This window comes from Sebastes fasciatus, chromosome 22 (assembly GCF_043250625.1).
Source record: "Sebastes fasciatus isolate fSebFas1 chromosome 22, fSebFas1.pri, whole genome shotgun sequence".
Lineage (NCBI taxonomy): Eukaryota > Metazoa > Chordata > Actinopteri > Perciformes > Sebastidae > Sebastes > Sebastes fasciatus.
In genome coordinates this window covers 11,219,802-11,350,350 of record NC_133816.1, presented here as the reverse complement: position 1 = coordinate 11,350,350, position 130,549 = coordinate 11,219,802, and the positions used below count along the sequence as shown (strand labels likewise).

Sequence of the window (130,549 nt, the reverse complement as noted above, 5' to 3'; positions counted from 1 at the left end):
TACCATGAGGGACTGCAGCCGGGTGCACTGTGCTGGCTTTATATACACGTATCTCGTGTGCACAAATCAACTGAAACGTGGCAATGTTTTAATTAAACTGAGGCCACGAATTACTATCTTGTTTGCACAAATGAATCAACACGTAGGAACGATTTAATTAAATTGAAGGGACAAATATCTCATGCGCACAAATAAGTAAATTGTGGCCTCAATATATATATTTGTTCTCTCCAAGGCCACTCCCGGACTCTGTAAATAGCTCATTGGAATGTTTTTGTTTGTTACGTTAGCAATGTAGCTAGAACGTGACTGACTGCTCCGGTAATTATCACGTGAAGCTTAGAGTTAATGACTCACAAGCACTGGTTGTGACGATGCCAGGTACAGATTGTGATGTGCTTTTTGCTTCTATGGAACTCAAGAGATAGCAAACTGGAACGCTGTCTTCACTGTTGACAAGCCTAGTAAATGCCATTGATATTTGAGTTACAACAGTTTAGAAAAAGGGAACTGGGCATAAAACATTTCTACCACGGATGGGTGGGAGCTCAGTGTCAATTTACTTCCTAAATTGTATGTGTTTGCCCTGCTTCCAACAATAGCACTGTTACAACCCTTTTAATATGACTACCAGAGCAGAGGTCACGACGCTGTGAATATGTTGGAAACTGTTCTCAGTGAACCAGATAAATCAGTAAACCTGCTTCTTGGAACAACACCCGTGGTCTTTAGGACTCTGTTTCACTGGAGTTGTGATTACCTAGTGTGATTTAAAAGCTAATCTCATCACAAAACACTTCAGTTTCGCTCTCTCTGCGACTTGCTCCTGTTTTGTTAAAGAAACACTATGCCATTTTGTTCCTCGAAATCCCAAAATTTCCACCCAGCTCAGGCGTGAACTGGTTTGACTTTTACCAGTCAAGGAGCAGTTTTGTCCTGACATGTTACTTTCGTGAACCATTCCATTTGCATCTTGCTGTAGCAGTCGTAGAGATTGTCTTTGTTTCCCCACAATGACTTTCAATGACCTACTGGGAGGATTGGAAACTTGCCTGGTTTCTGTCAAAAGTAGGCTAGCCGTGAAAAGACGTGGACTAATGGCTGCCAATTACTTTCTGAACAACTGGGTGTGTCTGTAACAGCAGCACCCACGCCCACTCATAATAATGTGGCTATTTGTTGAATTGGCTAATTTGTGGAGCCTAAAAAATGACTTTGCTCTGATTCTGATGGATTGACATTAAATAATTTAAAAAAATTATAATTAAATTGATGGCTTATATGCAAATTCTTCTGCTGCAGGAATATTAACAAAACTAGTCTGCAGACATGCTAGCAGCTCTGTGAGGCTGTGCTTTGGCACAGTGGTACTTTAAGATAAATAGTAACATCAGCAGACTAACATACTCACAATGACAATGCTGATATTTTGAGCAGGATATGGATACAATTTGGATGTAATGATGGTGAAAGATGAAAAGTTACATTGATATCTGAACTAAATGTCATGGCATCTGATAGTTCTTAGAGTAATTTCACTAAAAAACAAAAGTGTCAACCTTATATGGTCACCAAAGTTATTAGAATACATCTTCTAGGAGCTATGTGTATCTGTACACAATTTGGTGTATGTCAGGTCAGGCCAGTCGTAACAAAAGTCGTATGAATGCCACGATAATGAGCAAGGCATTTAGCGTGCAATAAGAACGCCTTTCTTGCTTTTGTCATCTGTACGCCATGTAGTCTGTAGTCCAACAAACACACGACTTTTAACCAGAAGACCGGTGTTTTGTTTTGTAAGTTACGTTATTGACTTTTTTGTTTTTTATTGAAGTTTGTGTCTCGTTTTCCGTACTTATTTTACGTTGTTTCCGTACTCATTTTACTTAGTTTACATACTTATTTTAAGCCCAACCATGATGAGTTTCCTAAACCTAACTAAGTAGATTTATTGCCTAAATCTAAGTGAGTGGTTTTGTTGCCTAAACCTAACTGCAAACGTTACCGTAGTTTTGTTGCATGGCATACAAATCATAAGCGGCGTACAAACGACACACGAAAAGCTCATGACATGCAGAATGTCTGTGTAATGCGCTATTTATACGCCTTCCCGTGCGATTGGGTTGATGTTGATATTTCACTGAATAAGGGAAAAGTTTTACAACATTTTATGGCAATCCATCTGATACAGTAGTTAGATTGAGTGTCTTTAGCATGATACAATATTGCGAAACAACCAAATAAGCCTAAAAACACAAGGTACTGTACATTGGGTATTGCTTTTAATAAACCTGTACAGACCGCAGCTGCACTCCTGCCTATGCCACGGTTTGGATGCTGACTGTGTCGTTGCTGCACGTTGTGAGATACGTAGGGAGGGTGGGAGCCTGTCTGAGATGCTCCATTATGTCACCGGTGCCCCAAGAATAGTTCCAGTGTGTCCTGCGAGGCGCCGAGGCGAGTGTGACGTTCAGAACTTAACTGTTGTTGGGCCAAACCCAGAAGAAACAGGGGCCCTACTGTTTCCACACATCAGGCACACCCAGCCACACACACACACACACATACAGATGCACAGACGCGTACACACACATGGAACCATTTAAGGTTTCCCTTCTGCCACTGTTCAAAATGCCCCCAGAATAAACACTTGAAGCAGATCTGAACCAGTGAGACCAGTGAACCCCATTAGAGACGGGCTGTGACGCAATGTGTAGGTAATGAAAGGTAGTGGGTTTCAGATGTTTCCTCACCCTTGTTTTCTACATATACAAACTCTCACTTGGTAGAGCATATGTACTGTATAGCGTCATGGACTTGTGAATATATTGTCATAAGAAGCCTTCATTTTAATGATAATGCAAAAATATAACGTTTTATCACGATTCATTTGGACAAATCTTTTCAATTAGTGCTGAAATAATTAGTCGATTAATCAGTTGGTTGATTGATTGAGAATTTAATAACAATTTTGATCATTTAGTACGGAAGTTACGTGGCAAATAAATCAACTTTGACTTGTGGTTTCACACAGGACACGAACATAACATCTCCAAGTTTTTCGACCCACCCATCCACCTCGACCTCCTCCCTACGCGGTGTTCGCTGCTCTTTATACTTCCCGATTTACAACGTGACCATCACGACCAAAAAGTGAAATTCGTGTCCATGTACACAAATCAATACATTACATTTCGTGACTATGGACATGGAAATCAATAAGACTTTTAGTAAGACCCAATTTGCAGTCAAACATTGTTCAAACCCACAGAACTTCATTTAAAAGTGGAGAGCCCAAAAGTTTCCAGAGAAATACCAAATAAGTCAGGCTGAATATATTGGGGGGAATTTGCAGGAAATGATGCGCAAGACATCTAAAACACTTCCAGTTTAATAAACCATAAAACAGTCTGAATAATTTCACTCAGTGTAAACATCATATTTCCTTCAATAAAGAGTGAGATACAGCATTTGCATTATAGAATACATGTCACACATTGTGAAATCAGTTGATTTAAACCTACTTCAGGTGAAATATACTGGAAAAGCTGTGATAAGGTGTGTGTACACATATGCCATAGATCTTCCTTAAAACACCAATGCCAGTAAAAGACAAACATGTGTGCCAATTGATATCCATCCTGCCATGTATTGTAAACCTCTCTATTGTAAATCAGTGAAACCTCTTTCTCTGCCCACACACACCAATCAGCCTCCTCCTCCTCCTCCTCCTCCTCCTCCTCACTGATCGCTGACACTCAAGTGCTCGTCCACGTGTGTGACGTGTGCGCGCCTACGCTTGTTTTAAAAAGGTAGTCCCGGGAGCTGTCCGACTCACTCCACTCAGCAGGGAGAGCGAGAAGAGCATGATCCAGTCTGCACATAAACTATAGTCTCACCGACGTTTCTTTGCCGATCTGAGCTCACTTGCAAAGCCGATACGAAGAGACGACTAATGTGTTTATGTTAATCGACTTTCAAGCTGGTTTTGCGTAAACAAGAAGGATTAGCACACCTGCACCTGCAAAGTGTGTTTAAAAACATCACTGAGTTCTGCGGTTCACCTGAGACGCACGAGGACATCGTTTGCATGAAACTGTGGCCAGGTAAGACACTTTTTTTTTTTGTGTAAAGTAATGACAGTTTTAAAACAACATGCTACTTTAATTATTGTTTCGTGCATATTGGTAATAAGTAGCGAGAAATGTATGTTTTTTAGACAGTTGTCTTAGGGGCTCGCCAAACTACACTAAAAAATCTGCCAATTTAAAGTTATCTCGCTTATCTCTGAGACTATACGTCTCACAGCATATGTTTTTAGCTGTTTAACTAATCACTAGGCTCTGTTGGTTAATTCGGCATACATTTTTTTTAGCTTCATCAATTGCTTTTTAGATTAGGTGAACCAAACTAATAACATGCATGTTTCATCTACTTTATATGGTGCATCCTGGAATGAAGAATGGATCCTTAATATAACCTCTTAGTTGATATTTGTCTGTACATTTATTTGTAGTGTGTTTTGAAACATATTTAAAATATAGTTTCGGTGCAATAATCTCTCAATATGATACAGAATAAAGTTAAATATAATCAGATATGTTCTGTCCACTTCCAAAGTCTCCTTACAACAGCAACAGGATGGACTGTTTGGATGTGACAGTGCTCTGTGCAGGTTAAAGGATAGCTGTTTTTTATTATCACATGAAGTTACTTTAATGCACATGATAAACCCTTACCTGGATTGAGATAAGTTTAATTATTGAGATTGGGGAAATCAGTTTTGCACAGTTAATATTGGTTTAATGCAAAACACATAGCTATTGCTGTGTGTGTTTGTTTCCAAGTGAAAGTGTGCACATGTTTGTAACCCACACGTGTAACTGTGTGTGTGCATGCCCTGGGTTGCCCGAGGCTCTAGTTCAACTTGCATCTTTTTTATGATGTGACACACTCGCAAAGGCACGCCATTGTTTTGTTGGAGAAATATTTAGGGGGGGGGGTGCAAAGCTGTTTCCTGCACAGGGGGTCGACCTAACAATGGCCGCTACCTTGGAACAGTCGGTGGTTTCTCTCTGCAGCTCACTTCTGAGGAGCTAGGATGTTGAAAGAATGTCCGAGAAAAGAGAAAGGGTGGGGAAAAAATAAAGTTGAACACAATAGGGAACAGGCAGTTCTGTGGGTTCGTAGGATGGGAGACAATGGGAGGCCAGATGTGGACGTTGCGCAAGACGTGAGTTGGCAAGGTCACCGAATTCTTCATATGAGTGTTTGGCACAGGGTTGGGTTTAAAGATGGCAATGTACGCTACCTGTGTGGGTAACCTGCAATTTAATATTGGCATGGAAACATGGGAATATTAAATTAAAGGTTAACCACACAGGTAACGTACATAATGTCCATGACGACAAAGACAAACCTGGCGGGTAAATATTTAATAGCTGGTGTCTGTGGTAAATGAATATTCCTCACATGCGTCACCTTCGTAACTGATCCTTTCTAGTGGCCTTTTGTTTTGCAGTACAAGTTGTGCTGACTGCATGTTTTTCCCACATCAAGGACCTGTCCCGCTCAATTATTCATCTGCTAACGTCACTTGTCTTTATCTGCCTCGTTTCAGAACAAAGCAGTGGATGCAACTACGCTCCATTTGTAGAAGAAAGGTGGAAGAGTGGACGAGGCTCTGAAGAGGACCAGCTGACCACCGGCGGAAACGCCTCTGCTAAAGTTCCCTCCAAACCCAGCCTGAAGCACACCATGTCCCTCACCCCTTTCCAATTCATGCAGACTCTCAAGAACTCCCCTGCCGCGCTACGTCGCCGCTTTCGCCGCGACCGCACGGAGTCTTTATCCCACGGTGACCCTCTCTTTAAAGTCCAGTACCTGGGCACGGAGAAAATCTTCTCCCTGGATCGAGAGCAGGCCCAAGACGCTATTAGCCACCTGCTGGACGGTCTCGCCAACGGGAAGAAGCCGAGCAAAGATCACGCCCTGGTGGTGCGCCCAAGATACATCGAGGTCAAGGAGCTGAGCACGGGTCGGCAGCTCACTAAGACGTACCTGCAGGATATCGCGTACTGCGCCGCGGACGCCAACCGGCCCAACGTCTTCCTGTACATCTGCAAACACCAGGGGCAGCAGCTGCAGTGTCGGGTGTTCTGGTGCAGCCGGGCGGAGCGGGCGCTAGACATGACGGCCTGTCTGGCGCATTCCTTCCAGCGGGCGCTGAGCGACTGGCAGCAGAACGGCTTGGCCACGCTTCACCTGGGAGAGACAAAGGGGAAATCGGGGGATGACTTGTCCAACTCTCCCGCCAACACCAAGAGCTCCACGCTGCCGAACAATCTGGGAAAAGGTGAGAAACAGAAACCTAAAAAAACATTTAGTCCAGCTTTCTTTTCCATTTGAACCAATGAGTTAGTTTAAGCGCCTTTTAATGAAATTTGTCCTGTTAGATACTTGCCTAAAGTATGTTCATACCAAATTTCAAGACTTTTGACCAATCGGATAAAGGTGCCATTTGTCCTTCTCATACTACATTGTCTTCATCATGCTCTCCTCTTGCTCATTAAGTTGTTTAGAAAGATGAGATTTACACTGCAGCAAGCACATTTAATGAAAAGTAATTACAAACCAAGTGATGTAGGTCGCAGTAAATAAATACCGTCACTAACTAGGACACTTTAGAATCAAGGTCGACAAACTAGTGGAGCTGGTTGGATGTTCATAATAATTAACATTGATACACCAGTGTTCAATTTACATTTGCAGCTGTCAAGCCACGGACTCACCACCGATTGTGTCTTTTCTTTTCAGCTCGCTGGAAGAAGAGGGGCAACTCTGTGTCTCGTAGCCCCCTCAAAGTCATCACGAGAAGAGGATCTGGCTCCGACAGCTGGAGCTGAAACTCCGTTTTAACCCTTCAGACATGATGGGACAACATTAACCTGACGACGACCTCATGGATGACCGCACCGATGGGAGGGAGGGAATGACTACAAGACTGAAGGAAGGACAAAAGGGGATGTGACCACATTTGGATGTATGAGGACTTGTGAGAGGATCAGTGAGCGTGTGGACTTGAAGGTTTTTGACGCAGCAAAGTTGACTTTTGCAAGAGTGGCTTCCGATGTAGCGCAAAACGCTGTTGACGGCTGCCCTTTTGTTCACCTGTCAACAGCTATGTGAGGACTTGTGACTGGCTGCAAGCCATTTGAGGACCGGACTGGTTCATTTCTGTAGTTGGCTTGTTTGTCTTCTTGACATTTTAAGCCATCAAAGAGACAATTAAACCAACAACGACAGCAGATGTTGGCCAAATGATCCACAGATGACAACCAAAAACTGGAAAAAGACGACAACAGCTTTTTTTTTTATGAAGGCTGATTTTTTTTATTTAACTGACATTTTTTGACAGGTCATGAGATTTCTTTTTTATTAGAATCTTTTTTTACCCTGTGGCACTAGTATGTTTCTCTTCCTGTATTTTTTTAATCGGATGGACAAAACCTACCTTTTTTAATCTACGTTGTGAGAGTTTTGGCCAAGATTACATAGATGTCAGAGGGAAAATGCAGTGTATTGTGTTATACAAAGGGAAAGTAAAATTGATTATAGTCTGTCATTTTCTGACAGATTTAATTCCTAGTCAGGAAATCAAGTTTCCAAAGAGGTCAGTAGCACCTGCATTTGGGAAAAATAGACCCGAGCAGAACCTGCAGGGTCAACAAAATCCTCCCTCTCCCAACAGCAGCATCCTGCAAAAACAACAACACAGATCCCAACTGTCCACTGCCATGAATTATTTGCATTTACGTGGAGAAAAGCACACTCGGCCATGACTTGCCGGTTTGTTTGTGTCCGAACACTGGGAACGCTGTGTTCCCATGCGGAGCCTCTGTGAGGAATTCGCGTCCGTGCACCTGCATTCCAAATGGAAGGGTGGGGGTGGGGGGGATTTGAGCAACGTCCAACCATGACTTTGCATATTGAGCAGTTAGATGCTACAATGTGCTTTTTTTTAACGCAGAGCCTTGCTCACATTCACAAAGCCATAAAAGGCGCCATAACTACTTTAAGTTAAAGTGACGGTTATAGGATGTGTGCGGTATTGCGTAACTCATGATGGTGCTTTCTGTTTTATGGTTTACAGGATTAGTGGTACACCCTGGGGCTACTATTCACTTGTCATTTTGTGTTTTTTCTGACCAAAACTAAGCTAGCGATGTCGCCTTTTTTAAAAAAAATTAACAGGAAGGGTGTTTTTGACTGATGTGCCACGATGTTTTTATCAGTTCATTTTTTGTACTCGTGATGTATCTTTTTCAAATACAAACGGCGCAGCCCCAATCTCAGAAAAAAAGGGGTTAAAGTGCCTGCTATTTTATCAATGTACTGTTTTTATGTCATTGTACATATTTAATTAAATATGTATTTTATGAAATATTAAAACCTTTTATACAACATTATGTTTGTCTGTAAGTGTTTGTTTTCTGTAACTTTCAAGGAGACTAATGTTTAACCAGCTTTAACTTTGACCCTGATTCGCTCCACTTTTAAAATGTTATATTTGGCCTGAAGCAGTCAAGTGTGTGTGTGTGTGGGAGAGCATGACTGAAGGGTTTTTGGGGTGGCAGGGCAAGACATTCAGAGAGGTCCTGGGATGTTTAATCTCAGTCATGTGACTCATTTCCCAGGGTTATTCTTCCAGTGTTTTCACATTATCAAAAACTCCTCATACACAAGATTACTCTCCAACTGTAGTAAAGATACAGATACTGGACTGTGTAGCCTTGAAAGAAATAAGTACAGTGTGTACCAATAGAGTGCTCTCTATACGAGAACACGCCACAACACAAAAAAAACAACCTCAATAGTCCTTTTGTTCACATTTGAACCTGAATTTGCTGTCTTTTTTTTTTTTACAACAAAAAGTCAGTTAAAGTGCACTGATGGTATCTCATCTGGATGTGGATCATAATCGTAGTCACTCCTCTCCAGAGGACCCCTGCACTGTGGGACTAACTGCCGCCGACCCGGAGCTCTCCCTGTGTTGCTGTAACTCCAGCAGGGACTGGACGTGGAGACGCCTCAGAGGCTTCACCTCCTCGACCACTGAAAGGAGAAAACTTGTCAAAAACTGGTCACTGATGCCCTAAAATCCAAATGTGGAGTGTGTAGAATGTAGCTAAACAGCATCACCTGCTGGCGTCAATAATAATGGTGTATTAAAAATCAAAATGATGTGCTGTACTTTCTCTATGACTCTCAATATGATTTCCCACCTTTGTCGTAGTGCAACTCGTCCCGGTTTCCGTAAACCACGTACATCTCCAGGAAGTTTAAGAGAGCGCCGGTGACGAGGAAGCGGTCGGGGAGGGGAAGGCTTTTGATGTAGCGCATGTCCAGGGCGAAGGGGTTAGATGGAGAGGGCACGGTGCACAGACACACCAGCTCACTGATGACGTCCCACACACGAATACCTGAAAAACACAACTGAAATTGTAATAATCATTTGTAAAAATCTAGCAGTGTATAGTAATCATTCTAACTAAAGCACCCAGAGCTTTTTCCACAACCCTAATCCACACCAAACAGTAGTCTCTAAGAAGGTTAAACATCTGCTTCTGATTTAGCTCGTGGAAAATCTTGTAATTATTCAATATGCGCAGTGAAACAATAGCCGTCTCATGTTTGGATTCCTCACATTGTTTCCATACCTCGCGTCTGCCAGTCCGCGATGGACTTGAGTTTCATGGGCGTGTCCTTGACCATCGAATCGGTGCCTCCGATGTTTACCAGGCGCTCGTGATTGGAGCGTATCCAGGCGTAGGGCCGTCCGTACTTGACGTAGCCGGCCAGTAAAAACAGAGTGCAGTTCACCTCCTGTTGAGGGACAAAGTGGAGGACGTGTGTGAGACATGAGTGAAGTCAAGTTAGTGGTTTGGAAAAGTGAGACTGGCTGAAGAAGCACTCACAGGCACTGCTATCTCTCGTTCACTGGGAGAGGCTGGGAGGAGATGCTCCTCGATGCTGGGGGCCCTGAGGACAGAGAGAGATCCACCAATGGGTTTTGTGTCACTGTATGAGTCTATCACACGAGTTTGAGACATCTGCACCTGGGAGCAGTAAAGTGCTTTGTTGAGAGCTTACTTATAGGTTAGGGTGTGTAGAATTTTTTTCCCCCAATCAACCCTATTTACAACAATATAAAATTGAGAAAATCAGCAAATCCTCACATTTGAGAAGATGTAATCACCATTTTTTTTCCCATGACCAAATATTTAAACAATTAATCAATTATTAAAATTGTTGTCGATCAATTTTCCGCCAATCTACCAATTGATTTTCAGCACTTTAAAGGCATACTCATTCAAGGTGGAACCGATTACGCTTGTAATACAAACGTGAGCTAATGTAGTCATTATGTGTCTCTTTGTGGCTGTTTTGCATCTCTTTGTAGTCATTTTGTGTCTCTGTCATCATTTTGTGTCCCTTTGTTGTCGTTTTGTGTCTCTTTGTGGTTGTCTTATGTCTCTTTGTTGTCGTTTTGTGTCTCTTTGTGGTTGTTTTATGTCTCTTTGTTGTCATTTTGTGTCTCTTTGTGGTTGTTTTATGTCTCTTTGTTGTCATTTTGTGTCTCTTTGTGGTTGTTTTATGTCTCTTTGTTGTCATTTTGTGTCTCTTTGTGGTTATTTTGCCCCTTTTTGTAGCCATTTTGTGTCTCTTTGCAGTTATTACGTGTCTCTTTGTGTTTTTTTTGCACCTTTTAATAGTCGTTTGTGTCTGTTTGTGGTCATGTTGTGTCTCTTTGTGGGTGTTTTGCCCCTTTTCATAGACTTTGTGAGTCTCTTTGTGTCTCTTTGCAGCTGTTTTGCATCTCTTTGTAGTTGTTTTGGCCTCTTTGTAGTCTTTTGGTGCCTCTTTGTGGTAATTTTGAGTCTCTTCCTAGTTGGTACGTGTCTCTTTGAGTGACATTTTGTAGGTGAAGGCCAGGGGGGCCCCTGGGCCTGTGCCCGGTAGGCCCATTCTGTAATCCATCCATGATCCTAGGCTACAGAATTACAGTCATCAAATGTAATGGCTTGCTCATCATTTCCACTTACAGTCAATGTAAAACTACCTGTACTGTTGTACAGGACTAATAGGAAGTGATGCCAATGAATGTCAATCAAGATGCTACCACATAAGCCTGTTGCCCAATATCAGATTTGAAAACATCACAAATATAATCACACATATACGTGTTTCTTTTTCCAGACACACATCAATCACCTGACAGTCTGTGGCTGCGTCTTGGTGTGTGGTGTGTGCGACGGAGGAGGCTCTCGTGGGCCTGGAGGCTCCCCGGGCAGGGGAGAGCTGCTCCGGCTGGCCAGGCTAGGGGAGCTGCTGCTGGGGGAGACATCGCTGCTGTTACAGCTGCTGCTGTTGGAGGAGTAGGAGGAGGCTCTGGAGACCACGAAACCTGGGGAACGCCAACCCTGCGGGACAGGACAGGACATGGACAGGTTCATTCATACAGTCACTGATGATGATGATGAAAAATACATGAGGAAATACAGAAGTGAGACACTAACCAGATCCTCATTAACGACCGTCAGCAGCAGCTCCTCCTTCCCTCTGAGCCAAGGCTGGAAGTATTTAAAACCCTGCAACACAAAACAAGATTATACAAGTAATAGTGTGATGTTTAATCTAATCTGCATGTGCAATTCACTGACCTGTAATGATCCAAGTAAAGCCAGGTCACTTAGAAAGTGCTGCAGTTTCCTTCTCTGCTCCCTCTCCCGTTTCTATTCACACAGAGGATGCAAAAAGGCAAAGACACAAATTAGCACTAAAAATCCTCCCATCAGCACCAAACCCAGTCCAGTATCCTAGCAACAACACAGCTTCCTCCTCGCAGCATCCTGCATCCTCTATCGACAAATAAAGACGTCACTCGTTGTAATAAACGATGCACAATAGAGACAATGCACACATTGGGTGCAACAGAATGCATCAGGCCGACTTCCAATATAATCTGTCCATTGCGATCCTAAATCAAACCCCTGCAGCTGATACAAGAGAGCACATCATGAAGGATGCTGAACTCACACTGCAGCCGCTCATCGTGGACCAAACTGCAAACGTCGTCTCCTTCACAGGCGATCATGACGTGTTATGTGCCGACACTAAACCCTCACATTGTGCTGTTTACTTATTGTCCTGGTTAGCTGCTACAGACAGTCAGACAGAGAGGTTGTTCTCCTCGGGTGTTGCCTTCTCGATGACAGCATGAAGCTGGTTTGGTGATGGTGATGAGAGGCCCCTAGTGGCCATATTAGAGCACTACAGGTTTAAAGCTGAGAATAAAGTGATACTATTATGAGAATAAAGTCATATTATTATGAGAATAAAGTCGTTAAATTATGAGAATAAAGTTGTAATATTATAAGAATAAAGTCATAAGTTTAAGAGAATAAAGTCATAATATTACGAGAATAAAGTCATAATATTATGAGAATAAAGTCATAAGTTTAAGAGAATAAAGTCATAATATTATGAGAATAAAGTCATAATATTATGAGAATAAAGTCGTAGTATTGTGAGAAAAAAGTCATAAGTTTAAGAGAATAAAGTCATAATATTATGAGAATAAAGTCGTAGTATTGTGAGAAAAAAGTCATAAGTTTAAGAGAATAAAGTCATAATATTATGAGAATAAAGTCGTAATATTATGAAAATAAAGTCACAAGTTTAAGAGAATAAAGTCGTAATATTATGAGAATAAAGTAATAATATTACGAGAATAAAGTTGTAATATTATGAGAATAAAGTCATAATATAACGAGAATAAAGTTGTAATATTATGAGAATAAAGTCATAATATAACGAGAATAAAGTTGTAATATTATGAGAATAAAGTCATAAGTTTAAGAGAAAAAAGTCATAATATTGCACTGATCAATTTGAGATTGTGCTTCCATAATATGTCCTCTTTCAGACTAGTGCAGGGGTCAGCAACCTGCGGCTCCGGAGCCAAATGTGGCTCTTTAGCAGCTCTCCAGTGGCTCCCTGTGGATTTTTTTAAAAAAAGAGTTGAAATGAATAACTGTTTATTTGTTTCCATTTTTATTTTTATTCATCATTGTTGTAGGTCTACTTAAAGTAGAACATCATTGTTGTAGAAACTTTACAAGTTTTCAGAAAACTTGTAAAACAACGCTGGTTGGTAGACCAGCGTCAGTGAAGTCAGACATTTGACCAAACATGACAAAAATAATCATTTTATTCAGGGTGAATCAACAGAGAGAACGCCAACACCTCATCAACGCATCAGTGCTTCTCAACAAATTAACATCATGTGCAAAAAGAATCATTAACTAACAGTGTAGCAAAGTATCAAATCTTTAAAATCATTCTCATATTAAGTCTCTTATCTTCACAGAAGATGGTTCAGCCTAAAAGTTCCTGGAGGCAAAATGAACGAAGAAGGTCCTGATCTCTTTGGGCGAGATTGTCACAGTGAAAGCTTCATCTCTGCCACTCTGACACCTTTTGTCATCTAAAATAAAGAAAACACAAACAATAAGGTATGTAACTGGTATTTCATATTAATGCAAGTCTCTTTAAATGTATTTAAGTGCCAAAAAAACAAAGTCTTTCCCACTTGTTTTTAAGTTATCTGCAGTTTTCCACTTCCACCTCTGCAGACTGGTGATATTCCAGGTTCCTGTGAGAGAACGCTCCTCCAGCTCTTTTACTTCCCCGATGCCCCGCAGAACATCCTACTCACACGGGAAATGACAATTGAAAGAGAAAAAGATTACTGGTATGTAAATTATATTTTAAAATGATTGAAATTCAAGACTTTCCTCTTGCAATACTATAACAATAATATGTAGATTTCTTTTGTTGTTGTTGCACCTTCAAGTTTATGGTGACTGGCTTTGAAAGCTCGGGGTCTTCTCCCTCCTCGAAGAGATGCATGATTCTCAACAGGACCCGATCGTAGTCTGGCTCCGAGTGCAAGTCCTTACCTAGAAGTATATGATACAAAAAAAATACACTTTTCAGAATTTAAACCCCAGGACAAACAGATCTATCAAACCTCACAGACGAGCGTTTCTAACAGCTGACCTGAGTTTATGTGGCTGAGGTGAACGTCGTGATCAGAGCTGTAGTTCCATCCGGGGATACTGAGGCTGAGCAGGTGGAGGTTGGGCGGCAAGACCACCAAACGCACGGGAGAACTTCCTCTGGGTTCCTTCTCCTGCCAGGGCCTCTCTGAAGTGTGCAAGAGTATGAATATGCAGCAGTGAATGTCGTTGCAGTGAGACAAAACACATTTTTTAAATGAAAAGGGCGGGCACACTGAACTGCAGGCTCAGGAGTGTGTCTAATCTTAGCCGGTCTTTAGGCCGCTATGGAAACACAGACAACAGTGGGCTGAAGTAACCTTTTAGAGTAGTCCTGGGGCTAAAATTACCAGGAACGTCTTGGTGGAAACCCAAGATAAGCACTCACGAGGTTGGTCTATGGGCATGATGACGGGTCTGTGCTGCAGCTCTATTGCCTCCCTCTGGTAGAGCCTGGAGGTGGCGCTGATGGAGCCCAGCATCATCCACAGGGTGGGCCTCACCACCGAGCTGTCGTTGAGGGTCAGGTTGTAGCCGAGGCTCCAGGGTAGGTTGTTCCAAAGACGGCGATGGAGCATGACCTGAGGGGTTGGAAAAAAAAACACCGGATGTTGACATGCGTTTCTGTGTAAGAAAACGGAGAAATACGTGTGTGCCTTTTGGTACCTCTAGCTGTCCGTTGGCTTGGCTGGACACGCCGTGAGCTCTGTCGCTGACGAACACCAGTCTGCTGAGGTCATCCTCAATGTAGGCTGCCCGGACCATGGGGTAGTAGTTCTGCAAAATGCGCATTATATAGAGATTATTCTACATATTCTAATAATACCCGTATTTGTTTTTAATAAATCCAGGGACTTACTCTAGCTAAAGTGTTATTAGTGAACTTCCTGTACGTCCTCTTCATCATCTGATAGCCGTTGTCATCTGTGTACAGGGTCCTGTTGTTCTTCAAGGAGGAGCTGGTCCTGAGGACGACCTCTGTGTTCATATGGAGGGGGCCCAGCCAATGCGTCTGCTCCAGCCTCAGACACCGCGGTCTGCTTCCAAAGCATTCTGGGACTCGGGTGGTGATGGAGTAAGTGTAGTCTTTATCACTTTCCTCTCTTAGAAGATGCAATATATCGAATGTCACAATTAGGGTTCATTTAACTTGCACTACATTTTGGTTGAATAGACCCACCTGTAGAAGAGCTGCCTGATCTCAGTCACAATCTTCCCGGGGATGATCTCCATCTCCACGGCCTCGTAGGCTCGCACAGCTGACCCGTTAGCGCTGAAGATGTAGTTATCAGAGATGGGCCCTGCTTTTACGTCTCCGTTTGCGTGGTATTCCCAGAAATCCTGCGTCATCCTCACTCTCCTTTTTTCTTGACTGCAAACGATGACACAGAGGACAAAGGTCAGAGTTACACTGGCGAAAGGGAAATGCATCTTTATGAGCCACATAAATACTTAAACTACTCCCTATGTATAATGCAAATATGACTTAAGTATATCTGCATGCGGTGGAACATAATCTGTAAATTCTTACAGATGAGTGATGCTGTGCAGTAGATTTGTATCCTGGTCAAACATCAGCTTGTAACATTCGCTCAGAACAGGCAGGAGCCTCCTCCCTGTTTTCAGTGAGTCGCGGACGTTGCGTCTCTCAAACGAAACCCCTTTAGCTTCGTACGTCCAGCCACACTTGGAGCTCTCCGAGCATCGCTTCTCAGAGAACTTAATCAGGTATTTCCTGTGCTGAAGGCCTCCGAGTTCCACCGTGATGAAAAGATCGTAGGTCGCGTTGGACTGCGCCGACCTCTGGATCTGTAACAGACAGAGGAAGATATCATCATAGTATATATGATTTTTTTTCATCTTTTCGCTCTTCTCTACTTAAAGTGACATAGTTCAGACGACATTTAAACATTTGTTACAGTCAGGTTTCATTAAAAACAACAACCTGTGCAGGTACAGGTTGTCCATCATCATCAAACACGGCTGCAGTGGGGAAGGTCACAGTGAGGTTGATGATGGTGGTGGTGTTCCACGCTAACGGGTTGTAAACGATGACATGTTGCTCCAAAGCCTGATGAACACCTGGCATGAGCAGATGAGGAGCTAGTGTTAGCGATTTAGCTCAAAGCACAAACGATAGCGTGCTGATGTAAGCCGCGGCAAAACGTCTACACCTTTCCTGCGGTAGCGGCTGCCGAGGATGCTGGGTATGTCGAGGTTGTGGGGCAGCAGGAAGAGCGCAGCCAGGAGCTCCTCCACTCCCATCATGGCCTGCATGAGATGCTGCAGGTACATGTCCGCCACCTTGGGAGACTCGGTACCAGTGATACCATCGTGGTGCTGAACCTAAAAATACACACAAGTAAATAACATCTTCTTGAACGTGAATGGACACCCATTTGCTTTATTTTCTGTTCAAGGAGTCAAATATTTTCACCTCTGAGACAGCCCAGCGAAGCGCCTTCAGTTTATCCAGGGCCCAGTCTTTCGCTACAGGTCCGTCAGGGAAGCTGATTCGGTACCGGGTGAAAAGAGACTCCGCTGCGTGCAGCTGGGAGCTGGCCTGTCGCGCCACTCCTTTCAGGACATTCCTGGAGGCGTAAAACCCCGTCCACGCCTGGTGCGGTTCTACGAGATAAATCATCCACAGTAGAAGAAAAATTGTGTTTGTTTCGTACTTTCATATTATGTTATTTAGGATGCAGATTCTCACCAGTGGAATATGGTAGGAAATCTTCACTCCCACGGACTTCCCAGACCAGATTTGATTGGTGGATGGTTTGGAAGTATTCACTAAGAGTGGCGTACTGGACCGTCACCCCGAACTCTTTGCTATTTTCGTTGATGTACTTCATTAGAGGATCCATGTTGTTGAACTGCACGGATGAGTTGTAGAACTGTTTGTCACAGCCCTGAAACATGAGGAGAGTGCAGGTTATTTTAGTTACATGTTCATCTACTAGTTAGGTGCACAGAGAAGCAGGGGTTTGTCGAAGAAACACTTTAAAAACTGATGCTTTGACATTGAATTAAAAGGATTTTCTATTTCCTCACCCATGGCCAGAGCACATTGTTCGTCCTAAACCATGCAGCCCTCTGCTTGATGTTCTCCACCATAGTCTTGGCGTAGGCGTGTACGGTCTCCTTGGTGACGGGCAGGCTCATGTTGGGGTAAACTCCGTTTTTAGGGGGATCGGGGAACAAGGCAACCCCGTTCCAATAGAAACCAGAGCTGAGAGGTAAGAACATGTTTCCTTTTGATGAAAAAATCCCCAGTTTGTCTTTTCAATAATACTAATTTTATAGATATGGAATTATGGTGAAATTAATAGTAGGTCAAGAGTTCAAGGCACTTCTGTCTGTTACCAATAAACATGAACTACCTGTTGGAGAATGGCAGGTGGGATGGGGTGCAATAGCTAAACTGGTCCATAGTGTGAGTGAAGATCTGCTGCTTCTCTTTCAGAGAGGGAGAACCTCTCCATACAAACTGTAGTTTCTGTACCAAAAAAGAAAATAGCTTATCAGCATGCTCTGACTATTTAGTACCATTTTAAGGTCAGATTGACAATGGCAATTTACTTTTCTGATGATAGTGTATGAGAACAGCTCCAAAAGAAGTGTGTTCTTTGGGTCGTCAGCGTGATCTGTGGTGACGTTTGTACAATTTTGAAATAGTGTTCCCTTCAGTGATGGCCGTAGTAATACCTTGTTTTTCTGCATGGTGTCTTTGAGGTCGTAGTCAATGCGGGAGATGAGGTGGGCGTTGAACCCAGCCAGGGCAAAGAGCACTGGCGTGGTCGCCGAGGCTCCAAATGGATCCACGTGCCAGGAAAACTGAGGACGCACCCCGAACGTCTCGTAGAGGAAACCGTGTCCCTCTGAGACAGCACATAGAAACAAAAAAAGTCCACTACATGTCTCTCTTTCTCTCAAACTGACATTTACAGGGGCGGGAAATGTGTTGCACTACCTGTCATTTGTAGTATCTCGTCGTCTAGATCGGTCACAGCCTCGTCGTGCATCACTTGGCCCCCGAGGACGAACTCAAGCCGACCCTCTTTCACAAGCTGTCGTACCTAGAAAGCCAACCAAGCCATAACTTGTTAAATATTCAGTGTATTTAAAAGGGTCACTTTCAAGGCTGTACAGAATGACTGTAAAAACAGGGATGTAAACAAAGATATCTCAGCATCTGATGCACTCTTTTTGTAATCTGCAATGCAGGAGTATCCCTTTTTAAAATAATTTAGTTTGTAGGTGATTTATTGAGACTATCTTGTATTATTTTATGTCGTATTGACCCATCACGTGTCCTTACTTGTTTCTTATGGGAGTCTGTGGCCACGGTATCCCACCACAGTCGAAAGAACTCCTGCTCCACAGCGATGAACCTGCGGTCTTCAGCCTTTGAGAGCTCCTCAGTCACACTGGTGTACACATTGGCTGCATAAGCATGCATACTCTCCTATGGAAAAAATACACACTCATACACATGATGTGAAATGAAAAATACACAGATTCATCAACAATACGTGGGAAAACAGTGGTTTGGTGACAGGAAAACAGGCTGTACCCTATATGCTTTTTCAAAAAAATTGCTTGCTCCCACACACACTTTCTCTCTGATTTATTAGTCAACGTTTCGGTCAACAAGGACCTTCATTAGGACATTAAGAAGATAAAATCTTGGTGTGTGTTCTTTTAAACACCACCAAATCAATATGATTGGATGATTAGAAGTGTCTGTCATCCCTATTGGTTGAGGAAGTGACATCATCACATATCCATTGCACCATGAAAAAAAAAAACAGGATGAGAAGAGAAGAAAAATACATGTCAAACAAAGAACGTCAAACATACATCACTATTGAAGGAAAACACTAATAATCTTACCATAAATTATCACATGGCACACGATCATAATTATATAAAGTTACACATTAAAAAAACACTGCTTGGTCATCATTACAATTAAGTCGCTTAAAGGGTCATTTAATTGCTGTCGTGTAATTGCTTTTCCCCATGTTGTCCATGTATCTGTTTTTATGTTTTTTATTTTTTCCCACTCACAATGTTGTTTGGTTACGATTGCCCAGAAGTCAATATAGATATTTAAATCAATATCCTCCTCATAAACACTAACCATACACTTCCACACAACACACACACACTTATCTTTTTTGATATATTTACTGTATTATTATTGTTATTATTATATATATCTTGTCCTAATTGTTTGTTATCACTATTATGCAGTCATATTATTTCTTTATATTAATCTTGTATCTAGGTGGAGGCTTCAGATAAGCCCAGTGGGTTTTTTGCCTCTTCCTGCACTTTATATTATTATTTTTTTGTTATGTTGTATAGTCTTAAACTGTGCAAATAACAAATAATCAAGTAGAAGTTCTTCATTTCACAGACACACACTCAAATCTAATTCATCATTGAGCCCAAAGTGGTACACAAGCACTATATGCTTGTCAAGTTTAACACCTTATCAATAAGAAACCTACCTGAATAGTGTACACCCAGCCAACATCCATGTGACTGTGGGGAATTACAAATGTTTGGATTGGCTTGTTTTCTCCTGCTGAGTAACAGCAGCAGAGAAAAAACACAAAAACTGCTAAAAATCTCATCGTTTTTAAGCCTCTAACTCTTTCAAATCATGACATGTGACATGTTCACCCAGACTTCCTTATTATTGTTTTGCAGCACCATGTGATTCTGACGCTCTGACGTCAGTACGGAAGCCCAGAAGACGTAAACTTCGCTTTTTTTGTTTTGTAACACGTGGTTTTTGGTGACCTTTAAACCGGATATAATAATTGTAAACACTGCGTACACTTTGGAGGTGAGAGTTCTCACCCGATGCAGCAATTCAAATGTCTAAAAACCAGAGAATAGCATTGATATTTGGAGGTTTTGTAACAGCTGTTGCAGCCGCGTTTTACCCCATATTCTTCTACCCAATGACGCATAATGAAGAGTACAGTAAGTAAACACAACTTCCTCTAACATCTCACTTACACAATGACATCATGTTACTTTACTATGTTGCTCTTTGCATTGGGCTCATTCTTTGCTAATACTTCTAACATACAAAGCACAATTGGATAGGAAAGATAACTTAAATTATAAAAAATAAAATAACAAAAATAAAAGGGGGTAGAAAATAATTAAAGGAACAAAAAAAGAAATGCATAAATAAATAATAAGAAACTAAAGCCTTAAAATGCTACTTTAAATGTGTTTAATGACTTGTATTATCCTCCCCTGACTTGTTGTTTTTGATTACCTGTGAGACTTTTTTTTTCTTTTTTATTATTGAAGAAAATTAATTTACAAACATTAAGGCATTGTAAAAAAATAAAATAACAAAAATAAAAGAGGGTAGAAAATAATTAAAGGAACAAAAAAAGAAATGCATGAATAAATAAATAAATAAATAATAAGACGGCACTCTTCCATAGTAGCTCTAGGGGTCATCATCATATATGTTCAGTTCTTCATAAGCTCTGAGGAGAGACTTTGCATGTTGTCCTTTCATTAGTCTTTACGCACTGATATGATTGTCCACAAAATCCCTTTTTTAAAACGCAAAATAAGGGTTTAATTTTCCTCCATTTGGATGCATGGATGAAAAAAATTTGCCAGCATTATCAGATTGTTCAATAATAAGTCACTCTTAATGTCCTTCATGTTAATACCAAACACAATATGTTCTCTTGTGAAAGGAGCAAGTAGTTGGATTCTGGTTGACAGCCAGTCCTGCAAATCTTCAGTGGAAAAACAGATGATCAGTAGTTTCAATCTCCGTCTCACAAGAGATGCAGTTATTGTGATCAACATTAAATCTCAGTCTCAGCAATTCATTGGATGGATAAATATTAGACCTTATTTTGAAATGGACTTCTTTTGTCTTGGGGTACTTACAGGGTAAGTGATGTATTTAGATCTCCATTTCTTAATGTCTGAGTCTGGAAATAATTGGATGATGTTGTTTCTGTTTGATCATATTGGGTACCGTATGTTGGTCAGGGGATTACTAGTTAGCTAACCTGTTTTATGGCACTTTCTCAGTCAATTTAACATAATAAACTTGGGGGTTTTATGTTCCCAAAACATACAACGAAAGCTCCCCAAAATAGTGAAAGGGGGAAAAACATCAATTAACATGAACTGTTCAGCTAAAATGACCAGAGTTTGAAAGTTGTGTCCACCCTAGACTTGTTAGCAAGCAATAGGATTGTCTAACTGGACACCCAGAGGTTTCCTTCCCACTTTTCCAAAAGCCATAAACATGCAAACCGACTAAGACAAAGAGAGAGTGATGCCAGGAAAACTAATTTAAGCTAAATACTTGTGGTTTCACTGTATGTCTTTGTACAACACACTCCACTTATTGGACAGTCTTTTCAGTCTGAGCCAGTTCTGGCCAACTCAGATGGAAAGCTATAGTCAGGACATACAGTAGATTGCGGATAACATTTTTCCAGTGTTATTAATACTGCAGACAAAAGAGAAAGATAAAGCTGCAATGTGAAAATCTTGTTCATGAAATTTACTTTTTGAGCACCAAATTCTTCTGACGATACTGTACTGTTGTCTCTTTGCTAGGAGATGTCCAAAAGATGAACCGGGCAGGAGTCAACCAGGCAGATATTCAACCCGTTGGTAAGAGCACATAGTAGAGTTATGTACGCTGTTTCTGTCTTACACAACAGGTGTATTATAAACCTGATGAATGTTGTGTGGACTGAAACATCGTAGATGAATTTATCAGTAGTAAGTGAGAAAATGTGCTGTGTTTTTTCATCTTTATTCAGTTTTTGCAATCAGTCAGATAGTACTGGTAGTATTACTTCCTTTAATGGGATATTAAAGGAGTACTTCACCCATAAAACTATAATATATACTCATAATAACTATTTAAATATCAATTACTCACCTCGTGTTACCTTGAATTCTTGAATAAAACTGTGTTTTTCTCGCATGCCTCCACGTTGAACGGAGAATAAAAAAAAAAACAGGGAAAAGTCTCGATGAATCGAAGGAAGTTGGGGCTGCGTTTAACAACATCAAAACCATATCAAAACATCCGTTTACAAACTCTCACACAACTCCTGCAGTATGATCCAAGTCTCATTCATCCAGTCATCCATCCTCACTACTTCCCAAACACATGCTTCTTTGCTAAAACTTCCGAGTCCAGACAAGCCAGAAGTGTTTTAAATAGTGAGGTTTTAGCGAAGATGCATGTATTCGGAAAGTAGTGAGCATACAACTTGATAAATGAGACTTATACTGCACATGTTTTGGTATAATTTTGCTGTTAAACGCGGCCCCCGTTTACTTCAATTCATTGAGACTTTTCTCCGTCTTTTGATTCATCGTTCGCTGTGGAGGCATGTGAGAAAAACAACATTTTCTTCAAGAATTCAAGGTAACACGGTGTGAGTAATCGATATACAAATGGTCATTTTGTGGGTAAAGTATTCCTTTCATGTCATTTACAAAGACGTATCATGCATATGTCCATCATACACAGACTGTCTCAATGCAGTTCTGTTTTATTTTTGCCAACATATCTTCAGCTAGTACTTCAAGTATGGTGAATAGATATTTTGGTGAATGGAAATGTGATCTAATTGCACATACTGTTGAAACAAGTGTTGTAAGAGGAGTTACCACTCTGTTATGTGTAATCTAGTGCCAAAAGAGTGTTGTAATGTTGCATGCTGACACTGTTTGTTTTGTGTTATCTTATTTTTTTTTATCTTAAAGGTGTGAAGATATGGTCCGATCCTTTCGGGCCTGCAGGCAAATGACGACCGGCGACGGCTGACCCTTCACTAATTCCAATGATGCTGATGAAGACTTTGCTGTTTGATGAGTGATTGGTGTGCGCGTGAGTGAATGCTTCCCAGAATGTGTGTTTTTTGTTGTTATGTGATTCCTTGAATCCTGGAAAAGAAAATAAAGTTTAAAGCACTTATAATGAAAACATTGTACTTTAAATGACTTCATATAATTTTAGGTTTAATGGGTAATGTATTGTGATGCAGACATAAAAAAAGCAATCAGTACAAAGTGCAATGGACATGAGGCAAGTAGCATAAGTTTTACTTTCTACCACAGTTCACTTATTTTACCAAATGTTCTGTTTTGTCCACAAGGGGGCGCTCTATGCCCATCTGTTGCCACAAAAGGCACTGGACTGTGAAATGTTTTGTTTTGTGCATCAGATATTTTGGAAAAACTTTTCTATTTCCAAAAAGCCTCGCTCTGGTATGCAGCCTGTGGAAATTATAATAAAAAAACAGTGGTTTGTTTACCCATCCTATTCACAAGAAATCTATTTTGACATTTGATTTTGATTTAGTTCATAAAAGAGTAAAAAAAAAACGGTTCAGCAGACGAGGGACAATGTCCAGTAATGTGCAGTATCATTTTTCCAAAATGGAAAATAGTAGAGAGGGAGTTATTCCAGGACACATCACTCTGCATTATCATTTCTCTGTCACAGACACAGGGTTTAACTGTTGCTCCGCTGTTTAAATGGCATGTGACTCTAGCAGTGTTTTTGCCCATAGGCTGAAAGGACGGGGCAGAGCTCCGTGGTCGTCGTCTTGTTCAAAATCCTCCCCGATGCGATCCAGACTCCCTTTACGAGTCCATGGGTGCTGTAAAAGCAGAGAATTCCAAAACTACAATTTTTTTCCCTGTACTTTTGTGGTTTCCTGACATTGACCAGCATCCCCTTTCAGAGTTTGGTCCATCAAAGTCCTTTTGGAGGGAAGATAGATTAAGAAAGAGCTAAAGCATGTGTTTATGGTCCTTCAGAGATGGTGCATTTTTTAAAGTTGCCCTTAAATCTTTCACAGTCCCCGATGTAGCCTCTACTTTCGGACATTTAGGACCCGTTCGTGAGGCCCGCTGCCAGCAAAACTGACTGCACGGGCCAGCAGCGGCCACTCTCCTTCTCAACCCCCCAATCAACAAGCCCCATTGTTTATGAGAGGTTGTTATTGTTGGGCTGCATTCAGAAACAAGAGAAAACTCAAGAGCCCGGCTGCGCAGAGGCGTCCAAAGTAAAGAGAGCAAGGGGTGAGGGGGTGGTTAAGGAAAAACGAAAAGCAGAAATTCCTCTCATTCCCCGCTGGTGTTTTCCAGATTCCTCAAGCGACAGCTTCTCGGCTGCGTGAGTGAAGTAAGCAACCAGAGGGGAAATTGAAGCGAACGGCGAGAGGAAGAGAACCACATTCTTGAGGGGACGCGTCACCTACACACAGAATAGAGAGACACTCAATCTCTGTTACTTCGCCTGGCAAAGTATGTAACAGGTTGTGCAGCATGGCCTTCAGCTTTTTAGGCTCGCTCGGCCATGAATCAGTGTTTGAATGACTGTGACGCCGTGACATTTCGTTTCGAACTTGATCCTTACGTCTGTCTATTCAGAAGCAGGCCTCGAGTCTGCACCGGGCTTTTATGGCTCTGTGTTGTCAAGTCCTCTTTTTGTGTCCCATTCAGCTGAATATGTAGATAGACACCCATCACTATAAAACATTCAATAGGGTCAGAGCGCCCTATAAACCAACATGAACTCAACAATGTCGCCTCCGTAGCACTTTTACTATCCCACTATTAACCCATCACACAAATCTCCCCCCGGCTATTGAGGAGCTTCTCAGAGAGTGGTGGCACATCGTCGCTCCGAGCAGTTTGTTAGGTGTGTGTTCAAGAGCGGCAGATAATTGGCCGAGGTTTTCTAACTAATTGCCATGGGAACAAGGGTTGACAGACAGGCCACGGGGGTTGGAGGAACAGCAGAGAGTGTTTGGGAAGGGGTGGGATGTAAAGTACGAGCAGAGCGCCTCGCTCGAGTCAAGTGCGGGGAGTAGAAAACAGAAAGTAAGTGAACAAAAACAAGAACTGTGGAGAGCTCTAAAGAGCCTCTCGATGACACACTCTGTAATCGAAGACAGAGAGCTGTGGCATTTCTATTTGAAGTGAGTGAATTTGAAGCGTCACAGTTAAGGAGGACTTCTTGTTGTTTTTTTATGTGTATTTGCAAATTTTACACTATTAATTAATGAAGTGCGTGCTCGCATGTAAATTAAAGGGGAATATACCTTAGTTGGTTGCAATCTGCAACCACACCACTAGATGAACCAAATTCTACACACTGTACCTTTAAGAGATAAAAGGCAGTAATCTCTTGATTGACTTCTAGTTTATAGCATAGATGATTCAAAGCAATAACGGCCACCATAAACATAAAATACAGTCCATAAAGAGGTCATTCATAGCTAAGAAAGGATTCCAACATCAATATGTCCACATTATAAGATCAAAGTATATATCAATATATACGTATACAGTAATCATTTACAAAAGAATACAGATGTGCATCTGTCAAATATAAGAAGAGCAATTGTTGAATGTGATCAGATTATATGATATGATGCAGTACTATACTGCTAATCTACCCAGTAGTGTGCAAAGTATCCTTCATGTATTTGTGAGTGATAAAAACAGAATAATATTCTAAGATCATATAACACTGTGAAAGGAGCCATTCTGCATAACTTTTTATACTTTAATTACATTTTGCTGATAAAACCTTTGTACTTTTACTTAAGTAACATTTTGAATTCAAGACTTTTACTTGAAATGTAGGATTTTTAGGCTATGGTATTGGTAAAAACCTGAGTACTTCTTCCACCACTGCTTGTTGGGAGACACGTAACCATGGTAACCCGTACCAACCTCATGTGACCAGACGATGATGTGTGAGAATCATAAAGTATAAAGTAGTAAAAACGACATCACGCCTCGCAAAATGAAATCTCATACTTACACTTAAATCGAAGCTTTATTGACGTTTACAGAGCTGTCCAACAACGTCTGTTATGAACGCTGTCGTTGTTGCCGCATTGCATTGTGGGATATTTATGCTGCCGTAGTGTCCAGCGTTGCATACTGTGACATTTAAATTTGCGTACTATTGGTTTCATGCTATGGTTTCAAACATACTAAAATATCTCAGTGTTTTAGCGTACTAAATAGCATGTTAGTACGGAATTTCGCGATAGTCTTCAGCCCCAACCGACGCTGACTCAAGTGACATCACTTGAGGTAATTTATCAGATTTTGCGCAGCACCCTCTGGAGCCATAACAGGCTTCATACAACTTTTTTTTAACATATACAATAGTACTCCTAAAGACTAAATCGGTGGAGTTCTCCTTTAAGGCGTAACAGTGGATCCCTATTGTATGGATGCACTCCACTGTGTGTGTGCATGTCACTGAAGCAATGACTACATTTCACCAAAGATGTCGCCAAAAAAAAAGAAAAAATCTCACACGTTATCACATAAAAACAAATTCAGCACACAAACGCAAACACACACACACACACAGTTGGTTTTCTCCCAGAAAACAAGCAAGAGTCTACATTTCCCATCTCAAATGCGCTGCTTAGCCTTGTAAAACAATGTACCGGAGTGCTGTCCGCATTCTTGGGTCAGCAGGCGCACGGCTGTGGAAACAGATAGTATAAGTCTGAAGCAATGTCTAGGGGAAAAAAAGGCTCCGGCCAGGCTCGCAGCAGGCAGGCGAGGCGAGCTGCCCCAGTGACAGTGTGGTCTGGAGCGAGCTAGAGTTACATTTAGTGCGTGCGCGAGCGTGTGTGCATGTGTCATTCAGGAGAGAAAGCGAAGAAGTTCAGCTAAGAGGAACCCAGTATCCCCCGGAGACTAAACTGTGGTTGTGGAACTTACTGGAACTCCAAACATCGTGTGTGTGCTTTTGTGTATTATGTTCATATTTGCCCCGAAAGCAGGACCACGAATAGATAATTATGGTTTGTTTTAGGTTGCATCTCCGTTGCCCAGTCGTGAAGGCATTGCAGTTCATTGCTGCGGCGTGTCAGTTTCGTAGTCGAAGAAGCCGTGTGCGTAGAGAGAGAGAGTGGACAAAGGGCAGATGATGCAATGATGGTTTTGTCGGCTCTCTCCTTCTTGTCGGCCGGTGTTATTTAGACTCTTACAGGAACTCACAGTCATAAACAGTCTATAATAGCTGGCTGTTGCACTTGTGAAAACATGTTTTTGCCTCTGAAAGTCTGTTTTTAGCCAAGCTCATTATAAACATTCATCTAGTAATTAAGAGGTAACATGGTAATTTTCACAATATTTAGAATAGTAATTAGCACAATTCTCGTTTTTTTTATGCAAGTGACAATTGGGAAGTGGGATTTTATAATGCACACTTCAAATTCTCTGTGTGGAAATCTGATATTTTCACATCACAGAGCTTTTTTTAGTGAAATATCTCAACAAGTATTTGATGGATTGCCATGAAATTTGGTACTCGCGTTCATGTTCCCCTCAGGATGAATTGTAATAACCGTAGTGATGCCTTAACTTTTCATGTAGCACCATCATCATGTCAAATGTTTAAAGGAACAGTATGTAACATTTCGGAGGATCTATTGGCAGAAGTGGGATATACTGTTAATCACTATGTTTTCTTTAGTGTATAATCACCTGAAACTAAGGATTGTTGTGTTTTTTCGTTATCTTAGAATGAGCTGTTTATATCTACACACGGAGCAGGTCCTCTTCACAGAGGTTGTTTCTACAGTAGCCCAGAACGGACAAACCAAACAGTGGCTCTAAATAGAGCCATTCGCGTTTTCACGTATGCCACTGTAGCTCTCCGACTGGCACATGGGAAAAGTTGCAGTTGGTTGCAGTCGGCAACAACCTCACCGCTAGATGCCGCCAGATCCTACACACTGCACCTTTAATTTTTCCTATGTTGGTTTACCATTGTAACATTACCGTTGCGTTCGAAATTGCATGCTTTTAGTCCATACTGCAGCTGCTCTTACAAAGTACGTACTGTCGATGCAGTATTCATACAACTGAGACATACTATTTCGTCAAAACATTGCGCCTTTAACTTTGACCGTATTGCTCATATGGGATTGTGGGTCTAAATAACCAGAAAAGCATGCTGGCTTGCAACTGCAAAATGCGATTAGATGTAGTAGGACATCCTGGTATTTTTGGCATACTGCATTTGACATACTATGTATTGGGACATACTTCATCTTTTTCTTTCGTACTAAATAGTAAGGTAGTATGGGTATTGGAACGCACAGTGCACCTGCTAAGCATCAGCATGTTAGCATTGTCATTGTGCATTTAGTAGCCTCACTGAGCTGCTAGCGTCGCTGTAGACAATTAGTATTTTGTTGAGATCACTTTGCAATTAGAGCGTAAATCACAGGAGAAATGAAAAAAGATGAATGTTGGGAGAACTCTGCATCACTTTTTGAATTTTATGCCAGAGAATCATTGATACACAGATCTCTATCTGTTGCACTTACAGCAGCAAAAGCAGGATTTTCAGCCTGTTTGTCGTCACGTGTTTTTCGTTTCCTATATAAAATGTAGCCAGTAGAAAGAGATACAACTATATGAAGTAAATAATTACAAAACAGACCATACAGAAATATACAAAAGACGTTAAATGAACACCAAGTGGTCTGACGGCTGAACTCAAAGGGGCCTTCTTTCTTCACAGCTCTTCAGGCAGCAAGTGAATGTGATTAAGCAACACCTCTGAATAAGGTAGGAAATTCTCAAATATGGCTCGGAGCGTGCCAAAAGCCTGTCCACATATGGATCTGTAGAGGAAATGTTTAAGCAATTAGTCGGAGTTTAAGGTCGGAAAAAATTATTTCCCCCATCTTTTTTTTTTTCAATGGGGAGGAAAATCTTTGTTATGGACCGACCTCATCGTGCCGACCATCTTTTCCTCTTTTAACGTGTCGTCCCATGTTCCACTGATTCTGTGGAACCAAAATGTCGAAACCGCAATTACATTTAACTCGGGACTGTTTGATTAACAGAGTCTTGCAAAAAACCACACGCACACATGCATGCACCCGCTGATTGAAATATTATTGTCACCCCTACTAAACACACGCCATTACAGCACCGCCGCCTGAGCTCGTGCGAGCCTCGACCGTCAATCACGTTATATAGCAGGTTTCCGTTTTACGGTCCCATTATAATCTTAAAAATTTCTTATGCACTAAAATAGCAGGGCGGCTGTTGATTTAGGCAGGGTTACTGACAAAGAGGGCCAGAGCTGTAAGCAATCATGCCGCTCTTCCAAACCTCTCGGAAAGGCTAAGAAAAGAGGGGAGCAGAGAGTGATTTATAAGGCACCTTAATACTTGACACGTTCATTCGTGAAAATAAGTCTGCGGCCTTTTCAAAGCCATCGCTTACATTAAAAAAACATGGAAAGCTCTTTTAAACAGCTTCTTTTTATACTCGGTGGGCCAGTTTTCATTCATATTTCCTGGCACGCTGCTTTACGCCCCCTCAGTCTGAGAGACTGTATCAAAATAAACAGTTTAACCCCAATGCGGCATTTAAAAATTATATTGTAGTGAACAATACAGAAGGTATGCGATTTCACAGAGCTCTTTAACAGCAGGTAATGCTGTAAAGATTGATAAAAATGTGTAATATTATGATCCAATATGACATACTGAGTCATACTATATCTTGTTTTAGTTGGACTCAAATGTACAAAGTGGGCTGAATGATTCACAGTGTTGAAAATACTCGCAATACCCTGCTATTTTCATGCAGCTAGATGAACTGCGTCTCTGTTATTAGTGGCTTACGCACAGAGCAAATTAATTCAATAAGTCAAACCTATATCCTATGGCACAACAGCAGCTGTATGGAATGAAATGGCTTTAATGGATATTTAGCATGCACAATGGTGAGTCATATTTGGTGTGTATTTTAATTTTTAGTGTCAATGGCGTGTGGGGTGAGCGAAGACGGTGTGCCTCTGTGTTCCTCGTGGGTTTTCATTAGGGCCTTGTGGATGACAACAGAATATATGACTTGGCTCCGGACGGGAATTCGGGGAAAGTCATGGAATTTTGGACGCCTTGACGGAACACAGGCTGTCCGCTGTTGGCTCGTTCTCCACCGAGGAGGAGGAGTAATCCTCCTGCAGTGTGTGTTTGTGTGTGTGCTGGTGGGCCTTAAGGACATCTTCAGGGAGCTGACCCAGAACAATGACAGGTTTACAGCACAGCAACCAGGCAGGCGGACTCACATGTGGCTAAAATCAAACGGAGGACCAGGACTGCTCTGAGCGCTAGAGCAGATTGGACACAACCGGATCGTCCAGATGATTAGTAACTCTGGTGATCTGTATTTCTGCCTATCCAGGGAATCTACTGTATCTGTTCAATACATCTACCTTCCTCACATAGGCAAAAAAAAAAGGCTCTTAAGAAGAAAATCCATGAGGAATCACTCTCTTGTATTTTGGAACAAGTGCCTTTTTAGATTTTTTGCTGATGAGCAACTTGCAAAGTCTTTCAACAATTCCTTTAGAATTTCTTCTGGCAAAACTTGCTGATATGATTCACGTTATTGCTTTCAGAGCTGGAGACTTTAGACATATTTTAAGTCACAAAAATGAGGACTTGACTTGGACCTGACTACTTGAGACTTGACTCCCCTAAGACTTGGCCTCACATGACATTTTAAAAGCAAAACCACGTCTCAAGTTTTTACCTGTAAAATGTTCAAATGTTGTCATTTTAATAGCCAGACATGAAAGACTTGCAACTGACTTACAAGTAGCCATTGAAGACTTGATGCTGACTTGTCCTTAAGGACTTGAGACAACTTGGCACTCGGTATTACAAGATTTTAAACTTGACTTGGAGCTTGGTCTCAAATGTCCTGTAACTTATCTTGAACGTAGTTTCACTATTACACGACTTGGGACTTGGACTTGTCCTTGAGGACTTGAGATTTGACCTTAGACTTGCTATAACAAGACACAACTTAACTTGGGTTTGCTCTGAATGACTTGACTTGGTCCTGTCTTGAATGACTTGTGACTGTTATCATAAGACTTGAGACCTGCTTTAACTTGATTTGAGCTTGACCTTAAGCACTTGAGGCTAAATTTAAGACTCATTATCACAAGATGTACTCTGACTTGTCTCAAATGATTCAAGTCTTGTTTAGGACTTTTACTTAAGGACTTGAGACTTGGCTCGAGACTTGGTATTGCAAGACTTGAGACATGAATTAGAATGGTCTCAAATGACTCGTGACTTGACATGTACTTGTCTCAAATTAATTGTGATGTAAATTGGACTAGACTTCAAGACTTGTTTAGGACTTGTAATTAAGGACTTGAGACTTGGCTCAAGACTAGATATTGCAAGACTAGAGACCTGAATTACACTTGTTTCAAATGACTTCTGACTTGACGTGGATTTGTCTCAAAATAATTGTGATGTGAATTGGACTTGACTTCGAGACTTGTTTAGGACTCGTACTTAAGGACTTGAGACTTGGCTCGAGACTTGGTATTGCAAGACTTGAGACCTGAATTGGACTCGTCTCAAATGACTTGTGACTTGACGTGGACTTGTCTCGAATGAATTGTGATATGAATTGGACTTGACTTCGAGTCTTGTTTAGGATTTTTACTTACAGACTTGAGACTTGGCCTAAGACTTGATATTGCAAGACATGAGACCTGAATTGGACTTGTATCAAATGAGTGGACGTGGACTCGTCTCGAATTAATTGTGATGTAAATGAAATGGTCAAACTTAAGAGATGGTTTAGGATTTGTACTTAAAGACTTGATACCTGACTTGGCTCACGTCTTGGTATTGCAAGACTTTGAGTCCTGAATTGGACGTGTCTCAAACGACTTTGACGTGGACTTGTCTTGACTTAATTGTGATGTGAATTGGACTTGACTTTGAGATTTGTTTAGGACTTGTACTTAAAGACTTGAGACTTGACTTGACACTCGCCATTACAAGACTTGAGGCTCGACTTGAAGTCCAAACTGTGGAAGACGTCGTCATAAATTTGAAGTTTAAGATTGTGGAAATTATTGTATTCTTCTGAAAAGCTTTAAAGCCTTGGAAAGGATTTTCTTTCCACAACTGCTCAAGAACTTCATTATTTCCTACATTTCTTCGTCTCGGCAGTACTGTACGTGCAACGGAGGGTCAAAAATAAACCTTGGTCATGTCGTGTGCATAACCCTAAACCTAACCACAAGATTAAATAGCGCCCATATGCACTGATGTCAGTAGGAAATTTGCAAAAAAGCGATTGAATTGCATGCATAAACCCTCATCCTCATATTCTGTCCCAGAGGGTATACTTCTGCTATTTAATGCCATCCACAAAAGAAAGCCACCCTGACATGAAAGCAGAATCATATCCCACCTGAGCTACAAATGATCTCTCCCTTTGGGCTATGAGCTTACTTTGTGGTCTCCCCTTTTTCCTGCTCCCTGCTCTCCTCATCCATCCATCCATCTCTCTCCGGTGCTGCTCCATTCAGAGAGAGAGAGAGAGAGAGAGAGAACAAACCACATGTTTCAGGGAGGAATCCTGACCGGGCAGCATCCCAGACCAAAGTACCTCCAGCTCTCCTGCCCCATGGCATCACTTAGCTCTACCCTGTCATTAAGAACAGGGTTGGATGATTTGTGTTGGAACGCAGCCCTTTGTTCGAGTGGGATGGGCGCAGAAAGAGAAAGACAGGGACCGCGGAGGAGGGTTGGGGGGGGGTAGAGTAGAAGAATGATGTCATCTCAGGTCGGTGCTGGAAGTGGGCCGGGACCTGTGGTGGTAGGAATGGTGTTGCCTTTGGGCTCGGGTGCAGGAAAAGAGATGGAATGATGTGGAATATGGAGTGTAATTTGGTATGTGTGTATCTAGATGAGTAAATATGTCTCTTGTCTTTGTTTTGTACCGCGCACGCGGGTGCACGAAACTTGTGTGTGGGTTTGTGGAAGTGTGCGAAAGGCATGCGGTCGGAAAAGTATAGGCTGTTTTTATGTTGCGTTCGCTCTTTGTTTCAGTGTTTCTTTAGTGGGTGGATGGTTGAATGAATCATTTGGACAGAGGCTGAGGTATCAGAAAGAGTGGTTTGGCCTGGGGGTGAGGAGGATGGGGGGCGAGGGGGTGGAGGGAGACAAGAGAGAAGGAAAACCAACTTGTACTTGTGGCTTCTGGATTCCTAATGCACACTACTGCACTGTGATGACTGTCTCCCTCCCGCTACCTACACTATGTCGTGTGGAACATATCGGATACACCACAGAGAAGCAAGGACTGAAAGTAATTATCCAAAGCATTTTCTGTTCAAGTATAGAGCTGAGCTTTGTGTATTTTTGTTTTACTTAAAGGATCATTTCGGTTATGTAAGGAAGTTAGGTCTTATTTTCGTAGTTTTGGTTATTCAGGGCTCAACATTAACTTTTAAAATGGTTGCAAGGCGCAGCTTTTGGTTGCCGAAACTGAAAATACGGTTGCCATTTTTAGTCACTGTAGCCTATAATTGCCTATGGACTTGCATTTATATAGAACTCTTCAAGTCTTCCGACCACTCAAAGCTCTTTACACTACATGTCAGCATTCACTGATGGCAGAGGCTGCTAAGGTGCCAACTTTGCCCATCAGGATCTAATCTAAATACTCATTCGCACACCGATGCAATATGGGGTTAAGTGTCTTGCTCAAGGACACATCGACATGTGACCCAGAGCAGCCGGGGATCGAACCACTGACCTTCCAATTGGTGGACGACCTGCTCTACCCTCTGAGCCAAAGCCGCCCCAATTTAAAGCCTATAAATTGTAAATAAACTGAAATTATTATATTATCATAATTGCTATTTTCATGCTGAATACTGGTTTCCTCTTCAGGCCTCAAAATATAATTCAAATTGTACATTATTCAATATATACAGTGTATTATATAACCTGTGATGGACCCATCATACAGTAGTCATTATTTTAGGAGTCTCAAGCATAAAATGTTGAGAATAACCACTATATAACCACCACTAAGTAGCACTATATAAGGTAGAGTACTAGGAGGAGTTACAGGATGAGGATGATGAAGTTGCTTGAATGAGTTATATAACATACCACTGCTACTTTTCTATTATTTATAGTGTTTAACTTATAGGAATTTTACACTTTATCTTATATTTCCCCTGCAGTTACATTCCCAGTGAAAACCCTCGTGACTTCTGCATTAAGATGATGCATCTTTTGACTCCGAGCCATCTTTTAGAGCGAGCAATCAGATCAACCATAAATGGGCCGCAGACTATGTAACGCGATGGGGCGACTGGATCTTTAATGGCTTTGAGATGAAACACCTCCTCACTCTGAAGAACTTTTTATCGACCGTGTACTCTTCAATGTCAGTCACATCGAACTATGGAGAACTTTACTTGTATTCCTACATTTTCTTAAGCAATTCCACTAAGCCAATAGTTACATATGCACACTTCACATATTAACACATTTCAAAGTTTCTAAGGAAGTGGACTGTGCTGTGCACTCGTGATGTTATTTCGCATATTTATTGCAACTTTTTATTATCTCTGCCTCCAATAATATTTAGATGGAAGGCGACTGATAGGAGCAGAGTTCCAATAACAGAGATTAAGTGCTCTGGGGGGGGGAGATTGTGCAGCGTTTTTTGAGGAGAGAGGCATCTGCCTAAGTAAACTCAGCCCAACACTGAGGAATTGCGCTGTGGAACGTTGGTGGTGAAACCGGAGCGCGGGTTTTGGGAATAGCCCAAGGGAACTGGGCTCAGTTTTCCAAAAGCCTCTATCTCCTGCGATATGTAGTGTGATTTGAGGAGAGGCGAGGATTGTGTGTGTGTAACAGGGGAAGTGGATGGAGGGCTTACAGAACGGCTAAGTCAGGAAAACAAGTCTCAGGAAACCCTATACCTCACTCTGGCACCGACACAGACGTTCTTTCTTTCTCTTCCTCTGTCTCACTCTCTCTTTCTCTCTCTCTCTCTCTCTCTCTCTCTCAGCAACTCCTGTCTTGCTGTATCTCTCTCTCTCTTCCCTCTCCGCCTGCATGTACTGGAGAAACGAGGAGTGAAAGCAACAGCAGTTAGAGCAACAACTGAACAAAAGCCACCCTTGACACTCGGTGCTGTTAAGGAAACAGTGGTGACCTTGTTGGGAGTTGAAACCTTCTCATATAGCAAGAAGCTCTTCTTTTTTTCTGATTTTTGTAGCTTCTTTGAGGCAATATTTATATTTTCATCTTCAAGAGAAATTATTAAGACACAAGCTCAGACAATATCAATAAAATATAACAATGTGTATGTGAAACGTATAGCTCGTAGTGACCACACCACAGAGAATTACCACCCAACCAGGCTGTTCTCATACACCATTCGTAGCTATAACTACGGAAAATAATGCACTGTAATTCATGTATATATCCCACAAAATGTATTTGTATGTAATCAACGTAATCGTGAACCAGGAAGTATAAAGAGCAACAAACTGCATAAGGATCGATAAGGACAGAGCAACCAAACAACAGACTGAGAATTTGCGATTAGCTGGTGAACCCAATGGAGCATTTAGCAGCTGAAGAGTCAGATATTTCCTTCAGGAGTTGGTGGAGACCAAAACAGAGCTAAAAGAAGGGTGAATATTGGAATAACATTCACGACTCTAAAGTAATGTTACTCCATTACTGCTGGATGTGTAAATAAATAAGCAAGTGTTTGCTATAACGAGTTTTAACTTTGAGGATGATGGCATGTTAGCGTCTTGTATATAGGCTTGTTTGCATGGATCCTAAGTGAGGACACCACGGACACCCAAGGCAAACAAATCAGTTATTGCAGGTTTAACAATACACAATGGACGGGGTATTCAGTGTGCGCGTTTTGAGCTTTTCTGACCTCTATTTGGTTCACATTTAGTTCAACTCTATTTCTTTTTTCTCTCTAATTCCCTGTCTCATCTCTTTCTCTCTCTTGCACACAAGTCCTCTCATCTCTCTGTCAGTTCAATTAAAAGATGCTTTGTACGTCCTCAAACCGCTAATGTATATCGCATTAGCTATCTATCTTTGTCTTTCTCTGCCTCTCAAGCACTCACACACTTCCCCTGCCTGCACTCCTTTATCTTATATCCCCTTTTCCACTATCCCTAAAGCTCCTTGTCTGTCTCTGTCACCCCCCTTTTCCTTTTTAAAAAAAAACACTTTCCACTGCTTTTCCACTCTTTTCTCTATCTTTTGTCTCTCTCTTTCCACATCTCTGGAACCCCTCGCTGCACCTCCCACAACAAAACACACCTACTTATAACACATCCCAGTCATCTTTCCCTCTCCCTTCTTTCCATTTGTTTGCTGCCATCTTTTCTCCCTTTACACCTCATTCTCCCTGTCTTTCTGCCTCCTCCATCTATCATTATCAGCCTCTGTTTCCGTGTCTCTCTCAGCCTCCACCTTATCAGCCTGCCCTCTCTTTGCTCTGCCTCTTTCTCTATATCCTTCCCTTTCCAGCTCTCTCCGTGTCCTCGGTGTGTCTGTGGGGGCAGCGAGTGGTCAGGCCTGCCTGCAGGCATCAACAGCACAGGGCCACTGCCTCGGGCTGTGTGTGTTAGTGTGTGTGTGTGTGTGTGTTAGTGTGTGTTAGTGTGTGTCTGTGCTAGGCTGATTGGCACGATGCCCAGACCCACCTCCTGTGGTGAAACCCACTCCTTTTCTTCTTAGCAGTCTGGACTGCTGCCCAGACTGACCCTCACAAACACACACACAGATACAGGCATGCAAACACATTCACAGATAACCTGACTGGGACACAGATGTGACGCATTAATACACACAGTAACACACACACAAACACAGATAAGTCTCATGAATATCCAGAAAGCAGAAAATCACCTCTTCTATATCTCTTTCCATTGGCCTCTATGAACCATACATGTGTTTGTGTTGCCTCCTCTTGTAGATATGCATTGTGCCTACAGTGTGTGTGAGTGTGTGTGTGTGTGTGTGTCTTGGCAGCCAGTGTGTGTATGCATGTCACACACAATGGGTCTGACTTCCACCTACTCCCGCTCTACAAATTGATGTGTATATCATTCAATTTAGGATGTTTGCATTGGATTAAATTGTATATACAAAAAAAACTATAAAGGAAAATTCCACCCTCAAAGTGTTACTTTACGATTAAGTGTTTTTACAGTATATACCTGCTTTCCATTTTTTCCACAGTCGAGAAAGCAATCTCACCACAATGTCCATTTAGTAGCTGTTCTGGAGCTCTCAATCACATCACATGATCTTCATCAGCAGATAGAGTTTGCCCAGGCGGCAACCTCCGGGTCTGAAAAGTGAAGCCAATGAGGAAGTGCCTTAAACCTGCATTCTTTCTAACAGCCAGCAGGGGGCGACTCCTCTGGTTGCAAAAAGAAGTCTGATTGTATAGAAGTCTATGAGAAAATGACCCTACTTCTCACTTGATTTATTACCTCAGTAAACATTGTAAACATGAGTTTATGGTCTCAATCACTAGTTTCAAGTCTTCTTCAAAACAGCATGATGTTCATTTAATAAATTATGGTCCCATTTAGAGTCAAATAGACCATAAAGCAGGGGATGCTTTAGAGCGTGGCTACCTTGTGATTGTCCGGTCTGGGTGTTGTCCATGTTTTCCCAGTGTGTTTTCAGTTCATGAAAGTTAATTGTAACATTTTGGTCACCTAAAAATGTCTTATTCAGTGTTCGTTCATTCTGGTTGCAAAAAAAACAAGATAGCGACGGCCAAAATGCTGAACTCGAGGCTTCAAAACTGTAGTCCACAGACCAATCAGGGACGTCACGGTGACTACGTCCACTTCTTATATATAGTCTATGAGTTTGCCCAGCTGTTGTAGATTTTCAAATTTCCATTTTTTTGGCTTGAAATCTTAAAAGGTTCATTCTTGACCTTCAAAACAGTTTATAAAACCCAGAAAACTTTAAGTTTATGATCTCCTACATTTCCCCGAATGCCTTTGACAACCCCTAGAGAATAGGCACAGGAAGCCTCAATCGCCTTATATTGTATTTCTTTCGTCCCTTTTGAGATTTATTGTAAAATAAAATTGAAAAAGGATCAAATTGTTACATCAAAAAGATTACATCTGTGTGTGCTTCGGGTCATAAAAGTGGAGGACAACAAAACTGTCTCAGTAACAGGATTTTTATTTCTCTCATCAAACAACTAGAAGTTAATAGAACCAATATGTCCGTTTTGGGAAACAGAATAGGCATGAATCTTTATGGATATTAGTGTTTGAATGTTTTCCAGAGAGCGCATCATTGGTTTGCCAGCCTACACCCATCATAACACAAAGTGAAACCACAGTTAAGTTAAATATAATATAATGCATCATCACATTTATTTAGCTGCTCATGGTACAAAAATACAGAGTGGCTGGAATAGTCACTATTTTGTTATGTTTTCCTATTTTCAATGGGAATAATGAAGACATTTCTATTCTTCTATTCTACTCTATATGCATCATATTAATTTAACAGAGTGCGTTAAGTAGTTATAGTCAGATTTATTTGTTCCCTAGAATGGGCAGTGATATTAAGAGTCTGTTAATTTACATATTCACATGTTACACATCTGCAGTTTTTTTCTTTTCCCAGCTGTCCTTCCTGCATTTGGCAGCTTCTACTATTCTTCTACTATTAGTCTGGATTATGTGTTTAACTTCTTCTATTTGTTTAATATTATAGTTCGCTCTTGGTTTATAAAATGTGCCGCTCTGCTGACAGTAGATTTGTCCATGTTTGTGATTGGTCATATGCTGCAAACACCGCCCCTTTCATGTGAACATGCTCATAGCCAGATTGAGAAACCCTGGGTTGACTTACCGCGTTGATAACCACCGTCATAGGACCGCTTAGTGGGATCGCGTTTTTTAGGGTTAGTTAAGCCAGATAACAAGAAGATACCCTGAGTATGTTGAACTCGCTTAGTAGTACAGGCCTGTGGTCGTCTTCACAGAGTTGTGAAGACGACCATGTTTCTACAGTAGCCAAGAACGGACAAACCAAACACTGTCTGTAGAAAGGGCCATTCACGTTTTAGCGTCAGCCACCATAGTTCAAGTTCAAGCTTGGCACACGGGAGAAGTTTCAGTTGGTTGCAATCTGCAACCTCACTGCTAGATATCGCCAAATCCCACACACTGCACCTTTAAATACTGTGTATTACTGTGAGAAATTAGGAAGAAGGTATTGACGTCCCTTGTCAAAGGGCGTGTCTAAAGAAATATTTTTAACGCTGGGTAGGGCTTTGCTTTTTTTTTAAATAAACGTAAGAGGCAGCCCTCCCTCCCTGCCCCAATCATTTTCATACAGTCCCTTAGCATTTAGTATTTAGCTGCGAAAAATTTGTCGTGGCATATTGTGGAAATAAGAAATTTACTGCACCCAATTAAAACTGTCCCTTAATGTAAATGCTGTTGACATCTTTAGAGTGGATTTTTGTAAAAGTCAACAGCGATGACTTTAAACTGGAATCATAGGAGGAGCAGTTGGGTGTTTTATCAGTCCTCTGGCACATCTTGCACAGCCGTGTCACTCTTTCCATGTCATGGTCAGCTAGCGTGTGGCTGCTGGCCTCCGCACTCTCATATCTGCTCCTTGTGGACTTCGAGCCAGACTCTAAAACGTGAAAAGCTGTGTTATTTATTCTCGCTGTCTGTTGCGGTCTTGGTGTCGCTTTCCATCTTTTTTTTTTTCCTTTTCCTCATGTCCCCATCTTTTAATAACTCTATTCTCTCTTAATGACTCCCTACTCATTTATAACTCGTTAGAGTAATAGATACAAGAGTAATAGATAGAAAGACTGATAATATCGAGAGCTACCACAATTTGTCCCAGATCCTTTCCCCAGATGCAATGCAAACGAAGGCCAGCGCCAGGCCAATAGCAGCCCCGGCCGCTTGTTCCCTGACACTTGGATGCCAGCTCCTCTGTGGTTTCAGCCAATGAGCTCACCCTTATTGAAAATAACAGCAGTGACATCACTGTTTTGGCCCATCGCAGCTCCCACCCAGTCAGGAGTCAGAGGTAACCCGCAGAGAAGGCAGGAAGAGGCTAAAAATGAACGGAAAGAAAAAGAGAAAGGGGGAAAAGACGGGAAGATGGTTTTTATTTAAAGGTAATAAGGTTGGTTTATAGTCAGAAGAAGGGGGAGGAGAGGGTGAGGCCGGATTCAGTACAGACAACGGAGACACATTATAAACGTATATAAATAGATGCATATTTTTCTGTTGGCCTCAGCCGTGTTCTGGCTCCATCTTCGTCTGTGTCTACTAACATTTAACTTCTGTTGGAGCGGTTTTGTTTCAGCGAGGTTAACCTTTATACAAAACGTTCTGTCTGCCTGTCTTTCCCTCGCTTTTTTTTCTCCCTTGAGGTCATCAGATGATGTACCAGCTGGTGTTCACGACACTGCCTCATGTTGATCTCCTGACCTTTCAACTTTGACCTCTGCAAGAACCCCCCCCCCAAACACACACCAATTTCCATTTAATGGCCAGTAAGCCTCATTCATACCAGCTGACACATATTTACGAGGACATAAGAACAGGAGTGCACAAGAAATAAAGTCTACAATATGGGATAAAGGCCTATTTAACCTTAAAGGACCAGTGTGAAGCATTTAGGGGATCTATTAGCAGAAATGGAATATAATATTCATAACTATGTTTTCTTTAGTGTATAATCACCTGAAAATAAGAATCAGTGTTTTTTCGTTAGAATGAGCCCTTCATATCTACATCCGGAGCGTGTCCTCTTCACGGAGCTGGCCGCCATGTTTCTACAGTAGCCCAGAACGGACAAACTGGCTGTAGATAGGGCCATTCACGTTTTTGCGTCCTATTTCTCCTACACGCTTGGCATACGGGAGAAGTTTCAGTTGGTTACAGTCTGCAAGCAGTAGACCTTTTAAAGATCTATGTTACACCCAGATCTAACCGTTGCAGGTAGTAGTAGAGTAGTCAATAGCCCCTTTCACAGAGAGATTCCGCAGTACTTCCGTAAAGAAGATCCGTTGTTACGTCAGCTTTGCTTTTTCGCACCGGACCAAGCAACAAATAGGATGCCGTTAAACACAACAGCGTCGGCGTCTAGTATATTTCCTTTCCTATAGACATTGATTCTGTGACTACCTCCACTACCGGTTCAGCGGCGGAACAACTCCGTCCTTCCGTCTTCATACCTTTCATACAGAATAGTGAGGTGGAATAACGGCACAACATTCCCGCCTTGAACAGGCAGTGTGAAAGGGGCTAATTTTGGACTCAATTAAAATTGTACAATCTGCTTAAGAAATCAGGTGATCCAACTTCAATTCCCGCTGAAGTTTGTTCTATCTGAGTGTAGCAAAACATTTAAAAAACTTTTTCCCAAGCTCTGTTTTGACTTTGGGACCCTACAGAATGAGAGACTACTGTTGGTTAGCAAATTCTCAAATTTCATAGTCATATAACAGAACGAAGACACACATTTACATTTTGTGAGGAACATATATTAGTTTTTGTTTGTTTGTTTGTTTGTTGTTGTTGTTTTGCATTTAATGAGATCAGTACAAGCTCATTGTGAGACCGGAAAACTGGCTTGTAGGCTGGATATTGCTGACGACTGAGAAGAAGCTACTGTATACAAAATTGTATCATCTGCATAAAAATTATGTTTCGAAAGTTATACAGAGGAACAGATCATTTTAATGTGTAGAGAGAACAACAGAGGCCCTAGTACAGACCCATGAGGAACGCCTTACGGATCCGTAAGAAATCAAACAATACACCATCAACAAATATGAGACCGTCCTCCAAGAAGAACTAGAGCATCAGTCGTTTCAGCAAGTGCCCCTAAATGACATGTTTACTTACGTTCAAGTGATGAAGCCCTCCAGCGGCTGTAGTAGTTATGGAGGGAGCAGATGAGGAAGTCAGGTGACACTATTGTAGAACGCTAAAGTCCACATAGGGAGGAGATTGGGCGGATGGATAAGTCAACAAAACATCGGACTTTGATACAAGAGACTGCTGTTTGTTTCCTGGTTCAACCTGCGGACAGTCAGCGTTTGCTTCCTAACCTTAACCATGTGTCCATTATTGTCACCATGACGATGAAACTCGAAGTAGTCATTTTAGCCCAAACCACGATGCTTCCCTACACTTAACCAAGTCATTTTGATGCTTAAACCTAACTTTAACCATAGCATTATCACATCATAAAACTGATTTGGTGATAGGGGCATAATGTTTAGTTTAGTTTGGAGGACTTCCAGCTTGAGATCTATCAGTAAGATAGCTCGTAAACCCGTAAACCGTAGTGCCATCAAGACGAAATGAGCAAAGTACGTGAAGGAAATGATGCTTAGATCAACAAAGAGGCCACAGAATGGTATTATTTTTCATCAAAAGCTGAGATGATTTAGTGATACACCCTTAACTTTTATCACAGCAGCTACTGGGTAAAAACTAGAACCACATTAAGTCACATTGTGTCACCTCGTTGGGAGGACAGGGACAATATTCGGTCTGTGAGCATTTTTCCAAGACGTCCGCCGTCGTGATTTGAATCGCCAACCCCTTTTGTGGTCACAACCTCACTTCATTAACCTTGAGAGGGTTAGTGTCACCCTCTCCTCCCAGTGATGTCATGTTCGGTGATGGGGCTCAGGAGGGGGGCTAAGAGGGGATCTGTTTTTGTGTGTATGTGTGTGGACTTGGTGGTGGAAGGGAGGAGGAAGACGAGGGGGATCCTATTTGTTTGTTTTGCCCTCCAGACGTGTCCGAGAGCAGATTAAGGGATTTAGCCCAAGGGGGGGGGGGATGGCACATGAGGGATTTAAACTCCTCCTCACCCATCTACATCCCTGCTTGATGAATACACACACACAAACACACACTGAGGAGGTCAAAGAAATCAAAAAGTGTTTTTTTTGTTTAGGATAAAAGCGACGGTAGTGAGAGATAATTGGACGGATGGAGGGATGGGTTATGGTGGAAGGGAAAAGAAGACAGGAAGTCATGTGTTGACACAGTGATACCTCTTCCAGCCGTCTGATCTTCTCTTGTTTTAGTGTTAATCCCAAACCATAAGCACCAACAGAATTAGGGACTCGAAATCTTGTAGCTTTGCCAGGTCTCGCACGCGATGGCTGTCTTAGAGAACAGGAGCTCCACCGTTAGCAAGGAGAAACATTCTGCACTGCTCTACGGCGCTAAAACAATTAGTCGTATTTATTATGGCAGGATTTGAAATTATTATGCATTTACGTCTTTTTTAAGTGCAAATAAAAAAAAAATCCACTTTTGTGGAAAGTATGGCTTAGTACATTTTCTCAACGTATTACACTTAAGTACAATTCTTAGATACTTTTACTTTACTGGAGTATTTTCACTTAATGGTACTGGTTACACTTCATTTTACAGGTCCGTAATTAGGTGATAATTAGCAAGTAACCTATTTGAAATTCCTTTGGAATTACTGCCAAATTACCCCGATATTTACCTCAAAATGTATCGAAAATTGCTTTATTATAAACATTATTTAATAATTATATTCCGCTATTTCCCAATAGCTGGTAATTTATTTAATACATTTCCAGGAAAAGAATACAAAGTTAATTGATATGCTTTATTTCCATATGCCAAGCATACTGTGTAAACGACTTCCTATGTTGTAAATACGAGCTCACCAGTTTCATTTGAAGCCATCAAAAATATAAAGTAGGTAGTAATAGCTCCTCGACCAACTTGCATGTTAATGCATCAGCAATAATAGTATAATAATAGCAATTATAATTTTACTTTTGATACTTGATGTACATTTTTTCTAATACTTCTAGACTTTTAATTACATTTTTGAATGCAGGACTTCTTCTTGAGTATTTTTACATTGTGGTATTGTTATGTTTAGTAAAAGGTCTGGTGGTTTTCCCACCACTGGAAACAGGTTATTTTATTTTTTAAATAGTTGATAATCAATTGTGCAAAATTAAGAAAATCGTTTTTCCACAATTTCCCAGAGCCCAAGGTGACGTCTTTATATTGTATTTTTTTGTCTGACCAACAGTCCAAAGAACAAACTAATATAAAACCCTTAACAAAAAAATATTTTATTTACAATGATATAAAACAGAGAAAAGCAGCAAAATCCTCACATTTTAGATGCTGCAATCTGTGAGTGATTTGGCACTTTTGCATGATAAAAGATTCATTCTTACAATTATCAAATTTGTTTTTGATCAATTTAAAGTAAAACTTCTGATTAATACTAAACATTTCAAGCTGTTTTTTTAGCTTCTTCTTCTTTTTTTTCATTTGGAAGTGAACACCACCACCACCTCCTAACACCAGCCTGCCACGCGCACATATGTCTGTGTGTGTGTGTGTGTAATTTTGGTGGGGTTTAGAGGAAGGAGGTGGGATTGGGGTGGGGTTGAAGGAGGTGGGGGTGGGGGGGGGGGTTGCAAACTGCAAACAAACGAATGAACGCCAAGCTCAAATTCAACCGCAGGTCGCCGAGGCTGGGCCCGGGGCCTACCGTGGTGTGGCTCTTTTGTAATGTATATCAAGTTCACCAAGGGCCTTTTCATCTGACAGGCCATTGTTAAAGGCTAGCCGGCGTTCATACTCCCCTCTTAACCCCACCCACCCGACACGGGAGCAGGTTGGCTTGCAATTGTTTTATGGAAATGCACGCGGGCCTGGCCGGGTGTCTGCCAGGCGAGGACGGAGGGGAGGGGAAGGGGGGGGGTAGTGTATCTCTCTGTGTGTGTGTGTGTGTGTGTGTGTGTGTGTGTGTGTGTGTGTGTGTGTGTGTGTGTGTGTGTGGGTGGGTTGGCGGGGGGGTGGATGTGACGCCGACCCCAGCGAACGCCCCTGACCCTGAGCAGATGGCGAGGCAGGGTCTCTCCGCTGAGCCAGAATTAATAGCGTGTGCCATGTCACATTGTCTGAGACGGGCCTGCTGAAAGCTCCCCGCACCTCACCCCCTCCTCCCCCCCCTGCCTCCCACTTCTATCCTGATTTTTGCACCCCCCCATCTCTCTCTCTTACCCACCTTTCTTCTACAGCTCCTTCACCATTTCTCTCTGCTTCTTGCCCCCCCCTCTTCCTCTTCTTCTGGCCCTTGTTACCTCCCATACATCACATCACTTGTCTCTTCCTCCCTTCCCCCTCCACCCCTTCCTCTGATCCCCCCACTACATCCACAATCTCCCTCCAGCTTCCCCACAGAGTGCTTACTCTTCCAGGCACTCGTTTTGCTCATTCAGTCACTCATTCACTCGCTCATTTATTCACGTGCGCCTCATTCATCCTTCTTTTTAACAGACACTCATTCACAGGTTTGCCCACTCGCCGAGGCTTTATTGGAGGACAATTAAGGCACCTGCGTTTCTAAAGCTCCCCCGCTGAATGCCTGCCACCCCATTTCCTCACCCGTCTGTTCACACTACTACTACTGTTCACTCGCTCACTTGTTCTCGTATCCGGCCTCGCTCACTCGCTCATGTACAGAATTGCTGGCTCAGCCCAATCACTCTCCTGTCACTCCAGTCACGCCACATAAATGCAGATAAATCTGAAAACACGCCTTTTTTTCATCAGCGTTGGTCTTTACACAGAAAGCTTTTTCAAAAATGCTCCCTAAAGTGGAGACATTTTGAAAGTCTTGGTCTCACATTACAGTGTGGATGGGGAGTTTTTTTGTAAAGAGGCGATTTATGATTGTAATGTGATGCATTTTGAGTTTTTCTGGTGCACATTCTTGCAAAATCGATGAAAAGCCACTTGGCGGAAATGGTGCAAAAGTGCAGGTGCAGGCTCAAGTGGCCTGCACACGGCCAAAAATGAGATTTCTGATTTCAATGTGGAATACTGTTTAATAAAATGAACACAAATCACCAATTTTACTTTATCTGCATTTGTCAGGATATGGCTTTCATTATACTTCATGTCAATCCAACTTTTTTTAATTTTTTTTTTTTTTTTAATTTTTTTTTTTTTGCCTTATTTCAGGCATCTAACTAAAAATCCCAAAACCTATTGACTTCCAGACGAGGGAACCAGAAGTGCTAAAATCTAACTCATTTCCGGGTTTTAGAACTCATTCCTCTAGCTAACGTGCTGATATTTAGCAGGTTTAATGTTTACCATCTTCATTCTAGCATGATGACTTTTGCTAATATAAGCACTAAACACAAAGTACAGCCAGGTCATAAACTGAAGTATTAAACAAGTTACAATGTTTAACCAAATGATGGCACTAGATGTACCGATGTTTTTGCAATTCATCCTTAGGGGGAACATGAATGTCTGTCCCACTTTTCATGGCAATCCATCCAATAGTTGTCGAGATATTTTAATGGACATCCGCTATCTAGTCTGTGGGTGTGGATCCATCGCAAATATTTGCAGGGCCTCCCTCTCTCCCTCGTTCTCTCCCGGAGCGGCGAGGGTGGCTGCCAAGAATGGATAAGAGGGTCAGGGGTACGTTCAACCCCCCCCGTCCTAATCACCAGTCGTCTTCCTGCCCCTCCGCGGCCCCCGCCGACCCCGGCCTCCTCTTGCCTCTATCGGCCTCCAGACAGACAGCCTGGGAGATGGAGGAGGAGGCGGAGGGGAGGAGGGCGCGGAGGGTCACGGCATCAGCCGTGCAGTCACTTGGCCAAAGAGTGTGTGTGGGCGTGCATGCGTATCTTGCCCTGTATCACCTCTTCCCCTTTGTGTGTGTGTGTGTGTGTGTCATAGAGAATTTTTTCCTATTTTTGCGGACGAGGCAGGCACCGAAAAATGTGTCAGTGTGTAAATATATTTGCGCATGAGGAGAGAGTGTGTGGGCGTTAAAAGAGGCAAAGGTCAAGGTTTTAGAGGTTCATTTGGCTGAGGCTTGTTCCCTCCAAAACCCCCACCAGCACAAATATACTGGGGCTATCAAAGTGAAACTGTAAACACTATCTCCTAAACAATTGCAAAAGCAGCGCAGAATTTTGAAAAAAAAAAAGTCATATAAATATACAATATATCATGTTTTACAAGTTCACAAGTGCAGGAAAAGAGAGCAAACTTACAGGAGTTTAATAATTGCAGGAGCATTTTCAAGACATTTCTTTGGGTTTGGGTTGAGCTCACTGAAGTACTTTGTACCCACTAATAAGTGTCCATCAATCTTTTTGTCATGATATAATACAGCCTGTCACTCGCTCTTGTTAAAACAACATTAACATTCTGTATTGTAACATTATCAGGCTGCTTCTGCTACGAGTCCTCACCGAGCTCCGGCTTTAGAAGTCTTAACTGACAAGGGCGGCAGGCCAAGCTAAACGAGTTATGCTCTTAGTTTACTGGATGTGAATATCCCAGGAGGGGTTTTCACAAAGTGGAGAGCTTTACTTTTGTTGGAAGGTTCCATTGTTATGACATTTTGACCCTGTTCCTGATTAGTCTCTTAAGGGTTTGAATTTTGGAGGAGTTTTTTTTTCTTTTTCTGGGACGAAACCCTCTCTGAAAACACTGGCTCCCGGCCTCGCCGACCGCGATACCGAATCTTTAGGCTCAGGAGATGATGTTTCAACCACATCCTGACAACAAACAAAATAACTTGTGTTGAGGTTAGAGGAGTCTTGCAGCCTTTTACTCCCAAATCAGGCTTTTTGGATTCATGCACATACGAAAAAAGGGGGTCAAGAGGAGATTTTGTTTGGGGCTGCATGCATCGACTCATATTTTCCGAGGTGGAACGTGGATGTCACTCACAGTAACACGCGTCCAACGAAGCACTCCAGAAGTGAAAGTGACTGCATGCATCGCGTCTGAGTCACCGGAGAAAAGCACTGATGGAGTGAAAAATACAAATCAACTCAGATTTCCCCCCTTTGCGTGTTTTATGATTAATTCGACACTTTTGTATCGCTCTCACTTATCTGATGTTATTAAAGTTTTTAAGATGATTCCACAAACTGCCATATAAAATGATGAATTTGATGAATTTTGATAATTTCAGCTCTCTGACTCAGCTTTTGGCTGATCCATCCAGGGAGGGTTCAGTGAGTGTACATATGTTACAACACCTTGTTCCAAAAAAAGGACAGTCATGTTTTTGAGTTCCTGTGCTCTTTAGTTAACAGCTACACTTGAGAAAATGAGATTTATGCTCAAAACACTGCTTCAGGGAGTCTCAGGAGTCGCTGTTAAGGGACTGGAGAGGGATTGCTCTCCCATCTGGACTGAGAATTGGAACCAGCAACCTTCAAGAAAGCCTGTTTTGGCTGTTTTTGTAGGTTTCCTAATGCTCCTATTTCCTAATAGAGCAACTGAACTATCAGAATTTCGTTTTTTAGGACACTGTTTTAAAGGATTTTAATGTTTAATCAGTAAATATCCCACTCGTGAATTTTGAAGCCTTTATGCGTCTCAAAAAAGGCGGTAGCTAAAAAGTGTCTAAATGAGACTAAACGTCATCACCCCGACTCATCTCGTCCGAACTTTACAGTCTTGTGTATAGTCACACTCATGATGGTGTTGTAGTTCGTTTATAGGCTTGTTAGCAAAAAAGGCGGTTGCAAACAAGTGGCTAAATGAGACTAAACATCCTCATGCCGACTCGTCCGCCTTTACAGCCTCATCCTCATGCGAACATGGTGTATTTCGTTTATAGCCTAACGTTAGCTTTTTACTTCCCCCTCTCACAATGTCACATTTTTCAAGGGACAGTTTGTAAGCATAAATAAAGAAGGCAACAAGCTGCTTTTATACTTTCCATAACGTAATGCATTCAACATATTCTCAGAGCTTGTGATCAACTCTGCTTTTTTAATCAAAGCTCAATACCCTGAGGCTGATTTAAAAAGATGGCGATGAGAGACAGAGCCAGTCCAGACCTGCACTCACATAACTTTTTTTATGAAAAGCCTTCCCGAGAATGAAATCTGCCGTGTACAATCCTCGGCAGGATGATTTGAAAAGTGCTACAGCGGCAGAGCTGACATCTCTTGTCGGATAACAGAGGAAACATGCTGTTTTTTTGCTTTTTGTATCTATCTGTGCTTGTTGTTTCTGCTGATAACCCTCACACTAATGGATTTATAGTTCCTTGTGCTCGTGAAAGCCTATAATCTCGCTCTATTACAACAGTATGAAAGGCTGTAAAATACACAAGCTGTGGATTGAATGTCCTGATTAGAAATTGTTTTTTTATTATCAGTTATCAGGCAAGCTGAACTGATTGTAACAGCTTTCATTAAAGCCATAAACTGTCTGTTTCTGAAGGTAAACTCTACAAAGCCACGATAAGTCAATCATATCATATTGCTTATTTTCCAATGTCATACACAGGCTATGTCATAGCTGCCAAATAGCGTGCCTGTGCAGTTCTCACCCCATATACGTGCAGCCGCTTGAACTCGCCGTGAACCGTACAGGTCCAGGAAAGGGGAAACGTCTCTTTCCTCATGCCAAAGATTTGCCTCTCTTTCAAAAGAGTATAGGCTTGCAAAACAGGCGCTTTAGCTCCCCTGACAGTCTGCAAACTTATCACCCTGTCATTTTTTTTTCTGGCTCTGTGATGTCTTCGGGACCTAATTGTAATGACAGTCATGTGATAAAAAACAAAAGTGGGAGGCTTTGAACAGAGGGCGAGAGGGGAGCGAAGGCGTGCCCCTCTCGGACCGATCGACCTCTCCATTCGTCAAGCTGTCTGCCCTCGTCCACCCCTGGGTTTTCCCGTGTGGCTGGGGAGCAAGACAGATGGACACAACGGACGGATGGACAAGACAGGGACGCCCTTCCCTCTCCTGTGAACTCAGACTCACACGAGCCAGACTTGATTCATTAATCTTGTGATGTTCACTGAGGGAGTACGATATCATCAAGTGGCCGTTTGGCTTAAGACGTTTGTTAACTGCGTTAAATGTGTGTAGGAGTTATCAAATTCAGATTTCTTGTATCTGGCTACAACCACACTAATACAACGAGCGCTCCAGATTAGGGCCGTTCAGAATTAATCTCCGTCCATACTACTACGCCTGAAAACACATTGACGTACACTGGGACACGGGAATTGATGTAAAGCGCTCGATTAATAGCTTTCCTCCAGCTCATGTAGGCAGTAGTAGCTTTATGAAATGCAGAATTTAACTGCACAACAGATGCTAGTATAGCCGACGAGGTCAGCAACGCTTGTAACTGGTTATCCATGTTGAAATTAACCACTGGTGGTCGAGGCTGATGTCGTTTGTTTTCTTCAGGGAAAAGGTTCACGTGATGGGGCGTGACGAATCAGAGAAGGACACATCGTGGCTGATAAGACCCAATCAAGAAGTGAACGTGGGTGTCTGCATCCTCGTGTTCTCCGTTTTCTGTCCGTCCAGAGTAAAACGCAACGACAGAGTTTTAAAACTAAAACGGGGTAAGCGGCGTCTCCGTTTTAGGGGCTCGAAAAACGCCGGAGTAGTATGTACTTTAGGCATTAACGTAGCAAAAGCAATGTTTGTGGATGTAGCCTCCGTCTGGCACTCCGCCGGGTCTTTCATGGCCACGTTATCATCTTGTCTGTCTTCTTGCTGCACCTGATTCGACTGTTATCAGGCCATTAAATAGGCGTTACCGGTCGCCATAGATTAAAAGTGTAAGTGAATGCGAAACTTAAAAGCAACACCTTCTAACATGTAAAATGATGAAACGTTACATTTTGAACACAGACAAAAGGGCTTATTTAGCTTTAGGCAACAAAACTACAACTTTTTTAGGTTTAGGCAAAAAAAAACACTTCTGCTTTTGCTCCTTTTATAATAACTACAGTCGCTAGAGGTCGTTGTTGCGTTATTTTATTCCTTCTTTCAGTGATCTACCATGTGAATAGATGATAAAACCTACTAGTGGGTGTAGTAGGCCCCTACTGACCCACACCTATGGTGCTTTTAGCGACCGATAACACCTATATAATGGCCTGATAACAGTCTAATCGGCTGGTTTACCAGTCTAACATTTGACCCAGTGTCTCTCGACCCACCTTTCTCTGTCTGTCACTAGCTCTCACTCTGACTGTGCATCTGCTCATTTCAGGAAGTTTCACCATCCGCTGGCTGTATCAAATGACTGCGAGTCAAAGAGCTGCTAATCACGAAACTCAAACTGCACTTCCTTAATTGGCTCGCTTTCTCCTTCGTTCTGTTCTCACTCCTCAAATGTGCAGATAAAAATTATTTTCTCCCTTTATTTTTTATAATAAGTGCTAGTAGCGGGATCAGCGGGATGTGAAAATTGCCTGGACGACAGAACAAAACTTGTTAATTTCACAGTTTCAGCTTAGCGCTCAAAAGAAAGGAATTAAAAGGCTCCAATCCGAGCAATAACACAGTCGCTTCATTCGGTGACCTTTTAACCTTTTTATGAACAAACACGAGTGTTGGATGACAAACAATACATTTGATAAAATGACTATGTAGGACAAATCTATATAGAGATAACACAGATCGGATGATCTACTGGTGAATGCCGTTTCCACATGGGGACAAGAATCTTTCTATCTCAATCTCCCTTTTCCTTCTGATCCACGAGCTTAAGCAGTCAAGTGAGTGGATTTATAGACCTGAGGCTTATGGCTTAGTCATGATTGCTTGAATTGGCTGCGTCTCAATTAAAATAAATGGTTTTTACTCCTAATGAGAAGACGGGACGTGGGGGGGAGATTGAGACAGCTGTAGAAGCTCACTACATGCTCATTGATTTCAATAAAAGCATTGGAAAATAACGTGAAAAATTGGTGCTTATTGCCCTGCCAATGAACAATTTTTCACAAAAGAATTGAGAAAAATCATGTTTCCAGATGCAAAATGGCAAGGAGGGCCTCAAGGAAACCTTAAATCATATGTATGAGTGGTCTTAAAAGCGTGTTTTACAACAGCCAAAAAGGTCAAAGTTCAAATCCTGAATACCTCTAAATGTAAAAGTTAACATATCCTCAAAAAAGAGGCCTCCTCTCCCTTCCTATTTCGCTCCCATTTTCTCTGAAAAGTACTTGCACTTGTGTAGCCTTTTTTTTTTTTTCTTTTACTGTGTTCAGCTGTAAAACATTTGAGGAAACTTTATGCTTCCCCATTCAACTCAGAGTGTAACTGGAGGTTCTCCGCCGACTATAAAAAACGAGAGGGAAAGGAAAAATGGTTGAGGGCAGGATGAGGTCCTCGTCTCTGTGTCTTCATAGTGCGGGCCGCGAGCCAGGCACACTCTCATGCAAAACCTCAACTCTTTTCTCTTCATTTTTTCTCTCTCTCTTTCTTTCTGGCAGAACAGTGAAGCCCCATAAAAATGAATTATGCATCTGAAAAATATGAAATGTGTACAGTGTACACTGGAGAAGATCGCATCTGCTACTTTATACAAGAGAAAGTGTCTGGTGTGTGGACAGGTAAGCAAAAATATTATTTTTAAGCATTTGAATTGCTTGATTTGATTACACTTAAAGGAACAGTTCGATATTCTGTGAAGTATATATATTATAAGCTTTTCTTGCCGAGAGTTAGATGAGAAGACCACTTTTGTGTCTGTACGGTCAACCCGATCTCAAGGGAAGGCGTATAAAAAGACATTACAAGGGCATTCCGCGTGTCATGTGCTTTTCGCATGTCATTTGTACGCCACGCAACAAAACTACGGTAACGTCTGTAGTTAGGTTTAGGCAACAAAACCACTTAGTTAGGTTTAGGAAAAACATCATGGTCGGGCATATAAGCACTTATAAGTAAAACAACGTCACATAAGTACGGAAAACTGTACACGAACGTCACTAACGTAACTTACAAAACACAACACCGGTCTCGAATACCAGTCTCCTGGCTGAAAGTCCTGTGTTTGTTGGAGCCATCCACCTTCCCTACCGCGGTCTTTCTCACTTTTTATTCTACGCCACTAGCTCTGAGCGTAGCATACAGTGCAGACTACATGGCGTACAAATGACACGCCTAAACGCAATAAAGGTGTTCTTATTGCGTGCTTGCGCGTGTAGCTGGAGCCAGCAGTCGGTTAGCTTAGCTTAGCACAAAGACTGGAAACAGAGGGAAACAGTTAGCATGGCTCTGTCCAAAGGTGACCAACACCTTTAAAGAGAAAGTTATTGCACGTTTCTTTCATCCGTACAAAAACTGAAGTGTAAAAACGACAATTTCTGGTCTTGTAAATTTCCCAAAATGTCAAACTCTTTAGCCAATCAGGTCCACTTATTTCAAGAAACAACTCTGGCAACTCTGCCAACTATTTGTACTGTGTTTGTCAGTTTTGGTCTGTATTCATTTAGCCACTTTTTCCATACAAAACAGCCTGGGGCAGATCACACACACAACATCTAACAAACGAGAGCATTGACTTGCCATCAGTGTGGTCTCAGAAGCCTTCACTTTTTTCTTTGAAGCTGGGAAAAAAACACCCACAAGAAGTCAGTTGTAAGGTGAACAAAGATGCCAAACAGATTTAAATGAAGGCTGTAGTAGAGACAACAAAACACGGACCTACATGGTGGTTTACGGCTTTCTGACCCCTCCCAGATAAACAAGAACGACCTGACCCTGTTTGTGGTGGGGATGATATAACGCACACACTTTTTTGCAAATGCACTCTGGCTTGGGGGGGGGGGGAGGCAAACAGAAAGGCTTATGAACCACATTTCCAAGCATGATCATACTAAATAATAGCCTCCCTTGTACTTTGGCTGAGGTTTGGGCTGTGAGGAGGGTGGTCATGGGGCTCCCCGATGCGATGGCAATGCACTAATCTGCCCTGCATGGCCTATTCACATGTGTTCACACCATTGTTTTCCAATTTCTAAACAGGAACTGCAATGTTACCCAAGGGAATTTGTAAATTTAGTGTGCAGACACCCTTTAATTCCCACTCTTATTTAAAGTCAGCGTGTCCTTGCAGTCTCATCACCTCTCAAGCTTGTTGTCTATAGTACTATTGGGAAGTATTATAGAATAGATATTTTGGCTGTAATTACATGCAGCTGTTTATGCTGAATGCTGCATGAGGAGACAGGATGCATACTGCAAAAATCTGTGTGAGCCTGGGAAAAACCGAGGGATTTTCTTCACCACTAGCGTTTTTTCTTTTTTTCCCAAACCGATCGGTGCTGTAATTTATTACCCCGGTAAACACGTGGGAATAGTATTTCAGTGCCACAAGATAAACAACTTCTCCACTTCACTTCACTTCATGGTGAGGCTGCTTTTAGATGCTACGCTGCACAACTGTGGAACAAAACTTCCAGATGAGATCAAAGATGCACCAACAGTGGCCACTTTCAAATCTAGACTCAAGACCAAACTATTCTCAGACGCTTTTCTTAATTGATCAAATGCTGCACTTTACTGTCTTTTGATTGTTTTTATTATCCTTTTAATTATTTTCTTTTAACTTATACTTTTATATTAGTTTTTATCTTATGCACTTTGTGCTCTTTTAATCTTGCTTTAATATATGTAAAGCACTTTGAATTGCCTTTGTTTATGAAATGTGCTATATAAATCACATCGCTGCAGGAAGAAAGCACTTCGTATCATGCAGGACACAAGTCATCCAGCATATACTCTTTTCTCTTATCTCCCTTCAGGGAAGCGCCTACAGAGCATTAGAGCTCGGACCTCTCGCCTCAGAGACAGTTTATACCCTCAGGCAGGCGGTCAGACTACTGAAGAGTAGCACTAAATGAATGCAGAGCTATGGAGTGTTTTATGGATGTTTTTAGGTTGTTTTATAATTTTATTCTTCAGGTATTGTCTTATTTATTGTAGTATTTATCTAGTGTACTATTTATAGATTTTAAGGGCTGAGAGAGAGCCAGGGTAAAATGCATTTCATTGCATTTCACTGTACACTGCACTTTTAAATGCATATGACAAAATAAACTTGAAACTTGAAACTTGAAACATGCAGAAGCAGCGTTCAGTTTTTATGCACCAGATATTTGGAACAAGCTCCCAGAAAACTGCCGGACCAACTCCAACTCTGAGTACTTTTAAATCAAAGCTTAAAACTTTCCTGTTTGCTGCTGCTGCCTTTTATTAAACCAGATAATGATACTGCACTAGAGCTTTTACTCTTGTGTGTTATATTCAATTGTAGCTTCTATCCTTGCTTTTTATTTTTAGCTTGTTTTTATTTTCTAATCTTTAATGTTTTTATAACTGTTTTAATTATGTCTTAATGTTCTTTTGCACTTTGTCGCAATGTTTAGATACATTTTATTTTTGTATATATTTCATTGTTTTTATTGGATTGTTTTCCCACTGTTTGGTTAGGTTTTTCTGCACATTTTGTGTACTTCTTGTTGTTGTTTAACTTTTGTTGTATTTTTAAAATTATGTTAGTTTAGATCTTTCTTCCTTTTTTGTTATAGTTTTTTTCTCCTGGGGTTTGGGGGAGGTCCTTTGTATAAGCCTGTGGCTTCTTGACCTCTCCTGACACATTTTCTTGTTCGTTTTTTTCATTGACTGGATTTTGTGCAGTTTTATATATGTGCAAATAAATAAAAAAAATTTAAATAAATAAATTTAAATTAAAAATTAAAAAATGTGCAAGGTATTTGAAGGAGCAAAACAGAATGGTTGGCACTGCTCAAATGCTCCTGCTTTAAACATTTTAAAGATATGTTTATCAGATTGATAAATACAAAATGTGACAGATTGAGTCGAGATATTTTACTCAAGGGCAAATGGCCCCAAAAAATGAGCATTTATACATACAGTAACATCCATAAAATCCATTACTGTTATAAATCCTGAAAGAAAAAACAATACAAAATTATGTTAGTTTAGATCTTTCTTTCTTTTTTGTTATAGTTTTTTTCTCTTGGGGTTGGTGGGAGATCCTTTGTATAACCCTGTGGTGGCTTCTTAACCTCTCCTGACACATTTCTTGTTTGTTTTTTCATTGACTGGATTTTGTGCATTTTTATACATGTGCAAATAAAAAAAAAAGTTCTTGAATGTTTATGTAAAGCACTTTGAATTGCCCTGTTGCTGAAATGCGCTCTACAAATAAAGCTGCCTTGCCTTGAAATAAACTTGCCTTGCCTTGACGCAAGATCTCGCGATAGAGGACGCTCCCTCTTGTGCTCGCCTATTGTGAGAGTTTTCCAACTCTCGCGTGATCTTGGAAGTTTCCCACGCCTGTTGTTGTGGCGTCTGCCCTTTTTTCACTCCCTCCCTCTCTCTCTCTCTCTCTCTCTCACTCTCTCTCTCTCCGCCGCCTCCCCTTTTTCTCTCCGTCTCCCTCGTCCCTACACCTCCAGTCTGCTTCTGTTGTCTCGGCGGATTGTTGGGTTGCTTGTGAAAGGAGAGAGAGAGAAAAGGATATCGCGAGTATTGGAGTTTTGGTGAGAGTTTGTGGAAGATGGCGCCTGTTGTGACAGGGTGAGTCTGAGCTTCGTTGGCTGCTGGTTTGTGGGAGAGCGGAGTTGGAGGAGAAATACAAGTTATTACCACGAAAGATTAATGTGTTATACTCTGTACACACTGCAGTGTCTCCACTCCTAGTTTAGTCTGCTTTCTTTGTCTCCATGTGTTTGTTTTTCCTCCTCTTTGACCAGTTACTTCACACTGTTGCTGTGCAGTGTTCTGTGAGCTAGCCTTCTAGTCTTTTTTCCTCCCAGACAACGCTTAGCCAGACGAGCTAAACACAACCACTAAACCATTTAGAAACTCATATTCCGTTTTTTCCTCTTCGCGAAAACCTGAAGCAGTTGTATAATCCTCTGTGTTTGTTTCGTGCTCACCGTTTAGCCGAACTGGATCCAACAAAGCTAGCTGTCCGATAATGGACGTCGGCTAGCGATATATCTTGACTTGAAAACACGTTGCGGCGGCTTTGTGAAGCATATCCCCCTTTGGCAGTGCAAGGCATCCCCCTTTGGCAGTGTTTTTTTTTTTTAATGTTGACTGCATTTGTGAGATATTTTTTTCGCTTTGCTATAAATCTGTAAGCATGGAGAGACACCACACACAGTGAATAGCGTGCACTTTTATACGACAGTGCTGTGGGAGTATTTACACAGCAGATCTGCATATTTGTAAGCAGGTTGCTATAATGCAAACTCTTAACCTAACACTGCAGTGCATCTGAGGACATTAGCATCACTGCAAAATGATCCAACTATTTCAATTAATTTAGTTTATCATTTACAGTCTGTTGATGAAGAACTATACATTATTTCCCCTCTGATATTAGATAAATAGCTTAATAAGGCATCCCCCTTTGGCAGTGTTTTTTTTTTTTTTTTAAATGTTGACTGCATTTGTGAGATAGTTTTCTGCTTTGCTGTAAATCTATAAGCATCACACACAATGAATAGCGTGCACTTTTATACGACTTCTAAGCTAAAGTGGCGACAGTGCTGTGGGAGTATTTACACAGCAGATCTGCATATTTGTAAGCAGGTTGCTAATGCAAACTCTTAACCTAACGCTGCAGTGCATCTAAGGACAAAATTAATGTGTGCTTAACCCTAGCATCATTGCAAAATGAGCCAAATATTTCAATTCATTTAGTTTCTCATTTAGATTCAAGCCCTTTATTGTCATTGTGTAGTACAATGAAATTAGATTGTGGCAATCCCATAGGTGCTAATGAAAAGATAATACAATAAAAAAGAGATATATAGAAATACAATATGTATATTGATGAGATGACAGTTTTGCCAGATTATTGCACAAAGTGTCCTTCAGATAATTATATAAATATTGCACAGCATCATATAATTATTGCACAGAGTGATCAGCAGGTTATTGCACATATCCGTAACAGTAGATTTACAGTATTTACATTGCACAAGTGACACAAAAGTGACCAACGTGTTATTGCACATTTACAGTCTGTTGATGATGAAAGTAACAAGGAATTATACATAACTTCCCCTCTGAATATCAGATAAATAGCTGCTTAAACATAAAGTCTTGACATGCTTTTTTTTCTGTCAAATTCAAAGTTATTTTGTTTTTTTTATCTCAGAGTTGGTTCAAATTTGCAAATTTGAAAAGAGTTCATTATGCCTTGTTGCCCGTCCAGTAATTGCTACTAGATAACACATCTGTGATAAGTATGTTAGCCAAGAATTTTAATGGTTACGCATACTGGTTTTTGCAAATCTATTATTACTCCTAGTAAATCCGCCTCCAACGCAAAGTACTTCCATACCCGACTCTTGCTATTTGTTTTCTCAACGAGTTGAGGCGGAGGTAGCGCTGCAGCAGCTGCCATCTTTCACGTCTTGTGTTGTTGTTTTTTTTCCGTGCTGTTACAGCGTTCTTCTTCCTTAATTTCACGTCAGATGAGAACACTTGTAAGCGTATACTGCCCCCATTAGATCCGAAAGAATCGCATCTCCAGTACCTCCGCTCCGGTACCAAATGACCATTACAGGCATCGTTCGGTACCTACCGGACACAGTCACACGTGTATATTTCCGCTAACTTTGCCAAGTCCGTCGCTAACTCTTACCGTTAGCTCCGTTCTCTTTAAACATCCATTGTCAGCTCCATCGAGGCCGTTTGAATGCATTTCAAATAAATGCCAGTATATGGGTGCTCTACAGTTGTAGCGTCGGACGATTTCACCATTGAGATGAGAGCGACGGCTGGCTTGACCGCACGTTACCGCAATACGATAACATTTCCTGTCCATGACAGCGTTAGCATGCAGCTTTAGCCGTGATGTCTAGCTCTTTCCTGGCAATGTGTGAAAATCAAAGTGTTTCCATACTTTACTGTATGTGTAGTGTTTACCACTTTGGATTTAAAATGTGAGGGTTCCGTTTTCTACTTTCTTGTTTTGGTTTGCGTGCGGTTTGTTTTGGTTGACGGATACGGAACAGATATGACGCACGTTACTCAGACTACATCATAAAAGCGGCAACTTCCTTCTAGTTATTTATTTATTTTGCAGCAGTGTTTTCTCACATTTGAAACATCAAAATATTGCAGTCGATTATGTTCATTTAATTGCGCAAATCCAGAACCGTGATCGCCATTAATATTCAATTAATTGCGCAGCCCTGCTCTAGACCGGTGTTTGTGTTAGCCGATTGCCTTCGCTGCTTTGGTAAGTCTGTGGAATAAACCCAGATTAATGATTGGCCTGCACATTAGCTAGACACAAACCTATTTTTTTTTTCTACTCTTGAGGCTATAATCCCCACAGACAGCTCAGTGGGTGACAGACATTTGCTGGGCTTGTTGGAGGTGTGTGTATGTTGCGAGGAGAGGAGGGGGGGTGTTGCTGTGCATGTTCATTTGGGGCTTTCCAGCAGACCTGAACTGATTTCAGTTGAGGGGGGGATGTAGGGGGAGTAGGCAGAGGGAGGGAGGGAGCTAGAGGGCAGGCGGGTCAGGTCTGGGTGGCTGGCCACCTGTCCAGATGATATCTCCAGATTCATGTGTGTTTGGCTGCGAGTGGGGGTCAGTGTGTGTGAGAGGAAGGTGGGGTGGGTGAGAGAGGTTTAACAGAAAATTAAAGTGCCATACGGGGTCTTTTTAGCCAATGGCAGGCCACGTTCACAGTAACGGTCGGAGGCATCACGGAGCCTGACCACAGCCCCATGCCCCATGTACTGTTACACAGGGAGGGGCTCCACTACCACAGGCTTGTTAATGGTATTATGACTCTTTTGTAATAGCATTACAGAGAGGCTGTGGTTGTACGTTTCTGTCTTTTGAATTAAAAGTTGTACTGACTTCACCATCCCTTAAGTTGTGAGTTTATGTGCTGCACTTAGAGGCATTTTGTATTGTGTTTCTGCCTAATTTTGTTTTCTGCTTGGAAATCTACATTATTTATCTACAAACGATAAATCATCAAGTGTGTGTTTGTGTCTGAACGCCGTTGTCACTGTGGTGTTTGATACTGCATGTACAGGTGGCAGTTACTAACTAATCTGACAATTCACAAGAAATGTTTTCTCTTTATGTGTTTTAGTGTGTAGACCATTTCATTCAGTGTACAACCACTGTGATTGTCATGGAGCTGCTACGAAACACATGACTGCTATGACACACAATCCAAAATCAACTGTATAGTTCACGTATCAAACACTCACTACCTGTAGTCTTTAAAGGTGGAAGTGAAGAGACATTAAATTAGTATTTGCTTAGATGTCTGCAACATTTCACGTACCCCAAATCACACTAGGAATGTAATTTTAACATAAAACATAGACTACAGGGTTTTCTTTTTATGTTGATACTAGTGCTGTCACAATATCTGATTTTCACTACAGAATTATCATGGCCAAAAGAATTCACGATAACAATATTATCGCGATATTTATAGAAAATTCATCTTTAACTTTGTTTATTGTGCGGTTCGTCTCTCTTTTCGGCAAATGAATTACACAAAAAATACGAGGAGAGAGAGAGTCTGTAACCATAACTGGACGAAAAATGTGATTTAAGAGGTGCTGGATCATTTACACGATATCACCATATGTGTATTATTAACATGATAAGAATATTTCATATTTTAAAGTATCACTATTATTGTCAATACAGTAGCATAGTATATGGCGACATCACTAGTTGATACATATTTTGGCGCTTGTCGTAAACTATGCATTGAATGTAAATGTTTAAAACTGATAACATGCTAAGTGAAATACCTGACATCAGGGCTGCAATTAACAATTATTTTCATTATCAATTAATCTGACGATGAATTTCTCAAAAACAAAACAAACACAATTTCCCAAGGCCCAAGATGACATATTCAAACTTATCCTTTTGTCCAGCCAATAGTCCAAAATCTAAAGATATTCCTTTCACAATGATGAAAATATTAAAGTTTAAGAATCTGGTACTGTCAAATGTTCTGCATTTTTTGCTTAAACTGTCTCAGATCATCAGAGTAGCTGCCGATTCATTTTCTGTCAACTAATTAATCCTTTCAGCTCTTGATGACAGCTACTCGTGTGTTGTGCACGTGTGCAAGTGAAATACCCTAGAGCTGTAACGATTAACCGATTAGTTGTCAACTATTAAATTAATCGCCAGCTATTTTGCTGATCGATTTGAGTATTTTTTTAAGAGAAAAAAAGTCTGAATTCTCTGATTCCAGCTTCTTAAATGTGAATATATTCTGGTTTCTTTACTGCTCTATGACAGTAAACTGAATATCGTTGAGTTGTGGACAAAACAAGACATTTGTGGACGTCATCTTTGGCTTTGGGAAGCTTTTTATACCATTTTCTGACATTTATAGACCAGACAACTAATTGAATAATTGAGAAAATAATTGACAGATTAATCGACCCCATATTGCTTGCAGCACAAGCAAACTGGTATAGCACGGTCTTACTCAGAACGTTGTAGGTTGCCACACTAACACAAATTAGCAAAACGCCTCCCGATCACTATCTTTCATAGTAGGTGAGGGGTGAAAAAAACAAAATAAGCGAAAGAGAGTCGGCGTTGCTTGCGTAATTTTCCCTCCTCTCTACCAGAGAAACTGATTGAGATATCTGAAAGAGCAGCACTGTTCACCTGAGAAGATAAAAGCATGAATCACTTATTTCAACACCGCTCTGCCTTTGCCGTGCCCCGAGGGAAGGGATTCCATTTTGCTCTCCCTCCCGCCCCCCCATCCCTCGGCCAAAAAAAAAGAGAACGATGGAGTCTTTCATGCCAAAAGCTAAGCGTCTCTGTGCTGGTGAAATGATACTACTGAGCCTTTCTGTGAGACGTTGCGTTCTTGTATTTGTTAGCATGAGAGAACGAAGTGAGTGCATGCGGAAGGGAGAGTGCACCTAGATGTAAAAGTTGTGTGTTTATATGTATGTGTGTGTGTGTGCATCCATTCCCCAGGGTCCTCTCCTCTTCCCTGCTTCCCTTTTATGAAAGGAGAGGTTCAGAGAGAGCAGCAGATGTCGAAGCGCTGACCTTTATGGTGGCAAAGGCTCAGGCTAGCGTTAAAAGACATGCTGAGTTACCCCACCCCTTTGCCCCTCAAAGCCCCATGTCCACCCACACACACACACACACCTTCCGCTACCTTAGCTGCAGCACTGATGGATAGGTTAACGACAGAGATGACACACGCCACCTGATCTGTGTGTCACCTCGGTATCCTGCAGCCTCTAAAAGCTGCCCCATATCCACCCAGAGCTGTGAAAATCTTCAAAGTGTGTGGCGTAGCGGGGGCGGGGGGGGGGGTTACAAGCCAGGGGGGAAGCTGTACAGAAGGCAAAGCACCAAAGCAAATGTGCCACCGCCAGACATCTTTAGGGGGATTTATCCTCATGCATACAGTAGCCTATTGTTTTGGAAGTTCATGCATATCTATTACCTCACATGATTGAAATATCCCCCGAAGCCTGTAGTTTCACTCAGGGTTCAGATTCAACTTGTTTGGTCGAGTGATGATGATGGGCCTCTTAAAGCGCCACACACGCCCTGGTTGACTCAGTGTCTTCGTGCTCTTGTTTCCCTTCCTGGTCTGTTTGTGTCTGTCTGTCTCAGGGGAACAACCACAGGAGACACCCAAGGGGATAGAAATGCACATTTTTGCGTAATTTGGCTTGGATCGCCGCCAGCTTGGCACTCCTCATTCTTGGTCACGTGCTGCACAAACCAGATCATCATAGTGTGTCCTTGTACTTTAACTTCCCTTCCTGCTTATTCATAGTAAGTGCTTCCCTTTATTGGTAAAAGTGACCTTGCGTTACCTAATTTCTCTGAGCCCAGAGGGGGCTGTGGATTTCTCGCACAAAAGCCATGACAAGGGGGGCATTTATTTACTTGTGCAAGACTTGGAATTAGTCTGAGCTCATACTTTTATTTAATCTGTGTGTTTTCCAAAAAATCCTGCTGCTGTTTGCTTCGGCGAGGATGGGACGGAACATTCTGATGTAAATCTAAAGCCCAGTGTGGTTTTGAAAACAGCCCTGCTGTCATGTTTGATAGAGGCCCAAGTCCTCTCGGTGTTGTTGTTGGCATCGGCCACGCTGCTCAGCTAAGACAAGGCGAGGAGCGGGCAGAAAGCTAAAACGCGACAGGCGGTGGAAGTACGTACCTATCCGCTGACATCTTGTTTTGGAGCGGCTCGTTGTCTTCCGAGAGAGTTTCCTCAGCCCCCGGCGCTCGCCTTTCCCTGCCCCTGTTCCTTTTGCTGTTTGTAGCGATTACAGCTTCGCCAAGGGAATGTTGGTTTCTACTGCGTCAGCGGTTTTTGCTCCCGCTGTCCCTCCACATTCAGGATGTTTCATTCAGAAAACATGAGCTGATTCCCCCTGTCTGACTCCTGTTTGCTTTCATTCGGCCCCAGTGAGCAAACTCTCACCTACTTCCTATGTTGGGGCAGCTGAAATCGAGAGGAAAAAATATGAACTCTGTGTGTTTGTCCCTCATGTTCATTTCTTTTCTCCTCAGTGTCTGTAGTTTGAAGTTGTCTTTTAACAGAGGACTTATGCCAGGCCTCTGATATACTGTCCAAGACTAGAATATGCTAGTCTAAGCTTTCAGGAGAATTCACCAGAGAGCCACGCAGGCTTAGAGAGAAAAGCTTTATTTTCTTATCCTATAGGCCCAGATCATTGCCTTGTTATTCTCAGTCAGCTGTGGTAGCGAGGGCTCAGAAGCATTCTTGTCAGAACGTTCTGTCTGTTCTCCGACAACCTCTCTTGGCCCGTTCATCCATTCAGAGGAAGGTTACAAACATACACAGGATCTCCCGTGTTGGGAAAGCCCCTAACGAAGCCACCGCCTCCCACGGCTCAAAGCAACTGCCACTATTACTGTATTAGATAAGAAGGGAGTGGCAAGCAGAGAGCCAGCCTGTAGTAAACCCTCCTGAAAGAACTGTTGTTGTAGCCTTGGGACTGTTAGTGGCATCATATAAAGTCTACTGATAGCCACAGAGCGGTATTTCACTCCTATCCTCTTTAGATAAATGGCTCATGACTTGTAAACATTGCTTTGCTATTGATTGATCCTTGCAAGCCTTTGAATTGACATTTTTTTTACAGATCGATCCTATTGTCTTTGCTGGAACTAATCATACCAGTGCAGGTTTAGGAATAAGACTCTTGGTTTTTCGTTGGGACCTTGTCAAACTAATTTTACATCAGATTAGGGATGTCACAATACCAGAAATTTAGTAGATACCAATATCATTTACCAATAGCAGTGAAATTCCCCGATTCTCGAAACCAAACAAAAGTAAAACAATAAATCCCATGTACTTCAACATCCACTCCTTTTATTACAGGTCATAATTCCCTCCCTATTATCTATTTTATATTGCTGTGAAAACATCTCCTTCAAGGAAATGGATTTATTCAAGTTTCTCACCAAAAACTACATTTTACAAGATTACATTTGAATCATTATTAGAATTTATCTTAGCCCAATACTAATTTTTACTGAGTCTGAACGCATCATAATGTAAATCAATGACACCTCCTGTTAACGTTAGCTGTTAACTCCGTGCAGGACTTTTGCTGCTAACGTTAACTAGTTCTCCTGCAGATTTCAAAACGGATTTGTTGTTCAAAGTGTAACATTATTAGGGAGAAAATAGGGTGCTTCCCCTGGATGCATTGATATTGAGTTTACTGTGTCTCAAACAGGGCATCAACTAACAGTTATTTTCATTGTCGATTATTTTCTCAATAAATCGTTTAGTTGTTTGGTTTATAAAATGGTGAAAAATGTGTTTCTCAAAGCCCAAGATGACATCATCAGATGTCTTATTTTGTCCACAATTCAAAGATATTCAGTTTACTGTTACAGAGGAGTAAAGAAACCAGAAAATATTCACATTTAAGAAGCTTGAATCAGAGAATTTTTACTATTTTTCTTTAACAAAACACTCAAATCGATTATCAAAATAGTTGGTGATTGACTTTAATAGTTGACAACTAATCGATTTGCTGCAACTCTATTCCCAAACAAATTTTCTATCATCGTTGGTCTCGAGCCCTGACGGTACCTGCACTGCCGTAGAAAAACGAGCATCGTCACGTTTTCTGAATTTTGGCATCTTGATACCGAAGTATTGGTTATCGTGATATCCCCACTGTATAATATTTAGTAATTTGACTTATTTTTTTTAGCAAAGTTGCACCATTATGCCCCAAAACCTTGCATGGGGTACAGATACATTAAGCTTGTACCTATCATGTTTTTAAACCCAAATGTGTCATATTTCAAACCTATGATTTCTGCAAGCCATCATCCTCCAGGGACGCCACTGCAGGCAAGTGACGGCAGCCCTGGGGAGACAAGCAGTCCTCTGCAAGAGAGAGGTGTGGTGAAAGAGCCAGAAGGGCACAAAAAGGAGTTATCAAGTGTCGGGAAATATTGAAGGAAAAGAAAAAAAAGAGAGAGAGAGGGGCTGAGATTCCAGGAAAGGCAACGCCGTTATCTCCAAATGTTTCTTTGCATTGTCTGGTTGTTTAACTAAGGCTGCCGGAGAGTTTCACTGAAGAATCCGCCTGGTGGCATTCCTGTGGCTGTTGACGTCAGGAGGTTTTGGCCTTTGCTTTAGGATCACAATGAAGTAATAAGACATGTGTGTCATTTTGTAGAACAGTCCATTGATTGTGGTCGAGGAAACAATGCTTTTTTTTTTTTTCTTGAAGAGAGAGTTGCTCATATTGTGGTTGATCATCTTGCACTCGCGGCCGCAGTTTGATGTTCTCTACCGTGTTAGAAACACTGCCGAAGAATGTACGTGAGGTTTCACATGAGCTCATGGAAGGAAACTAACTTGTTTTCTTTATATCTGCTGGTTTATCCTGAAAAGTCACCAGCAAAGTCTCTCCATTTATCACCCCACTGGATTTATTGCAGTTGGACCTCAAATATTCTAACCTCAACCCCAACTCGCCAAAGTGTCTGGTAGACAAATGAACGCGGCTTTGCCACAATTTACCAGCCAGTGTTTATTACTCACCCCCCTGCATGAGAATCTGACATATTCCACTTTATTATATTTTAAAGAAGTTTCTAGACAAATTAGTGTGTGTGTGTGTGGTTAAGATTCAGGAAACCATCTCTTGTCTCACATCTTGTTAATGACAGAGTAGACTATTTTGGAAAGGATGGCATGTTTAGAAGAGGAACAAGTAGCAGGAACATCGACCCCCTTCCTCATCATGACAACAACAGCGAAACCAGACAGCAGTCCTGAGCTGGCAAAGTCATTTCTAAACTGCACATACACACACATACACACACACAAGCGTGCCGCGGTCTCTCCATTTGGTTTGCTGAGGATCATCTCCCAGCATGTGGGCTAAAGGTCATCATGTCTCGCTCTTTCTTTCTCTCCCTCTCCGTTCCTGCCAGGAATTCTATTTTTTTCTCTCGTTGCAGCGCAGTCGGTCCTTTGGGTGGTTTTGAGGCAAGGGCAGGGCAAGACAGTGGTTAGGTTGCCTGAGCTGATGGATGTCCAGAGAGACTGCGCTTAATTTTGGAGAGTCACAGTTTACAATTGAGGCAAGCACACTGCATAGACGAAATCACATTGAGCTGAAATGAGAAGCCAATTTAATCGATTTGTCAATTGGCAGAAAATGAATGGGCAGCAATTTTGATAATCGATTACTCATGCAATCATTCTCTGGTTGCAGCTTCTCCAGTTGTGAGGATTTGCTGTTTTTCTCTGTCTTATATCATCGAAACTGAATACATTTGGGTTTTGGACTGTTGGGATCATAAAACAAGACACTTGGAGAAAAAAAGCTGTTCGATTTAGCGCTGAAACGGTTAGTTGATTGTTGGTTGCAGCATTGTTGCCTTTAGACTTGATACCAAGTCGATGCCAAAATTCTGAAAACATGACATATTCATTTTTCTACAGTACCACAGGTGCCATAAGTACCGTCATGGCTCGAGAATGACGGCTTCCCGGGGACGATAGAAAATGTGTTTGGGATGCAGTAAACTCACTATCGCTGTGTCCAGGAGACGCACCTTATTTTCTCCCTGATAATGCTACACTGCAAACGACAAATCTGCGTTGAAATCGTCAGGACGAGAGCTAGCTAGCGTTAGCTGTTAGCTCCGTACAGGACTGTGCTGCTTACCGCCTTCTAACAACGTCAACCAGCTCTTGTCCTGCCAATTTCAACACAGGACGTGCCATTGATTTTAAATTATGATGTGTTCAGGCTCTATTCAGTAAAAACTTGTATTGGGTGAAGGTAAATTTTAACATTATCATGATGTGTTCAAATGTTATCTTGTGAAATGTTTTTGGCGAGAAAGTTGAATAAATCCAGTTGTTTGAAGGAGATATTTCCCGACAACAGATAATAGAGAGGGAAGTATGACCTGTTTAACATCCTAACAAAAACTATTATGCAAACGGTAATAAAGGAGTAGAGGGTGAAAACATGGGATTTATTGTTTCACTTTTGTTTTTTACCGTGTTATCGAATTGGTATCAAGAATCTTGGAATTTCACTGGTATTGGTATTGATTACTACATTTCTGGTATCGTGACATCCCTAATTTAGTATACTGTTTTACACTCAGGTATGTGCTGATATGATAATTGTATGTTTCAATTTCCTTGGCAAAATGTATTTATATAGTATCTGTAGTTGCTGTAAACCTTGTGGTGTTACTGGACACATTAGCTTTGCAGATTGAGTGTGTGATGCTTTAGCAAAGTCACTTAACCAAGGCCAACCCACCGGTTATATTATGAAGGAAAGTTCCTACTTTGTAAAGCCAAAAAACTTATTCAGTATTCAAGTGGCTGCATGCTATGAAGCACCTGGGTGCTCAAGTTGTCATTGGCTTCAGTGACACATCTGGGTTGTTTCAGTTTTGGTTAATCAAGACTAAAAAATACAAGAAATGTTCTGTGCAGTGTGATCAATGCCTGGTGAAGATAAACGAGAATGAAGTTCAGTAATGAGGAAACAGGGTGGTATTATAGTTGGTAGGAGGACCAGCTTTCAACAAGGAGACCTGTGATGACAAACACTCTTTGCTCTGAGCTGTCTGGAATAAAGAGAACGATAATTTCTTTGTAACATTCACGTATCATAGAATAAATTCAAGACTGCAACATGTTTCTTTAGACCAGAATTAACATAACTCCGACAAGGGCTGCAACTAATGATTATTTTCCTTATTGATGAATCCGTAATGAACATTTTCATAGACAAAACAATCAATTAAACAGTGACCCAGGGCCCAAGGTGACATCTTCAACTGCCTATTTAGTCCGACCAAAGACATTTAATTAATTATCATAGGAGAAAAAAACAGCAAAATCCTCACATTTGAGAAGCTGGAACCAGATAACGATTGAATCAATTATCAAAATAGTTGTCTTTAAATCCAAGACAGCCCATTAAGGATTAGATAGATTGTTTTGCAAACTAACTATTTGCAATTGAAACACAATGCAAACCACCAGTTATAGGTTTCATTCATCACTGAATTTAACTTCAATTTCAGAAACAGTGATCGGCTAATCTTATCTTTGCAATGCAACACAGATGAAGAGAAACATGATTTTACGCACGCTAAAGAAGGCGTTTGCTGAATTGATTGTCCTTGTTATTCTCTCCATTTTTAAATTAATAAATGTACAATAAATGAGTGTGACTCAGTTTCTTTGTACTTTCCAGTAGAGCTGCCACGATTAATTGATTAGTTGTCAGCTGTCTCTGATTCCAGCTTCTTAAATGTGAATAATTTCTGGTTTCTTTACTCCTCTATGACAGTAAACTGAATATCTTTGAGTTGTGGACGAAACAAGACATTTGAGGACGTCAACTCGGGCTTTGGGAAAATACTGATCAACATTTTTCACCATTTTCTGACATTTTATAAACCAAACAACTAATCGATTAAGCAAGAAAACAATTGACAGATTAATCAACAATGAAAATAAACATTAATTGTGGCACTACTTTCCAGCTGCTTTGCAAGGCAACGCTGCACCAATGCAGGCTATAAACAAAAAGGGAGTCGATGACGGTTGACACCTTGACTTGTGGTCAGCGCTGCAGCAAACGTCTGCACACAGGCTAAAGGCATCGAGTTTGATCCTCAGAGCAGCCAGTGTGGTTATCATATCCTTTACCAGAACCACTACCTGCTCCCATTATTGACGATTGCTCTGCACAAAAGCACGAGCTCCAGTAATGTTGCTGCTGCGGTCGATCTCGACTCCTCACAATCCCTCCCCTTGGGTTCCCTCTCGCTCCAGCAGTGAGTCATCAGCTCAGCAGAGAGTGAGAAGGGGGAAAGAGGAGCGGGAAAGGGTGGTTCATTCAGGGTTCAAGGCTCCCTCGCCTCGTCCCCTCTCCTCTCTTTGCTGACAGTTTCCCCCGAGCACATGACCCGTCTCAACCCTAAACCCCAGCCGTTCTATGTGGCCACAGTCACACTTGTCACTTCGGTGCAGCTTTTTTGATTATGAATGTCTAATTTTGTGAGGTCACATTGCTGCATGTCTGTGGCCTGAACATTTCTGTTTTGCGTCTCCTGTGGCTGTATTACTTAAAACAGCCCACATGACTTTGTCCTTTTTCTTTCATTACATTAATATGAGCAAGCAGACATGCAATCAGTGGGCTTGTCGGGACTTTGTGGTTCAGGAAGTTTGTCTTTTCCACCAGGTACTTTTTGTTTGATATTTCCTGAATATTGTTGTAGTTGGATTGTGACCTGATTATATACACTTTCAGTCCAATACAAACCCATCACTTCCATTTTTTGTGCCTACACAGACATGTTTTAACGGCACCGTCCTGGCAAGATTGAACAGTTTAAATCATGTTGAATTTATCATAGTCTTGTGCTGTGTGCAAGTATAAAGCAACCCTTTTTAAGGGGAGACACCCCAGGCAAAAACACTGTTTTTCATGCACTAATCAATTTTGAGATTTTTTTTATTTTTCTTTCATACTAGTGGAAAGAAAGCATCAAGAAGACACATTTAGAATTTAATTTTTTACTTCATTTTGTCTATTTGCGTCTGTAGATTTTTCCTAAATTCCCCAAAACTTAAGATTATATAATATTTGCATATTTAAACATAAAATTTCAGAAAACTTGTAATACAAAAAGTAATTGTCTTAATGTAAGTAATCAATTGGGTAAGTTTCATGGTGATATCTATTAGCTAAAGATTTTAACCCTATTCACCTCTAGTGTCTTCAAAATGTATGGAATTTTACAATGCATAAATTTAAAGGCCGTTGTCTCAAAATGAGGTTTTACTCAGACTCTGATCTGGAAATCCTCACTTCAGTAGCACTGACATACACCAAACTTTCCAGTTTCATTCCTATCTATATTCTGAAGATGTTTACAGAGGAGTTTGTTCATAGTATGTCATACATGGTCTGATCTATAGAACATTTTATTCCAAATAACATGGCGAATATATATATATTTTTTCTATTGACAGTATTTTCTGATTCATGTAGTGCTACAAAGAGATATCCAAAGAGAAAATGAAAATAATTGTCTTAGTTTAAGTAATCAACTGGTGAAGTTTCATGGTTATATCTATTAGTTAATTCTTTTAACCTATTCAGCTAGGGTGTCTCCCCTTAAATTTTTGGTTGGACCGCAGAGCGCCAGCCCTACAAACGCAAAAGTCAGTCTCTGCCTGACTGAGTGAAGTTACACGATTGGTCGGCCGAGTGATGGAGTTTCCTCATTGGCCGTTGCTCTTTCAAAATGAAAAGGCGGGGAACAGTCCTTTATGCAAATACGCCCGTCCAGCATCACATAAACTTGGACCAAGCTGTCAAACTAGGCAATCTAGTTCTAAAAAAAGAAACAAGATTTAGCAGCAGCATAGCCTATTTCTCGCTTAAAATGTTTTTTGAAGTAGATTTTAGTGGATTGTTTTGACGGAATAACAGAAAGTTACGAGCAGGTCGCCAGGTTGTTTCCTGTTTGAAACGGCAAGCAGAAAACCGGGGACCAATCAGGTGCATTCAATGATGGAGTACGTCCACCGCTTGAATGGCCAGTTGAGTGGAGCAGCGCGTCCCCTAGTGTCCTTGCCGGACCTGGTGGACATGTACCATTGACTATTTATGTAACAATTTGGCCACAACTTCACGGACTGACCATACACGGTCCAGCCATATACTGGGTTTTGACCGAGTCTTGTTAAAATCAAGATGTATACAGGGATCAATATTTTACTTTTACTAAATGCTAAATTAGAATAGCACACCGAAAGAGGTTGGTTACTTGCTAAAGCTGCAAGAAAGAAAATTGTACTCACTTTAAGCTACAGTATACATATGTGTGTATATATATGACTATCTCAGTAGTTGCTTTGCTGTCTGCCTCTTTAACCTGTCTGAGGTGTGATACTGCTGCACACCTCTCGACTGTTTCCTCTATCGTCTGTCTGCCTGAACAGAGAACAACAAGCCCACTCATGAATTCTGTGCCTCGACCGTCATCTCTCTTCAGCTTTACCAGTTTCATTTTTGCATTCACGACCCAGAGCTCGAGCTCTATCAGACCTGAGCGAAGTGATTTATCCTCGTGTTCATTAACGTTCTCTATTGAATTTTTGAAATTGAGGCAAATCAGTTCGGCGATGACCTCTTTGTAAAATCCACTGCGACCGGTCAGAAGTGTCTCAATTTAGGACACGTGTTATCTGAGGACTGAATGGAGCCAGGTGGCAGGCAGTATAGAGAAAACAGAGTCGGAGCTGCGGGATTCACAAAGGAGACTTCATTAAAGATAGAACAAGCATCAAGGGAGTGTGTGTGTGTGTGTGTGTGAGAGAGTCCAGGTTTGCTCCGCAGCTAACACACACACTGGAAATTTCATTACTTTGTGTTCAGGACATATTGTATGGAGTTTGTACTTGCTCAGTATGTTCCAGCCTCTGCGCCAGATTACACTCGCTAATGTGTACAGTTTGGTGTGCAAGTGTCTAGATGTCTTATTGATTGTGTGCCAGGCCAAGACGAGGTTTTTTAAAAAGTCCGTCCATATGGAGCATTGATGTCGGAGAGTGCGGTCAAGAGGGAGAGAGATGGAGGGAAGGAAAATGAAGGGAGGGAGAGAGAACGAGGAGGCCTTTTCTTTGGCTTTTCTGCCTCTGTCATTAAGCTCTCCCATGTCAAAGACAGATGGAGCTGGTGCCCTGTGTGTGTGTGCGCATGTGTGTGTGTGCATATGTGTGTTCACTTGCAAGTGCAGACTGATGCGACCCACCCAACTCTCAACACACACACACACACACACACACACACACACACACACACACACACATCATGGAGCCCTGCCCTTGATTCTGCCTCCAGCGGGGCGTCTCAGGGCAGCTACCAGACCTCTGCCATCTGCAGTCAGTCAGGCTTGAGGGTCGGACAGCTCGTCAGCAGTCACTTAACTCAGTCAACTCTTTGCTTCTGCTCATGCAACATTACACTTTTACTTCTTTTATAAAAAGATCATTTTCTGGCCCTTTTGTGATTCGGATCACATCGTCCTTCATTCTTTTGTTTCATCTCGCCCTTCTCTCATTTGCTATTGTTCGGTTGGCAACCAGAGTAGATTAATGTGAGGGAAATGTAGAGAGTTAAAAAAATTCTTAATATACACTTACAGCGATGTTTGACTGTCAGCGGTTTTCTACGCCCACCTCAAAATGAAGACATTTCAGCTCTTCTTCACATGTAGGACAATAATAAATATGAATTTAAATTCCAGTTTTTGCCATAAATTAGGTTAAAGTCATAGAAATAAAATGGGATTATAAGGGTTATTGACCTACCTGTTTGCTGTGGTAATGTGTTTTGTACAAAAGTAAATGGTGATTGTTGTTAGTTGTTGTGATGGCAACAGAACACAGTGTATGTGGTCGTAGCTCGCTGGGAAGAGAACAGACGTATCTCCTTGAGACAGCTGGCTGGCTAGTTAGCTAGGCAGTTTGTCCCCGGGCGGAGGGACCGTTTAGACCCGGCGCTGCCGCTAGCCACCAGCCCGCTGTTCGGCTCATTTCCCGTAACCAGTGCAGCACCAAAGCCTGGTGGAACCAGCAAAGAGCTAACCAGCCAGATGTCTGCTACCTAGCCAGCTTGCTAATTCCACCATGCTCCAATGCCACACTGCTTACAGAAAACAAGCCGAACAAAGTTGTCACTCATCTGGAGATAGCAATGTGTTTTCCTCCGCTGTGACAAGAGTGTGTGAATGAAGCATTAAGTTGCCCTAGTTGGGGGTAGTACTTTCTAAAAGTAGAGGAACTTTCGGGGTGGAGTTTTGCAGGATGACCGTCTCTGATTGGTGAAACACACACACAGCACCGCTGCTTCAACTGTACCGCTTCATTCATAAAACAAGGAAGTACTCTAGTATTGATTTAGGACCATTTTAGGATGAAGGGAGAGCATTTCTGTCTATTTGATAATATTAAAAGTAAAGATAGGCTCTGCAGTTGGCCTCCCGACTCATTTTTAAAAAAGAGAGAGCGAGAGATTGCGAGCGGTAGAAGAGACAGAGCGCGGTGTTGCTGTGAATGAGAGAACGAAAAGTTATTTTCTGGTTGCTTCATGGCAGTCACGTTCTAAAGCACAAATAAATAACCATCAAACACTCAACAGATGATTTACTCCAGAGACAGACATTCTTAGTTTCATTTTCCTCTGCTGCATTTCAATCATTACATCCAATGTGCATCAAATACTATGCAGCAGTAAATGTGAGACAAAACCTATTGTTTAACTTTATTTTTTTTCAATGCATTTTATTTTAGATGAAACAGGTGGACACACTGAACTGCAGGCAGCAGAGTGTGTTCACCGCTGCGGCCACCAGCAGCACTCGTCCCATGTCATGTTGCTTTTTCATACGTCACCGGACTAATTTGCTGAATCTTTGAAGGTCTTTAGATCGCTATGGAAACGCATACAAGCTTTTAGTTTCTTGAAAACTAGTCCCGGGACTAAAATGACCAGGAACTTCGTGGTGGAAACCCGGCTTTAGTCATGTCGCCACAATGATGCAGTGAGCCTTTAATTCCCTTTCATGTGGACAGTATTTAGCCTACCCGTACATTAAGAACGCTCCCATTACTGTCATATCCAAGGAGGGCTTCCTTTATTTTTTTCATACTATATAAATCTTTAATCATCACAGAAATTCAACCTCCACATTGGTCTTTAACTGATCATCCTCTACTTCTTTGCATCCTCTCCCGTCCTTGAGGATAGCTGTGGATGCTACATAGCTAGTGTGCTAACAGGCAAAGATTGTGAGAGTATTGGTAGTGACTCTGCCCTCACCGCTCCTAGCTGGCTACTGCGATTGTTGGCACGCACAGCGGCACATGCCGGGCAGCTGTGCCAAGCACAGAGCGAGCCTCCAGCTCGAGCCACGTCTCTCCGTTGTCTCGGTCGCTGTCTAGGAGACTTTCTGTCCTCTCCTCTTCCCCCTATTTACGTCTTTTCTCATTGTCCCTCCTGCCTCCACCCGCTCTTTGCAACACTTGTCCAGGGTTGACTTAGGATACGAGTTCGGTGGCCAAACTTGTCGCTGCGACATATTTTTCCTCAGTGATTAAATATGTGCTTGAGAGATGCGTGCGTAATACCCTTGCTGCAGGCCACACACACAGCATGGCACGGCCCGGCTGAGGAAGTGAGTGTGTGTGTGTTAAAGGAAAAGGCTGATGTTTATGCTCGGTGAGTGTGTTATAAGTGTGTAACAGTGCCGGGGCTGTGACATCAGTATGCAGGTATTTTTCAATAGGCAGCCAGTGGGTTCGAATTTCCGAATTTCTCTCACTTAGTCCCTTACGCACCAACACATTCGCTTGCTTGGTGAGACATGTTGTTATTTCCACCCATTTTTCTCTGTCCGGTCTTGAAAGGTTTGAAAACACGTCCCCCCCCACACACACACACATACAGGTAGCTGCAACAAGGAGCTCAGTGTCTCAATCTCAGCCCGTTCTTGTCTTTCAAATAGTGCTGATTTTTGGCAGGGCTTCACCAAATAATGCTTGCAGGCATGAATTGGTGCTCCTTTATAAGTCTTTTATAAGCTCAATAACAGGTTTGCCTGGCAGCTCCAGACCATATTTTTCCTCTACTTATTGTGTCTGGCAAATATCAATAAGCTCGTTGACAGGCGTCAGTTTATGTAGGCCGTACAATAGGTGGTTGTCAGCTTCCTCCTTCTCTCACACGTCAACATGAACGCCTCCCGCACCTGACTGCATGAATGCACCACTTGCTAGACCGCCATAGGGTCTTTGTTTCTGAAAACTAATCCATTCAGCTGCAAGTCATGCTTCTTTTTTTGCTTTGGTTTAGCTGTATTATCTCGGTGTCACAACCAGTAATAATGCAGTTGTAGACAAATTGGTCAAAAGTGTTAAAAGGAGAGTGAATGAATCTGCCTTAAGTCGTGTTTCCATTCAATTGTCAAGCAAATTTTAGGCAAACTTTTGGAGCGAATAACCTCAGCTACAGCGTAGTTTGGTCAGAAGTTGTCGCTATAGGCTACGCAAGGCTGTAATCCGCCAGTAAACGGAGTAGAAGAAGAAGTGGAGGTTGCAATCCTGAAACAAAACAAGTCGGCTTGGCCATCTAAATAATTACATCTCTGATTTCTTTAGTCGATTAGTCCTTTTTTATGCATTTTTTCATGCTGAATGACTTATTTCTAAGAAACTTGTGAGCACATCTCTGGTAAACCCAAAATTTAAAGTGATTCTTTGTGGAGAAACTCAGTCAAACTCAATCACCTAATCAATAAGTTGACAAAATCTTTAGCTCCTGCATGGAATTGCTGTATTATCTCTGTGTTACAGCCACTAATAATACAGCTGTAGACAACCGTTCAAAGGAGAGTGAGTGAATTTGCCACTCAAATTAAGTTTTCTTTTATAACTCGGTTTATAAGCGCCTTGTTTTCAGCCGTAGTTGGAGCAGAGTTCATATATTTGGTGTCACTGCGACGGCCCGTGGCTGTGGAGGCCGATGGAAAGCTGCTGCGAGTGAGCGCGGTGTTGATAATGAGGTGTACAGCCACTCGGAGGAGTTGTGATATCTGCTATCAGCCCTCAGGCAGGGAAACCAGACACCTTTTTATAGGCCTAATCCCTCTTCCCATCCCTCCTCTTCCCCCCCCACACACACTGCTGTTTCTGTGCACTCACTGTCCTGGAGCTGTGTGTGTCTGTGTGTGTGTGTAAAATATGTGTGTGTTAAATCCATATACACACAGTCAGATATATGGTCTCATGTTCACACAGGGCCTGTGTCAGAGCGCAGTTGACCCACCCTGGTGTGACAGATGTGTGAAAAATGGTTTAATTAGGTGCAGATTGACGCTTACACTCCCCAAACCTAGCACATTTTATATCAGGATGTTATGTTATTGTTATAAAAGTACATTTTAACCCCAAAAAATTGCATATCTGTAAAAAAAAGACCATCTTTATCTGACTTTCTTGTAATCAGAAGAACCCATTTATATTGAACTAAAAGTGTTTTAACACCAAAATAATGTGCTTCCTATTGACAGAGTAAGCAGATGGAGCCTTGTGCGTCTGCTTAGATCTCCTGTACCCATTGAAAAATTCATTAAAAGTAAAAAAATGGTTCAGTAGGTCACTGTTTGGTGCCGCATCTGCCTTATTTTGAGCCCCAAATATACTCAGTTCTTATTTTCTGTGAGTCCCATAAAGTGGTTCAATACTAACATACGCTCTGTTTAAGGGCAGACCTGTCTTTGTACGGTAATCTTAATCTGTTTCAGGCCACATCCACATGCACACACGCTGCCTGCCAGTTGACCTCAGAGGTCACACCCTCACCCCTTGACCTTGAGCATATGAATGATGGCGTCTGCCGTCTGTTGGTTGTGTTTTGGGCCCCTGGGAGGCTCTAGGTCTACAAAAGAGAGATGTGTGTGCGTATGTGTGTGTGTTTGTCCATCTGAAATGCAGACAAAACATGGAAGTGCTAATTTTTGTGCGAAAATGAGGGAAAATAGTCTGTTTATCTGTTTATTTCAGTAGATTTCGATGAGCACTTTTAGTTTTACTCTACATGAAAATGTCACGTTTTTGATTCATGTAAACTCAGTGCGATGCATAGATTGTCATCGCGCTCTCACTAGCGTTTCCTTTAACCTTTCTCACATATTTTTGTAATCTAATATGGAGAGCAGCATGTACTGCTGCTGCTGAGGCACAACAGTATTTCACAAACAGGTTTACGGTACTATATGTGTTCATTAGAAGTCAGACATTCTTGAGCAACAGAAAAAAAGCCATGTCACTGCACATCAGCTTAGATAAGAGTACTCAGAAGTGTCAATGTCATCTGTGGTGCTGAATAGGTGGTGTTAATGTAGTGAACTTTAGGTAAGAACATGCAACAAGATATCTAGATATTCACCAACTGATGGAAGAACTTCTGTGCCTTTTTTGTCGACATGCAGTTTCTGTGGTTAAGTTATCAGCGGTGTTACAGGGCCTCAATTCCCGCAAAGGGACACATTGTTTCCTGTGTAATGCCTCCCAGTTCCCATGAAGGCTAGGGTTTTGTGGTGTAGTTTCTATGTGGAGATAAGTTGAGAGATTTATGCTCCTCCTATCAGGATGTTGCACCACCAATGCACACTGGCTCTATAGCTTTGTCAGATATACAGTAATATGTGACATTCACCTCCTCAAAAATATAAAAACATGTTTTGCTTCTGGTGCTTGTAGTGTTTGTTGGTTGTGAACATGAAGGAGGTTGAAGAAAGGCACAGAAATCTTATTTTTTGTTTGTTTGGCAGGACACATTTGAATGTTGTGATGTAGCAAAGCTATTGTCAAAGCTTCTCTTCACCACAGTTATCACTCTCCATCAGTGTTTAGGTCTTTTCACACCAAGTCTGTATTTTTTTTGTCCGAAATTGTCATGCTTAAAAATAAGTACGACCTCACGTTGTGTCATTCGCGTTTACACACCGACTCTGATACTTTCGTCCATCATTAAAGTTTTCAGAACAGGTTTGCGTTTTTTCGCATCCGTCAAAAGGCAAAAGAGGGTTGTTTGACCACTCAGAGCCACCGTACACGCAAACATCATCACCTAAAATGGCATGATAATCATTCACTTCATATTATAATATATTTGCTTCATCTCCCAGCACAAAGCATGTTACAATAAAGAAATACAGAGATGCAGAATTTAAAGATGGATTGTGGCAGGTGATTGCAGAACAGCTTGGAATCAGGGATGCCTCTTGTATATATAGTATAGCCCTGCATGGCTCGATAATGTACAGCATCTTCATCTCGTCTAGAACTATAGCTCAGCTACTAGGGACGCATATTTTAAGCAGTTTCTTAACTTGATAGTCGGCCATATCAATGATCAAACAAAATATTGGTAATAGAACTTAACTGACCTGAAGATATAGACTATATATAAGAAGTGGACGTAGTCACTATGACGTCACCCATTGGTTTGTGGCCTGCCGTTTCGAAGCATTGAGTTTGGCATTTTGGCCGTCGCCATATTGTTTTTTTGCAACCAGAAGTGACACGAGAGGGTGGAGCTAAGTACAACCGAACGCAGTACAAGACATTTTTAGGCGACTTACAATGTTATAATTAACTTTCATGAACTGAAAACACACTGTGAAAGGGTTAAAGTTGTAAGACGACAACACAGACAACTCCCAGTCCGGACAACGCCGTGGTAGCGACCTGTCAATCACAAGGTAGCCACGCCCTAAAGCATACCCAGCTTTATAGTTTTTGACTTTAAATGTGACCATAATTTACTAAATGAACATCATGCTTTATTGAAACTAACGATTGAGACCATAAACTCATGTTTACAATGTTTACTGAGGTAATAAATCAAGTGAGAAGTAGGCTCATTTTCTCATAGACTTCTATACAATCAGACTTCTTTATGCAACCAGAGGAGTCGCCCCCTGCTGGCTGTTAGAAAGAATGCAAGTTTAAGGCACTTCCACATTGGCTTCACTTTACAGACCCGGAGGTTGCCGCCTGCCTGCAGAATATTGCTTCTCAAAGCTGATATTGGCTGATAACATCTGATAATATCTGGCCATATTGTTGCATCCCTAGCATACGAGCTTCACCACGGCATGGAAAAGTTTGGGAGGCACTGAAAACTTAACTTTGCTCCCGTTTGATTTATTAGAGATCTATCAAAAACACACGCCTGAGCAACAGAGCAAAAACTGTATGTGTGTTTTTGCACTTTTTGCCCGTGTTTTTTCAGAAGTCTGGCTCACAGCGCTGAGGACATGTCAGGGTGTGTATTTCGGTCTCTTCTGAGCCTTCGGGTGTTGATGTGTGTTTTTTCCCCGGCACTGTTTGGACTGTCAGTCACAGCTGTCAAACACATCCCCGTATGAACGGCAGGCTGGGTTCACACACTCTCAATCAACCCCCCGTCGCGTGTGCATGTGTTGACGTGTGTTAGCGTGCGTTTGTGTGTTAGCATGGGGAGGTGGGTGGTCGATGCTCTATTCATAGCAACTGCCATCCTTCTCTGTCACCAATACCTCATATGTCATACTACCTGTCAAAGAACGATGAGAGAGCCCCCCGAGTTTTCCCTCCATGTGCCATGCTCAAGGTTAATTTTATTTTTTCATTACCAACGTATCTGTGTGTTGCAGACGTACTTGCATTGTTAACTGCAAGAGAAAAAGTGACGTAACAATGAATGCTACGACTTAGAGCTACATTTAGTGTTAATTCGTTTTTCTTGTGTGGCAACGCCGGGGCTAAACATAAACCGTATTTCAATTTCAGGACTCACCCAGTTAAACTTTCATTCATTTAAGCTTATTAACTTATTAGTTTTGAACCGGAACTTTCAGTAATTGGATAAAAGTAGCTTGTGGAAAATAAGATGTGCCAAATTTAGTAGGCTACAGCTGTTATTTCAATGTGTCAGATACATATTTAATCACAAACCTTCTGCTGCCTTGTATATATATTTTTTTTACTATGTATGCTGAGCATCTTTTGCACAAAAACTTATTCCTATGAATTTAGTTCTGCCCTCTCATTTTCAGGTTGTAGTTTAAGTGTGTACTGGGCAGCTGTGTCTTTTATAAATGTCAGAATTGGATCGGGACATCCCTAATGTTTGAGTTCAGTCATTTCTCTGCAGGTGCATGCCAGATAATAGATTTAATGAGCAGTTAACATGTGTAGATTAGTTGTATTTTGGGCTGTAAAATGTCAGAAAATGGTGAAAAATGTCAATCAGTGTTTCCCAAAGCCCAGTATGACGTCCTCAAATGTCTCGTTTTGTCCACAACTCAAAGATATTCAGTTTACTGTCATAGAGGAGTAAAGAAACCAGAAAATATTCACATTTAAGAAGCTGGAGTCAGAGAATTTTAACTTTTTTTTTTTTAAATAATCAATTATCAATATCGACAACTAATCGATTTATCAGTTAATCGTTGCAGCTCTAAACATGTGCCAAGTTACCGGTACATAGTTACGGTGTTGTTACCTCTTATGTATGCGCTGCAATATAACAAACTAAGATACGATTTTGTTGTCATTTTAAACATGGATGTGATTGAAACAAGCTGCTGTCCGCTAATCTGAACATTTACTTTTGTTTTTATGTTTTTGAAATTTCTTGTAGTGCTGACAGGGAAACAGGGTTGTTGTGCAGGTCAACAAAGTTTGGTACAAGATTGACTTAAGTTATAAAGTTGCATGCAGATTTATATCTACAAAAGTTTTGTTTTAAAAACTTTATGGACGCAGTAATTACAGATGTCATATTGCTGGCCACAATTAATGTGTGTAAGCACTGGCCAAAGTCTTCAGATCGAATAAAGATACAAGGCCTCAAAAAATGTGGCTTTGAAAAGGAGAATGTTTATTAATCCTGATAAACTAAAGAAGAAAAACCTCTTCCCCCCTTTTCACTGCCAGAACTCCCTTCTGATTTCTAGATGACTGGATATCTGCATCTTACTGTCAGCTCTGGTCCAGATTTGACAAATAATTCTTTCTTCTTCGAAGAAATGCTCGCAATGACTTGAGTGTTTGCGGTTGCCTGTGTGTTCTGTGAAAGAGGCCTGAGGGGAGGTTTGGTTTGGAGTTTCGCTCTGCATCTAAGAGTTGTATCTGCTGTTGGTTAGAGGTGTTGGATTTTTAATAAGCTACCACACAAATACAGTCTGTCACCCGCTGGCTGCTCTTGTGTTCAGCCTTTGAGAAATTAAAGTGCCAGTCTGGTGTCGGTCTCTGCATATTTGTGGGCATCTGTGCATTTACTCTAAAGCAGCCAGAATGATAAAAAATTAATTTTGGTCATTAAGTAGGCTAAAGAAACAATTGATATTGGCAATTTTGGGGGAAAAAACTATTGTTTGGTAGAATCGTTTTGGGAATTACATTATATTTTTGGACATTTATCAGTCTGACAGACCATACCTGTATGTATGCAACATATCCTCATACAACAGTTTGTATGATAACTTACGAAAAGGTATTCCTCATTTTTCTTGCGTTTTCTTACAAATGTCAAGCAACATGTGTCAATTTCCGCTCGTTACAAGCATGCAGTCTTTTCAAAATAAACTTCTGTCTTCACAGGAAAACAACTTGGTTAGCATTGGGAAACAAATCTACCTAGGTTTAGGAAAAGATTGACTTGGTTAGATTTAGCCGACAAAACTACTTAGTTAGGTTTAGGAAAATATTGTGGTTTGGGTTAAAATAACTCCGGTAGTGGCGCAACTTAAGTACGGAAGTTATGTGACAAAGAAATCAACGTTGACTTCTGTTTTCACACGTGTACGAACATCGATCGTCCCGTGGGAGTCCGGTGTTTTTTGACCCGCCCATCCACCCTGACCTCCTCCCTAGGTATCGCTACGAATGGTGTATGAGAACAGCCTGATGTGTGAAGTAAATCTCCTGAATAACAATTCAACATTTTAATGCCCTCATACTTCCAATAACATTACAAGCATTTTATTGTTTCCCTCAGAATATTGTTGTTGGCTGGATGGAAGAGCTTTCATCATTTTTCTCATGGCTCTCAGATTACAGTTAAATTCAAAACAGCACGGAGAACAATTTGGTCGGTGAACGTAATCCATCACTGTAAAAGAGAAGCTGACAATCTTGGTTTGCAAAGTTGCATCAGAATGGAAAACATCAGGTTGTAAACTTTTACACGATGAAGGATGTTCCCGTCACTGTCTCAGATTAATGTGTGCATGCGGGCAAACAAATTCGAGGTGACATGAGGGTCAGTGAGTGTGTTACTTCCATATTCTACTTCTCTGATTTCACTGTGTCTAAAACTTTCAACCAACAGCTAACACTCTCTGTGGTTCTGTTAGGACTCTCATTCTGTCAGTCACGAGCCAGTCAACCTTCTGCCAGGCATAGAAAGAAATGCTTATTTCACAGTCAAAATCTCTACCGGAACTCTTTAATTCAATTCAATTTATTTTTATATAGCGTCAAATCATAACAGAAGTGATATCGTTTTCGTTACATATAGTCTGTTAGTCTTTGTTTTTAGGAGAACAACAGAAAATATAATAGCATAATGATGTCAGGGTTCAACATTGTTTTTGACCAGGCAAGTGGGTCAGAAATCTACTTGCCCAAAATCAATTTTAACTTGCCCCTATACAAATAGTTTTATTTATTAATGGTTGTCAAATAACAAAGAACAATGTGGATTTTCATGTTTAATCTTTATTTAAGTGAGCAAGGCAAGCGGGCACTCCTTATTGTTGAGCCCTCATGTAAAACATGTAATTGTTGGACTCTACACACATCTGTAGAAAGCATTAAGTTGTAGTGTTACACATTTAATGACCTCTGTATAGGGGATAAAAAATAGGAAAACGTCTTTGCAGCTTTGGAGAAAATCTACCATCTGTAATATTGTTGTCCAGTTGTTACCGGTGTTACCAATTTCACCAGACATTTTACAAGAAGAGATATTCGTCGATGACACTGTATAATATCTGTATAGCGCTTTAAATCTGAAATATTGCCAAATAGGCGCTCTGCTTTTCGCTTTGACACCAGACCCTCCGCCATCCTCTTTGTCGGACATGTAATTGGTGTAATTGGGGTATGGCCGAACAGCGTGCAACACCGCGTAACTTCGTGTAACACCAGTAACACCAACTACCGCAGCAAGCCTGATTCAAATACGGTTTTGTTCGACCAACAGTCCAAAACCTAAAGATATTCAGTTAACTGTCATGTATGACAAATGTAAGCATCAAATTGTCATATTTGAGAAGCTGGAACCAGCAAATGTCAGCTTAAAAAATTACTAAAAGGATTAATCGATTATCAAAATATTTGCGGCAGTTTGTCGATTTGATTAAATGATAAGTCGAGTAAATGTTGAATCCTTTGTTATACTGTTCCCAATGAATTTTTCTGACTGGTGTTGTTATGCCGCTGCCTGAAGCTTTACCCTTCTTTGGTCAGTTTGCACTTTTAAAGACATCCCCATAATGCAAATGTTTGGATTAATAGACTTAAGCACAACACAACAGCCTCTATGAGCTCTCCTCTGTAAGCCAACAGTGAGCTCACTCTCACTTCCCAGTGAAAGCCCAGAGTCCGGATATCCTCTCCCACTGCGGCTTCACATCTACCGTAAATGGAACAAACCGTCTGTCCCGTCTCATACCAGTTCACCGGCCTTGGCACACTGACTTACCCATTAGTCACCATGCCAGGGTAAGCTACCAGCGAGTTGGCTTAGCAGCTTAATGGGCCTATCAGGTTCCTAATAGGATATCGCTAAAGTGAAAAGACCTCATTACAGGGTTCATAAACAGAAGGGATAAGAGAAGTACGGGAAATGAGTTTAATAGTTTACAAGTTTCTAAAGGCAGAGGTTAAGATTAGTGCAGAAGAAGGTGGTTGTTTGTGCTTTTTCTTTAACTAAAATGATTTATACTATGGTGTTTATTAATGCAACTATGGGGCATCTATGTTGAATGTGCATATAGATATTTACTAGTAACGATGAAAAAAAAAGAAGGATCCTTGTTGACAAATATTCATTTTGATGCATGTGAATGTTCAAATTTGACTGGAAAGATGAGGGAGGAAGATAGAGGAAGTGGCAGTCTGCGTGCAAGCGATGCTTGTTGGTAGTTATGTTAAATGGACATAATGAACTTTTGACATGATTGCTTCCCCATATTCTTTTTTTCGGATGAATTATTGGCAGAAATGATGCCTGTTCATCACTTTCACTACATTTACTTCTGAAATACATTTGAAAAAAGTGCCGCAACCCGCAGATCGGTCGGGTTTGGGTGACCTTATTAGATCATATTGCGTGATCGCGCTGGTCAAAGAGTGACAAAGCAGCATTTCGAGTAAGTTATTAATAACTTACAGAAACGGCCCAATATCCTTATGTCAGTCTGTCTTTCTGAGTTCGAGTGGTTGATAAACGCACATTTTTGTGGGTCTGGCGGTGCGTATTGGCTCTCATAACGGGTCGGGTGGGGTTTTAAGAGGTTAATTAAAAATCGATAATGTTTTTGAGAATACAGGATACAGTATCGCAACACATAATATCGTGATACTCATGTGTATCGATATAGTCTTACACCCTTACATTGTACATCCTATCCTGTTGCTTGATTTCTTACCACTGATATTTGGCTGCAGTGTTTCTCACCTTCATTGTATCCAGTGGAATCAGTGATAGTAAGCAGGAGGTGCGGAGGAGGAGGAGGAAGGAAGGGACAGTAGTGACAACTGATGGAGAGAAAATTTGACTTCTTACGGAGCTTCCTTTTCCTCCGTTGACCTCCGGCCTGCGTTGAGAGTGTCTGTGTGTGTTAGGGGCCAAAAAAGTCCGTTTTTCACAGTTGCCTGCATTTGGTGCTGCAGCGCACGTCATAGGGCATCATTTGTAAAGGAAAAACGATGAGACATATTTTATGTGTGAGCCCTTATTTAGTAACTACTTGTGTTGCACTTTTGCAGGGATGGAGACTTCATTGCTTCACAAAATGGGATTAAAATGAGGACAGTAAGGCAAAATAATAGAACAAAAATAGGCCATAAGAGTAAATGGTGTTGGAAAACATTAAAAAAGAAACCTTGAGCGGGTGAATTAATGTGGGGGCTGGACCACAGGGATATAAGTATGTGTTGGTAATCTGGTGTGTGAATTTATTTTATTCATTTATATTTCTTTTATTAGTAGTAGTAGTATTATTAGTATTATTTTTTTTATTATTTATTTTCTATTTATTATTTTTCTATTTAATTATTATTAATAGTAGTAGTATTTTTATTATTAATTTCTTTTAATCTTAATTTCCTTTTATTATTTTTCTATTTTATTATTATTTTTTTCTCCCTTGTTTTTGAATTCTTTGTTTTTAATTTACAGTTAATATGTTATTATGTTTACATATTATTTTATTTGTTATGGTTTAGGTTGTATTTCATTTTCTTAAGGAAACAATAAAACATGATTCAAAACAAAAAAGGGTTTTGTAAAGGAATACCAAAATGTAAAAAAATGTGAATCCTGGACTCGTGGTTGAGAGTGTCTTGTTTTTAGGCTTTGGTTCATTTTGGTAAGCTTTGGAGCTACTTACATAGAGTCAAAGTTCTGTACTTGAACTTTCTTGAACTTTGCCATCATGCATGCCATTTCAGAGAGCCTACCTGAAAGAACTGCAGATGCAACAGTCAGCGCGCCATGCTTTTGCCTTTGCAACTCTACCTTTTGCGGTTTCCTGTTTGGTCCTCTTCTTGTTGGTGTTTGTGTCTCGAGCGAATGTGTTAAAGTGAGCTCGTGGAGAAGTGTTTTTTCACAGAACTTGCAACGCTTCTGACCGCCTTCATCTCTTTTTTTACACATCACTTCTTCACAGTAAAACCAGTCTGTCCGCAAAATAAAGCTCTTGAAGCTGTTCAAGATTAGGGATGTGAATCTTGGTGCATGCACACTGTAAATACACGTAAAAGCATCGCAAATGATTGTGTCTTAATGGTTTTTGCTTTGATTTTTCTTTATGAACAGTCATGCAGCCATGACTGTTATGTGTTTGTTACGTGCGGCCGTAGCTTCACCTCCTTTTTCTCCTCTAAATCCTCGCACCTCATCCCTGCGTAGATCCCGCTCTTCCTCTCTCCACATCCACTTCTCCTCGCCTCGCCTTTAATCTCACCCCACACTTTCTCCGCAGTATCCTTTCCTCCATCGCTCCCTGTTTGCAGTGGAGGTTTAGGAGGAGGGGGAGGAGGAGAGGAGGGAGAAGAGAGCCGTCTGGAATCCATTAGCCAGTTGAGGCATCAGTGTTTCACTGTGGGAACCTTATTGATTGCCCTCCTTTCTAATTATTCCACCTCCACTCCCTCCTTCTGGCTCTTGCACCAATCACGCTTTGGGTTTCTCTCGCTTCCTCCTGCCCTTTATCCCTTCTTTGCCTTTTTTCCCGTTGCTATTTTCATCCCTCTATTTGTGCTTCTTTTTGGTTCAAATTCACACGGAGCCTGCGTGCCAGAACCCCTAACCGACCCAGCCGTGTGACACGCTATCTGTGTGTTTATTGATGTTCCCCTAAGATGTATTGACATACTTATCAGCAGCATGCAACGTTACCACATCCTACACAGGGAGAAAATCTGACTCACTCACATTATGTGTCCGTCTTGTAGGCACACATATACACACACACACACACACACACCTCTGTACAGTCACCTCCACGTGCTGCATACATGTAGCTGACAGTCCACCTGATTGGAAATCTAACAAGGTTTGAGGGTCAACGTTGAGTCTGTTTTCTCTTCCAAAAGATTGAAAAACGTTAACTCTGAACAGTGGTGCAGTGCCGTAACAATTAAGGCACTGAAAAGATTTGCATATAGCCTGTAATTTGAAAGAAAACAAGAACATTTTGCAATGTTGTTTTCATTTTACTATGTGCACTGAAGGAACATTACAGTGGTGCTCAAGAATGTGTCATCTATCACATATCTGCAGTGATATGCACTCCTATAGTTTGTTATTGCTGCAGCAAGAGGCTGACTGAACGCTGTGGGGAACATTTCACCCCAGTATGTTTTGAACAAGCTCTGGTAATACACACTTAGATGATGCAAATGAGCGTGTTTGATAAGGGTGGATTTAGTGCTGCAACGATTACTATATTTATCGATCGACAGAAAATTAATCAGCAACTTTTTTGATAAACGAATAATCATTTTTGTCATTTTTTTTTTTAAAGGGGACATATCATGCTCATTTCCAGGTTCATATTTGTATTTTCTGGTTTTTACTAGAACTTGTTTACGTGCTTTAATGTTCAAAAAACACATAATTTGTCTCATACTGTGTGTCTGAATATACCTGTATTCACCCTCTGTCTGAAACGCTCCGTTTTAGCGTCTGTCTCTTTAAGACCTCCTCCCGAAAAAGCCCAGTCTGCTCTGATTGGCTTGAGAGAAAAAATATGGTGCACCTTTGCAAAGGTAGTTCTCAAGCTGTGGGCGATATATTCTAATGAGCCTGCATGTGACAGAGGAAGGGGAGCCAAATCTGAATGGCTTGTGGAATCACGTGTTTTCTGATCTAGGCAGGATTTGATGCTTTTCTTTGCCATTCATGATAGTTTTCTGAAGATTTTGGACAAGACATTTAAAGATGTCACCTTGGTCTCTGGGAAATTACAAGGCATTTTTCACTTTAATTGATTGATAGCACCATATTTTTTAGTTCCTGGCCTTGATGAAGATGATGTCAAACCAAACGAACAGTAAAATAGCAGAGTAAAATATGCAGAAGTAGGCAGCTTTTTTTATTTGAGAAAGTTAACAACAATAATTTGCAGGCATGCTAAGTTGTGTTCTGAAGCACGGGTCTTAGAAATGAAACAGACTACGGACTGAGGAGTTTTCTTCACCTGATCATAGTTGCCACCCCTGATGTTTGATTCAGCTACTGTATTTCCAGAAGCAAACAATATGGGATGGTCATAGAGCTCTGGCTTCTCATTCGTGCTTACTATGGATAATGCTGGCTGCAGGCTGTAACTTGGCTATTGTGTCAATAACTTACGCACTGCCGAAGCTTTAGCGTTGGAAAAAAAATCAGATTTAATCTATTAATTTAGATATTTTCCAAAGTAAAAGTCCCTAGAAGTGTATGATTCAACTTTTCCCCATGGTTTAATGTTATAAAAGTTCATAAAAATCGCAATAAATCGTCATATCGAATCGCGATACTTGCAGAATCGCAATACATATTGAATCGGCACCCAAGTATCGTGATAGTAACGAATTGGGAGATAGGTGAGTCGTCCCAGCCCTACTGTGTTGCGTGTAACATATTGTACACGTCACTGATTTACCAACAAACGAAAAGAGTTGACCAGAAAACAGTCATCCTAAGCTGTGACATGTTGCAAGTCAATGGCCTTCTTTCTCTACATGTGGTTGGAAGTGGTTTCCTTGTTACATGCAATCTATGACTAGTAGTTTTCAGGTATGACTCAATCACCTTTCAAGTAAAAGTCAGCCTGCTGGAAGCCGGTTACTCAGTAAAGTCGACTGTCCACTTTAAGGACAGAATCCTTATGAGTGAAGGTATATGATGCTGTCATAATAGAGGAAATGAATGATTTAATTGGCGGTAATGTCATGAAGATGCAAAACCTAAGTGCACAGAAGTGAGGGGAGAAGACTCAGAAAGTGAAATGAGCTGTTGTGCATGTGTCATCCTCACAGTTTTGGATTTACATGCCATAGATCACCTTGTGTTTATCTTTAGATTTTAAAGAGTGTCGGGGGCCTCGTTGCAGCGCTGCACCCCGTGGCACGGCAAACACTTTGACTGTCAGACAGGTTGATTTAAATACTTAGCGGAGTGTCATGTGGGGTAGCTGACTGTACACCACGGACCGGCAGCATAGTTCATTTAGAAAACAGCTGAATCGTTTCCAAAACGTCTCTTTGGGCACTTCTTTAAGTTCCCATCTACTAAGATTTACCAAAAGTTTAATTCATTTCTGTCACCTGTTTTGTTTTTGGTAGTAGATGAAGTTTTTCGTCATGTTCAGTTGAACAGCTCGGCGCCGGTGCCCTCTGCTTTTAATAATAGTTTTCAAACATTTTCATTTGGCATATTTTAGCACACATCACTGTGAATTTGCATATAAATTTAAATCACCCTCCTTGTTAAAGAGACTTTTTTTTTTTTACCACCCACTGCCCATTTATAAAGCACCATGACGTTCCTCATATCTAGAATACAGAAGTGTTTACCCCGTTATATCCCAGCGGTATCCACTTTTCAAAATGCTGCACGTTGCCTCAGAAGTGAAATCTGCCCTCGGCTAATTACGCACCATTGAACTGGAAGCGGCGTCAGAAAATTATCAAGTCAGATGTATTTTTACAATTCAGATCAGCACACATGAAGCCTAAAAGCTGTTGCTGGTGTTATGTTTGTTACTTTTTTTATTAGTGTTCTGCATTTAATAGATTTAGTACCATATGGTCAAACAATGAGGTCCAAATCTGTGACTTATTAGACATTTAAAGCCACCTAGATAATAAAGATAAGTATGTGTAATCACTGTAATCTCAAGCCGTCCACACCTTTATTGGTGGGCTTCATGTGGTGTTGGCCTTAAAGGAATTGTAGGTTATTCTGCTCTTGCACTTGAAACAAGATGAGCCTTTTTGTGTTGATGCACAACTTGTTTTAACGTGCCGTCGACAGGAATTAGTTTGAATAAAGTTCAGTGTCTAAGCGCCTGCTTTAACCTGCCTGCCGACGGCAGACACGTCCTGTCACTTACCTTTTATTTGAGCACAGTGCCACTACACGCTGTCAAGGCCACAGTGACAAGCTTGTGTGTGTAGGTGTATACGTGGACGCATTGTGTAATGCAGTGTTTACTCGTGTGTGTTTGTGGTTGATAAACCAGCCCACTCATGTTTTCTTCTCACTTTGTGTCTTTGCAGGAAGTTCGGGGAGCGCCCTCAGCCACTGCGCCTAACAAGGTGAGCGTGTGTATACATGTGTGTGTGTGCATATTCTTCACACATTTTGTTGTCATAGTGGTATTTGTGTGTCTACCTGTTTGTGTGAATACGGTAATTCAAGAACAAAACGTCTCCCCACTCTGAAGTAGATGCAGTTCGGCTTTTGAGAAATCCTTCAAAGGCAGTTGAATTTTGAAGCATTTTTTACCCCGTATTTTTTTTTTGGTTTGTTTTGGGATTTTTTCTGCGTTTCTTAAGTGTTTTTTAGTATGTGGTGATGTATACGTATATTGTCTTATGTGATGAGATGTTGTTGTTGTTATTGCTACTGCGGGACAAATAAAGTTCATGAGCTCGAACTTGAACTTGAATGTTAGAGAGATAAAAACTACAAACTCCTATATGCTTAAGAACAAAAAAGTTCACCACCTATGTGTTATTATGGAGTCATAGAAGTGCCATACAAAATAATGAACCTGTAAAAGAATAAAGAAATATAAAATGTATATATAAAAGAATGATTTTCATTTATTTCTTCATTTATTTCTGTATATATTTTTAAAACTATATATATATTCATATTTGTTCATTTATCTCCTTATATATTTAACAGAGTCTCTACAAATATTTATTTATTTGCATATAAATTGCTCTGTTTTAATAAGATTTAAAATAGAGTATATGTTTGCAGGAATTGACTACTCAGCCTGGGCAGGAAGGCCCTCCCAAAGCCACTTGATTGACCGCTTGGCCCTTCAAGGAATAGAAAAAGTAATAGGGAAAAGAATAAGGAGAAATAAATAAATAAAAAATAATTAAATCATAACATTTTTTAGAAAATAATACAATAAATAAATAAATATATTTAAAATATATATAAATAAAGATACAGAAATAAATAAACAAATGAATGTGAAAATAAATAAAAATGCTCATACTTGTTTTTGTAATAGTTGAAATAATAATAAAAAAAATTGTCATCTACATGTTTTTATTCTTTTATATATTTCTCTTTGTATTTCCACATTTATTCTTTTTTATGGCACTCCCATGACTCCATATGTTATGTGAAGACATTCATGTTGACATGGTAATCGCTGTAATTGCCAACAGAATTTGAGAAGGGATCCTGATGTTTATAATGTGTGCAAGGTGTTTTAAAAAAGTTATAATCAGAGTAGCGCGGAACTTTGGTATGAAACGTTTTGTCATGATCATTATTTACACAATCGATCATGGGGCATTAGATTGGATTCATGCAGCACATCAAAATATAAAATCAATGAAATGCATAAGTCACTGCTGCTCATCTTTGAGGCGCTGATGAGCTCATTTCTGATGGTGATAAAGTTCGAGCTGCATCTGTAATGACCGCAGAATAAATATAGTGCCGATTGGCTGCATGCTGTTGCCACAATAACAACAGCATGTTAATTTACCAAAGCAACACTACATAGACAGTTTTACTGTGTGATTCTGGCCTGATCGTCCATTCTCCCACCTTTAGACAGCTGTTATTGGTTGACCCCTGCTGTATTACATCATTTGTCTTCTGTTATTGATTGATTATTAGATAGATCTCTGTAGTTTTTCACTCTCTGAGACATGCTACATTAAAAAGAACCCCGTGTTTTGCAGTTGGAAAACAAGCCAGAAAAGCAGTAATTCATCTTTTTTCCGTTTAAACCCGCACTCTGCATGCACTGTACTGCATACGGCATAGCTTCTACTAGCAGCGCTGCAAGTATTTGATTATTCTGTTCCTCTTTATGTTTGTTCCAAGTCATTTGGAGCAACATTTGGGTGAACACACAGCGTTTGATGGATGTTGTGGCTTGCTTCTGGACGTTTGTGTGTGTGTGTGTGTGTGTGCACTTGTTTGCTCGTTGGTGTTTCTCTTTGTTACTGGGAACAAGCGCTTGTGTGCATGTGCTCGTCTTTTGCGCGTGTCGCTCGGCGGGGAAAATGAGGGGTTGCGTACTGCCTGGAACAGCCGAGCATGGTTTTGGGAAAAAAGGGGCCCCAGCAGCACCTTTTGATGTGTCCCCCTTCTTCATTCATGTGCTGCCAGTCCGCTGGCTTCCACCGGCCCCTCCGTTTGTCTGATGGTTTCGATGGCCAGAAAATATGACGGACACAAAACACTCTTTACCCAGCAGCTGAATGGCTGAAAACTTCTTTAGTGTGTGTGTGTGTGTGTGTGTGTGCCTCATGGTGTCGTGTCTTTTTTGTATCTGGCTCAGTGTCCTCGTGTCTGCATGTTCACTCACACCCACTTCGTCCCCCTTCTCGCGGCAACAACAGCCCCACGGTTTTCCGTCAGGCAGCAGCGCAGACAGCTAAAATAGTGCGCCGTCCTGCAGGGGCTTTTTAGGGCAGCTCAAGCTCCGGGTCCTGCAGGGCCGCCCTGTCAGAAAGGCTACTCGACTGGAAATACAATACATGACACACACACACACACACACACACACACACACACCGCAAATGAGCACACACAGACGTGCACGCACATAGATGCACAAATCTACACACAAACAGACACAACACATGAGCATACAGGCTGGATAAGCTGCCTCCTCTCTGTGAGGGGAGCCGCCCCTTCAAGGGCTTATTCTCCCAAACAACAGGGGAAGGGCCGGCTCTGCAGAATCCATCGCCTCAGATGGAAACGCTCAATAGAAACCGCTTTTAGTGATCCGCCTTCTTTGTCAAAAAACGGCATAAAATTCAGACTAAAATAAAACCCTGATGACCATTTGTCCCAGTTTGGTTTGGAGTTGCACACTTATGTTCTGTAATAATGTCCTTTTGCATTTTTTCCCCCCTCTTATTTAGCGATAATGATTGACTTGTGAATTCCCCGTCTCACTGTCACAAAAATCAGCTTAGGTCCCGATCACACAGAGCACGCTTTGCAGATGGAAAATGCACCACACTCTATTTATTTTGTGTTGTTGCTATAGCAACCACTAAATGAGTGCTAACGTTGCCTTAGCACAAAACATGACCTGTACGCAACCCAAATAGTTAATAGAACAGTTTAAATGATCGCCTTTGCACTCGAACACACCGCAAAGACCACAGCGGACCACAGCTAACTACCACGTACATTCTCACTCATTCTTCAGTCTGTATTCGTCATTCAAAAAGAGAAACTGGAACACAGAGGACGGCAGATATACAAGCCGTTGTTATGATACGTACATGAAACGAAGCAGCGTTTTCCGACTATTTTCACTCCACTCTCACTCACCAGTTAGCTTCATTCCAGATGGCCATGTCACCTTGAAAATATCTGTGTATTAGAATGATCAGATGAGATGAAGATGAAAAATAAGAAGAGCCTTCTGTGTTTTTCCTCTTGACTTTACTCATTGGCCTGCTTGCGTCACTTCTGTTTCTCTTCTCGTGCACTGATTCGTTTAAGCTGAACAGCCAATCACAGTGATCACACAATTCAACCTGCTGAATCGGCCGAAAAAACTCCCAATACGGGCAGACTAGAGCCAACGGTGCGGGACACAACCAAAAAAACTAGGCCGACGGACACTCACCGTCGACCCCAAACTGTCCGACGACCGACCGTCTGCTTGGTGTGTCAGGGCCCTTACCCAAAATCTCAAGTACCGCAAGAATTTGGCTCCTGCTGTTTTCTGTTCAGATCATGGTCACAACGGTTGGTAATCATAAAGCTCCAGGTAAAAAAAGTCACCACAGTGAGAAAAAACGCTAAAGACGTCAGGCACTTTTCAGCTCTGAGTTGATTTTTTTTCAACTCAAGCGTTCACAGGGCGCTCCTGTAAAAACACGAGGCACACATAGCAGATATACATGAGACGCTTAACAACGCAAAAAGCAGCGCACAAAATGCTTCACTCTCATTAAAAAAATCTGCCCCAGGCTGCGAAAACAGTTTTTTTTCCTCTCATTGACGCTGTGGGCTTTTAGACCACATGCACTTTCATCACTGCGACTTTTATTTTCCTACTGTTTTTTTAAGGTCGTTAAATATCCGAGCTGACATCCAGTACAAGTTGTTGCAAGATCCTGTCGTTTCAGGCAACTTCCTATCAGCTATTTTAGAGGCTCACAAGGGCCTTCTGGAGGTCAGACATCACACATTGAGCACTGAGCAGACACTTGTCTGTAGGTCACGATGCTCCCAGATTCACAAATGGGAGATTTAAAAGGAGGGTGATCAGTCTGATTATGTCTTAACCCGAGGCCTGACTCCACTACGGATGTGTGTAATCTACCTTTTGTGATTCACAAGGGCGCACGCTAATTGCAGTCTGATCATCTTAATTGAGCTATTCCACAATGCACGTGTGTATTAGTATGCCCCTCCACTGTGTGTGTGTGTGTGTGTGTGTGTGTGTGTGTGTGTGTGTGTGTTCACAGGGGGTCTGGTGACAGGGCCGCTATGCTGTAGACGCTGTGGCAGATGTACAGGACAGATGCCTGTCTGCTCTGCTGCATCTGTAGCCTGGCTTAACCTCCCACACACGGCCGACCCCCGTAGTGCCTGCTGTTGAATATGTGTCTCTTCTGGTAAATCTGTCTGGCACATTTCTATCTCACTTAACATGCATTTCCTTTTTATCTCTCTCAGTTGTGTTTCTATCTGTCACTTTATCTTTCTTCTTCACTCCATATCACCTCTTCTACTTGGTGTCTTGTTTGCTCCTGTTCTGTGTTTGGTTCATCTCCTCTTCACTTTTATTACCTGCATGTTGCATATATGGCCTAAATAGCTGTGCATGTGTCTTGTTAGTTGACTGTCAAAGGCAGGTAAACAGCCACCGCTTACCTTACAAATCTGCTTGGATGAAGTGGCTGCAGTTGAGACTGAAATGCCCTTTACTCTAACTTCCTGTCTCTGATTAAATCTGATGAAATAGAGCATTGGTTTTTCAGTTTGCACCCTTTTTTCCCTTTTAGTTATATTTGTATTTGAGTGTTTTTGGTTTGTCCTGTTCTTTATCTTTATATGCTTGTTGATATTCCTTTCATGCGTAGTGTCGTTATTTTGCGTGTCTGTCTGCACGCTACTCGTGCATAGGAAGTTCAGCTGTGCACTGGTCACCGTCTCTCACTTCTCCTTCTCCGTCTCCGGCTCTCAGAAAGGGACCTAATCTCTATCTCGCTCTCTCAAGCCACAGTCCGTTTACCTGGTCCGAATCAGAGTGAAATTGATATTGTTTGTTTTTTCTCTTTAGTCTGGTTCCGTTTCACAGAGCACAAATTAAAGCATCAAAATAATAATAATAATAATAATCATTGCTGGAACCTTTTTGTGTTTCCATTCTCCATTGTGTTACTCTCCTTCATTACTTTTTACTAGCTGGTCACTTCTCAAGCAAAGCTATTAACGGTGCGTAAAATATGTGGTACATCATGTCCCTGGCACAAGTTTACAAGACCATCTAAGCTTATTAGTGAATGAGCAATTCTGTCTAGATCAGTGATTCCCAAAGACTGGGTGAGGACCCACAGGTTGGTTTTCCATTGTCTGTTAAGATTTATATCTGCAGTATGTACACCTTTGAGCCTCATGAGAGAGCCTGAATGTTCGTAGTGTTCTGATAATGTAGCCTACTGATAACATTGAATCTAATATGAAAAAAAAGCGTACATTGTGTTTGTTTTACTGAAAAAACAAGAGCCTGTTAACTCCGCCTAAATGCATTTATGAATTCTCATTTTAGTATTTAACATGTGTATGTTTTCATTAATGTGCATTGAAACAAAGTTGTGATTTATCAAACGTTTATCTCTTCAAAATGGATGGTTTACTTATTCAAGATAATATAAGGTGATGCAGGAAATGGCAGTAAAAATGGTCAGGAACGTTCATTTCCGCACAAATTTGCTCTTCTCATGATTTATAGATACGGTGAATTGGACCTCGGGTGGTTTGTCATTTTTAAAAAGTGCGTCCCCAGGAAAAAAAAGTTTGGAAAACACTGGTCTAGCGGTGAAATGGCTATACGTCTACATATTTCTTTTAATATTTTCAACTATTAAGCTGTGAAGCGCCTCAGTCAGACTACATTGTATGTGTTTTATATTTTCGGTGTGTCATCATTAATTCCTATTTAAGTGATTGTTTTCCCCCTCTTTTGCATGTGCTTTTAATCTCTTGAAGTCTTGATTTCCCCACCTCTAAAAGTCAAACTCTTCCATCTGTATGACATTGTCATATTGTGTCTCTTTCTTTATTCAAAAAAAGTCAAAGCCATGATTTTTATGGCTGCAACATGTCATCAGATGGAAATATTTTTAGTGCATCATTTTATACACATTTTGACATATTTGGTATCTTCTGTAAACCTTGGCTTCCCCACTAGAACTGAATCTAAAACCGTGTGGGTTTCAACAATGCTTGGCTACACAACACAAGTTTGTAAAGATGGACCCACCGCTGGGTTTATGTTATTCATTTGATCCCAGGATATTCTGTTTCAGTAGAGTGTTGCCACATGCGGGGCATCTTTTGTTATCTTTTCAGAGGTTATTTGGGGGTAGCTGTGAAGTGGATAGCAAAGCTTAAGATGGCATTGCACATGACAATACACAAAGAACCGCTGAAAGTGAAAGCTTAATCTTATGGTGAAGCATTTCTGTGTTGACTGGGGAATGGTCTCTCCCCAACTTAGCCACAGTGGTCTGGAACGGTTTGGTGTGCAGTGAAACAGTGTTAACCACAAGTCAGGGCTGTCGCACGAAACCTACCCTACACTAGTGTGAGATTCTGGTGTCAGAAGATAACTATGAGGCAATGTATTTACTCACCGCCTTGATCCGGATATAAGATGACATTTATATACCATAGAGGTATATGGCTGATTTAGGTTTTTGTGGGGGGATGGGTTAAAGGAACAGTGTGTAACATTCAGGGGGATCTATTGGTAGTAATGGAATATAATCTTAATAAGTATGTTTACATTAGTGCATAATTGTTATGTTTTCGTTACCTTAGAATGAGCTGTTTATATCTACGTATGGAGCGGGTCTTCTTCGCGGAGCCGTTCGCCATGTTTCTACAGTAGCCCAGAACGGACAAACCAAACGCCGGCTCTGGATAGGGCCATTTCGCGTGATTACGTTTTTGCGCTGGCACCGTTTTTCTTACACGCTTGGTACACGGTAGAATTTCCAGTTGGTTGCAATCTGCAACCTCACCACTAGATGCCACTACACTGCACCTTTAACAAGGTAATAATTGGAGCTTGCAAGGTGTCGTTTGGATAGTTGTTTTCACAACGCATACCAGCAGGGCAGTTTAGTTATCTGTACACTTGGGAGTAAATGGGAAAGTTGATTTTGTTTTTCATTATTGATTAATCTATCGCTTATTGTCTGGATTCATTGATCTATTGTTGTGGTGTATAAAATCTCAAAACTGAAAAAATGTGGTTCCGTTCCCTTTAACTTAAGGCCTTTACACACCTGGGGCGTGACAATTAAATTACATGAAAATCCAAAATACTCACCTGCGAAAATTATATCTCTAGGGCTTATATCTTGAAAGGGTAAAAACGGAAGGAGTGGAACTGGTCTGCGCTGCCTTTGTCAAAGTTGAAAGGAGTAATAAAGTTTGCTGTCCTGTTTTAACCTGTGGAGCCTACGAGTTGTTGTTTCATAAATCTAGGCGCAACTCTACCCGTTCCGCACAATGTGATTGGTTGACGCCTTTAATTATGGTGCGAAAGCTCAGAAAATCTACCTTGTTTCAGAAAAAAACATTTGCGTTCTGTGTGAAAGTATTCATGACGAATCAACAGTTCGAAAAAATATATTGACGTGCAAATTGATTGCACGAAAAACACACCCTCAGTGTGTAACAGTCTCTAAGGTGCTGTTTTTATACTGCTTGTTTTGTTCGACCAACTGTCTTAAAACCCAAATATATTCAATTTACCGTCCCATAAGTCAAAGATAAGCATCAAATCCTCATAATTTGGAATCTGGAACTAGACCAAATTCGGCATAACGGCATCAAGGTGCCCAAGTGGTTAAGCTTCATACCATGCAACCACAAAGTGTGTGTTGATTTATCTGTGATGTCACCCTTCCTGCAGGTCACAGGCACCATCAGAGGTGTCCAGTGACACGTGCCCTGCAGGCCTGACATCAGCAGGTTTTGGACTGTGTGTTCTCCGTATAATCAATCATAGCTGTGAGCTGCCTCCCCGGGGTTTCAACGTGTCTGTATCTGACACTGGTGAGTGTATCGTTCACTTCAGCCCCCCCCCCGAAGGAAGGTTATGTCATTTTAATGTAAACGGAAGAGAAAGCGAAGCGCATCCTTGCAAATAAGTTTCAATCAAAACTTTTGAAAGGCTCCAAGTTGTGTGTGTGTGTGTGTGTGTGTGCGTGCACCTTTCCTCATGGCTTGATTTAGGAAAAGAATAATTTCCTCCATGTGGTGCGTAAATGGTATCAGACTGCATCGGATCAGTCTCAAGTGTTTGGAATTCTAGGATTGTAACCTCCATCATTTTCAGTTGCTGCCGACGACCAGTAATTTAGAAAACACTGAATAAACAACGGAACATAATTCCGTGTTGCTGCGAGACTCAAAATTGCAGCTTTTTACCCTTCACCAAAAAAAATAATTGTCTCATCGCACAGCGAGGCGAGAAATAAAACGTTTCCCAGTCCATTATGAAATGGATAAACCAAAATCCCTCTCGGCCTCCCTCCTCCTCCTCCTCCTCCTCCTCCTCCTCCTCCTCCTCCTCCTCCTCCTCCTCCTCCTCCTCCTCCTCCTCCTATTCTGTACCCCCCTCCCACACACACACTGTGAGGGGCCCCTTGCTTTTCATAACAAAGGCCCTGTCTAACCCGAGCGTGCGGCCCAGTATTGCGTGGCAGAGTGGAAAGCTGTCTGAGTGGGAAGCCCAGCGTGTCAGGTGTCACTGACATCTGTGCATGTGCGCCGATCGGGTCGCGGTGTTTTGATGTCCAGCGCGTCTTAATTGTGCGTCTAAGTCTGATCTCTGACCTCTTTGCTTTTCAGGCCAGCGTAAGCTCTCCTGGTCCCTCAAATATTCAAATAATTGAGTGTAAAGGAGTTGTCGATGGGTTGACAGAAGTAATTGGAGTGTGGGCCTTTGCAAAAAATGTTTGACACGAGATGAGGAATCTTTGCTGGTGAGCTCAGCTCCGTTGTTTTTGTTTTTGCGGCTCTGGTGTTTTCTTTTTCCTTCCTCTCTCGTTACCTCCCTCCCCACAACTCTTCCCCCCTCTCCCCCTCTCTTCTCCCCCCGTGCTCCTCACTGTCCCTCCGAGCCGGTCATTAACAGCCCACCCCCACCTCAAACGGACCCAGCTGGGGGAGAACATAGCTTTTTTTTGGCGAGCGGAACGGTGCAGGCTCTTGAGGCTTTCCAGAGGTCATTGCGAGTGCACTGTATGTGTGTGTGTTTCTGTATGTTCTCATTCCATACTTCACACTTACACTAAAGCGTTTCAAAAACCGGCTCGGCGACACACGGTGACCCCCGACATTGACCCCTGAGGCTCCCTCTGCGCCAGCTTTAAGTTTCAACACACCCAATATCACCTCGCCTCATCTGCTGCATCACCTTTGTTAACGAGCATCCTTCTCCCTCTTTTCACCTTGCAGAGAAGCGATGAGGAATTACCTGAAGGAGCGAGGCGACCAAACTGTCATGATCCTGCACGCAAAAGTTGCACAGAAATCCTACGGCAATGAGAAAAGGTGAGCGAAATATCAGCTTTTTTTCCCCCCTAGCCTCCCCCCTTCGCCTTCGCCTTGATAATCAGTGCTGGATTTGAGAAAAAATAAAATAAGGCTAAGAAGGTTTTTTGAAAACAGATTCATAGATGGAAAATGCACCCTGTAATCTGTCTGGCTCTCTCTCCGGTGCAGGATTAACACGTCACATTCACAAGACTGATTTCTCCTCAGTCTCAGAGGAATAGTTCATCTTACTGGGAAATATGCTGATTTGCTTTCTTTCTGAAATGAGATCTACACCACTTTTTTTTTTTGTCTGTTCGATAAATATGAAGCTTAAACCAGCAACAACAACAAAAAAGCAACAAAGTCCACCTTCCGGCACCTCTAAAGCTCACTAATTGACACGTTATATCTTGTTTGTTTAATCTGTACAAAAACTGAAATGTGGTTTTACGGGAAGTTGTGTGCCAGACTATTTCTTGGCCGGGGAGTAGGCCAACTGTTTCCCCCCTGTTTCCAGTCTTTATGCGCTAAGCATCTGCTGGCTGCAGCCTTAAACAGATATGACGAATATTCCTTTAAAGTAAAAGAAAGGCTTTTTTTCATAATCTTATTTTGACCATTTGTCGTGTCTCACTCCAATTTGGATTCCTTGCTTGTTTGTTCATCCAAATATCTGGTGCGACCAAAACAACCGGTCCGAGACCGCTTGCAAGAGGTGGTCTGTAGAGGTGCGTGTGTCTACAGAAGTGCGGCAGCGGCACTGAAACGGGGGAGATGGATACAGACAGACTGAAGAACATGTCAGCCGCGCCGCAAAGCTTCGACTAGCTTTGATTATTTCTGATCGAAGCTTCGAAGCCCAAGAGATGGTATTCGGGACAGCCCAAACGTTTTATAAAGAAATTCAAGACAAACTGGAGGAGATTTGTGGCCACAGTAGATCAGTGCCGAGTCAAAGTGTAAAGGCTTCGACAGCAATATATCAAAGTCTGCCATTCCCTGCATAGAAGTGGCAGCTCTCGAGACGAGAAAGATTAAATTGGCTCCTTCGTACACGCCCCTTGGCTAATCATCTTTTTCATTCGGTCCGCTTTAATCTGTGCACTGTGAAACCCAATCAGACTAAATAGAAAACAAAACAAAAGTATCAATTTCACTCTGACTAGCCAAACAGACTATGGACTATTGTGAAACCGTTATACATGCTGACCTGTTGTTGAGTACGCTGATTGCAAACAGCTAAGCCTTAAAGGGAGTTATTGGCAAACACAAACTTGGCCCTTCACTGCAAGTGTTTATGGAGAGGTAACGCATGTCACTCGGGGGGGGGGGAACAGGCTAAGGAGCGAATGCAAAACAGACATTCCAGCTTTCCTCCGTGCAGCGTGGGTACCTCGACCCTTCTGACCCCCCGCATCAACAGAGGTCAGAGGAGGAAACGTGTGGCGACCTCCTATGTGAGGCCACGTTCAGGTGAAGGCCGAAGAGAGGCGAAGGGAGATGGAGTTAGAGGCGATGGGAATAGGGGGGGATAAAAGTCTCCCAGGGGGATGTACTGGTGAAACCGTGGAGCATTTAGGTGTAAGGGTTCAAGGACGAGAGCACACGGGGAACCTGTTGATGTCTTTCTTCGGTGTAATTTCCATGCAAGTGCAGGGTGATGACTTTTTTTTTTCCCCTCTCTTGAACTCTGCGACTCATCTTTTCTTCCTCAAGCCCTTCCTGTTACTCTGCTCTCACCTTTTTACCTCTCGCACTCAAACTTTTTATAGCTTTTTCCTCCCCCACCCCTCTCTCTCTCTCTCTCTCTCTCTCTCTCTCTCTCTCTCTCTCTCTCTCTCTCTCTCTCTCTCTCTCTCTCTCTCTCTCTCTCTCTCTCTCTCTCTCTCTCTCTCTCTCTCTCTCTCTCTCTCTCTCTCTCTCTCTCTCTCTCTCTCTCTCTCTCCTCTCTCTCTCTCTCTCTCGCTCTCTCTCTCTCTCTCTCTCTCTCTCTCTCTCTCTCTCTCTCTCTCTCTCTCTCGCTTATTATGCAACTCTCTTCAGCTCTCCAGCCTCCTCCTGTTTTCTTGGCCGAGCCGCGGCGCTGCTTGCGATCTCATCAGGCCTATCTCTTGGCAAATCAGCCGGCCAACTCCGAGACACCTCGGGAGAGTTTTAACACAACAGTAAAGAAAGGTTGAGATGAATGCCTCAGATAAATCGTAGATGTCTTGTGCAGTTAAAAGTGACACCGGCGAGAGAAGCCATTCAAACACTCCTGTCACATGCGTGCTTGTACAGGTTCAGTATCAGTGCTGCTGGATTGCGAGTTGCTCAATGCAGCTCTTAAATTGCAGTTAAAACCCACAGTATCTGTAACCAATAGAGCATCCAGCTGGATCACAGACAAGTGTCTGAATGTTTAGCCGACGGGTTTCTGCCTCTGTGTGCATATCCGAGTTTCAACATCCTTTGGCCTGCAAAACCCGTCCATGTTCATGTCGTGTGCGTCTGTCTCGCACCTCTGATTACTTCTATCCTAACAAGGGAGCCCAAGAAAGTGGGTGCACAGAGAATGCAAAAATGTGCCGTCTCCCTCTTTGTAGCTGCCTCTCTCTGTCTGCGCTTTTTATAGGAGGTGAAAGTAGACAAACACCCACAGAGGCAGACAGCGGTGTTGCGAAATGGGTCGCTTTCCAGCTCCTCACTGACGCACATGAATTTATTTGAAGTCGGTTCAGTGGTGACTCGATTTCACATTTGAAAAGATGTCATTTTTTCTTAATGGAGTTCTGTACTTGACGTTAAGAGAGCATTTCAAGAGGAGAAGAGCAAGAAAATGACGACTTCCTGAAATGGAAATTTTTTATTTCAAGAGATCAGTTTCATGCTGGACTGCTGCTCATGTTAACATCTGCTAAATTAGGCTCGACAGCTTGAGGAAAGAGTGCTTAGTTCAATTGTATATAACAGTATGTTAATAAAAAAAAAAGGTTTCTGACTTGTCTTGTGGAAGCGTAGCTCAGGTCTGCCCTCTTCTGGTGTAAATCAAGAGATGCACACTGTCTTAAAGAGATGTTACACTTTGTTTTGTCCTTGAAATGTGCTTTGCAAAAAATATTATTACTCTGTTCATATGTTTGGCTTTTATAGCACAAGTTGATCTTAAAGCCTCAAACTTTCCAAGCATGCTTGCCAGTCATGCAGATTTTTCTTTTTCATCCAGGCAAGTGGATTAAAAACACACTTATATTTACAGTAACAGACGAATGGGTGGCCATTTAAGAGGTTTTACATTTGCAGATTCTTAAGTGGATATATCAGTGAAGGAGAAAACGGCGTGTCTTTCAGGATTTGAGTCCACAAAAATGCATAAATATCATGTGCCTGTGTCCAGGTTCTTCTGCCCTCCTCCCTGCGTTTACCTGATGGGCAGCGGCTGGAAGAAAAAGAAGGAGCAGATGGAGCGAGACGGCTGCTCCGAGCAGGAGTCGCAGCCCTGTGCCTTCATCGGCATCGGCAACAGCGATCAAGAAATGCAACAGCTTAACTTAGAGGGAAAGGTACAACACACAAACACACACACATAGTGTCACTCTGTCGCACAAACACATGCAATTATTCACTAGAAGCTGACATGGATACACACCTTCCCTCCAGGCATTTTACAGGATTAACACAGGAAGTCTGTCATTTGCCTTCAGTGCATTTGAAGATTATTAATTCCAACCATTTTCTGTTGACAGCGATGACAAATATGTGTGTTTATCTTTTCCAGGAAACATTGTACAGCAGAAAAAGATGTAATGTGTTCTAACTTCTGTCCTTCCTCTATCCCCCCTCTCCCCACCATGTCCACCCAGAATTATTGCACAGCCAAAACCTTGTACATATCCGACTCCGACAAGAGAAAGCACTTCATGTTGTCTGTCAAGATGTTCTACGGCAACAGCGCTGACATCGGCGTCTTCCTCAGCAAGAGGATCAAAGTCATCTCCAAGCCCTCCAAAAAGAAGCAGTCCCTCAAAAACGCTGACTGTAAGTTTGTGCTCGTCTGTTTTTGAAACTGAGAAGTTCAACCCTGAGACTTACAATGGTCTTGTTTAAGTTAATCTTAAATTAAGGTGGGAATATTGGTGGGACCTTTATTTAAGGATGGGCTCTGGAGGTGAGAATTTCTTTTTGAGAGAGGCCTGGACAACATGTCAACACAGACACCGTAACCTAAAGGAATAAGGAAAAGGAAAGAAAAAAGGATATAAAGAACAAAAAATAAACAGAAAAGTCTTGTCTCTCTCGGGACTTTGACGTTAGTTGTTGTTGTTATTGTTTTCTATATTAAGATTATTATTTATGTGTAATTGCAGGACAATATAAGTGTTTACTTCTGCCTTTTCAGACGTAAAGGCAACAAGGCAATTCAAAGCGCTTTACATAAAACATCAATAGTATCGGGACAAAGTGCAAAAGAAACACGTTATAAAAGGACATTTAAATACAATTAAGTATTTTACTAAATATCCCAGATAAAATAATGACAAGCTAAAATAGAATAAGGCAGGTATAAAATACAAGAGTTACAATGCAGCTTCAGAAATGCTTTAATAAAAAGCAGCTGCAAACAGAACCATTTTCTGTAGACAGACATAAAAACTGTAAAAATATAATATTTATTTAATTATTTAGTTTATTTAGAATCTGAAGTATTATTCTTGTTTTGTTTTCTTGTTCTTTGTTACATGTTCGAAATAAATCGATCTAATGTAATAATAAAATGGAGGCACTTAAAAGGTATAAAAGCGCACTGTTTTTACAAAAAGTAAGCTATGGGTTTACAAAGTTGCACTTCCCCATTTTAGTCTTCAAAATGTCCATACCTTTTCTTTTTATATTGCTAACTTATTCACTTATTTAACTATGAAATTCAGACTTTTATTTAAAGCTTGGTTTATTCTTATGTATTTTATTCTATTTAATTTCTCTACATTTATTTTTTTTACTATTTATTTATTTATTGCGCCGTTACTTTATTTAGTTTATTTAGAATTTGCTGTATATATTTACTGTTCATTTTTTATTCTTCTTTTGTTTTCTTGTTATAATTTACATGTTTGAAAACAAATCTATTTGATAATAAAAAGCAGGCACTTAAAAGCAATTAAAGCACACTGTTTTTTTTTTGTTTTTTTTTACAAAAATAATGTATGGATTTACACAGTTGCACTTGCACATTTCAGTCTTTAAAATCTTGATCTTTATTTATATGTATATCTGGCTGATTTATTCACTCATTCAACTATGGAATTCAGACTTTTATTTAAAGCATTTTTTATTCTTATGTATTCTATTTCATTTCTCTACTTTTATTTAATTATTGCACTTTTTTTTAAATCAAGATCTTTTTATTGGGTTTCTTTTTTGCAGTATATAGCAAAAGTACAGCGCTATTCGGCAACCAAAAAAGAATGACAGGTATGAGTATACATTAATAGCAGCTGGCACCAATGCAAACAAATAAACAAGTCAAAACAAATGATGTATATAAACAATCCCACGCCATATGGAAAGCTAACAATTATTGCACTTTTACTTTATTTATTTACTTACATTTTTCATTTTTCCTGTGTAATGTAAAGTAACTTTTGTTTTGAAAGGTGTTGTAAGAATAGCTTATTATTATCTGTATTCTTATTATTGATCAGAATAACTTAACTCGACTTCATTTTTATAGCACCTTTCGTACAATCATGCAGCCCAAAGTGCTTCACAGAGCAAGATTAAAACAGCACAGATAAAAATAGACAACGATACAATTACAGGACTAAAAATGACAATAAAATGTTACAATAAATAAATGTCACTAGAATAAATAGGCACAAGTGATATATATAGTATGAAAACCAATGATTAAGACTTAAAAACTAAGGCAATAAATGAAGAGGCTAAAAGTCTGTCTGTGGCATTATAATAGTATTTTTATTATTATATTTCCAACCACTAGAGGGCAGTGTAGTTTCACTGGCGTGTCAGTAACCCAGTTGTGTCACATGTAGCACACCTGTAGAGTACACATCGCCTCCTCCGCTGACATGTAAACACCATGTCCTGTTTGGGTTGTTGCGTAACCGTGTGTGTGTGTTCTTGTTCACGTTTGTCCCCAGTGTGCATCGCATCAGGGACCAAGGTGGCACTGTTCAACCGGCTTCGGTCCCAAACAGTCAGCACGCGCTATCTACACGTGGAGGGCGGCAACTTTCACGCCAGTTCCCAGCAGTGGGGCGCCTTCTACATCCACCTGTGTGAGTGTCATTCAGCCCGAGCTGCTGCTGCTGCAACACAAGCACAAAACAAATACATTTAGAAACGCTTATCACCACGCAGAGAGGCTCAGCGTGAGGAATGTGGGTTGACAGCTTGTCGCTTTGTCGTCATGTCTCTGCCTGTTCATTATAAACGTAACCCACGCTGTAATTACACAGCTGATTCGTCATGTTTAAAGAATGGAATTGACTGGTTGAATGTTGGGTTTGAGAGAACGTGTTGCGCTGACTGAATTCTTCTTTCCTGCATTGTGCGTTTCCAGTGGATGACGAGGAGTCAGAAGGAGAAGAGTTCACTGTGAGAGACGGTTACATCCACTACGGCCAGACAGTCAAGCTGGTTTGCTCTGTCACCGGCATGGCCCTGCCCAGACTGGTAAAAGAAAACGCATCATTTAAGATTAGAAAGACCAGAAAAAGAAACAAAATCATTGCAAATAGGGATTATTTAAAGGAACAGTTTGACATTCTGGGACACGAAACAAATTTCTGGCAAAGAAAATCTGCATTGGATAAACAAAGATATTTGTGTAGGTTTTATCTTGAAGGAATAATTCAACATTTTTTGGTAACTATTCCTTTAATATCAGATACCAAACATAGAGACCTTGTTTGTCCAAAGAACCTGACAAAATTAGTTTCATGTTTCTTTATAGTTGTACAATTATTAGTGATTTGAATAAGCAACCTTTCTTTTTGCCTTCCTTCTATCCATCTTTCTTTTCTGCTTTCCTTCCACCCTTATCTCCTGTCTTTTTTTCTTTCCTTCATTTCCTTCTGACTTCCTTCATTGTTTTCTTTTTCCTGTTCTTCATTCTCCCATCCATCTTCCAGTCGTCTAATCCCTCTCTCTCTCTCTCTCTTTCTTCCCCCCGTCAGATCATCCGCAAAGTGGACAAACAGACGGCGCTGCTGGACGCCGACGACCCCGTCTCCCAGCTCCACAAGTGTGCCTTCTATCTGAAGGACACAGAACGCATGTACCTGTGCCTTTCCCAAGAAAGGATCATCCAGTTTCAAGTTAGTGCCAGGCACCTTTTTCTTACATCTGGCATCTCTAAGTTTGACTTATTCATATGGTCGTAAAGCCAAAGAGGAACTTCTGATTGCAGTCTTGAGTCTTGATTGAGTGCACTTGTTGGTGGTTATCTCTGCCCCCTGATGTTCATAAAGGTCACGTCTCCCCTCTTCTTCCACCGTCTGCTAGGCCACTCCATGCCCAAAGGAACCAAACAAGGAGATGATCAACGACGGCGCCTCCTGGACAATCATCAGCACAGACAAGGCTGAATACACTTTCTACGAGGGCATGGGCCCCGTCCACTCGCCTGTCACCCCCGTGCCTGTGGTAGAGAGCTTACAGGTAGACGCCGACCCCTCGACAGAAGCTTTGTTCAGCCTTAGTAGTCCACGTACTAAACAATGTTCTTCGTCTGCAGCTAAACGGCGGCGGCGACGTCGCCATGCTGGAGCTGACGGGACAGAACTTCACTCCAAATCTGCGGGTCTGGTTCGGAGACGTCGAGGCTGAGACCATGTACAGGTGCGTCTTTCATTTCTCTTAAATGTCACACATGATTCTAGGTACATTTATTTATGTTTCCCCTGCCTCTGACTTTTAATGCACACTGTAATCCAACACTCTTTCCATTTCTTGGCCAAAATAAGATCCATTGTCTAGCCAGAATTTCTATTTTTTTCCTCATTAGCATATAAATTGTCCATTACGACTAATTTGTGGATTTATTAGGCATCATACAGTCCTAGAAAATGATGGACTTTAAGTTTAATCCATATAATGGAGATATGAATAAGTTAGTAGTGTAATTTAAATGAATAAAAGCTTTCCAAATGCTCTCTGTCAGACTCGATGCTGCAGATCCTGTGAATGCCTAATGGCTTGAATTGTAGAAGTCCAGCTGTATGATCCGTCTTCGTCAGACCTGTGCAGAGCTTATTTTGCTTTGAATGAGCCAAAAACATTTTAAGAGCCAAGGTACTGCAATGTTACACCCTTGTAAAATGACATCGAGCACTTAACTTTTATAGACAGATTATATTTTATGTGTTTATACGTACCACCCAGCGAGCATTAAGTCAGAGACGATGGAGGAACATGAAGGTCCAGAATGACCGCTGTCAGTGAAACAGTAGGACCTCCCAGACTGCAGCGCTGCAGACCTCTGACATGTCTTTTTTAAAGAGTATGTTTATTGATTTCTATTGACATCTCATCATATTTTTCAGATAAACTAGTTTATGTTTTGGTTTCAGAACGATTTACTACTTTGTAAGCTCAATAAACAATTTAAAACCCTTTTGGATTATCTGAAAAGTGCATAGTCACAAAGCTGGAAACAGCAGACTTTGCATTGTATTCCAGATGAGATATATACTCTCTCCAGCGTGTTCTGGGTTCTACCCTAGGCCTCTTACCAGTTTGGACGTACCCAGAAAACCTCCAAAGAGAGGCATCAAGGAGGCATTCTGATCAGATGGCCGAACCACCTCAGTTAGCCCTTTTCAACGCAAAGGTGCAGCGACTCTACTCCGAGCTCCCTCCGGATGTCTGAGCTCCTCACCCTATCTCTAAGGCCGAGCCCAGCCACCCTACGGAGGAAACTCATTGCAGCCGCTTGCATCCGCGATCTCATTCTTTCAGTCACTACCCAAAGCTCATGACCATAGGTGAGGGTTGGAACGTAGATAGCCTTCCAACTCAGCTCCCTTTCTATCACAATGGTCCGGTACAATGACCGTATCACTGCTGACGCCGCACCTAATTGCCTGTCCATCTCCCGCTCAATTTTACCTTCACTTGAACAAGACACCGAGATACTTGAACTCCCGCGCTTTAGGCAGGAACTCCCTCCCAACCCAGAAGGTGCAATCCACCGTTTTCTGGCAGAGAAACGTTGGAGATGCGTAGTTTTCATAATTCCAACAATACTTTGTATCACAGACTCTTTATCATCACTATTGTGTTGTTTCTTTCCCACCAAACCCTCTACAGGTGTGCGGAGAGCATGCTGTGCGTGGTGCCCGACATCTCCGCCTTCCGCGAGGGCTGGCGCTGGGTGCGGCAGCCCGTCCAGGTGCCCGTCACGCTGGTTAGGAACGACGGCATCATCTATTCCACCACACTGACCTTCACCTACACGCCGGAGCCCGGGCCGCGGCCGCACTGCAGCGCCGCCGGGGCCATCCTGCGGGCCGGGAACTCCAGCCTGCTCAGCAACAACAGCCAGGAGGCCGGCCCCGGCGTCTACGGCCCCAACAGCACCTCCAACGCCGGAGTCACGTCCTCATCCTCCGCCGCGGCGGCGGCCGTGGTCTCCTAACGCACACACGGGGGCCACACACACATACGATATATGCCTTGAGAGCAAAATGTACCCACAAGGTATATAAAGACTACGGGAAATAATAAACAAAGACTGACTCACTCTAAAGTGCTGCGTATTAATTTTGGATACAAAGAAGCTGAAATGGAAAAAACAAATTGGCGGGATAAAAGGAGCGAACGCAGGGGGAATCTGAAGGAGGAGTGACATCACAACGCTGTCAGCCAACGGGAATAAGCGCTCCTTGACCCCGCCCCCTCTCCTGTGGTTACTTTAGGGACCTGCCTATCCACTTCTGGTGTTTGGAATGAGTGAAATTCCTGCAGGCTCGGAGCACCAGCACCTTTCTACGGCTGTGAGAACGGAAAAACCACAACAACAATACATCCACCAGTGTACAAAAAAAAAAATCTCTTGAAAGGAAAAGTATATTTTTGCTCCTCCCAACCCCCTCCCACCACTTGTTTTATAATTATTCCTTTTGTTTTGTGTTATTTTTGATTTCCTAAAAAGGGGGGCTGGATGTATTGTTGTCGGAGGGAGCGCGAGGACGCAGAGGGACACACATAAAACGTGACGATAACATAGTTTTTATGGACCAAGGATCTTGTATAAGCTTTAGTAAAGGTACATTTTTCTCCATACCTTTTTTGTATTAAACATATAGTACACTTTTGTTACCAAATAGTTTCTATTCTTCCTCTGAGCTTGGGCTTTGTTTTCCCCCCTTTTTGAGGTCCAAAAATCCCAACCTGTATGTTATTGCGACCTTAACTACAAAACGCCTGCTTTTTCAGTCTTTCAGATTGAACTTTTTTTTTTTTTTATACTTCTGTTGGGGGAAAAAATCTGAAGTCTGGGTTGTTTATTTTACATAAGCGAAGGTTGTTTTGTTTGTTTTTTTTTAAATTGGGGAATAACCTCAGAGGGCCTATGTTTTTATCATTGGTTTTTATGAAGTCTTTAAAAAGAAAAGCTTTAAGCAACGCCTCTGCCTTGCCTGCAATACTCTATGTGCGCTATGTCTCCTTCTTGGAAAAGTATACACGTCAGTACATCTCACATGGAGCCATAGCAACATCTGCAGAATACCTGAAAAACTAGACTTCCACAAAACGAGTCAAACTAATGTATCACGACTTAAAAAAGGATAGCCTTAGTACTGTATATTCTTACCGTGTACACAGTCTCACATATCTAATATCTGTTGCTCTATCGGTTTTTAACGTATCATCATGTAGTGAAACTAGCGAGGTGTCTTCCAGTTGTGTGCTGTAGTTCTGGTGGCATTTAACTTCCAAAAAAAAAGACTTTTCAATTCGATGTGGCCTTACCGATAACGTCAATTACAAACAAAACTCATCTTTTTCTTCTCTGCTGTTTACTCACCTCGGAAGAAACCTGTGCGTAGCACAAAAACAAGCCTCGCTTCTTATCACTGGGAGCTCTGCTGTTTTGGGCTCAATGCTGCGGCTCCACCTTATCATGCAAAGCAAAAGCAGCCTTCTAGAAGGATCTCTCAAAGCCTTCGTTTGTTTTCGTCGGTGTACAAGTACAATAAGCCCGTTTTTTATTCTCATGCGGTGCCCAGCACCTTTTCACTCTTTGGTACACGAGCGCTGTAAAAGCTCTTTTCAGCCTTCTTTTTTCAACAACAACAAAAAAAAAAATCTGTGGTTTATTATCTTTGCAGAAACAAAAGCGTGTGTACATTGTCGAGTAGTTGCACTCATCCGTGTTCATGGCGACCGCGTCTCCTGTAGGAGTATAAAGGCCTTCTAAATGTGTGTTATTGAAGATGTGCATTTTTCCAAACAGAACAGCAATATTGTACAGGTCATCGTTTTTTTGTCCGCCTGAGCACTAGTTCACCAGCCAGCAAATATATATGTGTGTGTGTGTGTGTATGTGTGTGTGACTGTCATACTGTATGTAGTTGCTGTAATGGAATATTGAGTCAGACTCGCTCCATTTCAAACTGCTCTCCAAAAAAAAAAAAAAAAAAGATATGGGGTGTTTCTGTCTTCCACCAGGATCCAAATGTCTGATGATAATTGTGGATAAACATTCAAAGGCAATACTTGTGATCTTAGTATTACAGTACAACTGTATACACACTTCCGGGAGAAAAAAAAAAAGAACAATACTGTAACTTGAATGTCTGCTTAATGAAGTGTTTTCCTACAAACAAACCCTTGAAATAGGAACAAAAAAGGATTCGCTTGCACCCCTTTTCAATGTAAAAAAAATAAATAAGTTATGCCGCCACCCTCGCCCCCACCTGTTAATGTTAAATGTTTTATATTGTAATATTTTTTAAATTATTGGTACAAAGTCTCCCCTTGTCTTATGTCAAAAAAAAAGTGCATTATTGCCCGTGCTGCCTAGGTTGGCCTGGGAGTGTTTTTTGTTTTTTTTATTTTATTTTTTTAAAGAGGCCACTTCTTGTATTGGTGCAGCAGCAACGGTGTAGCGTCAAATACTTGCGCTCCTTCACACTGAACTCTGCAGGTCAACCTGAACCCTTTACTCTGCAGGATGGAGGTCACACAATCTTAACTGTAGATTTTTAGTGTTTTTTCTACTAGCTCTAAATTCAGTTTTTTTAACATCACACACCCCCGTTTCCACCTCGAGGATTTTTTATTTTTTTTTTTGTTTACATGCTGAGTCGCCTCTGACGGCTAACCGCCCCCAGCTCCTCTACATATTCATCACGCGAGTCTGAACAGAAGCAGCTTTGTCACAAAACTAATAAAAAGGGGGGTGATGCATGCTTTTTAAAAAACAAAAAAAAAATGTGTCGCCTTGACAATCTGAGCTGGTTTACAGTTTATTTCTCTTAAAACGTTAAGAGATAGGGAGGATACTATCAATAAAAGGGTCAAAAATGTTACATGCCTTCTTGAAAAAAAACGCACGCTGGCGACAAAAAGAGAAAAAAAAACGCCATCTCATTAGCGATGCTTTTTTTTTTTTTTTTTTACAAAACATCTTAACCGGTTTCTTTCTCTTTGTGTGTGTGTGTCTGTTCATATTTGTTTTTACTCTTCCAAAAGCAGCTGTTTGGTTTTTTTTTTTATAATGAGCTCTGAACAATGTATGTATCCTCTAATATGCCAAATGTCTTTTTATAATGTAGATTTCATGCACTGCTAAACAAAAACAGGGCAGAGTGAGAGGCAGCTTTAAACAAATAAAAAAAAAAAAGGAGTGTGGAGCCCTTCTCTGTCGCACTCAGCCTTACTTCTCCTTAAGACTATTTGGCTGTTTGCACTACAGAGCGCTAACCTTTTTTCTTTTTCTCTCACACACATTTCATCCTCACTCTTTTACCGCTCATGTTTATGTATGTACATTTGGAGTTCCCCCCCCCAACACCCTCTCCCTTTTTTTTGTTTTTAACATGAAGCCTGTTATGCTTAGCTTTGCTACAGTCGGATCACCTTTCCGTTTCCCCCCCCCCTCTCCTCTCCTTTCTCCTTTCACTCTCACTGTATCTGTGTATTATTCTAGTAAATGGTAAGCAGAGGTGTCATTGTGGTAGTATACTCAGTGCTCAAAGAGGGTTGCTGATGGTAGAAACCTGTGCCGTTTGTAACATTTAGCAATAACGTCAAAAACAAAAGGGGACGGTTGTATTTTTTTTTTTTTTTTGATAACATAACGTTAGTTTTGTTTTTTGTACATATTGCAGCTCCAGATCATGCTCAAATCTGTATGTCATTAAAAGAAGAAAAAAAAACGTGAAAAAAAACTTGCAATATTGGCATAAAAATGAGAAATAAAAAAAGTGATATAAAATCTCACTTTGTGTTACGTTTTTAATTTGTCAACAGAAGCATAAGCATTTTTTTTTTTTTTTTTTAAACTCTAAATAATTTGCTAAAATAGTACAAATACATAACCCAGACTTGTGTGTCGTCCTTTCCTCCAGTGACAGTTAAGCGTCTCCCAGGGCTTTGGGTGTCTACCAAGCCCAAATGGAGCTCTTATCCTTGGGAAGAAGTCCCAGCAGACTCCCCTTTTTCTTTCCACCACTTGTCTGGGCCCTAATGCCCTCTGTCCTTTAGATCCACTCTTATTAAAGCCGTTAAAAGCTCCAAGTTACTCTGCCCAAAGCCTTCGCAGACGCATCTGCACACTTTGCGCTCGAGGTCTTTATATGGTCAACCAGACGTTGGTTATTCGGAGATGGCTCGTGTGTCTGAACATAACCAAAAGAACACGTCCCCGAAAAACCACTTCCAGATGTACTACTATATAAACCTGTAAAATTACATTCAGTTATGTGCAGGTTTAACAGAACTTCCGTCAAAATAGGGCAGGCACATTATCATATTATCATGCAATAAAACAAAAATCTCCATCAATGCATCAAACCTAAAAAGTACGAATTTATACAACAATATTAACAAGAAAAACAAAATAAGTTGCTACATGTACGCTGCTATATTTAACAGTATGAATCAGTGGACATCAGGTGGGTAATGCCGGGAACTCGCTCTTTGAAGAAGAGGGGGATACAGGTGTTCAAAGTCTCACTAAATGATAAGGCCTCTCCTGTTCCCATAGCACACACAGTACAGCCCCTGTAGGCATATCCATACAAACTCGGTCAAGGACGAGAGCAGCACTATTTGTGCACCGGAGGACTGTTTTGAAGCTGCTGATTACAGTTGCATTGCAGTGTGACAGATGACACAACAAAAAGCCTGTTTACAAATGTGTTTTTTAAAGGACCACACCCGACTTTTAAATGTATTTTCCCCATCTTCCAGGAAAAGCCTTTAGTCTGCAGTTATTTCCATACAGAAAGTCAAATGTAAGAGTGGTAGCGATCTTCTCGTCTAACTCTTGAAAGAGAAATCGAATTAGCAATTTCTGTAATGCTGCATTCAGGAGCCAATGACTGCCTGGACAGTTAGGAAAAAATACATTAATGAACTAAAAACATAAATGCTTTAAAATATGGTGAGTGGTAATATCCTGTAAATTACACATGTAGCCTAGTTGAGGAGCTAAACTTCGGTTCAATCTTGACCTTGGAAACAGCTGTTTGATCGCATCACATGGTCTTCATCAGCACGCTGCAGTTTGCCCAATTGTCATAGAAATGTAAATGTTCATATTTCCCTTTTGTTATTAAGGACCTCTCATCCATATAGCTTTAAAAGTTGAGTTCATTTTTGACCAATTGGACCAACTGGACAAACTATCTGCTGATGAAGATGAGCTATGATTGAAGGCAGTTACTAATTTGCCCTTGAGGTGAGATTATAGTCACGTAAGAATATCACCTATAGGGTGAGTACTTTTTCTGCAAATTGTCATAAACGTTTTTTTTTTCCAACTTAGATGAAGCAGACGGTGCTGTGTGAACTGTTCATTACAGGTAAGTGAGAAAACAATCCTGATCCTAACATGCAGTCTAATCCTTCTGACACTGATTGGTTATTTCTCACCTGGTGGTGCACATTTGAAACAATGAACTCTCTGGAAACACTATTTGGACTATCTGTGAAGTTACACTTACTGTGGTAGAGGGGCAACTCAAATGTGTTTTAAAGAGAGTGGTAAACTACATGAATTGGTATTCTGCTTCATAAAAGCACTCCCCTTGCTGTGTCGGACTTGAGGCCCTTCAAGGCTTTATATGATCAGGCATTAGTCAGTCACAAAACATCTGGCTGTGTTGATATCTGCTGTGAAAGCACTGAATGTACACCTCTACCGCTCCACGGTCATTAACTATTGTAACCACGTCGTGTCACACTCCAAAGCTAAAGCGACGCAGCTGCTCATAAACTAGTCCTATAAGCACTGTGACGTTAAAACAAAGATTTCCTTCAAGTGTTTACACTCAGGCCAGAGCTCTTACACACACACACACACACACACACACAGTCCAGTTTAAGTCAGCTCACTCCAGGCCGATGCACGGATGCCGGTGTAAGTGAAGCGTGTGTTGGCTCCGCTTGGCGGGGTATGACCATTCTGCTCAGAGGTCTTTGGCCCTGCTCTTAATCTGCCCGATTCCCCGTTAGCTGCCCTGATTCCAGGTGACCTCCCCATGCTGCCGCCGCCGCCGCCGCCGCCGCCGCCGCCGCCCCCTCCATCACTCTTCGTCAAGCAGCTGCAGCAGGTGAACGTGGACAGCATGCCCTGGCGGAAGCGCTTGTTCATGAAGCAGTAGATGATCGGGTTGACGCAGGCCGAGGTGTAGGACAGCAGGTGGATGTAGGAGATGGGCGCCCCGGTCAGGCGGTAGGCCGAGCGCCGGTCGAAAGCCTGCCACGCGTTGACCACAAAGACGGGAGTCCAGCACAGGAAAAAGAGGAAGACGATGACCAGGAGCATGCGGATCACACGCTTCTTGGCCATCAGGTTGCCAGGGCTGCTGCCGCACACACGGCTCACCGTGGACTTCCTACTGGAGCCTGAACCCAATGAGAAGCTCTTCTTTTTAGACGGCTGCAGGTAACAACCGTCACTGTCGCCAGGTTTGATGCTGCCAGTGCTGGATTGTCTTTCTGCCAGGGGGAGAGGATATGAAAAGAAAAAGACTGGTGTAAGAGTGCAATTTTATCAGCAGTATAAAAGCCCTCTTGACTTGGAAAGTTGGGGTTGCGTCCATCAAATAAATACCTATAAATGTAAGACTTTCCTAAAAGCCAGGGCTGCATTTCCAAAAGATTAGGGGTGAAAAGCATCATGTTATATGTCAAGTTAAAGCTGGTGATATTCTATGTTTTTCTTCATGTCAAATCAAGAAAGGACCAAATTTAACAATGAGTTGTTCCTACCAACAAGTATTTTCTGTGTAATACAGATTATTTTTCTTGCCATAAACCTCCGTTTTTGTCCAAACATTTTTAAAAACACATCAAAAAGGCTCAAAACATCTTATTTTTCTTACCATAAACCTCCATTTTGGTCAAAAAACTATTAGAAACACATCAAAAGGCCACAAAACATCTTATTTTCTTGCCATAAACATCCTTTTTTTCAAAAAAACTATTAGAAACACATCATAAAGCCACAAAACATCTTGTTTTTCTTGCCATAATTCTCCATTTTTGTCCCAAAAACTTTTAAAAACACATCAAAAAGGCTCAAAACATCTTATTTTTCTTGCCATAAACCTCAATTTTTGTCAAAAATGATAAGAAAAACACATCAAAAAGCCACAACATTGCACTGGGTGATGTGTTCAATTCTTACGGACATGGGAACTGTTGTTTATTTTGGAGTCAGTCTCACAAACCTGCTGCTGTAAACACTCACTTGAGCACCAAATGTGTATCAATCTGCAGCTGAAAATAGTCCCAACGAAATGCAGCTTTTACTCCCGGTTGAGTAACGTTTGGTAAAATCTACAGTTGCTTAAAAATTAAAATTAAATGTTGCTTTTGATCACCATGCCATGTTTTTATTTTCATACCTCTGCTAGATTTCCTGCTGGACAGCTCAAACGAGATGCCCCGGTAGAGCTCCATGCAGATGAGTCCATAGGCTGTCATCATGACGATCCCGGGGATTAGGAAGAGCAGCAACAACAGGGACACATACCTGCGAGGGACACACTCATTGGAGTAAACAAGCATTCACTGTCATTTAAATCAACGACTGGGCCAAATTGCTGTGCTAATTATAGAATCCCCTGCCTTTGAGTCTGATATCATCATGTCAACATGACCGTTTATATTGTATTTGATATGCATTATACCTTGTATATTTTCCACATTGCTTAAACTTTTCTTTTTTTATTATCACGATTTAAATGTACGTTTAATCCGGTCCCAAAAAAACACTTTTCAAATGTGCTCTATGAATAAATCGACCTGACAAGTTGATTTTATTATTAAAAATTGTGTGCTTTTATTTTGAAGGGGTCGGATCTGTGTCCTGCCAGAAGATTTCCCCAAGTGGTCGTCTCTCACCAGCAGCACCAGACTGAGAAAATCAATAGAGGGGCCATCTGAAATTAGCAACGGGCTACTTTAGCTGCCACCCAATCTGAGTGCATCCGAGTGTGAAGACGCCCTGCTGGGACAGTAAAGGTACGACGCTCCCTAATGCACTTATTTTCAGCTCACCAGGACTGCTGGATGACGTCATTGGGCCACACCAGGCGGCACATGAACCCGGTGCTGTTGTTGTGCCGGGTGAAGGGCTTGAGGCCGCTAGAGATGGGGTACGGCAGCATCAGGATGAAGGACGCCACCCAGGTGGCGGTGATGACCTTGGCGGCGTGGGATTTGGTTTGCCACGACCTGGAGGTCAGCGGGTTGCAAATGGCGCTGTAGCGCTCCAGGGAGATGGCCACCAAGTTGAACGTGGAAACACACACGGAGACACCTGCACAGATCAGACAATCCAAAAAATAGATGACTGACTTTTTTTAGATTTGGTGTTGAGCCCTGATTTGTTGAATATATGATAAAGAATGACCTGGCCATAGCAATCATAGAAACTGTCTTTTATCAGGCCAGTAAATAGACATTAATAGGTATTATCAGTCACTATAAGCCTCATAGATGTGGGTCAGTAGGGGCCTACTATACCTATTACATTGTAAAAGTGAAAGCGACACTTAAAAACAACACGTTGTCAAACTGAATGAAACATTATGTTTTGAACACAAACAAAACAGGCCTCCTCGGTGAAAGTCCCGCCCCCGACATTTACCCCACATGGAGTTTCCCGCCGTCTGTACTACAGCATCACTTCCACTTCTGCTCCTGTCATAATTATTAGGGTCGGTAGAGGTCGCTGTCGTCTTCTTTTATACCGTCTTTCGGTGATCGACCATGTGAATAGATGATAAAAAACTACTAGTGGGTGTAGCAGGGCCCTACTGACTGACATCTATGGGGCTTATAACTGATAACGCCTATTTATTGACCTGATAACAGTCTAATCGGCTGGCTCATGGTAAAAAAAAAAATAGGCCGTAGCTACTTCATACCTGACGGAAAAACATGAGTCAAGCTCTTGTCAAGAAAGCTAATTAAGTGCATTTCCCAAAGTGGAACTCTTCCTGTCATTAGGTAACATTTCCTTCCACTTTGGTTTTTGTTTTTCCTCCCTCCTGCACTGTCTGTCACCAGATCAGCGTTAACACACTCAGTAACAATAAGAACTATAAATACATTCAAATCATCCAAGAGGAGCGACACACGAACGGATAAACACACGGACAAATTAGGTAATCATCCTGGATGGCAGCGCTCTGATCTCACTAGATGGAGCATCAGGAAGTAAGGAGAAGAATGAAAATCCGATTTCCTAGCGGATCTGTAATTGGATGAGAATGAAATATTAGTAAAGGTGCAGCCATCTGTAATGGCTGCACCTTATTACAAAGCTCCCAGCGGAGGAACTTCTGGAATATTTATCAAAATCACAAGCAAATTAAAGCCAATGGAGAGTTGTTTCACATCCCTGATCTGATTGTCTGTCCGTGGCCTCTGCTATTGATCTTTTGCGAAATAAATTAGAGATGACTTAAATTGGTAATTGGCATAAAAATTTACAAGTAATCAGCCTTTTTGTTTCAAAATGTTGTGCTTGTAAAAAAAAGGGAAGTCTGTCCACTGCCTCAAACAAATACAAACACATCGGTATGATGATGGAGACAACATGATTGGAGGGATTTACTACGGTCGCTAGAAGTCGCTGTCTTGTTATTTTATATCTTCTTCTTTCTTCTCTCGCTGATCTACCATGTGAACCGATGATAAAAACCTACTAGTGGGTGTAGCAGGGCTCTAGTGACCCACATCTATGGTGCTTATAACCACCGGTAACGCCTATTTAATGGCCTCATAACAGTCTAATCACCTGGATTTTCAAAGTCTAACTACAATCTAAAGTAAAAGCAGGCATTTTGGTTTCAGTTATTTGATAAATTTGGTTTTATTTAACATGACTATGTTATGCTGTTTACTTGCACTGAGCAGTCTTATGTTCAGCCACTCTATCTTGCTGAAGCAAGATTTCACACTTCTGTAATTTGCAACTTGAACCGTATAAAATTATCTGCTTGTATGTGCATGCCGTAAGCTCAGATTCACAGTAAATCACAGTGAAACTTCCCCCCCCTCAGCAGATGAGTGTGAAAACAGCCTTTGGTTTCAAACTCTGCACAGACATGATTCTGCACAGTGAAGCTCGAAGCTCACAATTTTTGAGAAGAGGGGAGCTTTAAAGTTCTGTTGATAATAGTCTCAAGCTGATTTGAGGTTTGTATGAATTAAATTCTTAATTCGTTTCATTACACGTGTCATTCATGAACATTTATTTTGGTTGTGGTTGATCCATCTATCTATCATTTTGCTCAAGACTCAAGAACAGTCTAGATTGCACATTAAAATGTAATTATAGTAGCAGGAAAACCTGAACTGGTGCTGTAAATATGGCTTCAGGTAAACAGGTTTTAGCTCATTATTAGCTCATTAAATCACCAGGAGCATGCAGGGAAATTAACTTTATGCAGGATGTGCCCTAAGCTGACTTGTCCCCTCTCTCTGACATACAGTATAATACAATAACCAGCGCAATAAAGAAAACATAATATTAATGCACAATGTACCCAGAGTTTAATCATTTAGCATTGACAGAAGTATTAGGCAGAAATAGGGTTGAATTAGAAGGCAACAGAGCATCAGTGCATAACTTTTACACATTTAAATCAAACTTGGAGGCAAAATTTTAACTAATTTGGCAAATTGTCTATTTGCATCTGTTGTCATTTGCTTTTGTTGAGTAAAAGAAAGTCCACTTTGGGTGGGGGATAATGATAAATTGAGGTAGCGCAATAATATCTGCATCTAGATTTCAACAATATGTCGGTAAAAAAGGATACCAGTTGCATGGGGTGGGGCACCAGTGTGCAGAAAGTTTTCTAGCATGTAGGGCCTATATGGCACTAAATCACGTTTTCTCCATTTTAAGGCCACCCACTAGTGCACTGCATCTCATTTTTTCCACTGGAAGGACACCCTAGAGGACACATTAAACCATTTTTCCACTGGAAGGCACCCTATAGGACACTTTAAACCATTTTCACCACTGGAAGGCACCCTAGAGGGAACTTCATCACATTTTCTCTACTGGAAGGACACCCTAGATGACACTTTAAACCATATTCACCACTAGAAGGCACCCTAGAGGACACTTCATCACATTTTCTCCACTGGAAGGGCACCCTAGACGACACTTTAAACTATTTTTTCCACTGGAAGGACACCCTAGAGGGAACTTCATCAAATTGTCTCCACTGAAAGGACACCCTAGAGGACACTTTAAACCATTTTCACCACTGGAAGGACACCCTAAAGGACACTTTAAACCATTTTCACCACTGGAAGGACACCCTAAAGGACACTTTAAACCATTTTCACCACTGGAAGGGCACCCTAGAGGACACTTTAAACCATTTTCACCACTGGAAGGACACCCTAAAGGACACTTTAAACCATTTTCACCACTGGAAGGGCACCCTAGAGGACACTTTAAACCATTTTCACCACTGGAAGGGCACCCTAGAGGACACTTTAAACCATTTTCACCACTGGAAGGCACCCTAGAGGGAACTTCATCACATTTCTCTACGGGAAGGGCAACCTAGACGACACTTTAAACCATTTTTTCCACTGGAAGGACATCCTAGAGGACACTTTAAACCATTTTCACCACTGGAAGGACACCCTAGAGGGAACTTCATCACATTAAGGGTACCCTAGAGGGCATTTTAAACCATTTTCACCATTGGAAGGCACCCTAGAGGGCACTTCATCACATTTTCTCCACTGGAAGGGCATCCCAGAGGGCATTTTATCATGTTTCATCTACCAGGGGCATCCAAGAGAGCACTTTTACTGCCTTTTTGTTTTTTCAAACATCGAGGCACCAAGGGTTGGCGGTCCTCCTGGGTCCACCAGTGGAGACATTAGTCTTAAAAGTTCCGAAAATTGTATAATTTAATGGAAGATTTAAGACCACAAAAAAAGATAATTAAGTCTAACAATTAATATATATCACAATTTAAAAGACAACCAAAAATAAATCTGAAACCACAGATTCCACTCACCCATGAAGTACATGACCAGCTTGCACATGCCGGTGCCAAATATGAAATCCCTCATGAGGTTGGGGATGAGGGTGAAGGGGATGCAGAACAGAGACACCATCAGGTCGCTGATGGCCAGAGACAGCAGGAAAAGGTTGGTGACGGTCCTCATGCGCCTGTTCCTCACCAGGACCACGATGATGAGGCTGTTGCCCAGGACGCTGAGGAGGAAGATGAGGCTGTAGAGCAAGATCCTCACTGTCTGGTTGATGTCTGAGAGGAGTGGGAGACACATGGGTACAACACACATAAACTCTGGGCATGCATGTCATTCTTTTAAATGTGTGCTATTTTGACTCTCCCTCACACACACTCTCTCTTTATATTCTTTTTTTTCCCAATATTATATTTATTGTTTTTTTTGTTCATTTTAAAACAACAGAACAAACATTCACAAACGTCCCCAATAATAACATTCTCGGTACAAAGAAACTTAATAAACCTAATATTAATATAAAATAAGCCAGTATAGATACAGGAAAAACATATTATATACAAAAAATAGATATATAAGTAAAAAGAACTCTCTCTTTATATTCTTAAATTCATTTAAATCACTCTAATATTCCTAAAATATTCCTATCTAGCAACTTGTATTATACAGTAGATTTGTGGTCAGTATCTCTTTGGAGTGTCACCATGATAAGCCAAAATGGAATATTTGTATTCTTCCTCTTGGAATTTATACAAGGAAATGTGCAGACTGTGTGCCATTTAATACTCTATTGTGTGACCACAGCCTGTATAGTGGCATTCCTGTTCACTTGGCACAGTCAGAACTATTGTTCATTCACAACACGTGTGTCACTAAACTAACATATAGCAGATTGAATGCATATACCCTGTGACTTCCCTGCACTATGGACTATTTCCTATGACCTCCTATATACATTTTTTTGATCTGAGCTTTACCAGTGTTTGTTGTTGTTGTTTTTTTTTATTAAGTTTGTGAAAATAAGAAAACCCAATAAACATATTAGTGAAAAAAAAAAAACATATAGGCGACTACATTGGCTTTTTGGAGGACCTGAGCCATATGCGTAATGCGCACTGACTCAAAAAAAAAAAAAAAAAAGCCCAAAGCAGTCGCTTTTTTTGGCAAAAAACTGGAGCTTGCTTTTGGAATAAAACATAATATCACATTTCGCAATACAACTATTGGACATTATGTTCCATATCATTTTTTATAGACATATAAATATGTAAATGCACTGTACCTTTAATTTCGTGTGAAGGTTCCTGCTCGCTCTCGCACTCTGAAAGATTCCTAATCCCAAAATTACACAAAATCTTGTTGAGATCAGTTGAATTTATGAGCATGTCCTGTATCGTAAAAGCCTCCATTTCGCTTTCTCCCTTGATATAACCTCAGGTAAAAATCAGTCATATATGTGCATCATAAAGAAAATTAAAAAAAATGCTCCAAATGGATGAAATGTATCCCAATATTTCCTCTCAGCCGATTTTTTAAAAAAAAAAAGAAAGAAAGAAGAAAAGATATTGATAATGTTGTCTACAAGTTTTCTGTGCGCTCCCAGTGTGGTGCGCTGCGCTCCTCTAGTGCTGCTCGGCATCTCAAGCTATACTGACTACATGTGCTCGGAGCGCATTCTGGAGTGCTCAGTCCGCATTCTGGAGTGCTCAGTCCGCATTCTGGAGTGCTCAGTCCGCATTCTAGAGTGCTCAGTCCGCATTCTGGAGTTCTCAGTCCGCCTTTAGGGTGTGAGTGCAAGTCAGCATCCCACCTCCTTTTTTAAAAAAACACTCAGTCATAAATCATTGCAGTAATAGAGATGCAATGATACATTGAGCATTCTTCTTGATTCTTTATTAATACCGAGTGGCGGCTGGTGGAACTTTTTCATTGGTGGGGCTGTGGTGCCACATCCAATCAATTTCAGCAAACATCCCGGTATGATTTAATGCAAAAAAAGTGAAGGTATCAAAAAACTACTTTGCACTTAAATAATTAACAATTATATTATTCCAACAGAAAGAGTAAATAATTCTTTTAAAAAAAACACAGCAGTATAAAAATGTACTCAGTGGTGGAATGTAACTAAGTACTTAAATAAAATGTTGAGTTACTTCTACTTTACTTGAGTATCTCCATGTTCTGTTACTTTTTACTTCTACTCCACTACATCTCAAAGGGAAATATTGTACTTTTTACTCCACTACATTAATCTGACAACTTTATTTACTTTACGGATTCAGATTATTAAAGGTCCCATATTATGCTAATTTTCAGGTTCATACTTGTATTTTGTGTTTCTACTAGAACATGTTTACATGATATAATTAAAAAAACAACAACTTTATTTTCCTCATACTGTCAACCTGAATATGCCTGTATTTACCCTGCGTCTGAAACGCTCCGTTTTAGCACATTTTGATGGAATTGCAACAGAATTGCGCATCTAGGCAACAGCTTGGGTCCATGTGTACTTCCTGTCAGCTGATGACATTAACAAACACTGCAACCAGGAATAAACTGGGACACATTTAGAATGTTTATGTTTAAATCTGTGTCAAGGGTCTAAATATTGTATATTCGTGACATCACGAATGGGCAGAAACCCTGACAGCTTGTTTCAAATGCAGAGTTTCTGAATACGGGCTGTGTGTATTTCCCTGTGGATTGAGTGTTTCGATACTTTCACAGTATTTATATAGGACTTAAGCCTGCTTTATAATAAAAAAACATGAAAATCTCACTTTTTTATAATATGGGACCTTTAATGCAAAAAAAGTGAAGGTATCAAAAAAACATTACTACTTTGCAGTTAAAATAATTAACAATTATTTTATTCCAACAGGAAGAGTAAATAATGCTTCTAAAAAAACACAACAGTATAAATGTACTCAGTGGTGGAATGTAACTAAGTACTTAAATACAATTTTGAGGTACTTCTACTTTACTTGAGCATTTCCATGTCCTGCTACTTTCTACTTCTACTCAACTACATCTCAGAGGGAAATATTAGACTTTTTTTACTCCACTACATTTATCTGACAACTTTAGTTATTTTACAAATTCAGATTATTAATACAAAATATAATCACATTACAATCAAATTACACATTACTATCAAATTACACATATTACTGGGTGCATTCCATATTTAAAACACAAATATTGACAATTTTTATTATTATTATTATTATTATTATTATTATTATTAGTAGTAGTAGTAGTAGTAGTAGTAGTAGTAGTAATGTTTTTTTGTGTGTGACTCAGGGAGGCCGACCGCCACTGTTCATACCTCAAATATGTCTAATTTCCAGGATCATTTATAAGAGAGGAAAGGTGAAATTAACTTAATTCAAAAATGTCAGATGGGGCCATGCAGGAGTGTTCTGTACTGCATCTAGGCTATATCTACAGTGAGTCCATGCCTCTTCCTGACACATTCCCAAACATGATGTTGCCTGCTGTGGCAATGCATGTGAACATGTGTCATCAGCAATATGGAGGCTCATCGACTCGAGGCATAACTCTTCTGATGGGCGGAGAGATGCGTCATTAGTGCCCAAACAACTCCAATATTTTGGAATAAGTCACCTCCTGAGCTGCAGTGAATGTTGTGTCACTCCCTGTTAGAGCAAAGAAAGTGGTGATCTTTTAAGGCTGTTATTAATTATGGTTGATCAAGAGAAGAGTGGCATTTCCAAGAGACACACCTTAATTGCCAAACTAGAGCAATTAACATTGGGGTAATTTCCAGTTATGCACCATACAAAAAATGCACATGTGGAACTATGTAATGTGATTTTATCACATGAGTCTTTACTACCAGAATGTAAAAAATACTTACAAGTAAAAAGGCCTGCATTCAAAAATCTCATTTATAAAAGTACAGAAGTATTTTCAGCAATTGTACTCAAAAAAGTATAAAAAATTAAAAGTATTCTTTCTGCATAAAAATGACCTCTGTTAAGGTTTATGATTATATGTTATGTTATCGGATTGTTAAAAAACTGATGCATTCATGTGTAAGCAACATTTTATTGATGTAGTTGATTGAGGTGGAGTTATATTAACCACATTATAAGTTTTTGTGTAGTTGCCAGATAAATATAGTGAGGTAAAAGTTGCCATCTGAGACGTAGTAGAGTAAAGCAGTATATAAAGTAGTTAAAATCAGCCCCACTGTTAGCTGCAGCATTAAATGAACACATTTAATGCATCCCTAATTATAATCCAATAATATAGTATAAATAATTCTGCATAATGAGTAGCCTACTTTAAATTTGGGATATTTCGATGTTAAAGAGGCTACTTTTGTACTTTTACTTAAAGGTCCCATATTATGCTCATTTTCAGGTTCATACTTGTATTTTGTGTTTCTACTAGAACATGTTTACATGCTGTAATGTTAAAAAAAAAAATATTTTCCTCATACTGTCTGCTTGATTATACCTGTATTTACCTTCTGTCTTAAACGCTCCGTTTTAGTGCATTTCAACGGAATTGCAACGGAATTGCAACAGAATTGCGTTGCTAGGCAACAGTTTGGGTCCATGTGTACTTCCTGTCAGCTGATGTCATTTACATACACTGCAACCAGGAATAATGGGACACATTTAAATGTTCATGTTTAAAACCATCACAAATGGACAGAAAATCCTAACGGCTTGTTTCAAACGCACAATGTCTGAATACGGGGCTGTGTGTATTTCTCTGTATATTGAGCGCTTCAATACTTTCACAGTATTTATAAAGCACTCAAAGGGACTGTTTGTAACTTTTTACACGTATAAATCACCCGGGTCGGTGTCCCATGCACGCTCGCATATGCGCACTCGAGTGTGGCTACGCTGTTCAGACAAGACTCCAACACAAACTACATGGAAGCACCAAAACCTCAAAGTTATAGCTAGTGAAGCCGTTTTGCAAAACAGTGTTGGCCGCGGTCGGAGGACGCGGGGGAGACAGCGAGAAACGTTATCGTCTCTGACCGGGTGCCGGTGTCTTCCCTGTTTCCTCCGGCCGCAGTCGGGAAGCTGAAGCAGGCAAAGCCAACACTAGGATCAGCATTGATTCATGGAGAGACCTTCGTCTGGTCAGCTAACATTACTGCTAAGCAGCTGAAATATAGAGTGATATTGTGATTTTAGCTGACGTGTGTCACCTCACTGTTTTGAGCGATGCTCGTTCATGTCTATGTAGAGCGAGCAAGCGCGAGCCAGACGCTGACTTTTGTTGACTTAACGGCCACAGGTGTCGCTGTTAAGAAGCAATTCTGAAAGTTACAAACAGTCCCTTTAAACCTGCTTTATAATATAAAAGACATGAAAATCTCACTTTTTACAATATGGGACCTTTAAGTAAGATTTTGAATTCACGACTTTTACTTGTAACAGAGTATTTTTTACTCAGTATATTGCTAATTTTTCTCAATTAAAATATCTGAGTACTTCTTACACCACTGATTATGAGTGAATTGTATGTAGTTTACAGTCGGAACAGAGATTTTCATCAAGGAACCAAAGTATCTGGTTCTTGTTTCCCCTACACCCTCGTCTGGTCCTCAGTTGCTAAGTAACCTCTGCAGGGGCCGGATGCTGCTAGCGTCAAACACGTCAAACTGTGCCCGTTTTCAGACGCATAAACTTAGCCAAGGAGGATGGACGAGGGCTCCGAGTTGTCTCTGAGCATCGCTCAGATCGTCCAGCGGCTGAGAGGAAGCCAGTTACACTCTCAGCTGGAGAGACAAGCCAAAGTGAGTCAGCTGGGCTAGTTAGTTAGCATGTGGCTAGCATGGGGCAAGGCCAATAGAAAGAAGGCTAGGACCCGCGTCATCTATACGTCAGATCACCGGTGGGTACTGCACATGCGCAGTAGAGTCTGGCCGCAGCTTGAACTACACTGCGCATGTGCAGTACACCACATTCCAAGACCAGTGTCCCAGCCTCCTTCTATAGGCCTTGGCATGGGGCTAACGAGCAGGTTGTTGTCAATCTCAGAGTGTCAGTAAACATGTTGAATTTGTACTTCAAGTAATGTAAGAACACAGTTACATTAATCATTTCCAACTTTTATTCTTTCCTAAATGTTCTGTAGGAGTGTTTACATCAACCCGACATCAAATTGGAGTCCCTTAAAGAGGACGTACGCACTTTTCTCAAGACATCAGGTGGGTGCATCACTGTCATCTTCTGTACACATACACAGCCTCAGCCTCCTGCCTGTTGTAATACAAATAACAACTAAACTTTTGTTTCTGTGTGGTGATTTTTCAATGTTTTGCAGGCTGGGAAAGACAGCTACAGAATGCAGTGTACAGAGAACTGCATGTGTAAGTGACATCCACTTTTATTTATTTATTATTTATGTGAAGCACTGAAATATACAGACATATCAGACAAACCTGTATACACACACCTGTCAGGTGTCAATTTCATTCATGTGGTTTACAATTGAGCCGTATCCAGATAGTAAATATTGCAAATGATGCATAAAATTATCAATATTTAGTTACTGTAGACTGTCAAAATATGTACTTAGGTTTGTAGAAACTAAGAGTTTCCCCTGTGCATTTGAGGGAAACCTCATGCTTACGTCAGTTATAAAGCTTGGAGATGGTGTTATTTGTCCTTCATTGGAGCGGGTTGCTTGTTAAATATGGAGTAAATGGATCAAACCTTGATCAAGTCAATGAAAAGCCCCTGCTCATGAGTCCTAATGCATGTGCAGGACATCATTTTGACTGCATCTGGTGGAAATGCCTGTAACACCTTTAGGACTTCAGAATATTTTTAATGTAAAAAACACAACCATGTTTTTAACCTGAATCATAAACGTTATGCATTAAGAGAAAAAGAGTGGCCTGAAGAGTCTTCAGTTTGCCACTTAACTTAATTATTCCGTGGACTAAAGCAACATAAATAACAAATATATTGAAAAGCAAATGCTCACACATATCAAGAGCTACCAGGTCTTGGGTGATAGACGGATGTTTCTAAAGTTAAAGGGGCTCTATACGATATCCAGAGCATTAATATAGCAGCAAACAACTATTTGTTATGTAAAGATATAGAGGAGTGATGTCTACCTGAGCAGAGAATGAAGTCACTCTCCCTCTGTGTGTGTTGTAATTAGGGATGTCACGGTGAGGAAATTTCCCCACCGGTTAATAAACTAATAACACCGGACATTTTACAAGAAAGGACGGCGCTCAACATGTGTAAAGCGCTTACTTTGATCTTTAACGTCAGGTGGCTGTGTGTCTGGCCTATCCTGGTCCAGCTTTCGCTGCGAGGCTGCCGGTTTCGACCTGGAGCCGCTGCGCCGTTTGACAGTCAAACTAGGCAGCGCTGATCAAATACGAATCAATATTCTGTTACCGTAATGCTTAATTCTCACCTCAAATGTTTTCAGAATCAGCTTGTAGTGCACTGTTAAGCTGTAAAATGAGAAAGTCTGTGACCCGGCCGCCACGTTGAGATCTTTTGAGAAAATACCAAGCACCGCCCAGCAACCGGAGCACAGCCAATAGGAACACTCTCTCTGTGAAATGACCTGTGATTGGCCAAAGTCTGCTGTCATGGGCTTTTTTAAAGCCTGAAAACAGAGCCATGAGGAGGTGCAGAAGTCTAGTTATCTCTCAGAAAACTTGAATTACAATATGCTGAGAGGTTATTATGGATTTTTTGCCCAATAATACCAAAAATATACTGCCTATTGCCACTTTAACTTGACTTCTTGAAGTCTTTATTATTTGCATATGCTGCACCTTGTTTACACAGGTGAGCTCAGCCACATAGACGGGGATATATATGTAAGAATTAAATCTTATGAAACTATTGCTCACTGGGTAAACAGCAGTTTGTGTACAGTGTGTTGAGTTTTGCTTATGACAGGATGCAAAGTTGCCTGCCATAAATTTTTGTACAAATATTTGTACCTCACATTGTTATCTGCCCCTGCAGCAGTTCAGCGTCTTATTGACAGTTATGTCTTGTTTTTGTTCTTCTTTCAGTATTATTGGCTTCATATGCTCACTAGTTATTTAAAAAAAAAAAATACTGGATTTGGGGCTATCAAGAGATTGTTAAAGCTAATTTCTCCATAATAATACAGATTTATGTTCTCTTAGTTCTCTTTAGTAATCTTTATTAGAATCAAATAGCTAAATAGCTGGAAATCTCTTTAAACTTCAATAAACAGCTCTGAAAAAGTGTTCCTCCACTTAACCTTTGAGGGTTACATACCGTCCTCGCTCTCCCGAGGCTCAGACTGAAACATAGGACGCTTAATGCTTTGCTTTCAAAGGATGACATATAACTTTGACTAATGCCTCCTTCTTTGGGCCATTAGTCAGCCCTATGTGCTCTTATATGTGTTTAGATTAGGTTGAACGTTGTTTGACGCACTGAGACCTTGAGTCATTCAATATGCCCTGAGCGTGCTTACCGGGGGGGAAAGACATGAGACGGTCGCTGCATCTGGTGGAGATGCGTTCTGACTCATCTGAGCTTTATGTGCAGGGTGCAAATGGTGACTAACTGTCTGTTTGTTGGAAAGATCTCAAAATGTTATTTGCCCTTTTGTTTGACAGCTTACTTCTGTCAGGCACTTTTCCACAGTTCTTTCTAAAATATATGTTGTTTGTGTTCGTAGTGGCTTCAATCCCTCAAAAACACAGTGCCGTTTTTATGTAGTTACTCGATCAACTCTTCTTCTATTGTACCATAACGCTCTCCGCTCTTGTGTTTGCTTATTCTAGCCAGCTGCCCCCGAGCCATCCCGCAGCTCCTCCAGAGCATCTCAAAGAGCCGCTGGCCTACATGCGCAAGGCACAGGTCAGTCTGTCTCCTCTTATCTCCGTCACTCCTCACTTGTTCTTCTTCTACCTATCTGACTCATGTCTTATTTGCCTTCCGATTTCCTATTTTTTGTATCGCCTAGGTATGTAACATGAAGCCAAATGTGTCT

General features: G+C 41.3%; 7 protein-coding genes across 9 annotated transcripts in view; 4 read left to right on the top strand and 3 right to left on the bottom strand.

Moving 5' to 3' along the window:
* The first annotated feature begins 3,796 nt into the window (after positions 1-3,796).
* LOC141760364 (uncharacterized) lies at positions 3,797-8,468 on the top strand. The gene is made up of 3 exons (XM_074623077.1): positions 3,797-4,106; positions 5,621-6,355; positions 6,817-8,468. The coding sequence occupies exons 1-3, from the start codon at positions 4,091-4,093 to the stop codon at positions 6,903-6,905; spliced, it is 840 nt and encodes a 279-aa protein (XP_074479178.1). The 5' UTR covers positions 3,797-4,090; the 3' UTR covers positions 6,906-8,468.
* Positions 8,247-12,312, bottom strand: LOC141760363 (uncharacterized). The gene is made up of 8 exons (XM_074623076.1): positions 12,100-12,312; positions 11,724-11,795; positions 11,580-11,651; positions 11,275-11,483; positions 9,978-10,041; positions 9,720-9,885; positions 9,285-9,482; positions 8,247-9,114 (listed from the first exon to the last, which is right to left on the bottom strand). The coding sequence occupies exons 1-8, from the start codon at positions 12,112-12,114 to the stop codon at positions 8,987-8,989; spliced, it is 924 nt and encodes a 307-aa protein (XP_074479177.1). The 5' UTR covers positions 12,115-12,312; the 3' UTR covers positions 8,247-8,986.
* Positions 12,313-13,243: 931 nt separating this feature from the next.
* On the bottom strand, positions 13,244-19,852 carry man2b2 (mannosidase, alpha, class 2B, member 2). Of its 2 annotated transcripts, none has more exons than XM_074624127.1 (19): positions 19,643-19,852; positions 18,445-18,591; positions 18,097-18,202; positions 17,832-18,004; positions 17,507-17,622; positions 17,178-17,355; positions 16,837-17,035; positions 16,561-16,751; positions 16,298-16,469; positions 16,069-16,205; positions 15,655-15,932; positions 15,304-15,495; positions 14,983-15,226; positions 14,790-14,900; positions 14,512-14,704; positions 14,125-14,271; positions 13,912-14,024; positions 13,655-13,772; positions 13,244-13,549 (listed from the first exon to the last, which is right to left on the bottom strand). In XM_074624127.1, the coding sequence occupies exons 1-19, from the start codon at positions 19,766-19,768 to the stop codon at positions 13,446-13,448; spliced, it is 3,045 nt and encodes a 1,014-aa protein (XP_074480228.1). In that variant the 5' UTR covers positions 19,769-19,852; the 3' UTR covers positions 13,244-13,445. The 2 variants fall into 2 exon arrangements, with proteins under 2 accessions (XP_074480228.1, XP_074480229.1); XM_074624128.1 differs by having other exon boundaries at positions 13,244-13,551; positions 13,672-13,772.
* Positions 19,853-19,932: 80 nt separating this feature from the next.
* Positions 19,933-23,136, top strand: smim20 (small integral membrane protein 20). Its single transcript, XM_074624134.1, has 3 exons — positions 19,933-20,123; positions 21,750-21,806; positions 22,917-23,136. The coding sequence occupies exons 1-3, from the start codon at positions 20,015-20,017 to the stop codon at positions 22,958-22,960; spliced, it is 210 nt and encodes a 69-aa protein (XP_074480235.1). The 5' UTR covers positions 19,933-20,014; the 3' UTR covers positions 22,961-23,136.
* A 33,115-nt stretch (positions 23,137-56,251) lies between these two features.
* rbpjb (recombination signal binding protein for immunoglobulin kappa J region b) lies at positions 56,252-111,513 on the top strand. Its single transcript, XM_074624131.1, has 11 exons — positions 56,252-56,498; positions 90,094-90,132; positions 99,749-99,844; positions 103,206-103,371; positions 103,672-103,846; positions 105,970-106,107; positions 106,392-106,504; positions 107,008-107,148; positions 107,336-107,491; positions 107,568-107,671; positions 109,142-111,513. The coding sequence occupies exons 1-11, from the start codon at positions 56,479-56,481 to the stop codon at positions 109,467-109,469; spliced, it is 1,476 nt and encodes a 491-aa protein (XP_074480232.1). The 5' UTR covers positions 56,252-56,478; the 3' UTR covers positions 109,470-111,513.
* Positions 111,514-115,271: 3,758 nt separating this feature from the next.
* Positions 115,272-123,097, bottom strand: cckar (cholecystokinin A receptor). The gene is made up of 5 exons (XM_074624132.1): positions 122,826-123,097; positions 121,570-121,821; positions 117,572-117,833; positions 116,917-117,044; positions 115,272-116,005 (listed from the first exon to the last, which is right to left on the bottom strand). The coding sequence occupies exons 1-5, from the start codon at positions 122,950-122,952 to the stop codon at positions 115,386-115,388; spliced, it is 1,389 nt and encodes a 462-aa protein (XP_074480233.1). The 5' UTR covers positions 122,953-123,097; the 3' UTR covers positions 115,272-115,385.
* A 4,025-nt stretch (positions 123,098-127,122) lies between these two features.
* The window catches only part of tbc1d19 (TBC1 domain family, member 19), a 21,077-nt gene continuing 17,650 nt past the window's right edge, over positions 127,123-130,549 (top strand). The window contains exons 1-4 of one of the 2 annotated variants that reach the window (XM_074624130.1): positions 127,123-127,334; positions 127,676-127,748; positions 127,865-127,910; positions 130,341-130,416. In XM_074624130.1, coding sequence (XP_074480231.1) covers positions 127,239-127,334; positions 127,676-127,748; positions 127,865-127,910; positions 130,341-130,416 — 291 coding nt within the window. In that variant the 5' untranslated portion in view covers positions 127,123-127,238. The remainder of the gene's footprint in view (positions 127,335-127,675; positions 127,749-127,864; positions 127,911-130,340; positions 130,417-130,549) is intronic. The other variant, XM_074624129.1, reaches the window with a different exon arrangement.

Bases quoted from the DNA above. Each gene is read 5' to 3' on its own strand.
- LOC141760364 (XM_074623077.1), top strand. The intron at 6,356-6,816 runs GTGAGAAACAGA...TTTTCTTTTCAG, and splicing joins GCCGAACAATCTGGGAAAAG to CTCGCTGGAAGAAGAGGGGC.
- LOC141760363 (XM_074623076.1), bottom strand. The intron at 11,652-11,723 runs GTCAGTGAATTG...TTTGTGTTGCAG, and splicing joins CTTTACTTGGATCATTACAG to GGTTTTAAATACTTCCAGCC. The intron at 9,886-9,977 runs GTGAGTGCTTCT...GTCCCTCAACAG, and splicing joins AACGAGAGATAGCAGTGCCT to GAGGTGAACTGCACTCTGTT.
- man2b2 (XM_074624127.1), bottom strand. From the start codon at position 19,768: ATGAGATTTTTAGCAGTTTTTGTGTTTTTTCTCTGCTGCTGTTACTCA. The intron at 18,203-18,444 runs GTAAGGACACGT...TTGGCTTTCTAG, and splicing joins CAGACTCCCATAAGAAACAA to GTACGACAGCTTGTGAAAGA. The intron at 17,356-17,506 runs GTAGTTCATGTT...CTTACCTCTCAG, and splicing joins CACCTGCCATTCTCCAACAG to CTCTGGTTTCTATTGGAACG.
- smim20 (XM_074624134.1), top strand. From the start codon at position 20,015: ATGTCTAAAAACCAGAGAATAGCATTGATATTTGGAGGTTTTGTAACA. The intron at 20,124-21,749 runs GTAAGTAAACAC...TCTCTTTGCTAG, and splicing joins GACGCATAATGAAGAGTACA to GAGATGTCCAAAAGATGAAC. The intron at 21,807-22,916 runs GTAAGAGCACAT...TTTATCTTAAAG, and splicing joins GGCAGATATTCAACCCGTTG to GTGTGAAGATATGGTCCGAT.
- rbpjb (XM_074624131.1), top strand. From the start codon at position 56,479: ATGGCGCCTGTTGTGACAGG. The intron at 107,149-107,335 runs GTTAGTGCCAGG...ACCGTCTGCTAG, and splicing joins AAAGGATCATCCAGTTTCAA to GCCACTCCATGCCCAAAGGA. The intron at 107,672-109,141 runs GTGCGTCTTTCA...AACCCTCTACAG, and splicing joins GAGGCTGAGACCATGTACAG to GTGTGCGGAGAGCATGCTGT.
- cckar (XM_074624132.1), bottom strand. From the start codon at position 122,952: ATGGAGGCTTTTACGATACAGGACATGCTCATAAATTCAACTGATCTC. The intron at 117,045-117,571 runs GTGAGCTGAAAA...TGTCCCTCGCAG, and splicing joins GACGTCATCCAGCAGTCCTG to GTATGTGTCCCTGTTGTTGC. The intron at 116,006-116,916 runs GTATGAAAATAA...TCCCCCTGGCAG, and splicing joins CAGCAGGAAATCTAGCAGAG to AAAGACAATCCAGCACTGGC.